At 36.0% G+C, this 144179-nt stretch overlaps 1 long non-coding RNA gene and 1 other non-coding gene across 4 annotated transcripts; one reads left to right on the top strand and one right to left on the bottom strand.

Annotated features, from left to right (window-relative positions):
- Positions 1-316: 316 nt before the first annotated feature.
- On the bottom strand, positions 317-388 carry TRNAG-UCC (transfer RNA glycine (anticodon UCC)). Its single transcript has one exon. It is a non-coding gene; the product is annotated as a tRNA-Gly (tRNA).
- Positions 389-66379: 65991 nt separating this feature from the next.
- Positions 66380-108093, top strand: LOC139827298 (uncharacterized). Of its 3 annotated transcripts, XR_011737783.1 has the most exons (6): positions 66380-66982; positions 77776-77860; positions 79189-79353; positions 100878-101126; positions 105318-105435; positions 107895-108093. It is a non-coding gene; the product is annotated as an uncharacterized lncRNA (long non-coding RNA). The 3 variants fall into 3 exon arrangements; XR_011737784.1 differs by lacking the exons at positions 100878-101126; positions 105318-105435; positions 107895-108093 and adding an exon at positions 81985-84345 and having other exon boundaries at positions 66387-66982; XR_011737782.1 differs by lacking the exons at positions 100878-101126; positions 105318-105435; positions 107895-108093 and adding an exon at positions 91798-94397 and having other exon boundaries at positions 66388-66982.
- Positions 108094-144179: the final 36086 nt, after the last annotated feature.

Below are 144179 nucleotides of genomic sequence, written 5' to 3'. Positions count from 1 at the left end.
GCAGCCAAGGGTACAATCAACCATCTTTGCTGCAAGGGCACAGGGCTGGTTCACGTTCAACTTGGTGTCCACAATGACACCCATGTCCTCTTCTTCCAATCTGTTCTCCCCAGTCGCTAGTACAATAATTTGCTGGGTCCCGGCATATGTTGGTTGCTTGTCTCCAGATGCAGGAATTTGTACTTCTACCTTTGTTAAACTTCGCGAGGTTCCTGCTGACTCGTGTCTCCACCTCCTTCTGGTCCCTCTGGGTGGCAGCACCACCCTTCGCATTCCCGCTGCTCTGCTGGGAGATGTGCCGCAGCAAAATACGAGCTGCGTTGGCCGGGAATCGAACCCGGGTCAACTGCTTGGAAGGCAGCTATGCTCACCACTATACCACCAACGCTGTGCTGAAGATAATTCTCAATGTAAAATCTTCCAGTTTCCTTCCTTACAATGTTTTCTAATTCCTCACCACAAGTATAAAAAAAGAACTGAGGGAAACATCCAAGTTTTCCCCACAGCTGCCAAAGCTACCAGAAAACTTTTTCACTTTTTTCTTTTTTAACTATGAAAATAAAAAAGTAATAATTCAGTGAAATATTTCCAACATCCTGATTTGTTTAAAAGAAATTCAAAATAAAAGGACTAAAACCTTCCAAAATGGCTCTGCAGCACAATTGAAAAAAAGGCCAGCTAACTACTCCAGTCTGATGAAACAAGCATCCTCATTTCACCATTTTTGGTAAAAGGAATACTCTTAACAAAATTAACATTGAAGTATAATGAGCTTTTTACTTCATGTTTGAAATGTTAGGTAGAAAAAATTGTAATGAACAATGTATGTTGTCCTTTCCCTCAGCTACTGCTTTTCTTTTCTCAGTGTCATCCAAAGAAACACAAGATCACATGGAAAATATAGCTGAAAATAAACTGAATAGATTTACAAAAGGTTGATACTTGAGGATTATCTGAAACACAAGTTTTAAATTTTTAGTCGCAAACTTAAATACAATTTTATCACATAATGTATGATGAAAAGTTTTCTATTACAGCAGATAGAGCCAACAAACTATTTTAGAAGAATGAATTCTCAAAACTCACATGTTGTGAGGATATTGTATGAATAGACTACAGCATTTTAGGGCATCTGTGATTCCTCTTCTGAGAATGCCCTGTTTACAAACAGACCTGGCTCTTAACATGCAGGAATGTGTTGCTTCTCTCAGCAGCCTTAGGGATGAAAATAGTCTGTGCCAGTTCTCAGTTCCTTAATAAAGAGATGTTCAGGTCTCTCTCACTCTCAAGTCCTCAGTCTTACATTTACTGCAATGGTTGTCAGAAAAGTTGTAACCTAATATCAGTTAGACATCCACCAATCTGATTTCTGACCCTTTCTGTCACTTTGTCTACATCTGAGGAATGAATGGGTTCCCCAGTCCTGTGCATACTCTGGCCATTTTACCCAGACTCCTCTAGTGCTTGTATTCATAACATTTTATACAGCCTCAGAGAGAAGTCTACTGAGCACAGCTCCATCATTATAAGGATGTCAAATCTTCTCTCATTTTCTCCACACAATTTACTCTAAAAAAACAGCAAAACCAGCCAAGATCCTATTTGGAAGGCTCTGCAAATAGGTTGTGAGTGCATACTGTTAAGTGTATTTGTAACTAAGACTTAACAGAACAAGCTAAAAAGGCTCTGCTGAACAGTGAAGAGTCCATTTGTACTTTATGTGACGTGCACTGCACACATATTGCTTTGCAAACACACACTTCAGTGATGTGGTGCATGCACAGCAAACAATTGTTTCTGGCACCAGATTTTCTGTGCACTTGTTGTGGAATCCTTTTACACGGGGCCTTGGCCCTGGGCCAGTAGTCTGATGATTTAAGAAGATGATACCATGGGACACATCAAACTCACTAATCATAATCACTTCTGAAAAATACGTACCTTATCGTAATGATTTTCGTGCTTTACTTCTAATTGGTAGACACCATAAGTAGTTTCTAGCAAAACTGTAAAGGTATGGATAATAAATTTAAACCTAGAACAGTTGTTTCCAACATTACTTAAGAGTATGGTTTAAAAATCTTCTCAAAAAAGATATTTTTTACATACTTCCCTGTCGTAATATTCCATGGAACCTGAAAGTCTGTGAGCTACCATTTGAAAATCATTTAGGAAATTTGAGTAACTTTAGTAAAGAAGTCAGTATGGAGGACCGGTGAATGTTATACTTACTAAGAATGATAGATCTCTTTCTTAAAGTTGTAGCCTTAACTATGTCTTCTTTGTGATCACACCATTCTGTATTCTAAGGTAGTACAGAGTGAAGAGGAGGATTTTAAAACTGTGTGGTAGAACTGAAAAGAGATGGGCCCCTTTACACAGAGAAAAGTACTGGATGATGATTGCCTGCTCCGAGAGAGCTGGAAGCTGAACTGGTTGGGCAGAACAGGACAGAGAAACAGGATGGGCTAAGAGGAGATTTGTGAACAGCATCCACCAGTGTCTCAGTTCATAAAACTTCTTAAACATGCACAAGATTCCTAAAGAACTTAAGCACCCAAAGTTGCAGATAAACTCAGAGGGCCACATTCCCAAAGTCAAAGTAGCCTTATCCTGCTTAAGGAATTCTAGAAACACTTCTGAACATCTGTAGGCACCTGTAAATCAGTTGAAATCTGACCCCAGTGTTCCGTCCCAAATGCAAAGCCTGATTAACTTCAGTAACTCTTGTATATTCAAACAGTACACACACATTGCCAAATCAGGGACTCTGCATGAAATTTGTCCTGATTATTTATTGTTTTCCCTCTCTCCCTTGCTCACACACATTCATACACAGATTCCAGTAGCACTTGATAAACAAGCAGACGAAATTAACCCTTATTATATCTTATCAGAACAAGATGAGTGTGCAATAGTAGCCTTTCCTAACCTGGTTTTAATTCACTAGGCAACAAATCTGTTGACTGTGAGTCTGCTGCATGTAGCTGAGAGGGAGTACTTTACCACAGAATAATTAAAAGGATTCCTACCACACACATAATGACACGCTCTCTGCTTTCTTATTAGAGGTTTCCATTGTTTGGGTTTACACCAAATTAGTTGCATATGTGACTGGTTTTGTTGCAATATCATCTTCAACTACTTAGTGCATCATCATCATGCAAACCTTCCAACTAACCCTTGTTTCAAAAACTGCTCAATGCAGGTGCAGCAACATTGCTTTTCTGACAAAGGACACGTCTTGGTCACTGCTGGTGACCTCTGTTATTGCTGAGGATCTGGCAATGCTATAAATGCTTTTTGTTCACAGTGTGAGGCCTCGGCTGTGTAACTGAGATGCTGCCTGTGGAAATCCAGAAACTGTTCAAACATAAAAACCAAAACCTAGGTCTAACTAACACTGAATTTGTCCAGTTTCTAGCAATGAACTTCTCTCCAGAGTATAGATCTTGGTTTAGTTGGTCTGGAAGAATAATATGCTTATACTGTAAGTCCGATGGATTCCTTAGTCCATGTCAGAGCAAAAGGTTAAAAATAATAAGAATATATCCCAGAAGATTTCAGAACACCTTAGTGCTATCATTTGAACAGAAGCTGTCTATTACCCATCACAGGTTTTATGAACTTCTCCAGTAAAAAAATAGTATTAAGTCTTCAAAATAAAAGACATCTAAGTTTCAGAAATGAAAACTGCCTACAATGTTAGGTGAATAATATTGCAGACAGCAATCATTTGGAAGCTATTTGAAAGCTTTTATTTAGACCTAATACACCAGAAGAAAACAAAGCAAAAAAAGATTTTAGAAGTAATTTACTTAGGATAAGCCAAGTATAAGTTAAAATTAAAAATTAATAAGTTACCTTCATGAGGCTCTTACTTGAAAATCTTATCTATTTTTTTTCTTATTACTCTTATTTATTTTATATAATCTGGTTTTTTTTATATACTGAATATAGTTTGCAAAATGCTGTTCTCCTGTCAAATTATTCACATAATTATAGGTTTTATTGTGTAAAGTTCAGTATCCTGGAGTGGTCAATGCTTAACATACAATAAAGATTAAATACATATAGCCACATGTTTATCTTTATCAAAGAAGATAACTCAGATTTAGGAGTACTTTAAAAAGAACTGTAGAGAGGACATTTCAATATTCCTGACTTGTCACTGTCCATCAAGAAGTCTTGCAAATATTTGTTAGCATTTGTAACACTTGTTAGCTTGATTACTTTTTTCATTTCTAACAGTCATAAATTATATTTTATATAGTTAATAAAATGACATTCTTCTGAATTTAATAGAAAATATTAATAATTCTATCATTTCCCATGATGATTACTGTCATTTTTAATTAATGCCTAGAAATATGTTCCACTTTTCAAAAAGAGTATTCTTTTCCCTACCAATAGCTAACAGAAATGTAATGGCAAGAATAAGATTCTTTCTCTAGTGAACGTTAATTTAACAATACTATAATTAATAGTAAGCTTCTAACTTGAAAAATAAAAACAGTGTCCCTGAGAAATAAATACAATTATAAGTGCTAATGAGAGCTCACTGTCCTGAATGCAGTGGAATTCCAACAAAGCTGGTATAGTACAGCTAAATTAAAGAACTCACCGGTCAGTTTCTTTCTAGCCATCCTGATAATGGAATCAACTGAAAACCAGCAACTATCCCAAAAATAATAAACAATTGTTTAAAAAATGTTAAATAATTTCTAATCCTTAATGGTTCGTAATTTAGCTTTCCTTTGAATTAGCAAGGGAGAGAAAGTTAAAAGAAAATCAGAACTGCGATGCTAGGTAGAAATGTGCACGGGCACCTTCAGAGGGTGATTCATCTTTGTCTAGGATAAGTGTCTAAAATAAGCTGGTGAATCACTGGAGGGACCTTTTCTTTCTATTGATGTTAAAAATATTAAGTGTTTAGCTTAAAATTTAAAGTTTTACACCAGGTGGCATTCATATAACCTAAACATTTTTAAATTCACTATGAATCACAAAATGGCAGCTGTCATTTTCTCCCAGTCTAAGTTGTTCGTATTGGCATTTATTTTGAGAATGTGAATATCACCTTGGAAATCGAAGTGTGAGGTTTGTTAATGTATGATGATTTTTTGCGCAAACCAGATACAAGAACTTAACAACTCTTTATGGTGGCTCAAGGAAACAGAAATCACTGAACTTGGTCCATCTGATGAGGACACAAACAAACATTAAAAAACAAAAATCAAACCCCAAACAGAGAGGATTATTAAAATCCAAGTTTTGGGTTTTTTTCTTTGAATTCATGGGACTGTTTCAAGAAGGCAGCTGCACAGCCTTCTGTTGCAGTTCCAGATTCACTAGCCAGATCTGAAGTCATTAGTAGGTAGGCCTCTGACACTTTTACCATTATACTTGTTCCCCTTTCCATAACAATGTCTGCTCTAGATGACCAGATTTATAGATATAGTAACAGAGTAGAGTAGTAAATGGACCTCTTTGTTTCTACAGTTGTTTGTTTGTTTGTTTGTTTGTTTGTTTTTACTGTCCAGCACAATCCTGCTCTTTATTCCCATTCTTCCTTGTTTCAGACTACTTTCTTGGCAAGTTTTTAAGCAAGGCAAGGCACACCCACAGCCTCCACCTAATGTCAGAAAACATCACTGGAAGACTTGACTGTGAAGGCTGCATACAAATACCTGATTGAGAATGGGAATTTATTTTTTTAGTAGCAGAAGCATTCAGACTCCATGCACAATTATTCAGATTTATTTTGTCTATTCATTTTATCCATTTCTCTCTTACTATCTCTTATATAAGGAAAGTTGCTCCTTTTGTTTTAGACTAGGTTATCCTGACTGATTTTGGCCACAGAAATAATTTTTATTTTTATTTATCCTTGCTATATAATTTGTCTTTGCTATATAATTTTGGACACGTGTACAGTGATCTGGAGTCTAAGATTCCGCTTTACTACATGTCCATCTTTCTGGGAATTGGAAGGGAATAGTAGGGAATTTCTGAATATGTTCTGCCTCTTTAGGGAAATATGCACATGGAAATATGTGTAACATGGTACTAGCATTTAGTTGTGCAGGGATTTATTTTTTCCCATCATCTTCTAAAAAGGTTGGCATATTTCCTTTTTTATGATCTGTCCAAAAGATTACACTTTCCAGAACCCTGTAAAATGAATTTGATTTATGCACCAGTGGAAAATAAATATGGGGGAAATTACTCTGGAGTATTTCTGCATTAAATAAACTAACATTCTCTGTCCCAGAGGCTTACAGACAAATAAGCAATTAAGCCACTTGATTCTTAGACTTCAATGTAGAAATTGACTTCTATGGAAATGGAGTGCGCTGTTTAAGGTGATTGTGGGTATTTCTCTATGCTAAGCATTTTTAATGGATTTTGTTCTGAAGTTTACAATGTGCATGGGATCATATAACCCATTCCTGTTCAGGACTGTCAGTTTTAGTCATTCTGCTGAGGAAGCTTTCTAGAAAAAAAAAAAAAAAGATTCAAAATACATATTCATTTTGTAGTGAAAAACTAATTGTATCAAATTCTTGCTGCAATTCAGGAAAGCCTCTCCATGTCTTTTTTTATCTCAGTGACAATTGCTGTGCAAATTACTTTAGAATTAAAGTTTATCAGCTGTCAATACTTTACATCTGAAGTATGGCAGAGCTGCTCTGAGATTTGGTTAAGCTAATGTAGCTTTGTATGCTGATAATTACATTATTTTAATCAAAAATTTCTGTAGAGACTCATATAGTTCTTAAATTTGAATTTTATTGTGTAAAAATTAACTAGTTTACAAGTTATATAAACATTCCATTGAATTAACTGTAAATGCATTGGATACCTTTTCTTATCTTCCTTTTGTTATGATTTGGTCTAGAATGTGGTTATTTTGATACCTAATCCTCCTGCTACTGTGATTCACCAATTTTTCAGATATCGGCTGATCTATAAAATAGTTTGTTCTTCATGCATTGGCCATGACTTGCAAAAACAAATTACACTGTGGAGTATAATTCGCATTCACTGAATATCAAGTTGACCTGCATTTGCTGTGGCTAAAAGTAGATATACAGAGTTTCCACAGATCAGATGTTATACAGCAGATTTAAATCACCGGTATTTTATTAATTATTTGTTACTTTCTACGTGTACTTATGGATAAAAAGAGGAGAATACCATATATGTCAAGCTAAGAATTTATTGTTAGCCCTACTATGATTAAAAATTGTTATACGAAACTTCTAAATTTTCTACACTTCTCTGGATATGCCTTTTCCCACCACAGGTCTCTATCCTAAAGCCAGCAGAGCCAATCTCCCTCAGAAATAACAAGACAGTTGCAGTGAGTCAACAGAATATCTGAAGAGAATGATGTTGATGATGGGATTTCTGCTTTCCCTTTGCTGGAAGTTGTACGTTGCTACCGGTTCCTTTCACCCTCCCCTGGGCTCCAGGTGGGGATATTTTTTTTACATTTCAGTAGATTACACATTTTCATATCTTGACCTTTCTTCACATTACACCTGAGTTTAGTAATTATACCATGCATTATTTACCTCAGATCCTCGTACTTTATTCTCTTTTCTACCCTCAAACAAGTTTTGCTGAACTCCCAGGTTGCATTTCTTTAACTGACAGCTACAGAGTTTTTGTACTCCTCAAGTCTCCAGTGTCATTCTGCACCCTGTCTTTTACCACCCTGCACTCCTCCACAAGGTATCCTGTGGTCCCATTGCCATCAGACCACACTCGAATTGCTCTAACACTGCAACATTATGCTGGAGTTGCATATTTTGTTCTGCAAATAAAAACTACCTATAGAAAAATTACAGTTACATTATATAATATTATTCGAAGATAAGCACAAGTTAAACAAATCGGGAAATAGCCATCTAGTCATTAGAAAGATGTTATGGCCTAACAAGAAGGAAAAACACTCAAAACAGACCAAGACAAGTTCAGATAAGGTCTTGCAAGTCATGATACAAGATTTTCCCTTTCCTGAATTTTTGTATCATACCCAGTTTAGTACTTCTAAAAAACTTCAAATTTCTGCTATCTTTGCATCTCCACATAATGCAATATGAAGGAAATATGTGGGTCTCATAACTGTGTTAACTGAATACATGCAATACAGTCTCACGGGTGTAATGACTTTTACTGGAGTCTGTTGAGTTACAAACATACCGAATCTAGCAAGAGCCCCAGAGAAAAAGATTACTTTCTACACAGTCTTACTAGTGCTGAAGTATGAGAGATTTTAATCGGGTAGCATATCACATGACTAATAGTGCTAAGGACAGTATTGCGAAAGTCTTTATGCCTTACATGTCAAGGCAATTATTATTAAAACAGATATATTAAAATGGATACTTTAGCCATTTATCTCTAAAGAACCTCCCTTGCCATGCCTATTTTGGCAGGGTGTACTATCTGAAAACTCTGTGAACCTTTCTTTTCTTTGCTGTTTGACACTCAGGTTCTGCAGTTCTATTTGTGAATGTCAAGCCAACAAATTCTCCTGACTTTCCATGCTACCATACGTTGCCATCGTAAGAACTGGTATGTCTCATATTTAAGATAATTTCTTACAAAGATTCAGAAACACTGCCTGATTCCTTTGTGACCTGTCAACGAAGTAAAATGCCTTCATAGTGCTTTATTTTTCTGTCCCACATTGTGTAAGTTGTTTAGTTTTAATCAATGTTATGTAGTTTTCACTCTCTCCATACATTTATTTTTTACTCTGTCTCAATTTCATATCATCTACTGTAGTTTTGCCAAAGAAGCCATAGACAGTGAGTTGGTCATATGGAAGGAACAGTCAACGAAGGTTTAGACGAAATATCAAGTGGGCAAGCATGTTATACTAACATAGATATTTCCTTCTTTTTTTCCCCCTGAATCCTTATGTGCACCCGATTCAGGATAAATCCCTTTACTCCTGTTGGGTTCCTGTTGTGTTTGCCATGGACTGGAGAAGTGCAATGGAAGGGCCCTGGGCTAATTTTTCAGAGATACCTAGTATGCACATATTTCTCTGAAGTTAGTGGGAGCTGCAGGTGCTCAACACATTCTGAAAATCATGTTTGAGTAGGAAACTTTGTCCTCTCTCCTAGAAAGACTATTAGTTTTAAAAATCAGATAGAGACCTTCTATCTCACCTGACCTTTGCTTCGATGAATTCCTTCATCCTTCTGAAAACAAAAGGAAGTCTAAGAAGAGAAATGTTGTTTATTTAATGTCTTAGAGATAAATCACTGCCCAAAAAAGGGATATAAGGGAAAGAAATGTCTAGGACTCAAACACTGGATAAAAGTGAAACTTCTATAAAGCAGGTAATTCTGAAGAAAAAAGAGGGATTTCAAGAACATCAGAGTAAAGCTGCTTCTCTACAACGATTTCTCTAGCACACCTGAAATGCTCTTCTGACACATTCAAGTTTTGCTCCTAAAACCTGAAGAAATATAAAAGAAAACATGACAAACAGCAACAATGAGAAAATAAAATGAAAATAAAATGTATGAAATGAAATAAAATGCAATAATCAAAGAACAAACTAGAGAAGGGAAAGCAACAGAACAAATGCATTCCCCCTGGGACTGCAGCTAACTAAATAGGTTTAAACAGGAGAACACACATGCCTTGTTGTCATTATATTTTGAATGTTTCTTAATTTATTGCTTCATTTCTTTTTGAAGTCAAAAAAAGGAAAAAAAGAAAAAAAAAGAGGAAAAAATCAGGAAGGAAAACAGTACCATTCATGAGTAAAATTTCTAAATGTAATTAAGATTCAGACAATAAAAAGTAACTCATTTATTAAGATCTCACTGAAAATCCTGACACTGTTGTTCAGAGGAAGCAAAAACTCATTGTACGTTGTGTTCTGCAAGGTGACAGAAATAGTACTTGATTTCCATCACACAGAAGTAACAGAATTTTTATGCCTAGTACTAGGCTTGTTATGAAAAACATAGTAAACCATCACTGGCTACAAAATTTGTGACAAACATAGAACTTGTGTCTGATTTACCACTGTTAGTCCAGTTAATGCACACATTTTGGAGTGCTCTGGACACTGTTTATTCAATACAGAAGAGATACAGACTACAGTGCCCAGGGAATGAGACAGTGCTTCCATTGTCAGTCTAATTTTATGTGCTTGAAAGTATATGGCATGAAAGCCTAGTTTCTCAAGTCATCTTGAGAAATATGTATTGTTAGGCTATCCCATGAGCAAGAGGTTGGAAAGCTTTCTTGTGACATGGAAGATACAGATTCCAGGTCCTTTCGTGATTCATCAAAGGAGGATCACAATGGACCTCCAATACAAAAAGTCAAGATGCAGCAAGAAGGAAGGAAAAGCTATAAAAGAGTGATTTAGAAGCAGTCCCTGATTGTGTATGGATGGTGTTGGGAAAGCCAAAGCTCAAATACAGACTTGCACAGACAACACAAATAAGAATTTTTACCACTATGTTAATAGTAAAAGGTTGGACAAGGGAAAGCGGTGCACATAGCTGAATGGAGTAGGTGATTTAGAGACAGCACACAGAGATGAGGCTGAGGTACCCAGTATCTTCCTTGTCTTAGTCTTCCCCATCAAAGTTTGCCATGCCTCTGTGCTTAGAGGTGAGGCTCAAGGAGGAAAACAACAAAGAATGGACTCTTTAGACGGTGAGGCTCATAGGGCAGAGGTTGATGGAGTTTGGTTACAAGTAGAATATCACAAGGGTCTCTCCTTAGATCTGTTCTTCTTTTCACCTTTAAGAGGAATATGGTAAGTGAGTGTGCTCTGTATAGAGTTCTGGTAGTCTCTGTATAGATTTTACAGTTTGGATCATGAGGCACAAATGAGTACACTGACAAAGTTTACAGGTGGCACACAACTGGGGAATGAAGAAATATATTCAAGGGCAGGATTGCAATCCAGAAGTACTTGGATGGGCTGGAGTAACAGGTCAACAGGAACCTTATGGAATTCAGCAAGAACCAATGTCCAGTCCAGCACAGAGAGGGGAGGACTCCCTTGCAGTGGTACAGGAGTGGGTTGGGGTGGCAAAGGAGCAGATCTGTGGGAAGGGCCCAGGGGCCTGGTGGGAATAACAAGGGCTGACGTTGTCCTGAGCTATGTGAACAGATCATTGTCAGGACAAAGAGGAAAAGGATCATCTCATCTGCTCAGCACCCATTAGGCCACACCTAAATATTACACCCAGTTTTAGACTCCCAACACAGAAATGACATTAACAAAGAGGAGTGAATTCAGCAAAGGCCACCAAGGTGGTTTGGGCTGGAGAATTCATCCTGTGCAAAGCGACTGAGGGAGCTGGGACTGGTCTGCCTGGAAAAGGGACATTTGGGGAAGAAGGGACTTCAGACTCACAAGCAGTCTTCCCCCAGTACCTAGGGGAGATCTGTGAGAAGGTGGAGTTGGTCTGCAACACTATATGGTTGGAGCTCAAGAGAAAATGGGCAGAAATTGAAGTAAGTTTGCTCAGTCTGGAGACAAGAAAACCCTTTTCTCAGAGAAGATAACTGAACAGTGAAACAGGTTGCCAGTGAGGCTCTGAAATTTCCATCCTTGGAGGTTTTCAGTCCCTGACTGGTTAAAGACTTGACTAACCTGCTCCAATATCATGGTTAACCCTTCTTTGAGACTTCCTGAGGTCCTCTCCAACCTGAATTATCCTGTGATATCCAGTCAGAGATACTCTGTCCAAAAATGGGTAAGAATTTAGTCAAAACTTTTTCATACTGGGGGGGAGAGGATAGGGGAGGGACAACAAAACAAACAAACAAACAAACAAAAACCAGACCAATATATTTTCTTATCCAGAGGACATTTGCCTCAGTTATGGGAGGAATACTTTTGAAGAGATTATTCCAGTAAAGCACTTTCACTCCTTTTCAAGAACAAGTTGTGCTTTTGTATGTACTATGAGGTACAAAATGTTATGATATTGTGAGCTGCTCTGCCATTCTAGTGGTATGAGACTGTGTCAGGAGTGATCCTTTTGGTCTTCAAAAAAATGAAACCCAGGTGAGAAAATTAGAAGTATGAGCAATGGAAGAAGGCATGAATATGAACAGAGAAAAAAAGAAAACACAGCAGAGGAATTCATAATAAGAGTACAAATTTCACATTCCTGCTGATGCCTATGATCTTGCTGAAACTAGTACAGATGGTAATATCATCTGTTACTTAGTATAATCAAGACATTTTTCACTATCAAAGTGTCAAAAATTTTTTGATGGTAAGGTGACTCTATGCTATATCAAGCTTGATCATAATGAAGCCAGTGGCTAAATCAGTTGCCCTTCCCCTCTCTGCCACTGATTTCTATATCCAGTTTTATGCTACAAATAGAATCAGACTTTTGTTATTTGGAAAAATACGAGGTAATTCACACAACATCTACAACTATAATAGATAGGATAATCTTGTATAGGTGTTATCACAGGTACTGATATACATTTTTTCCTTCATTTACAGTATTCTAAAATCAATGCTTTTCATAGTGTCCTAATTCCCTGGGTTTTATTTCCTATGGCTTCCTATGGCTTTCCTATATGGCTTATTGTTGAATGCTTAAGCACAGTTTTAATAAGAGGTCATTAAATCTGATGGATGGGGCCTTTACAAACAGTGTCATCTGTCACTCTGCTCTCAATGAAATGAAGCAGAAGAACAGCTGGTTTCTGTTCTCATGAGTTTCACATTTTCCTCGTTTCTGAATCACATGGGATAAATTCCTGTAGTTCTAATCTGACATTTTAGTCACAGTTGAAACACAAAGGAGAATTTATACCCAATCTGATATGTTTTGTCTAGTTTTGAGTTGAGAATAAAAACCTATGAAGCTTGAGCATGTATTTTCTCAGAATTTATGTGTCAGCCCATTTTATTTTAATTGGGTAGATGTTTGCAAACATTACTAAATTATCAAATCAAACCTTGCTAACTAGTAACTATCAAAAAGGCCTCAAATGAGTTTGCTTTCACCTTATTGTAGGCTTATTTATAGTATTACCCCAGTCTGGGGGGAAAAAAAAAAGAAAGTATAGTAAGTATAATAGATCAGCTTTTAGAAAATATGTTCTCTGTACAAGATGCTTCATCTACCACGTTAGTAAAAGCCTACCTAGGTAATTATTGACTCTGTTGCTTATTCCTGTGAGAACAACCACAGTGTCAACAATGTATCATTATTCTCTAGACCCTGAAATAATGGTTAACCTGTAATTCTGTCATTAATAAACCAAATTCTTTGAAATAAGTCAAAGAAAAAAAATACCAAACAAGGAAAAAAAAAAAAAAGACATTATTGTCCTAATTAGTCTAAAGAAGTCTAAAAGTCTAAGTCTACATAACAAAATACTGAAAAAGTATAAAATATCTTCAGAAAACTCATAGGACAGGAATGGGTTGAAATAAAATATAGACTAGACTCCAGAACTTTTTGGTAATTTGGCCTTATGTACATACGCTTGTACTGAACAGGTTTGTTCCCTTCATCCTACCTTACCTAAAATACCTCACTTATAAAATGTGAATATAACAGAACATTTTTTTAAATTATATTTAATTTTTAATGTCTGTAAAGTCAGGTTTCCTGGACCTAAAAAGTATAAATAACCATGTCTCTGAACAAGGAGACTTACAGTCCGTTGTCAATGAAATTTCATATTCACCGTTAAATTGTAAATCATTGTGACAACTTCATTATTATTGGAATAAACAGAGATCTCAGAGTCTGAATGGAGCATAAAGTTACTTGTGAGTCTGCGGCTGATTGTGCTGGCTATCAATACTTAATAGGCTTACATTATTCATTTACTGATCATATTAACCACTAGAACTATACAGAAGAACAGTATGTTATCATTTCATAGAGATTTCTGTATGTAACATTGAATAGATCAAAATTACTTAGATTCTTTGCTGAAGATTTTGAATATAATCTGCACATAATAATTCAATACTCTTAGTTTTTCTTCACCAAAAAGAGCTGAAAAACTGAAAATCACAACCTGATCTTAAACATCACATAAAAAACTAGTGTCATGTTATGTGGTAATAACCCCCACCATATCAACGCCACAGATTTTCCAGAAACTAATAGAATTTTGAACTCTGCCAATTCAGACAAGTCAAACATAGTACTTGGCTCTAACTTTCCCCAAAGTATACTTGGTAGCACTTAAATTGGACATTTCAAAAAAAGTACAAAAGTAGAATTCAAAATGTTGTCTTAATAACTTTTCAAAACTTTCTTTTTCTCTTATTAAAAAGAAGGGAAAAAAAAAAGCATAATCAGTCTTCCACCAAAACCACACTCCCCAGTACTTAGCCCATGAGACACATCTCACTGATTATAAACTAGTCTCTGGGCTGATGGTGATGAAATCAGTGAAGAAATTGTAGAACTGATCCTGTGGAAGACTCCTTTCTGACTCATAGAGAATTTGTGCCTATAATGTAGATTTGCAAAGCAGATTGCAGACACTCCAGTTTTGCTGTTCTATGTCTCACACCACAGACTGCAGGATGCAGCAGCAACTTTACAACCTTTCTCATCTCCTTCTATTCCCATACTGTTTCTAAATTGTGCCGTCAGCTGACCTTGCCTTCAAACACAAAACCTGTTCTTCAACTGTACAATTTCAAAATGTATCAAAGCATTAATAAGGATGTTGTGGTTCAGAATTTCTGAAAATGAAAATAATCTGAGGTTACAGTATTGGAGGGGTTTTCCACGCTAACAGTTACCCTCTCACATCTGCTACCTATTGTGGTTACATCTCCTTCCACTCATATATTTAATATATGTATCTTTTATGTGAAAAGAAGGGGTTCAACTCTCTCAAATTCTGTGTAGGCTAGCCTGACTTGCCTTGCTCCTCTAATATCTTAGATTCAGACAAAACACTGCATAACTTTTTTGTTTATATTATTTGCAGTTTCTCCTGGAAACCTTTGACACTGGAATTCACCCTTTGTCCTTTGATAACTGGTATCTGAGTCTTTCCAGTAAGGGAGGAATCAGTGACAGAAAACATACAGACAATCGCTTGTTTTATCTCTTATTGTACAAATAAGGCTCACCTCCCATGAAAAAACAGAGAAGTATGTGATCACATAATTAAATATGGTGTACTAATGCCTTAAGAAAGCGTTACTAATTAAGTCTTTTTGAACAACCTACTTCTAACACTGCCTGCATGTTGCATCCAAGCGTTGCAACTTTGATTATCTTCTTTGCAGTGTTTGATATGCAGCTCCCTAGATTTCTCAGAAGAAAATAAAAAATCTCCTCTTGAAGAATCACACTGATATCCTCATGGCCTACAAGCAACTTTGGGATCTTATTACAGCAGTCTGGAGAACATCTGCCTGGTCATTTGATGGGAATGCAGATTTACTTCCTAGTTTCGCAGCTGTCAACTCGCTGCAGGGAAAGGATGTGAGGGATGTTAGGATTTAGGAATCCTGATTCTATTTCAATTAGACAACCCTGTCTTTGTCTCCACAACCCCAAACTCCTGCCTGAATCTTTGTCTTCATCCAAACCGAAGGCTTTCTCTAGTACTGCCAACAAGATTTCTATTTGGCTCCAAGCATCTCACAGTGGCTTAAGAATGGTAAGTAATTAGTCCCACACACAAATCTGGATGCCGATGTGCTCCCAGCAGGATTGTCAGAGCTGAGCAACTACATAACTGCTCTTCCATAATGTAAATAAGGCACATGCCACAACAGAGAGTGCTAGCAGGGAAGAAGGTTTACAGCCTCACTTCCTCCTATTTCCATTTATTTTTTATGCTGTTCTGACATGCTTTGTATGATCTCAGATAGGAAGCTGAGACAAAAAGAGTGGTTAATAGCTACCACACAACATTGCATTCATCTGTTTGGTTCTGCAAGACTGAATGCACAATTTTGCATTTTATTTATATATAGTTGCCATGCCCATGCACAACTGAGGATACAAATAACAAAGGCAGGATACAAGGAATGCAATTTAAATAATCTGAAACTGTTTTAAAAAAGACATCTGGAAACAATCTGGAAATAACCCATCAGGGTAAGACTTCTTTAAAAAAAATTAAGGAACAGCTTTTCCACTGAAGCAGAAGTTAGGAAACCTAACTACATTAGATAAAGATCCAAGTCAAGTCAACAATCACATTCATGAACTGTAAGTCTGACTAAGATTCCAGATCAAAGATAAAAGCAAAGACCAGCAAACACATAGATTTATATGGACAACAAATGTGATTAAGAGAATTACAAAGGGTAAGTGCGTAAAATCTGTGAGAGGCAAGAATCAAAACAACTCAAAGGTAGTAGGAAAATAATAAGAAGGCAGAGACTTCAGAGGATACAATTTAAAGAAAAATAGGTTAAAAAAGAGCAGGGAGTAAGTATAAAAGACAAGAATGAGCTCATCATGACCTCATCAAAGGAAGAAAGTACTTCTGAAGAGGTGGAAAAGGAGATGGGCTTAAGTCTTTAATGGTTCCAGAAGCTAGACACAGCATGATAAAACTGTAATTTCAACAATTTGTTTGAAATTAGTAGTAAAGAGAAGAGAAGCAAATTATTTCTGTATTTTGGTATCAAGCCAGAACAATTTCTTCTTATAGGTCAAGGATAACTTGAAGTGACCCACTGTTACAGCAACTACATATGGAAATGTATGATTTGCTTATAACTACCAGCTGAACAGAAAGCAGATCTAGCTGTCTGCCCAATACAATACAGAATTACCAGTATAAAAGGAATGCAGGTGCAGTTATCACATTTGTGTAACTTGTTTACTGTATATAGATGTTTGAAAGTAAGACAAAAATAACACCTAAGATAAATATGATAAATATGATAAATAAATGGTCTATAATTGAAATGTATTAATAATGGCAGACAACCACATGATAGAAGGTTGGTAAGTGAGAACAACTGAGAATTCCAAAAATAACATAAGGTATATAGCATTTGAAACATGCATAGAAGGAGGATATCTGCAGTCATTACAGATAGACTGTTAGACACCTTGTCGCTTCATGGTGTTTTGTCACTACCACACAGTGCTGCATTTCAGCTATGAAATATTGCACTGGCATAGAAATAACTCCAGTAATGAATCTTATTTGGAATGAAACCTGTGACTGCCAGATCTGGAGTGACTCTCTGTGGATGGGGAGGCCCAGGTCTTGAGTTGCCTCTAACAACACTGGAAATCAGTAAATATCTGATCATTGTGAGTTACCAAAAGTGACCAAACTGCTGAAGGCATTGCTAGTGGGAAAGAAAAAAAAAAAAAGGTTAGAAAGAAACATCGGAATATTACAGACTGCTACACAAGTGTTCAGATATTCTCTGTAGGCTGGTAAAACTTAAGAATTTCAGGAACTTCTTAATTAATTATGATTCCCCTATTTCTTGTGTTTAAATAAATTATTTTTTTGTTAGCAACTTCCTTTAGAATCTAAAGAGCTAGGAGTACAAAATAGATGTTTACTTTAGGTTGCCCTAAACTGATGGTTTTTCCTGGGGAAAAAAAAAAATAAATATATTTTTAACTTTCTTACATGAAGCTGTTCCACTGCAAACAAACCCCAAAACTTAAAACATGCTCCATTTCCTTTTAAGCTCTTCTTGCTTTAATAATCTTATTTCTTAATATTGTTTACACTTAGGGGCTGCATAAAAATTTTCTGACAGAGCCTTGATGCCTACTGAAGGGTTCACTATATGTAATTTGATTTACTTTAGACAGTCGTTTGAAACAACCAGTTGTCCTTTTTCTGTAGTTAGTTACACCTGTCAAGCAGAAGGATGGGGAAAATAGGGATTGTTGTGTTAGAGTCTTTGTACTGTAAGTATTTTCTATTGGGTGGGAAAGGTAAGTAATTCTATAATTTTTATTAGCATGTGTAATCACTGTGATATTTGATAGTTTACTATTTTGTGCAAGAACTGTAGTCACACAAAAACTATCTTGCAATTCAAGATAGTAGGAAAGTTATTTAAAGTTCAAATTCAATTTTACAGAACAACTTCTATTATTCACACAAATCAGGGAGCTGGTGAACAAATCAGAGCCTATATTTAATAAAAATTGATTCAGAAATAACAAAGTGAATGATTTTCCTTTATTTATTTATCCATCAGAGCAACTAGATGACAAGATAGCTCATCTTTAATTTGTTCTAGATTGATTTTGTAAGTGATTTATTTCTGTTTTACAATGTGCTGTTCTCTGATGTCAGCTTCTGAGTTGAACTGTCTGATCCACTTCGTTATTGAATCTATCCCACTGTAATCTGGGAAAAGAATAATGAGGCAATCACTGAAGTGAGAACTCCTCTGTCACTGCTACACAGCCTCACTCACAAGCATATTATTAATCTAAGTTGAGAGAGAAACAGAGAGAGAAAGATTTTTGGCCTTGTTTTGAGATCTAGAAAGATAAAAAACATTCAGTGACACACACACACACATATATATATATATATTGGGCTTGTTTTCATTACAGTCATTTGTATATTTTCCGGCTGAAAGAAATTTGCCAAACAGCAAGCTGAATTGTGCTTGACATAGTGGGAGAACACTAATTCACCCCAGCTGACAGTCAGACACAATACCGTAAGTGGTGCAGATGTGACCACTGGGCCAGCAAGTACCGATAGCATCATACACAAGCAATCGTATTTTCTCTGAATATGTGGTGTAGAGAGCAATCATCTACTTAGTATAAATCTTTTCCTGTCCCACTAATCCTGCTGGGTGTTCACAAGGACTGAATCAATTGTTTATTCATTATAAAGATTAATTATAGCTGGTGCTGCCTTGCTATCTGAAATGAAAGGGAAAAAGTCAAAACAAACAAACAAAAAACACAGCAATCTTTAACTGAAAGAGAAGTCTCAGCTCTCTTGTTCCATGCAGATAGTGCTGTTTACCAGTTCTCTCTCAGTGCAGGAAGGAAACGGAAGCCTAGATGAATTACAGCTGGCTCAAACTAATCCAGGAAAAAGCTGAAGTTAATGAGGGGAAGAAAAGTAATGTGTTGAATTCTGTGATTACCATGATCTCACAGCTAGTCAAACTGTAGCCCTACTAATAGTCTACCCAGTATGAAAAATTTACATCTTGGATAACCAAATTATGGTGTTGCCAGTAAAGCTTTCTGCATGAAGTGATGTTAGTCTGTAGTATAACACCTCTCTAATTTCTGATTGAAAAAGAAAGACCTCACCTTTTCCCTTGAGAATGAACCTCCCTTTTCTCTCTTTTAGGTAGGACATTACAACTGACTGAGTTGATCCACCACCTGGGTTGGAAGGGTCGCTCATGCAGGAGCTGAAGCTAAGCTGTGTTATGAACAGGCAGCTGCTGAGAGAAAAGACAGAGAAGTGACAGTCCCTCCAGGTCACTACAGGTACTCCTGTCATCACAGGGTGCCCCTCACCCCATCTCGACAGGTCCAGACTCTGATCTGTTTCAGGAAGGTATCCAACCTCAGCTGCTTGGTATAAGAGCTCATACTCAACAAGTGACAGTTCTTGGCAGATCTGTAGACGAATACAGGCAGGAGGAAAGGTGACAAATATCTTACATCAGCGAGGGACTAGATAGTTCTGTGCCATGCAGTGTACATGCTTCTGCATATCACAGCAGCTTGAAAGAAGAACATGGCAATGCTCTGACTAAATAAAATATACCTTGCTCTGGATAACTGACGAGCAAATGAGAAAAAATAGTAGAGGCAAATCAAAGACCTAATTATCAGTTGCACACACATCTGTGGTTGCAGGGTATAAAGTAGTTGTCTATCAGTGAGCTTCCACAGGTATCTGCTGCTTGCCAGCAGAAAGCTGTAGTGCAAACTTAGAGCCACATCTGCGTAAACAAGACCTTCTGCTTTTAAAAAGTGGCATTTCTAAAGGCTAGCAGACAAATCTGCCCCTTTTCTATTGTGTAATTCAGTTGTGTGTATATTCATTATTCTTTTATGAGTAAATTACTAATATTTTCTTAGCCACAAAAGTCAGTATAAATGTTGGTTTTGCATGAAAAAAGATACATGGATTCTCACACACTTACTTTGCTTCAGGTACTCTGGTGTTAATTACTGGAGTATGCTAACCTCAAATCATAACATTCCATCCATTTGTATATTCTTTTCTCCTATAGCCAGAGAATTTATGGAGCCCTTAGCACCCAGAAGAACATTTTTATTTGCTGATCTATGAAACGAAGACTGATTATAATTCTTAGACTTAAATGCCATCACTGGAAAGGGGCAAAAGTCTGATTAACACTACAGAAATACATGAGAAATCATACAGTGACGGAAGGGGGCTTGGGATGTCATCCTAGTGCCTTACAGGAGTCAGAGTAAAGAACTGACAAAGATTAAAAAAAAAACTTCTAGTACTAATTTCAGGGAGACTAGGTCAGGCCAACATCTGTCAGGAATCATTGATCCTACCTTCAGGCAAAGCAGTGGAAAAGGTGACCTTCAAAGGTCTGTTTCCAGTTGTGTTTTGCTGTGATAGTGTGATGAGACCTAAATTTCCTTGGGAGGATGAGGTGAAAGTGGACCAGCCTTCCTGCAGACTTAGCCGTCAAGCTTGGGAAGACTGTTTTCATAGCTGCCTGTGTAAACAATTGTTATTAAGCACAATTATTATTGTCTTGTTTATATTTTTTTTCTGCTATGCCTTTTTGCAAGCCTGTGCTGAATACATTTAGGCAAGGTAAGTCCTCAAGAAGAATACTAGAAATCTTAATAGATTAACGCACAATTTCCATGACTTTTTGCTGCCTGCAGATGACCTCAGTCATACTAAGTCTGAAGTAGAACAACTTTAGGAGTCTGAAAGTGATAAGGAGCAAGGACCCTATTTGCAGAGAGACCTGGCCTTTCTTTACTGCAGAGTAACTACAGTACATTGTAGGATATGTCAATAACACAAACGTCTTCATTTATTCAAGAATGCTGTTAAAAAAAAAAAAAAAAAAAAGGTACACACACACAAAATCATGACAACATATAAAAGACAAGAATTTCCTGAAAAATGTAATTTTATATCATCAAGTTTTGTTCCTTAGTAAAGAACTAAAATGTTGGCATTTCTTGACAGGCAGAGTGATTACTTGATAAGATTACACAGATAAATTGACGTTCGTCATTTTCCACACATAATTAAATACAACAAAAGTAATATTTTAAATAGATAGGCAAGCACACAATGGGTGATTATGTATATGGAGCTTTCTGTCTTATAGTGTATAGTGCTTAATTAGACCTTAAGGGACAGTGCAAATTTGCTAATCGTATGTGCCAGTCACAGCCAATGTTTCATACCGAAGTTCCAGACTCCCATCTACATCTGCATATAATTTGCTTATTAGTTTAAATACACAATTTCAGCTCCTTAAAATTCAGTTTTGATTGGTTTTGCTATATTAATGGGATAATAACATCATTCATAATCAATGTTCTCCAAATGTAAATTATTTTAACTGTTCACACATAATAGTGTTCTCTATTAAAAACACACACTGATGCCCAGTTGAGAAAATTAATTTGCTGTGTTTGTTACTATAATGAAATAAAAGTTGTTCCAATTTAATGAATTCAGCAGTAGATTTCATAACTTCATTATGAACACAAACTCAATTTTCTGGGGGTAACTTACCATTAGTTCAAATGAAAAGATTCATTCTCTGGAAAATTCAGGAGTCACTGGTTCTATTTCTTGGGGTCATTCCAATTAATAGAATGAAAAATATTTAACAATGCCATAGAGTGTGTATTGCAACATGGAATTGAAATAATTCTTCCTGCATCTTGAATTGCAGAGTTACCCCAGTTGAACTATTTTTTAAAAAGTTTCTCAAGGGAGAAAACAGAAAAAAATAGTGACAGCATCATTTAACTATTTTCATACTACATTTTTAAGGTCCTTTTATATCTTTTCTCATGAACTTGAAATCAATGGTCTTGTTCTTGTTCAGCAGATGACAGACTTGTGGACTTATAACCATTCAGCTTGGAGGAAATAAATTATCACATTTTAAAACTATATACTTTTAATGTGCAGATGTGGGAAACTACTCTGAGGCTTACGTAGTAAGTGAGTAGCAGACTTAGTTACTTCACTGCTGTGGAGATTAGTACGGAGCTCTTGCTCAGTAGGGTGAAAAAGGTTATGGCAAGCCAAAACTGACAACAAATTCAAACTGACAATGGACATCTGAAATATAGCTTTTGTTAGGTCTTAAAGTTACTAATTTTTGGAGATCTGGCACTCAAACCTTAGGACTACTAGGAAAGTAATGTATGAGTATGGGTAAATGAGAAATCTTTTCTTGAATCCTGATATCTCAACTGTTTTGTATGTCCCATTTCCAATTAGTTTTTGGTATGTCTTTTTTAATTAGTTGGGGTTTTTTGTTTGTGTTTTTCTTTTCTTTTTTTATTTTTTTCTCTTTTCTTTTCTTTTCTTTTCTTTTCTTTTCTTTTCTTTTCTTTTCTTTTCTTTTCTTTTCTTTTCTTTTCTTTTCTTTTCTCTTTTTTTTTTGTTTTTTTAATTTAAACATGAATTTTCACATGTTTCTGGGCTTCTAAAATCTTTCCTGGAAAACAAGTCCCAGTTCAATAGGGATTGTAGGTCTCAATTAGCAAATTATTTTATATGTGATTTTTATGCGTGTTAGAATTTCTCCTCACATTCACCACTCCAATCCTTTCTGGAACACACATTTTTGTGAAGTATTAGATCCAAAGCAGTGATAAGAAACAGTTTATGTAGTAGATGAGGTTTAATCATATATTTTTATAATCTTTTTTTTTTTTTTAAGTTTGGACACTTTAATTTATACCTAACTATAAGTATATGGGTCCTTCTTATTGAAATCAAGGAATACAAGATTCCACCCCATTAAGTTACATTGCTAAACTTCAAGCTAAAGGCAGTTTACTATATTGAGTTATTCCTATGATTCAAGAAAGGTTAAAACTCTGTAGGATTTAGTGGAGAACATTCAATACTGGCCTTAGAGTGCTGAGCTATTTATATGTTGAACAAGTGGATGGTTGAATTCAAGGGAAAGAAAATAAGGCATTGTGTTCCACTCTGAAAGCAATATTAGATAGTTCACAAGGTACTTAATTCTCGTTCATCTTCCTGAAATCTGTGATCAGTTTTGTAAATTCAGTGAATTAGGACAGTTTGCAAAAAAAATCCTGACATTTTAACATTTAGACAAATTGAATGGAAGCTTTGGAGTTTTGGGTTGGTTTTTTTTAAATAATACTTAAGAAGAATGACACACTCTTGGATACCCTCCAATTCTTGGGCAGCATGGTGGAATTATTCTATTTATAGAAAAATGATACCACTTCAGCAGACTACCATAAATGTATGTGGTATTTTCAGATTATTGCATCGAGAGGTCATCTTCAAGTTTCTGCCAGTTTTTCACAAAACTCCAGTCTTCCATGGAATCTGGTTATTAGCACCAAAGCAATGCATTATTTAGCTACATATGAATTTTATCTCACAGTAATCTGATTTACTAGCTACACAGTTAAACGAAAAATGATCCTCTCCTGAGCATAGTCCAAAGGCATAACATTTAAAGCTACATTAGCATTGATAACTAATTCAAATTTTAATGTATAAGTACATAAAATAAATAAGAAAACTTTGTGTGCTCCTACATTGAGTTTGCTTTGCTCTCGTTTCTTTCCCCAAGGCATAAAGAAAATTTACTTCAACTTATTATATTACGACCCTTTTCACCCTTCTCTAAATCCATCCATGAATAGCCCTTTCTCTTTTCTATCATTACAATTCCATAAACATCTGTTTGCTTCTCTCTTTATCCCATAACTAGAATCCAGCTTATAAAAATATTGAAAGGAATGGTTTTCATTCATTTTAATTGGAGAAGTGTGAGAAGGAAAATGACTGCATAACCAAACTGCCTGTGTTACAAATTGCATGTTAGACTGGAGGATGATTTCTGGCAGGATCTTCATATTTTCTCTTCCCCCAAAATACTCCGAGTTCTAGTTCTTAAAAATAACAAAGAGTCTTGGTGATGACAAGAAAAAGAAAAAAAAAAAGTTGCTTATAAAAGTTTCCTGTTAGTGTTACTTGTACACAATTAACAGATGGGGGTGGGGATGGGTAAGATCACAAGTAACGATATAAACAAACAAAATGAAATTTCAATTACATAATAAGAACTTTAATGAAATCATTGGAGTTTCACATGAGAGTAGAAATATATTTCTGTCTTTCTTACAGTAGGATTAGAAACTAATCTTTTGCATAAGCAAAAGCCACTCTCTAACATGAGCCACCCTTTGTAATGTTGCACTTTCTGAGGTTGATTTACACACAGAGGTAGAAGGAAATTTAGATTTCATACTTTGTGCTTCTTTGCCTTTTGTGTTTTGGGGAGAGGGAATCAGGCTTCAGGCTTCAGTGGAATTCCAGCTAAACTCTACAAAACTTTGTAATACATTTTAAAAGTAAGTTTTGTGTAGGATCTATAATAAGGCATTTCAGGTCGATTTATTAATCAGTTCTCTTAAGAATGCTTTAATTACAGTATTCTGAAACCAGAGGGAAAAATGGTAAATACTGTAGAACCAACAGACCAATATTGCTAATTAATGTGTATTGCGGGAGAATGTGTTGACTAAAAAGCCTTGGATGAATTCTCAGAGGGATAATGAATTATGATCAAGAGGGATTTATTAAAAATAGCCCTGCTAACAATACTAAAATTCTGTGTACTTTCTAACACCTTTAACTCACTTACAAACTTTTTTACAAACACTAATTATTTCTCCAAACATTTTAATAGCTTAAGTAACTACTATTATCCCAGCTTAATAGACTGACACTTTTTCAAATTGAGAGACTTGACCGAAAGGCAATAGTATATCCATGGCAGACTTGGGAACAGATATTGCCTGTGTTTTGTTGGTTTTTATTTTAGTGTTAGTATGCCAGACCACTTTCCTTTAGGACCTGATCCAAAACCTTCGAAAATCGGCAAGAGCCATTCAGCTGACCTCATGGTGCTTTGAGTTGCCCACAGAGAGACATATCAGATTGTTAATCAGAGCTACTGTCAGTAAAAATATAACATTGCAATGATACAGAAAAGTTGTGGTATTGAGGACAAGGACCAATTGTCCTTTCTCCTACTTCAGGGTAGTATTTGAACGACAAAAGAAAATCTCAGAAGGAAAGCACAGTTTATGATGGTTTCTCCCTGCAGTACTGGACCAGTGCCTCAGTGTGGTATGACAACATGCCATGCTCCTTTTCATTATTTTTGTATGAAATAAAAAAGTAAGTTTTTATTACTAAATTACAACTTTTACAAAAGTATTAATGACAACTCAACTATCCAGGTAAATTCTAGTTATTTTATGCCTCTTTATAATACTTCAATATTTTTGAACTCTTACATTAACTTGTTAATTTGATTACTCTTTTTATGCATATGTCTATTTCTATGCCACAAAAGATTTTATTTTCTGACTGGTTTCAACTTTTTCTGCATCCTATTTGAAAACTGTAATAATTCACTTCCAAATATGGGTATGTTTTGGTTCTAGCGAGGCCTCCAAACACGAGATACAGTAGGACAAGATCTTCACATGTAAGAGACCCATTGACTTCGTCAAGGTTTTATATGTAAAAAGTATATTGAATGGGATGTATTTCATTATCTTCCAGTATGGAAATTATCTTATATTTTGTAATATAAGATGTGCTGTTAGTATCATACAATTTTTGTACATTGATGTAATTCCTTTTGCATTATATAAAAAAACTCACTTAATGATTCTTTTCCAACTTTACCTCATGTGATCAATTCTAGATCCTCTGATTACAGGACCAAAACAGAATTGGGAAATCCAGCACGTCTCAGATGAAAATCTATCAAGTGAACATGATACCTAGTGCATAAGAGTGTATAAACAGCTAGCCTTATTTTTTAAAAAATAAACTATTATTTTAGCCCAACTTATGAGTAGCAAATCTTGTCAACAGTCCTGGTAGAGTCCTGATATCAAAAAAGTTGCAGCTAATCTTGTAAAAAGGAGCTCTAAATGGTCACCAGAGGGCACAAAATGACTGAATAAGCATAACTGGAAGAACTACACCCTACTTGGTCCCTGAACGTAAATGTGTAAAAACCCATTTTTTCACATTTGAATAGCACTTTACTGCATTCAAAAGTAAATAGCACAACCTAATGTCAGGTCTTGACTCTCACTTGAAAGTAGACAGACATATTTGCCTTAGTGAATAACATACATGCAAATTTTTGCTCAATTCCTTTGTTTGAGAACTAACATCAAACTTAAAAAGGCATATCTGTAGCTTTAAGAAATTCATGGAAAAATTCATACTAAGTAATTTCCACCTGTGAAGCCTGTGAAGGCCCCATGAATTTCAAAAGTTTGCTCAGTGGTGTGTCTCTGCTTGTGGGGTATACAACATAGAAGAGGAATTACTAGTGCTAGTTCCCTTCCTTTGAGGTACCGAGATGCCTTCTCACAGGTTACTTCCAACATAAGTTCATAATTTTCTTTGGTTGCAGTCTCCAGCAGTGCTGATCTTTCACCTTGCTTTGTAGCACCAAGAAGCTGCATGATGGGCTCTGGCAAGATACAGGGTTTTTTTCCAAGTCTTTGCTTTATGCTCCCTTTGGCTAACCTGTGCTATTCAAGCTTAAGTGCTTGACCAATCTGATCTCCTCCTACAACAAGGTGACCTGCCTGGTAGATGAGGGAAAGGCTGTGGATGTTGTTTACTTAGACTTCAGTAAAGCCTTTGACACCATAGCATTCTCCTGGAGAAGCTGGCAGCTCATGGCCTGAATAGGTGTACTCTTCAATGGATATAGAACCGGCCAGGTGGCTGGGCCCAAAGAGTTGTGGTGAACAGAGACAAATCCAGTTGGTGGCCAGTCATGAGTGGTGTTCCTCAGGGCTCAGTACTGGGGCCAGTTCTGTTTAATATCTTTACAAATTATCTGGATGAGGGGATTGAGTGCACCCTCAGTAAGTCTGCAGATGACACCAAACTGGATGGGAGTGTAGAAAGGCTACACAGATGGACATGGTTTAGTGTTGGAGTTAAGTTATGGCTTGACTCGATGATCCTGAGGGTCTCTTTGAAATGAAATGATTCTATGATTCTAAAGCACTGGGTCTGTAAGTGGTAAAATATGTTCACTGACAAGGTCTATGATCAAGATACATGGTAAAACATTTGACTTTTAGAATATCACTTATCACCCTCCTTCCACTGCTGTGGCTGTGACTACCATATCAAACAGAAATCCAGCCTGGATAATGTATAAATTTCCCTTTGTCTGTTTAAAAATAAAGTGGAATAATATATAGTGAAGTCATGGAGTAAGGGTTTGAACTGTCATGCTGATCGCAAGATCTGGAAAAAATGTAGTGGGTATAAATAAATCGACTAGTGATTTCAGATGAAAGCCTGTCCAGCAAAATGTGAATTTAGGAAAGCATACCAAGCCCTTACTTCATTAAAGACTCCAGAATTGTATTTGTAGAATGATACCTTGCCCTGGTGCTAATAATTGTTTCACCATTTGTTGTTGGCATCAATGACATTAACAGCCTATTAATTCAAAAAGTTTGTCTTCAACATATCTGATGCTTTTGCTTTCAGTGCTGAAGCTCAAATGTTCAACCATCCTATGGTTATTGCAGAAACACTTGGTACTCCAAGATGTGTGCTAATACCAATGCTATCAGGTAAAAGAAAGTAGGTTCTGGTGACATCTTTTTTTAGATTTCAGTATCAAATACTGCAATGAACTACAAGGCAATTCCCTGAGGTGACTAGAAAAGTCTTCCAAATTACACAAGCTGTTAAACTAGATTAAGATGACAAAAAACAGATAAGTCAGATTAAAGTCTGATCCTACTCCAACCTTAATTCACACTGCTGTAAAATTATATCATTACAGCATGCAGAACAGTGAATTAAAGATGAAGTGCCAGCTTTAAATTTAATTTCCTCACATTTGCCAGTTTCAGATTATCTAGTGTGAACAGCATGACTGACACTTCACAGGCATGCCTGAAAATAAATTCCTCTAATCCAGGACCTCTCCTGCCAGCATCTCAGTTGTCTCATGTGTTTCACTGAGTGGGTAGATTGAGGACTCTGTGTAATAGAGGGATGTTTGAATATGACAATAAAACTAAGGGCCATTAAGTCAGACACAGATTAAAGATGGAAAATTAGACAAAGTACAATTAGATGTGATGTAGAGCACTAGAATGTCCCTTTCCTCCTGCTTTTAAACAGCACCTCAGAAAGTGTTGCCTCAGAGAGAAGCCTCCTGATCAGAGCAAAAAATCTGGATCTGTATTTCTACAATGGGTTGAAAACCATGGCAAAGTATTTCAGCATGTGAAAGGATGTCCAGTTGCCTCTTCCTCTCCCTGTAAATATAGTCACATTCATGTACAGAAAAAGGGAAGTTTAGCTACTGCTAAGCACTTGTATTTGAGACACTGACTATTTACTCCTCTGCCTCACAGATGTGCCATGATACATTATTTTTCTTGCTAGACCTCCTGTAGCCTTCCTGAGTCACTCCTTAGGTCAAATGGTATTTCTGAACTTCAGCTCCACATTCAGACCTGCCACAATGCATGGCTTACTGTGGAGGATGTTAGAACTTTATTCAAATCCTCTGTTTATCTGAATTTTTCGTTGAGACCTCACTTCAAAAGTTATAAAATGGTGTATTACTTGTACATGATGACTGCTTTTATATGACTCAACAGTTTTTTATCCTGTGGGAGAATTACATACATAAAAAAGACTCTAAACAAATATGCTCAGCATTCAATAAATAAAGCAACCACAAACCATGTAGGTTATAAATCAAACAAACACAAAAGTCTCTTAATCTGCAGGAGACCGCAGATGAATTTGGGGATAGGCTGATGGAAGAACACTACTCAAGGTCATCTTTGTGGAGAAGGCATCACACCCTATAGAAACTCTTCTTTCCCCAGAATACTACCCTTTTGGTAGTAATTTAGATTGTCCTATCTTGATTGTTATGCTGGTAAAGTGAAACCACACAATTCTATCCTAGATTACACAAGGCTAAAAGAAACAATCAAAAATAAAAGTACAAGTACAATGTCTCCAAAAAAAAAGGAATATATTGAATTTTCTTATTCAGCAGCCATCTTGAACCTTTGTTTTTAAATGTGAAACCAAGGAGGCAGATTGTTGTAAGGATTTATTCACTTTCTTATTTTCATGAGAAATTCCAAAGTGTTCAAGATTTAATCGACTGTGATACACTGAGAACACACAAATACATTTTAAAGCAGTTATTTTAGAATAAAATATGCAAATTAATTTGCATACTACTTGGGTAAGTACCTTATTTTCTTACTCTTCATTATCCTGATATTTAGAATAATTTATGTTACCCACAGATTAAATAAGGATAATTAATGCCTAAGAGAGGGATATACACAAAACCAGCCTGCTTCAGGTGTCTAAATTAGCCAACAGGCTGCAGAGAGGCATGTGTCCACATGAAGCAGCTTGATAATATCCTTTGGCTCAGCCTATTAGGAGGATGCCCTAATCATGGATATAGTAACATACCCTGAGAGTGAGAAAGAAAGTCTTTCAGTCTTTTCTACTTTAGGCAGGAAGTATGCTAAGGTGAATGACTTCATATTTTAAAAATTAGCTTTTGTAAGTGAAGGAGAAAACAGGGGCTCTACCTCCTACATCTCTGAGTATTGGTACGCAATATTTAAATATAGGCCAACCTGTTTCCGAGAAAGTATCCTAAACACTGCTTTCTTGCTCAAGGAATTTGTTAGAAACACTGATTTTTACAGCAACTTGTAAGGCAGGATGAAAAGTATATTCCCAAGATGCCTGATATACTCCGAATCTTAGAATTGTGTTCACGTCTCTTTCGGGTAGAGAAAGAAACTGAACCTGAACTTCCAGTACCTCTTTGAGTGCTCCCATCACAGGACTAGTTGGCAAAAGGTACATTAAAAAAGGGCAAACCTTTTCTCCTTCTCTGTTTTGTATAAGGTCCTGCCTATCAAAGCTGTTTTGAGAGAAGGTTCTGGCTCAAGGCTCTCAGAGGAGATGAATACAGCAATGCCTGTGAGCACACAGCTGCACACCCTGCCAGGGCAGTGCAGCTCTGGATACACCCACCGAAATATGGCTTCCAGGTACAAGTGACAGTTGAGTGTCAGTTTTAAGAATCTATATTTTGGATTTCAGGCTTTATGTTACTTTGTTCTTCATCTTTACTTATTCAAGTAGGGAGATGTAAAACCCTGCACACACTGAATCATGGTGCATGCACTTAAAATAGAACAGACCCAGAAGTACAGACTTTGGGTCTCATTACCTTCTCATGCCCTCCAATGGCAACCAAGGTGGGTGCTACAGAAATGAATGAGATGAAACTGTTTAAAAGGCAAACCACATTCAAATAAAATGAAAAAAAAATAATGAAAAAAATACATACATGTTCCAGCATTTCAGTTTAAGTTCTGAAGTTCATTTAAGTTTCATTCTTTGTAGCAGCTTGAATATAAACGTGTCAGCTCTGATGTAGAAAACAGAAACACATTAATTAGGAGAGACATATTAACAGAATCAAAAAGGAAACTGGAAAATGCCATCTCCCCACCTTGTTCTTCTACTAAAGCCGTTGTTTCACTGAAAGGTGGTGGGGTTTTTTTGGAAGTGGGTGGGGTAGGGGGAAAGGATTTGCAAAGTCACTGCGGCCTTGCCTAAGATGAATTGCTACCTCCGTATCACAATACAAACAACAGTGTCCCTATTCATCCATTTCCTGAATGGAGACCAAGAAAAGCCAGAAGTATTCAAGTTAAATTGTAATTGGACCCTACAGTAGTTCCAAAAACAATGGGAGCTAGAAGTGGAACATAATGATTCATTTTGGCTACTCTGTCATATCATTTGTTCTCCCTTGGCCCTATGAGCTAGTACATAGTGACTTTTAGAAATACAGAAAAGTTAGAAATAGAAACCAGATGCTCAGAAGGTGTAACACCTTTACCTTATGTTCTCTGAGTTAGAAGAAAATCATCAGCATTTGTGAATGTAACCTTCTAATATTAAAATGAAATCATGTGTTCTAGTAGCTGATTGTGACAAAAACTCTTCATTTCCCCCTGTTCACAAGGGGTAAACTGATATGACACAATGCAAAAACATTTTCAAACATACATCCTGAAAAGCTTAAAGTGTATCTGTAATAAATTAGTTTCTGAAAACTTAGATGTCCATATAATGTGTCCCTATCTGTAAATTTCTTCAAGAAAACTAATCCAAGCAGATTCGAGCTAACATCTGTCTACAATATCAGCTGCTTAACTCAATGTATCGGTCAGGATTGTATCTAGGGAATAAGTTGAAAAATATGTGAAATCAAAATAAATAATAGTTGCAGTAAATTATACAGAAAATTTATTTCTGGTCTTTAAAAGTTTCCTAAAGCTTTTGCTTCTACTACTACTTTATTTTCTACCACTTCATTCTGTGACAAGTTAGAACAAAAAGAAAAGTTGAACAATTTTGTTTTGTAAGATCATTGAAGTTGTTATGTCTTGTCTTTGTGAATGCATTGTACAAATACAATTTGGTCTAAAAATTTAACAAATAACTACCATAGTCAGCTTCATAGAAAATGGTATCTGCAGAATTTTAATTTTTGCTGAATTAAGCCTACAATGCAACATACATTTTCAGACACAGCACCAGGATGTGTCCTACCAGTAACTCCCAAGAAACATCAAGTTTCCTAGACCAAAAATACATTTGAAAAAAAATGCTATTTAGTATAGATTGATGAAGCTGATTTGATTGATGTAAGTTACAAATCAATAGTCACATTTGTCCAGGTGTTAATAATTTCCATTTCCTCATAACTTATTCTCTAAGTGACTCAGTCACATACAGCATGTGTCAATTGCCCAAGGATGAAATAAAGAGAAAATATTTCATTTGTATGTACTACATTTGCTAACATGAACTGTAATGGACTCTACTGTGATAAGTAATACCAAACTCAGATATTCACAGCTTATTGAGATAACTTTTATTTCAGGATCGTGAAATCCAGTAGTATAAAAAATCAAATACAGAGACAGATAAAATCCCATTCTGACTAGACATTCTTTGATTAGAGATGTCACCAACATTCAAGAGACTACAGAACCACTAAACTACAATAAACGCTCACTGCTTAATCAGTAAGGTTAACCCAAAAACATCTGTCTTTTTTCCTACCTCTATCTGAAACATCTCTTTTTTCTAAGGGACTTCACATGATAGACAGCATCAATAACAAGTCTCTTAAAAAATACTAAATACTACATCTAAATCCTAAATACTACATCCAAATATTATTATATGAAAATTTTATTTTTAGCTGATTGATTTTTTTTTTTTTAATTCCTGAAATAGATGTTCATCTTTTCTTTAAAAAAAAAAAAAAAAAAACTGAGGGCATAAAACTGCAGCATTTTTGACTGGGAAAATAATATTGGAGTAGAACAAACAGATCTTTGTATTAATATGTATTTCTGTTTGGAAATTTCTAAACATTTTCCTTAGAATCTAAACTAAACTTTAAATATTTGCAATTAAATTTCACCTCAGTTTCCTCCATAATTACCCTTCTTCGCTGCTTCATGGTTTTTTTCCAAGTGTTTTATATAAGCTGACCTCTCATCCTGACACTCAAAGAGGTGAGGTAAATATTGGTGTGACAAAGGAGAGAAATATCACTCTCATTCTCCTATTGGAAACCTGGAGTTTCACTGAAATTATTTAAATATTCATATTGGAACAGCTAAACTCTTCTCTCCCTTCAGAAAGGGGAAAGCCATCCTCATAGAGAATAAACCAACCAGAAACTTTCAGTCATCTCTGCAAATCACATGGAAGCAACCTTCCCAGTTTGTGTGCTCCCAAATGGCCAGATTAAAGAGAAGGACATTAACGATTGGTAACAAAGTGGATTCCCGTAACCACTGGGATTTTGCAACACACTTTTTCACAGGTATTACTTTATTTCTGGTTCATTCCAGTAGCTTCCACTGTCACTCAAGCTCCTGTGACTTCAGGAGAAACTTTTATGAGTAACCATTTTTTAAACAGGAGAGATTTGGAGATATTGATTATAAGTAAGGACCAATGGAGAGAGAAAAGGAGGGAAAGGTTGGATAAACTTAGTTCAGCGAGGATTAATTTAGGAGCATTTTATAAATAATTACACAGATAAGTTTCAGATCAATTCAAGATGAAAAAAAATCACCAATTAACTTAAGCTTCCTTATAATATAACCGCTATAGAGTCTGTCTCTACTATATGTCTCTTGCAGTTTTCCAGTGTAGACGTGACACACTACAGATACACTGTGGTATGTTTTGAATTGATTTTGCAGTATTACACTGTGTTATTATGCAAGATTCAAAATAAGTCATAATCTGAATGCCTGTGTAACAAATACAAAATTTACATAAAAAATAAGGTCATATGTATATCTTGAAGAATTTTGAATTCAGTTTATAATAAAAGTCAAATTATTAACATTAACCCCTTTTTTTTTTTTAAGAAAACAAAAGAATTTCTAGTAAATGCAAGCAAGCATCCTTCTTGTGTTCAGTCTTCAGGCCCCTGAGGCAATAAGCTCTTTCAGTGTGTAATTCAGGAGCTATAAAATGTGGACTATTGACACAGCAGACCACATTGTCTCTTACAGAACCATTATGGTCTTCCTTGTCAATAAGAGTTTGCTTATTTAAAAAATAATATGCCATGTGTGGAGGATATGATCGAGTGGTTGAGCAAAATAAAGACAGATGGCAATGGATTAACTCTGGCATATTTCATTCCCAGGCAGATTTTACAGATAGGAAATCATGTACTGCATACATGGATAAGAATTTGCCAAGTTTTATGAAATATAATATTGTCCACATGATATGTAATGGACAGAATTGGAAGGTCAATGCACAAAGAGTCAGATCTCTATCAACTTCAATGCCTCATTGATTCATATCAAGAGGATGTTGGAAGCATTACATAAACATACAATGGATTCTAACCTCTATATAAATATTGTTACTTCACTTTGTCATTTTTATTATTAATAGTATATGTAATTGAGCACATAAATAAACCAATATTTCATTTATTTATGAGATTGGCCCTATCTTGTCTTTTGTAACTAAAAAAAGGAGAGACTCCTCATTATCCTGGAAAAACAGACAGTGATAGTTTTCCTGTGGAGTTAAAGATAAGATATGGCAAGCACTTCTCTTGCAATGAGAAAACATAGAGGTATCCAAAATTCAAAGCACTGAAGAAAATTAATGGGAAGGGATAATCCCTTCAGACAGCAGACAAACAGTTTCAGTTAGTTTATTCTTATTAATAAATCTCATAAGTATTAGAAGGGAAAGTTACTGAAGACAATTTCTAAATATATTTCTCTTAAGAGCCAATGATAGATGATCCTGTTCAGAAACCAAAGGCTGCTTTCAGGAATTCTATTAATTACACAGTATTTATCAGTAATGTCAGAGTGTCCAGGGGAGGACAGAATTCAAGGTAAGCACACTCTTATATCTGATATTTTGTGTCAGCATTCAGAGGTCTGACACACTATCTAGCCTGTATATTCTATCAAGATATGCAAGCTCATAGAAAGATTGATATCAATGGCAACTTTATAATTATTCAACATTGATAGATTTCTGTGGGAGTTACATATTTTTTAGTTTAAGAAATAACAGTGAGGAAAATACCACATGTGGAAATGATTAGAGTGTTTTTACACCTGCACTGATGTGTTCGTTCTATTTCAACTCAGGCAATACCTAAAATTAGAAGCTGACTATGCTATGATTAAATGCAAAATGTGTTGTCAGTATAGGAAAGAAAATGTGCAGTTTTCAAATCCTCGATCTCTTTTTGCAGGTGTGATACTAGTTTGGTCTACATTTCCCAGACTTCAACAACACAAGGGATGAAAACTGTATGAAAAGCAAACCTGTTGATAGCTGTATTTAATAGACAGTCAAAGAAATCTGGTACCTCAGAATAAAAGACATAGATAAAAGGCCATTTATCTTCTAATTCACTTTAGTGAATCAAATGTAACTGTGTCTTTGTATGACAAGTATGAATCTTGCCTTTTACTTCCTGTCACCTGTGCTGAGACACTATTATTTATGCTTCGTCATCTCCATATGTATTCACACATATTCAGGTCACACAATCACATAATTTTTAGCAGAAAACAACAACAACAACAACAACTAGATACTGAAGAGGAAAGACCTTTTTACAGGAAAAATAATAGTATGATGCATTATACCTTTGCTGGACCATCAAACAATAAATATTAGCCAAAAGAAATATAACAAAATGTAATACCAGTCACTTTAACAGTAGTATTTAGACAAGCACCAGCAAAACAAAAAAAAAGTCGTTTGTGGAATGTTATTACTAGCATACTCGAGCAAAGATAAATATTTGGTTAAGGTATTCAACTAACGGATGAATGTCATATTTTGTTAAAAAAATCTGCTAAGAATAAATGTCATGCCTAACAGCTTATCTATGAAAGTTAGTTAGGGCTTTTAGTATAAGAGAAATGCTCAAATTTAGTGGCTACAGTTCTGAACAAGGCTGGATGAGACAAAAGCAAGATGGTCATTTGAGATGGTGGAAAGCAGCAGAATGTTTTCATGAGGTTTTTCACTAAATGGAAGTGGAGAGGAGGAAATGGAGAGCCTTACATTTGGTACATCAGTGACAGTAGGTACACCATGAGTAAAATGACTGATATAAATAACTGTGTGCTAATACACAAACATTCAAAGATGAGGATATTGACATCATTTAAAATGAGGTTTTTACACAGTTGTATTGTTTACTTTTTCATTCTATCTTATCATTTGAAGCCAGAATTAGATTAAGCAATTTTGGTCTTTAAGGCCAAACTACTATGAATATGCTAAACTGTGTTTTAGCACCTTAAATTTGCAGCAGCAACACTTCTTCCATAAGTGGTAGTTTGATTTATTTGTCTATTTGCAGCATATGAAGTTCACTTGTCATTCAAGTAATATTTGTTCTGTTTTTCCTTTCCTACGTAATACATTCTATGTGCAGCTATGAGAAAAATGCTAGCTTTTTTGCTTTCTTTTGCAAAATCCAGAGTATCTACCTTCTACATCCATGTTAATAAAACACAATGGAAATCTTTAGAAGAAATATACAAATATTGAAGAAAAAAAAAATGTTAACTCCTAGATGCTACACAGAAGCTTCTTGGTTTTGCATCTCCTTTCCATGCATTGGCATAATAGCCTGTGAGCAGAAAACAGACAGAAGACATAGAAGTTAAACATCTTGCTGGGTTGGAATAACTTCTCCTATGTAAGTTAAACATTCATGCCAGCCGAGCTAAGCAAAACTGAGCAGTTAACTTTGAAGGGAGACCTTAAGAGGGAATATAAAAATATCACTGCAGCCATCCAGTCTCTCAAAATATCATTGCTGTAATTGCCAGAATTATAGCTTGTGGTTACCTGCCACATTTTTTGGTGCTCAACTCATGGTTATTGTGCTGCCACAGTTAGCTCAGAGCTGTTTTGCAATCCACATAATACTATATCTACTGCACGCAGTACTGTATCAAACAACAAACACAGGCCTTGAGACAAAGTGTGTTGAAACATACCCACATAACAAATGGCATTTTAGATTAGTAAAAACACTGCATACTGGATGTCATTCCAAAAGACGTGTCTTAACCTTTTGTTCGTGACCAGAGGGTAATAATAACAAAAATAAACAGTACTTTGCATCTCCCAGCTTCTGTGATCACAAAATGGCCTGTTTCTCAAGACCTTTTCCCCAGAACTTCTTGCCACTGATGATGAAGACAACTTAATAAAAGTCATGATAGGGAACATATTAATACATAGACCAAATTTGTCACACTATTAACTCTATTAAAAGGCTGGGTAATAGCAGGAGTATTAAATATTTCCTGATAAGAAATTGATTTCTGATATCTTACTGTATGCATTTTGTAAATTCCCTTTTTCATAACAAATGATAAAAAATGTGGAGACACAAATCATAGTGTTGTGGATTTTCCTAATTAAACTGTTATTTTTAATAGAGCCAATCTTATTTTTAACAACACATAATTAGTACCACAGTGCTGATGTATCAGTGACTTCTAGAAATTCCTTCACTTTCCCTGGTTGCTTCAGGTGTGTATATAATTCTATATTTTTTATATATAACTACCATCTTCTTGAGTGTGGTCTGAGTTACACGATGTGGATGGAGTTGATGTCTTCTGGTGGTCTTGGACAGATCCAGCAACTCTTGCTGACCTGAATTCATCAGTTCTTCATATTTAACAAGACCGGTAGTTTCCAGAGCTTTTTAATAATTGGAAAACTTTCACATGTTCTCTGTCATACTGTTCCTTGTCTCACCTGCAGTTTTCTGGTGACTATCCATTCATACACACAGGTACTTACAGAAGCTATTCACACAAACTGAGAAATGTGTGAAAGCCAGATCTGGAATTTTTACCTTGAGTCATGATGAAGCATTGGAAATTGAGAGTTTTTCAAGAAGTAACTTTAACGTTAATCTAGCACAAGAACTTTTTGTTTATTTTCAAAATAGATCTTAAGGAAGATAGCAGTGAACTCGAGCCATTAATCCCTATGATGACTAACACACTTCTCTGGTCATGCATCCCCACAGCAGAGCTAACCAGCCAGTTGGTCTGACCACCCACCTTAAGTTCAAAGAGATGCAGTTTCTGCTTGAGGCACTTATGGTGACTACTGCACTCTTTATTTCTCAATCCTGCAGCGAACTCAGTCTTTCTGCCTGGTGTTTACTACTAGCATGTACATGGTACAGAAACAAGCTCAAGAACAGTTTTATTATTATTTACGTTGCTTAACTGTCAGCATGTTCCCTGGCACAATTCTTAAACTTTCCCAGGCAGTGTCTTAGCACAGCTCAGGGGTTGACAAGTGGTACGAGGTGTTGCCAGTAGACAACGTGAGCAAAGGTAACTTCTTTTGAAGGAGTAAGGAATCTGTGTAGGTGCAAGGTACACAGCATCACCTGAAGTCTGGGCACAAAAACTTGTTCCTCCCACTTGCTTACTGACCTTTGCAAGGAGAAAGCCTGAAAGGTTATTCCCTTATAAATTGAAACAAGTTTCTATCCATTTGCATGTAAAGGAAGTTTTTGAGAAGTGACTTTAGTTTTGTTTCAAAAGATTCTTAAACTTTCAATAAGTGCAAAATTGCCCTCTTGGTGGCTGCCTAGTTCAAGATGTTTTCTCTTGACTCGTGGTTATTTTTATAACACATTTCCACTTCTGCTCATTCCTCTAAGTATTTTGGCTTTGTTAGACTCAGTAGCACATTATTTTAAGACCATTCAGAAAAAAGAAATTAGTTTTTCCTCTACCTATTTCATAGCACATTCTGGATAAGCCTATCCAATAAAGAAGATTGTTTTCTTCTATCAAACATCTTCCAGAGAAGAACGTAATAATGTTTTTAAGTCCTAGATTGATGGAATTGTCTGGAACATGGAATATCTAAATTTAGTCCCTGTTTCTCCTAATGTCTTTCAACATGAGGATCTATATTTGTCCAATTTCTGCTGTTTTCAAAGGTGGAGGTATGGCTGGAGGTAGAGAAAGGAAAATGTTGTAGAAGGTTTCTAAGTCCTAGTCTTAGAGTACAGACTGTGTATTGACCAAAAGAGTCATTGCATTAAAAAATAGCATGTAAACTTTCTGAATGACTGATCAGGAAACTCAGGTTGAAAATATATTTAACTTAAGCAATAGACTGTTTCGAGAGTATGCAAAAGGGTTTGCTCATTGTCACCTAACATTTCTATAACCTCATTGCTGTTAGCTGCAAAATTATCTGATGAACCCATGTGTCCCCAAACACCCCAAGCACTACCTTCCATTTTTGGACTGGTATAACCTAATCTCTGATACTGGTCAGATTTGTAACTACCATTATACATGTCCATTGGAGCGTGAAAGAAGCTGATATTATTGTGAAAGTAATATAATCCTTTCTGTTTAAAGTCATTTAAATCTTGTATGGTATGAGTCTGACTAATTATGTAGAAATATAGTGAATGCTGTACATCTATCATGACATAAACAATGTTCTTGGTTTCACTTTTCATTTAGCAATGTATATAAGACATGGAAATATAAATGAAGTATTACTTCCTCAATGGTTTGCCTAATATTCAAATCCTGCTTGTTCTTTTCATAATATCAGTTTTCCTACTACTCACTACTAGAGCAAATGTGTAAACTGTAGGTCCAAAATGTTTTGAAGCCAATGAAATTTTACTATTGATTCAATAAGTTATTGACTGGGTTGTTCTTGTGTGGATACAGCAGTAATCTAGAAATAAAAGTGTCTATTTCCATGTAGCACATATAGAGTGAAAAATCAGAGTTGTGCACTATTAGCATAGTTAAAGGACTAATTATTTTAATTAGACAGTTGCAACCATTTACTAGAATACTGTGCAAACATAGTGTGAAACCATGAAATTTTGCATGTACCAAAAAAATAACATGTACTGTCACAGAAGCTCACACAAGAAATGCAGTCTTTGATTCATGTTTTAAATATTTGACCTTTACTAAATGGTATGATATGTCCTATACATATATTTAGTTCATCTTTGATGGTGGCCACTAGTAAAGTCACTTGTTACTGTACACTGCAGACTTTCCATCCCAGTATCTTCATTCATACCTAGCAGGTCTGAGCACATTAGTGTGTAGGTTCCTGACCTGACCTGAAACTAATCAAGCTGGGTGTTGTTTCAGCTAAGGCAACAGAGAAATCACACTAGGTCAACATAGCTGGAAAGGCATAGTGTAAGCGTATCCATTTTTCACAGGACATCCATTTTCTTCTTTAACTAAAGAGGAAAAAAAGGCAGTAAAAAAAAAAAAAAAAGCTAGAGGAAGGAAGAAAAACGACTAATCCAAGAAAAATAGGGAAGGGTGAAATTTTTAGAACCTCCAATTATGCTATTTTGTAAAAGTATTGATAGGAAGGCAATGTATTAGCCAAATGAGAGTGCTAAAGCACAGAATGTAACAGAACTTATATGATCACTATAACTTATGTAAATCACTTCTAAAGTTGAATTTGAAAGACTTCCAAATAGGTTAATATAGAAAAACGCACAGTCAAAACAACATAAAGTCTGCTGTTTTAAAAGGTAATGACCCTTTGAAATAACCGTGCAATCATGAATGATGGATATTAATGTTTGAAATCCCAGATTAAGTTAACCTAATTTTTTTAATCCTGTTCATTTTTTATTCTTTTTTTTTTTCACACAAGTTATTTTACCAAAGTAGAACCTTGAAACTCAGAAATTAATCTTATGTTCCACTGCACTATTTGCATTGTTTATTTAGGCTTCAGCCCTAATGACAGATATGTGTACTTTTAGATTTGTATCAAATCCAACCACTCTTGTATTTGTCCCAGGGATTTATGTTTAAAGATAAAGGTTTGCTGAAATGAAACCATAGGGAGAAATGTCAGCAAGAGGAATAGCTAAAAAATCCTCACGATATTAATGAGATTTATTCATTGTTCCAGATGCTTAAAATATTAAAATCTGTTTCTTTTTAGAATGCTGAAGTTAAAGAAAAGTTTCAGTTTTCTTCTGAGACAATAATATCTCACTGTATGCTCTCAATACAAACATAGAGATAAGAACTGCACAATAACAGATTTTTAATTTAAATCAGCTACACTAGGATCTTTCTTCTTAAATTAAAACCTAATTTGAAGGAGCTTTTATCCCCTTCTAAAAATAAATGTAATTTAATAAGTTTGCATATTCAGAATCCCAGTTTATACTGGATAGGTGGTGGAAGAATCTAATCAAAACTTTGACTCTGCTGAAGTGCTGGAAGTATTGATTAACTGGTCTAAGTGCCCCTCTCTCCACCGCACAGAAACTTTCAGCCTTCTTCATTGTTCTCCAAATGAAGCTTGCCTCTTGAAAACACAGCTATATCTCATAATTGATCTAAGCTTTCTCCATTTATTCTACAATATAAGTCCTTTCGGAATTAAAATCTTTCCTGTTGCAGACACAGGCTTCACTCATTGAATGCGTTCATCACAATTAAAGAACATCATGAAAATATTACAGGACAAGACATGTTGCTGCAAGCACTGCATTTGGTTTGGTTTTTTTCTACATAAAGTGTGTATCACCAAATACTTAACATAGATATGCTAGTAAGGCTTAGAAGGTTCTACCAATATATAGTAAAAGACTATTTTCAAATAATACATTAAGACAAGTATATACATAGTCAAATACATCTAGGCTGTGCTCCAGCTCCAAATAATGGATGTCCTTCTGACAATGGAGAGTGATTAATTCTATTAAGAAGGAAGACTTTGTCTTAGCAAAGGTACTGTAAAATTACTATTTTCTTCCATTAAGAGATGAATCATGCATTCCTCTTTTACTTGAAAACTGATTCTGATGAATGATTAATATAAGTAGCTTGATTAATCCTTTGCTCTGCCATTTATCTTCATAAACCAACATCAGAATTTTCCCACCTAAGACGACACTAAAACCTGGGAGTTTGGAAACACCTAAGTCTACCATCTGATAAGCAGCTGAATTAACTATCTACCCATTCATTAGGATCCATTCAACTTGCAGATATAGTCATCTGTCAGAGAATTTCTGGGGTAATCTCAAAGAAATTTTGTAACATGCAGTTTCTGATGTCACTAGTGAGTTTCAAACATTACTCATGAATGTAAGAAGCAAAGTTCCCAGCAAAAAACCCTTGGAAGCCAACCTATATCAAAGACAACTCTGCTAAATGTTAGTAAAAAGTCTTTGCATGCATAGCAGCTAGCAACATTAACAGCAAGACCCATAAAACATGGAATACCTAGTGGAATCAATAAGTCCTTCAGTTTTCTTGAAAAAAAAATCTAGTAGACAACAGCTAGAGACAAAGCCACAGCTCTGGGACAGAGCAAGAGGAGCACCAACGTTTATTTTAACTTACTGTTCAAAATAGTCACTTCTTTTAGCACAGTTTCTGAAGGAAGAGTGTAGGTAGGTATCTAGCCAAAATGACTAGTGTTATGAGTGTGTGCAGAAACATCAAATCTGTATTGTGAGTCCTTCATGTAATTCAGAATGCCTCGGGAGACAGGGAAAAATGGAGGAAGATCTATGTTCCCAAGATATGTTGCACATTGGCTTTGTGATGATATCTAGGGCACGCTAGAAGAGGATTTTCAGAAAAGTGTAGCTTTCCTACCATCCTGCACAACTGAAGAGGAGAACATGTTGAGTTCTTTAAGCTGCTGTCCTGGTTTTGTTAAAAACAAGACCAGTTCTCTTTTAGTGATTTTTCTTTCAGCTAAGTTCTTCTAGGTGGCTGTAGTTTTCTGAGTTTTAGCCTGCATATTTTTCCTAGGACGCTGTACTCGGTGCTGATAAGACCAACGGAATGCTGAAGAAGCTCATGTTTAGATTTATTACTATGGTAGCCAAAAAAGATTGATGTTTTCCCACATTCTGTTGTGAGAGGAGCATGTTTGAGGAGGGGTGGATGGAACAAGTGACTAGAACTGACCAACTGAGGATCAACTGGGTATCCCATCCCATAATCATCATACCCCTTATATAAGAGGGTGATCATGAGGGTCACTCTCTCTTCGATCATGGCCAGCATCTAGAGAGGACCCTACCTGTCTGCATGAGATCTACAGGCCTCAGGTCCTGCATCCCTTGAACCAGTTTCTGGTTTGCTGTGCAATCCCACCCGTGACTTTCAGGGGCCTGAGCTGCACCTGCTGGAGTGACGCCAGCTCCACATCGAGCACTCAAAATTGGTTTTGTATATTTTGTATATATTCTCTATTTATTAGTAGCATCAGTAAAAGACTTTAAAACCTTACGACTTGAAGCCTAAGTCTCTCTTCCTTCTCTTTTATCTTCCCTATCATCTTTCCGATCTAAAGGAAAAGGGGTGGTGGGAGGTAAGAGGGTAACAGGGAGCATCTACCATGGTTTATTGGCGCCTTGCCTTAAACCATAACAGCTGCTACTAAACACAAAGGCTCACTCTCATATCTAAATATCACAATAGTTTCTTTCAGAATTAATGAGCTGAAATAAAGGTTTTGTGTACACAAGGAGGAAGACTAAAAACTATTTCCTTTACAACAGTAGTAATAAATAGGCATGATGATGCACCTGCAAAAACTGAATGCAATATAAGTTTTTATGACCAACCTATTAGTAAAACTAGGCTTAAAAATCTTTAAAGAAAATACTTTCAAAGTCAGTAAAAGCTATTTCTGTCTTCGGATAATCTGAAGAACTTCTTATTTTGAGGAGGCACTCAGCAAAATTTGTTTTTTCTTGGAGTCTTTAAAAAATCCCATGCACAGAAAAAACATGGAAATTGCCCACAGGAAGCACGTATCAGATAAACACAGGAAGTAATTATTCAGCAGGAAAGTTTGGAGGAAATGGGTTGTTTTTTCTGTTAGTTCTGGTGTTCTGTGGGTTTCAGGACATCAGCAGTAATGAAGGAAATAGATTAGCAATTGCAGGGCAGCTATTGTTTATACAGTGTTGACACCAAATGTCACTCTCTTAGAATTTCCCTTGTAAAAATAATGTAATATTGTTCAAAAGCAAAGCAGCCTTTCTTTTTTTATAACAATATCACAGCAGTTAGTTTTAACATCTGTTCTGCGCTAAGAAGGTTTGAGAAGGAAATAACTCTCCTGGCAAAGTAGTAAAACCAAAGGAAAATATATGTTAAAACTTCCAAGTATTTATTAACAATGCTTTATTTCTTGTTCCTCAAGATGATAAAACTTTATTTTAGAATGAACCAGTAGTGTAGGAGCACCACAAATCCAGCCTAAGAAAATCTGAGGTTTTCAGTTGTTGCTTTAATTTTATTTAATTCTTCACTGAAATTAAAATAAACCATCTTCTGAAGTAAGTCTTCTCTTGAAAGCATTAGGGGACTCTCATTCCTGAATCAGCTGATTATACATCAGGCAAAAATATGAACAAATATCTTGTTTCTCTCTATCAGTTCAGCTGAATATCAGGTTCTAGCTAACCACATTTGCTCTTTTGAAAATTTCCTAGCAAAGCTTTCAATGAAATAATATGCATCTGTATAAAAACCTTCAGGTTTGACAAATCAATACTATCCTTGTGAAAACATGTCACGGGAAAAAACATTTCCAGCCTTCTGTGTTCCTAACTTCCCCCAAAGAGAGGAAAGGTAATCCTGTTGAAAGCAAATACAGCTATGAAAGGCTCTCTGTTCTGTGCGGGCAATGAGGCAGCCTGAGTTGTGCCCTGACAATGAAATTGACAGCAAGTTACATGGAAAAAAGGACAGTAGAAGCAGGAGAAATGTCCAGAAGGAGCAACTTCAACAATCCTATTCCCCTTTTTATATGCATAAAAGTTTGCTCAGGAAAGCAGAGCTGCAGCAATGTGTCTCCTCCCTCGCAGCCCTTGTAAGGATTACAGAAATTACCAGCAACCCTACTGGGCTACAGACAGAACTGAGCCAGCTGTTCCTCAGTAGCTCTCCTGGTGCTACCAGCAAACACAGAAACAGAGAAACCCCATATGGCTTCTTGGATGCACGCTTATTCTAGCTGTCATCAGTCCTGTAGGATTTTGTATTTTACTTGTTTACTATGGTCTTAATTTTACTGTACTTCCCTCTCTTCTATTTGCTTCAGTCAGCTATTTGTGTAACTACTTCACTTTATGGCTGAATATATTCTTGAGAATATTTCAGTTCAAATTATCTAAAATAGTGTTCTGTAAGGACTTTAATGTCTTATTTTCATGCTAGTCATTCATAATGTATTTATAAACACCTTATCTGGAAATATAACAGACTTTGTCTTAGCAAAATATCATAAAAGTCTTCAAAAACTTGAAATATCTCTCCAAATTTTATCAGCTGATAAATTAGACAGAGCTCACTCACAAAAAGTGTTAGTTATAATAAAACAGCATCTTTTGCACGTGAAAAATTGAAACAGCAGCTCAAAACTGTTTATTGAAAGTCCCGACAGGTTCTGATTCATTTTATTTATGAAAGTTGAAGTACATTCTTCAGGTAGTATTATATTCCATCAGATATCCAAGTAGAAAGATTTCTTTATTACTGATTTGGATAGCTTCTTATGTGTACTTAGTGTCTCAACAGCTTACCTTTGAGGGAAAAATTACATTTAGGTGCTTTCAACATTGCATATCTACTTTCATTTGTCATCCAGTTTGTAGCTTCTGATCTTCAAATATAGTATTTGTTGAATAGTTTCCTGTGTTACAGGCATATGTTTGAACTTATAAAGTCAGAAGGTTTCAAATTCACTTTGAGAAAAACAAGCTCAGAAAATGAAACCTTGCCATTCTTACAAAATTTACTGCAGTAAATCAAAATTCAGCAAGTAAACTCAAAAAACCCCTCCAACTGGTGTAAAAAAAATGGCCTGGTAGATCAGTCTGAATTCAAGGTAAAAATAATTTTCCACTGGGGGAGCTGGCAAGCCTGAGGAAGATCCCTGCCTATTGAACTAGCGCAGAACAATGCCAGCTCTGAGGCCAGTGAAAAACAGGAGCCAGGAAAACAGTCTAGCTATGAAGATTCTTGGGAAACTTTCACAGAGTGAATTGGGAAAGCAAGATATGGGCCAGGGGAAGCCACCACAATTATTTTATCAGCTTTGCCTCCATGTGTATTTCTGTCAGCCTCTTCCTGAGTATTTCTAGTGGGAGGGCTGATGTTGTTCCATCAGGCGTAACAAAAAGGTGCTAACCAGATGTTCAGTCATATTTCTCTGGTGAGATGCTTCCCAGATCACTCTCTCTAAAGTATAAGCATTAAGGCACTCTTACCACAAATGAATCTATTACATTTTGTAGAAGAAGAAATTATATTGTGGTCTTCAAGCAATTTACCTTTGTCATTTTATTTAGTCCGTAGAAAGAACAATCTTAATGGCACTTAATGGCCAGCACCATTTGAAAGAAGCATTGAAAAGACAACAATAGTGCAGCTCACTGGCACAACAGCTGTACCTGCAGTGTTTTTCTAGCAGAGTGGGATTCACTTGTGAAGTGTGATATTCTTTCAAATACTTACCCACCAGAAAGTGCAAAAAATAGTACATCTTTGCAGGCTAAAAAACCTTTTCTCTAGTGCTTTTGTACAACTCTGGAACAACTGCATTATAAGAAATTAATTTTAAGAACATTTGTCCTGATTTCTGCTAGAATAGAGTTAATTTTCTTCCCACTAGCTGGTATAGTGCTGTGCTTTGGATTTAGTATGAGAATAATGTGGATAACACAATGATGTTTTAGTTGTTGCTCGGCAATCAAGGACTCCCCCATTCCACCAGGCTGGATTGAGCAAGCAGCTGTGTGGTATTTAGTTACCAGCTGGGGTTAACACACTACAGCAATATACAACACATTCAATTTTTTTCTTTTTTTTTTTTCAGCCTTAGGTTTGGTTGGGGTTTGTGCAGTACATGTCTAGCCCCTAAACATTTATTACTCATGCTAGAGCTTTTAGTTATCAGATTCCAAAGCTTTACCTCTATTCCAGATATCTTTTGAAGATTCTAAAGACCACTTGTTTCTAGGTGTTCTGTTTTTGTTTGTCACTTTGAGAATTTTTTCTGTAAGATTATGTCTGCTCTTATTGAAAAACAAAGTGATAGCTTATTAAGTAAGATGGTTGAATAAGCAACTCAAATCTCCTTTTGAATTGGTGAGAGAAAAGTAATGGAAAACAAACAGTGTGACCCAAAATTACCTTTTGTCTCAGCATCTGATTATCTCTCAATAGGATTTTCATGTTACCAACAATGTGGTTTAATCTGTTCCTTAATTTATGCTGCGATCCCTTGGAAAATTAATTATATTTGTAATCATCTGCTGAGAAATTACTGTAAGAAACAACATCTTCAGGGTAAAAACCATTTGTTTCACTTCTTTTTCTTCAAAATTTAAGGCATGAAGTCCCCGGTGCAGTTTCTTTTCAGGAAGCATCTCCATTTATAGAGATTATGGTAGTGGGTAGTACCACTACCCGTATTATACATGAGAAATATGTGTGGAATAAAAATTATCCAGAACATTTGATAGAAATACAAAGAAGACAGAATAATTTTACAATAGCAACTTTATGAGAACCAGGACTGTGAGTCTACACAGACCCCCTGGAAAGCCTGGGTCACATGTTTTTTGCAACCCTTTTCATCACACTACCTGCTATAAGTTCTGGGTGTCCCTGCAGACGGTAACTTCAGACTCTCTAGAACATTTTGCATTGCCTGTGTTGACAGGAAGATATAGGGGAAAAATACCTAAGAAGAGCCAGATAAGGTCAGCAGCACCCTGCTGCAAGCCATAAATGACTGACACAGTCTAAAAACTGACTGAGACCTGCTTTTATGGTTTAAACCTACTTTGAAAACACTCTAATTGTAGATTATGGCTATCCCTTTTGTACTGAGAGATAAGCACAAGATTAATTCCAGTTTGAGCAAAGCTGAGGATCTCTGAGTAGAGCAATACAATTTCAGGAGACAGAGTTGCTGATCTGAAGCCTCCTTTAGCTCGCTTTGTCTCATCTTGCTCTCAGTATCATTGTCTTTCTTTATAGTTCATTGAGTTAGCTACAAAACCATACACATGTGACATATTATTTCATATCAGAGAGAATAAATGGATCAGTGAGGCCAAATAGCAGTTGTTTTCTGGTCTTTAGCCATAGTTGTCTTATGGTGTAGAATGAAGTCTCTCACAGTTTGCAAGGTTTACATGGAGCTGTGATGCAGACAAGCTGGACATAGACATATGATGGTAAGGCACCATTCAGCTTTCAGATACCCCCGATTATAACAGTAGACTCAATGTTTCCTACTTTATATCTTCAAGACTGAAATGCATCCTCGTTTTCGGTATCTAATTCAAGTAGAAAAAAAGACTCTGAAATGTAGTCATTATTTTCAGGAATTGCAGTATTAACAACGTTGTTTTATTGTGCAGAGTCTATTTTACGGTTCAGTGTTTATAATGTTGTTAATAATGCTAAAATTAATTAAAATTCATTATAATGTTTACTTTTAAAGAGTGGATTCAAAATTAGAGATTTATAGACTCAACAGTTTTCAGTTTAATGTCTTTTAAAAATACATTTTTCAGTATGAAATGTTAGATTTATTATTCTAAGCTTCATACTCTTTCTTCACTTTTTCCAAGTGCTATTTTTCCCTCCAGACTCATAAGTGCTACATCCAGGAATTCAGAAATATATATCAGACTTTTTCTTGATATGCTAACACTGATTTTAAAAATATTGTTTGGACCTTAAATATAGAGTTGTACCCAGTCTCCTTAGAGGGCTGCTTTTTTATTCTGGGTAGGATAAGAATAACTCAGTTAAAATCTTGGCACTGTAAAGAAATCATACACTTTGAAAGCAGAATGATCACATTACAGGGTCTGGTATTTAAGTAGCTCTGGTTTAATATTTTGGACAATTCTGCTTGGGTGGAAATGGCTTCATTAAAGGAAATGAACGAACACATTTCTATCCAGGAATAAATGAGTAGGTCTATTATTATTATTATTATTATTATTATTATTATTATTATGTCAAAAAGAAGAACCAAACTATTCTGCAAAATGTTACTTTATTTTGATGATTTGGATAAGTTGTTGGAGTACAAATGCAAACTTCTCTTCATATTTTGTAAGCTTGCATTTTTTCAAAACTACTTAAATGGTTGACATTCATTTGCCATCACATTTACAGCCTGAACACAACTGTTGAAAAAATCTAGGCTTTGAGATGGCACAGTGGCACTGGCACTAGTGGAACAAGCTACAGTCAGGAAGAGGAAACATTTTCATATAAGTTACTGCCCATATGAAAATGTCACATCTTCCATTTCTAACAATAACCAGATGCCATTTCATGCCTAGAAATACTAGAAACCCTCTTCCATCCACCTCCAAAAGAGAGAGATCATCAAAGGGTAAAAAAATCCAACAACTATAGAGATAATCAAGTCATTATTGAGGACAACGCACAAAAAAAAAAAGAACAATCAAAGGATAATAAGTGTGAAAGCAAGGATTCAGAGGAGTGTCCTACTCCTCTAGGCCACAGCCAGCAATGAACAGACAAAATTGATAGGTGCTGGCCAGTCATAGAGGTGTGATAGTTTCAGGGAACCAAAAGCATTTCCACAGTTGTCAGAATTTCCCCATGACCTTCCAAATTTCTGTCCATCTTTCCCCGAGGTATCTGTTGCCTATTAATACCACATCACTAACATCCGCAATTTGAGTTTCATATCAGATCAGGAAGAGTCAGTCTCTGTGTGCCAGGCATCAATATCAACCTCACATACCTGTGGTTATCACTTAACTGAATTTATTCCTGCTTGAACTCCCTCTTCTACTGACCAGTATCAGAGGCTGGATTAACAGGTGAAGTGGACCTTTAATTTGACCTAATGCAGCCTTCATTATATTAATATGAATGAGTGTGATCAAACATACCAAGAGACTTTTTTATTCTCAATTGTAAGTTGTCTGGGCATATTAAACCTACATGCCTGTTCTTTTACTGCTGTTAATCAATCTTATGTCTTCTTGGCACTTTAGCTCGCTATGTTTTGATTAGGCATGGAAAAAGATGAATGACTATAAAATATACCCAGGACCTTTTTTATGCATTTTTATTTTCTATGTCCCCTGCTTTCTAATTTGATTTAAAAAGTGTGCTTTCCCATTTACATTTCCATTAATCAATAAAGCTGCTTCACAGTGTAGTGTTATAATCAATATGGGTAAATATCCATTCCTGCATACTAAACATTTTATTAATTTACTACAAACATATTACATAATTTTCTTCTGTATGTTACCAGAAAGTATCATTCTACCCGATTTCCTACAAAATATTCTTCAATAAAGGTTGTGTTTAGGTCAGAGAAGAGGGGAAAATATAGTCATATCTACCTACACATTGATAGGCAAGACAAACAACTTGAAAGGTTTTTACTGGGTGCCAGGATCTTATAAGGACTGAGTTTATCACCCAGTCCCAAGGACTCACAATTTAGTAGCATATCCTGTGAGTCCCGAGGCTATCAAAATCAAATTGATCATTTCAAGATCATGCTCCAGTTGCCAGTATTATCAGGTTCTGTCAAGGGGATATACACATAAAAGCATATGCAGTTGTTGGGGGCTCTATTCTTGGTCATTTTGCATTTTTCTAATTCAGAGTTATTTGTAAAACACACTGAGTGCAATGCCTACCACAGCTCTAGAAAAATACCCCATTAAGGCCTACCACAGATCTGAAGGAATACTCCACATATTAAATGGTTAGGTTTACTGGTTTGTTTCTTTCTTTGTTTCAAATTGAGCATGTGCAACCGAAGTTGAGCCAATGAATCATTTGAGGCATGCAAAGCAGTAACTGTCAAGGTTTGTTCAAATAAAAAATAATCGTCGTGATTCACTCAAAAGAGCTTTGTTTCATTTTAGAAGTGACAGGACTGGGAATCCAAAATTATACACCATAGTATAAGAAGGCATAATTTGTCAAATTAGAGGTAATAATTATGCAAACATGATGGAGCAGTGAGTAGTAAAGCTGTTCCTCTAATACAGGACATTTCTCATCAGCAGAGGTTGGTAAAAATGTTTAATCCAAAGGATGATCACTACCAGCCATCAGAAGACTTCAAAGGGATGTTTCAAATCCAGATAGGAGGTCTCCTATGAAATAAAATGTATTATTTGGCTCAGTAGAAAGGAAAAACTGTCATTCCGTATTAAGTTTTAAAAATGGCCTGGAGCCGATATCCCTTCCCAGAAATTCCAGGAAATGTGTTCATTTAGACCCAAATACAAACCAGAGCTCTATATTTGACTAGTTAATTGATTTGGTCTTGGTTGCAAGCTTCTTGGGATATTGTGGTTACATATTTGGTGGTCCCTTGGTTACTACTTGTCTAAATGCTCTTGTTGTGCTGATACCTCTGCTCGCCTGTGAGTTCGTGGAAGGGTAATGATGACTTATACTGCTGGTACTCTTCTTAGCATCTGGGAACTGAGATCTTTTAACTCGCTTTCTGTCCTGCCACAGTTAATAATAGCAATAACTTAGTTAAGTACGTGAAGATGACAGTGAAATAAAACATATGTTGATATTAAATAACCAGATTTTACTAAATGGTGCTGACATGGAGCTTAGGTTCTTAGCTCTTTGTGATACCTATTTGAACACAGATATTTCTGATGTAAAACAATTAGTTCTATCTAATAGACAATGTCTTTAAAGCTCATAACAAGAGTCACATAGTGCAATGTGTTGCCTGAAAGAATAATTTTTAAGAACCAATACATTTTTTAGCAATGAGGCAAAAGGTGTAGAGCCCATGGCAATGTGATCTGCTGAGTTGGCTGTGGAGAAAAAAACAAAGGACAAACTGGTGTAGTCCTGCAAACCCAGAGAAATAAGTGACCAAAACTAGACTGGAGATATACAAATCCATGAGGAGTTGGACAACGCCATTGAGTGGCCCCTCTCAATTATCTTTAAAAGGTCCTGCTGGATATGTGTGGATTCCTGAGTATTGAAAGGAAGCAAGGTCAGTCTTAACTTCAAGAAAGACAAAAGTAGTTCTAGAGAACTACAGGCTGGTTAGCTTCACCTCTGTCCCAGGAAATGTGATGAAGCATACAGATCTTTTGTAAATTTGTTAAAGATGAGAAGTTGTTTTGAAACAGTCAGCATAGATTTAGAAAGTAGAAACCATGCCTGACCAAACACCTAACCTTCTGTGACAAGAGAACTAGCTTGGTGGATGGGTGCAAAGCAGTGAATGTTGTTTGCCTTGACTTCAGACAGGTTTTCAGATTTCATTACTGTCTACCATAACATCTTCATTCACAAGTTGATAAAGTGAAGGCTAGATATGTGGATGGTGAGGTGGGTGGAAAACTGGCTGTAAGCAGGGTTGTGAACAGTGGCACAAAGTTCAGCTGGAGGACAATCTTTAGATAAGTACACAAGTTCTGCTGGAGTAAGTTAAATAGCCAGTAGAACTTGTTCAAAGTTTGATGGCAAAATTCAGTTTCTTCACAACATACTCAGTCAACACTACAAATCTGTACTGGTATTGTTCCATCAATCTTTCTAAATTTAGCAAAAAATCTGAACGTTCACAAGTTCATGAACTAGACAGCATTCATTATCACAGCATCACTGTCAAAACTGGAGACATGATCATGTTTTGGATCATGACCGTAGAGATTTAGAGAACAAAAATACAAAGAAATTTTAAGAATAAACCAAGGGAATGAAAAGCAGTAGAATGATAAATTGTTCCCTGAAAAGCTGATCTCTGGGAAGAGCAGTTTTGAATAGAAATCTAAGATGAAGATTCCCAAGATTCACCAACTTCTGCTTCTTTGTATGTTTGTGTGCAAACAAAATCTGCAAAACTGTATCAAACAAAAAACATTTTTTAAAAAAATGAGAAAAGTGGTGGAAGGGACACTATCCAAGTTCTTAATTTAACTATTCAAATTGCAAGACCAGGACTGTCTTTGACTATATTACTCATGTTAGTCACACACCAAAGAAATTGAACCTAAATAAAATAAATTATTAACCTATATGCTGCCAAAGGCCTGCTTTTGTTATTGTTTGTTTTGCATTTCCACTGTTTTAATTACTGTTACTGGGAAAGCAAATTTGTTTTTCTACACAGCTTTATTCTGCCCATTGGTAATTTATTTTGACACTAGAGGAAAGATTATAGAAGTACAAAGAAAAGGTAAAAAGAAATCCAGAGGTTTTTTACTCTTAGGCCTCTCTTTCACTGTCCTATGTGAAATAAAACATCTCTAATTCAGCACTTATTCTCAAAACTTGTGTGAGAAACCAATTTTATTTTTGGATAAAAGAAACATCTTTCATGTCACCGGTGAGAAAAGAGCAGAATAACTATAGAAAAATCAATATGACCAAATTAATTCCTACTGTGACAAATATTAATAGAGTTACAAGAAAGGTCAGTTAGTGTTCCTTCACTTTATTCTATAGGGTAGTTTAATAAGTCTGTTTAAATATCTATTCCATGAATGCACAAGATGTTTAAAGGAAGAATTTAACATACTGTTTTTAAATCTTCTGTCTTCATAGTGCTCAACAAATAAAAAGATACAACTTTTTCCTGACAAAAAATGTAAACTACACTACTGACAATAAATTCCTCCCCAGCCTTTGCAGGCTCAGCTTAAGACCAGCTGGTGGCATAATGGTAGTAAACCTGACAACATAATTTTTCAACATAGAATGATTTGAAATGGACATCATCAACATTCTGTATTCTAAGAATACATTAATCTGAAAACCCTGATTCAAAATACAGTTACTTAATGCACTTCACTTAAACTAATAACTAATACAAACTGCCTGTGGACCAGCATATATGGAAAATGTCAAATTTCCACCAAAAGCTGGCTTTCTATTTCTGCTAAGTTTAATTTATATGCCATGATGTTTTACACTTGAAAATGTTGACACGAGATCTCACAGGTATAAATAAAGCAAGATTAATGTTTCCTTGTTTTCTAGTGAATAGTAAAGCATGTACTACCAACTTGCATTTCAGATGAATTGCCAATAACGTAGATTGGGAATTGCAATTAGTTACTTAACGTGAGCAGGTAGTTAAAATAACTTTAGTGGAACTGAAGTGTGAATTAAGCTATGTGCCCTCCTGTTAACGTGTGCTTTCATTCATTCCGTTAGTGTGCAATTTCAATATCCATATAGAACTGGATGATTTTAAAAGGCACCATCTTCATCCAACTTATGTAATATCACAGCTCTTCTCATTTATTAAAGGGGTTTGATCGTTTTGTCTTCAAGATCCAGTTGTGCTTAAGATTCAGGCAGTAACTTTCATATCCTTCAGTAAATTAACAGCATGAGTTTTACACAATAAATAGGAGAGTTCAAGTCTGGGCGAATGTGGGTATTTGTTTCAGGGTGACCTAAATAGCTGGACTTTTAGCCCAGGAACTGTGTTGACCAGAGCTCCACTGACAATAACAGGAGCTTAGACACCTTGATCACATATGTGTATTTGAAATTCAATGTCTCGAAACCCCACTCCCAGTTTTTCTCTGTCAAATGGCAAGTTTCTTGGAAACTTGGAAGTACAAGAAATAAGGAGTAATTACCATCAGGCTTCAGTTTATTTCTGATTTGATTCGAACTATGTTGAAGAGCTGTATTACAGGATATGGTAGCATGCACCATTTGCACTAGAATAGATGAAAAATAGAGATCTTTTGCCCTTTTAGCCTTTATTCTTTCTTTTATTTTAGCAATTCTCCATTTGTTTATGACTGTTACTGATGTATGTAAGACTGCACCAAAATAACTGAGAAAGGATTTGGACTCTAAGTCCATGATTTTTAAAGAACATCTACTACCTCCTAGTAGTCCCAGTGTAGCAAAGGAAGTGCCCAGCAGCTTAGAAAACATATCCATTATTAACTTCTTAAAATACCATACAAAGTCAATAAAGGAAAGAGCATGAACCAGGATTCTTCCCTCCTGATGTCTGGGGTGGTTTGGTTTTTTTGCACTACTGTGCAGGAATACTTCTCTACGTTATCCACCTGACGGAAGCGGCTCTGGCACAGTGAGTCAAGAAATGGGTTATTCAGTGTAACTTGATTATCTTGGCAGTGTGAAGCACAGATTTCTATGCACTACCAATCACTGCACGATGATGCTTCCTTGTTGAAGCCATACGTGTTCCAGCTTTTAGTAGGACTGTATAACAACTGAGCAGATAGTTTTATAGTCTCTTAATAGATACTATACATTCTTTCAAAGTTTTATAGTCTCTTAATAGATACTATACATTCTTTCATTGCAGTTTGAATTCTTTGACCTTGATGTGGTGCATTGCAGCTCACAGAAGCTTATTTCTTCCCCCAGAAATGCAAGGTGTTTGGATGGCAAAGGCCTCTGTACTGTAAGTGGAGAAGAAACCTACTATTTAGATTACATGACAGAGCATATAATTTACTGTGTTATATTTATGGGACTGTTTTATAAACAATAGCATGACAAGAGAATCTCAACATTCAGTGATAACCAATGTATTATAGAAGAGGTATACTCAGGAAAGGGCTACACAGAGTTGTGAACTCAATGAAACATAACCAATAGACTTAACAGACAGATATGTGGTTGTAACAGTGGTCCAGGAGACCAAATAAATCCATATATATGAGATAAAGCTTCTTCCTTTCCCTTATCTGAAGAAAACACTAAATAAAATTAAAAAAAAATATTAAACAGGTGTATTGAGAGAACAAAAACATATCTGGTAACGCTCCTTTTTGTCTTTTTAAACCTGATACATAGCAGATCGGGTTTTCATAAGATCTTTGTTTACTTGTGATTAACATTTGCATTTGAAAAGAAAAGCTCTCCTCACACTATTTTAATCTCTGCCCTCAGATTCTAAGCAATATGTTTGTGTCTACATTTGAATAAGGAAAGGTAACCCTAGAGTTGTCCAGAACTGTTATTTACAAATGACTGTCCATTACTCATACAAAAGAAGCTATTTATAACTTGGTCACTATTAGAATAGAGAGAATTACAACCTATGTATTTTAGGCTTGGTAAATTGCCCTTAGGTTGATGAGCTGATAATTATGTTTCTTTCTTCAACTGATGGCTCAGGGGATAGACACAATATTAGTTATTCACTTTAACAATTAGGAAATTGTTCAATTTGTGCTCTGACTAAATTACACCTAAAACATCTAAAGAATTTTCATTATCACCAGTGTGAAAGCAGGACATGTCCTATTACCTACATGTGTTTTTTTCTCTTTTAAGCCTATCTCTACCAGTTTTGTGCATGTCACTACATTGAAATTACAACCATTTCCAAGCTTTAAGTACATTTTATATTTGAATCTACGCCAGAACCTAAAACAATCAGTCTTTCTTTATTCTGTTCTATCTTCCTTTCAGACTTACAGTTCAAAAAATCCCAGAGTCAAGCCCTAGAAGTAACCACAAAACAAAAATATATTCTTAGAAAGAGATAAAATATGAAAGTCATTTCTCTAAACAAAATTTTAAACTTCATTTTTAGAGGACAAAAATAATACCAAGTGTGTTGTAGCTCAGAAAAAAAAAAAAAAAAAAGACCTCTTAAAATTACATAATGACATATTTAATGGCTATTTTTGTCAGGACTATTTATATGATAAGTTCTTTATGGTAGGCATGTTGCACATTGGAATAACAGACTGCCTTCTGGATTTTCCCTTGGGTGTTAAAATAGTAAACACAACAATAAACTGAACTGCATTCATCTGGCTATAAACAGACTTTCTATGTCTCTCTATGTATTTCAGGTTAAGTCTACCAATTGTCTAGTTCTGGACCAATAAGAATGTTTCTCTTTACATGGTTACTTCATGAAGAAAAAGAACACTAAATCAATTCCATTTAAGATAGGGTTTTTCTTTGTATTTCCTCCAAAACTGGTCAAGGAATAAAACTTCAAACAAATTTAATTTTTTTATCTGTTTAAGGTTTTGAAGAAAATGATAACACACATAATTTTCATGACTGAGAGGCAAGCAAGTATAGTCACTATAACAAATTTTGCCATCATTCACAACTAACTCAAAAGAACCTCTCTCTGCTAGTGGCCGGATCCATTAGGGCCACTCTACGCTGGCAAGTCAGTGTCATGCACGGACCCATGGACCCCTGTTGGGAAGGGGTAACAGTAGTAATTGGTCTAAAATAATAGGGATTCAACAAGCTACACAACTTACATCTCAGCTTCATATTCCAATGTATGCATTGTATATTTTGTCTCTCCCTGCTACTGATGCGAGTGAGTCTTTTTAAGTGTGAAGATTGGGAAAGGAGACTGATAATCAGCAATAAGTAGTGGACAAATATCAAAGATCTGCCAGGCATCTCTGCTGCCTTTTGGAACCACTTCTAAGAGAGGACTTGAGGGAGCACGTCACTTCTCTTTTTCTTATCTCAAGGTCAATTAAAATTATATTTTGCTTTTAGCTTGTCTGAAATATGTGAGCTCCTCAAGCATACATTTTCAGCAGCTATGGATAATGGGAAGCTGTATTTCCCACAATGTTTAACTGACCATGTTATTTTCTTCTATAAGGTCACTGATTTTCATAAAAATTCTGCTTGTAGACCTGCAGGCTGTTTAAGTATAGTAAGCATGATCTGAATTTCAGTCAAATACAAGATAAAGAATATTAAATTTGTAAGTAATTTTTAAACTTACAGAAGGTGTGTATCAGCAGAAAGTCTCTTAGTAGATTTAGCTACTACAAAGTAAGGAAAATAGTTTAGAAATAGTACCAACAGTGCTTATTGGTACATTTTTCTATAATGGTGAAATGCTTCTTTCAATTGTGCCCTAATCTTACATTCTAGTTTGTATTTGCATATGCTAAAAGATGATGAGCATAACGTCTCCTTCACAATGCTCTTCTTTGTAATAATCTTTTGGTTCCCAGTCAGGATCTTTAAGTATTGCAGCAATGATCATGACTTGAAATAAAGGTGCACTGTTCAGAAAACTATCAAGAAAACAAGTCACTCCAAAGATTGTGTTGAATTAAGTTGATTTTCTTAGTAACTCTGCCACCTGCAGCACTAAAGAACAAATGTCTCCATGATGGACAGGTCAAACATAGTTCTTCATAAGCTACCCACAGCTGTTCTTTCTTTTCCTAGTGAATTAACCACTTCATTGCTGTTCATTCATGCATGTGTCATTGTAGTTTTAAGGAGAATGTGTATTCATTGAATGGAAAATGTAGCTTGAAGGTCTAGTCTTACTGAATCAGCCTCATTATCCTGAACCTACTGATATGTCTTAATAGTGAAGGAACTACTTAGGCCTTTCACTATATGTATATATGAGAACACATAATGTTACTTAGGGAAAAAAAAATCTGAATTTTGAATAATCAATGTTGGCAAGATCATCAAGAAAAGGTAACAATGTTATTATTTTTGTAACTAAGCCATATGCCCTGTAAGATTAATACACAAAGAAAGTTAAAGGAAGTGTGAGGTGATGAAAATGAGACCTAGAGTAGAAGCATTTTATTCTTGTTCTCAATAATGAAGAAAACTGAGAACACATATTAAGATTATGAGGTAATCTAAAATGAAATAAAATCTACATGACAGAGAATGTAACTTAATAGGTATTAGCAACACAGAACACTGTATACGTTATAAAACACAGTTCTATGTATCCCTTGAACCAAATGTTAATTGTGTATTCATCTACAATTCAAGTTCATTGTAGTCATTCTAATAGGAGAAACGATCTATTACATTATAGAATGTTTGTAGATCAGCTAGGAAGGCTAGCTGTAGAGTTCCAGACATCCCAGGACAAATAAAAAATGCATTAAAATCCTTCAGCAATGAATAATGACTAATTCAGTATTTCAAGAGTTTTCCAGCTGTTACTTTGCTCTGTCCTGAAGATCTTATGTTAATTCTAGGATGCTTGTCATGAATAGTAAAGTCAGAGCAAATGGGTAAGGCCTTTTTGAATAATTCCTTCAAGTCTTTACAATTCAACCTATTTTATTTGTTCACTTTCAATTCTCTTACAAAATAATTAGATTTCAAAATATTTTTGAAAAATTATTTAGGTTTTAGGGGTTTCAGCTTTTAAAAAAATTATATCTGTTTGTAATTACTGTAATTCTTCCCTTTACTAGTAATTCCAAGTGATATTGAAAATTTTACAAGATTATAAACACTGCAAGGAAGGAAAGTAATGGCTATTCAGAAATTTCTCATTTTTCATGTGCATGAGGAGACATAAAATCTTTCTCATACTAAAAGATTTGTTTGCAAAATGTTATTTAGTTTTCTTCAAAAGTAAATCATCCATCAGACTTCAAAAGTAAAAGGAACCAGGCTTGGGGATTATTCATTTCTTGGTCTTCTATTTATAAGAGAGATTAAGAAGTTCTCATGAATGTGTTTTTTTCTGTAGGCTTCCCTACTGTACAAACTGCAAGTTTTCTATTGAATTTGTATGAAATGCCTCAATTAAGGAAAATAAAGTGCTCTGTCTTCTTACCTGACCTGGCCAAGTGAGTATGTTAGATAAAATATTAATATCTTCCTCTTATACTGAGCTTCCTGGCTTAACTGCAGCTGTCCTGATGTCCCAATCTATAATGAATTCTGCCAAAGGCCTGCTGGTGATTTCTCATCTTTGTGACATAAACACACAACCAGTGAGAGGTCATGAGTTCAACTGCCAGCAACATTCTGATAGCAACTGATTGAACATCTCCTTTTCAAAGTGCAAACTCGAACTCCTTTTCACAGATATAGGGAAATATTTACTCCACCTGAAGTGGAACAGGCAGTCATCTTCAAACCTGTAGTGTCTCAGTGCTATATAGTGGTTGTTTTTCAGTTAGGAGTGCAAGAGATATGGTGTTGCTAGCAGCAGTTAACAGGAAGCAGTGAAGCCATCCAGTTATGGTCTCTTCATTCCCAGCTTCCTGCTGAGGAGCCACTACCCTGTGACATACTGAAATACTGAAATAGACAGTGAAAGTATGTCTGGTTGAGATGGACTTTATCAACAAGTTTCTTGCAGGATCTAACTCATATTAAAACTGTCTCCAAATATTGTTGCTTAACCAAAGCAGAATTCTTTGGCTGCATTTATGAATGCATTTCTCTTCCTCATGGAGGACAGAAGGAAAGACAGTAACTTTAGTTCATGGATTACTGTCCATACACATAGGTGTCTTTGTGACTCTTAGAAAAACTTTCAAAAATTAAATTAGAACATTGTCAAAGCCTGTTCTAAGATTTTGTCATTATATTTCTGCAGACTGCTTGATTAAAACAATACGTGTTTGTTTTAAAGTTTTATTCTAATATTTTTGCTTTATCTAAAATTTCAGAGTAAAAGCAGAGCTTTCTGCCTCCACATTATTATTTACAATGAAAGTGCTCATCACTATAGTATTACCATAACGTCACTCCTGTATGAAGACCCAATATTGTGTGGTTGAAATCACCATGAAATTATCAGACAATTCAGTGAAGTCAGTAACACGTCCAAATAACAAAGTAATGTAAAACCAAACAACTCCAAATAGTACTTCTATTATGCCAAATAAGAGTACAGGAAAAAGATTTCCTGTGGCATTAACTGAATGACCAGGGTGTTGGTTCAACACTCAAACTGATAGAGTAAGTAATGCGTGTTATCTATCACTATATTTTATACTTAAAGAGAACAATCTTCTAAGGTAATTCACAAGCTTTATGTTTACACTTAAGCAGTGAATTTTTTGCAGTGTATCTCAAGGAAGAAGTGGCTTGTGTTCAAGCTATAATTGAAATTTTTTTAGTCATCTTTGGCGTAGCCCACAGTGAATCCAAAGCAACAGTATGCCTGTTAAACAAGATAAAATATGGTAACACATACTTTTTCTGACAAGCAGTTTACCCGTTTTCGGTCTCCTATAAATAAACCCAGAAATCTGTGCCAAGCCTTGTGGACTCTCTAATGGATGTAAAATCTTCTAGCACGAGTAAGCAATCATGGTAAGGCAATTAATGTTATCGCTGTCTTTGTTGACAACTGCCAAGTAAGACACAAAGAACAAATTATTCCAGGTAACTCATTCGTAGGAAGATCAAGGATTGTTGTGTTTCCATTTAGCCTAGCTGAGTATGATTATCTGCACTTAGAAGTTGAAGTAAACAACTTCTTTCATAGACTCTATTTTACAGACAACTCAGGAATGGATATTTTAGATTGATAAATTTAATTATAAGAGGAACAAACTTAATTATCTAACAGTTGTTACGTTTTCTGAGAACAAGATTAGTAAGTGTTTTACACTACTGTATGCACACAAGCATAAAGAGTTGAGTAGCTCTTGGCAAATTATGGAGCACACTCAGCCTTATTTAAAATATTTTTCACTTCATTTCATAGAGTTGTTATGTACAGTCTTGAAAAATTTTTAATGACTATGAAAAACAACATTTATTAGAGTATATTGAACTAGCTTCTCTGATGTAAATTTGTTTATGCTGCCTAATTCTTGCTTACTCTCACAGAGGATATGAAACCTGTCCACTTTTCAACTGACCACAAGGTGATCACTGAGACACAAACCACATGCATTTATCTGTTATAAAGTCCTACTTAAAATCATTGTCATAAAAAAGACACTAACTGACTTAAAACACTGTTGCTTTTGGTTTGTATGCTTGTTTATTCTAGCATTCACTAGTTCTGAGTAAATACTGAGACATTTTAAAAAATACTTATTGCCCAACACAGTGAGAATAGTCAGTTTAGTGCAGTGTTTCCATTGCTGCTACCACTGTTTCAGGTTTTCCCTATGGTACGTAAGTAATTTGGCCCCTCTTAAAGTGTCTAATCCAGCGGATTCAATCTAATAGTGAGTTTGAACTGAGCTGCTCTACAGGGAGAACTCGTTTGTACGAAACAAAGCTTTACAGAGGTTTAGTCCGCTTGTATTCACAAATGTGGACAGTTCTTCAGTGATTATAGTTCAGTGAAGAAGAGATAAAACTTTCAGAAGATCAGGGTTAAAATGACTTACAGATTGAATATTTACCTTTAATGACTTTCAATAAAAAATAGATTAGTACCATGGGACTAAGAACTGGTGAGATGAAGGTTCATCACCTGTCCCAACAAGGACTATGAATTTCTCATCAATACATAGTGTATTACGCTGAAGCATGAGAGAGCATGATGTTGCAGGGAAAATATTGCTGCAGTGATTAGTACACAAGAGTAAAACAAGTAGCTGAGAAAGGAGAGGTTTGTTCTTCAGTTGCAGACAAATTTAATTTGTTAAGTTTTTTTCTCGCAGACTATGAAGTGTACAGATATTACAAAGACTGTAAATTCCACAACTTTCATTGCCTTTATTCTTCTTTACTATCTCTTTGTTGTTATACTGAAGCTGATGGCCTGATTACAGTTCCCTGATTGCCTTAATTTCCAGAGGGCCTTTAAGAGCAAGCTGCACTTCAGATGTGCCATGCCTTTTGTATTCTGTAAGATGGTCTGAGGATGTAGAAAGTTTATTAGGTACGTGCAGTGCCCTTGATTTGCACAGGTAGTCCAGACACCTGTTGCACAAATGATCTTCATGGTGCACACACATGGGAGGTCCTATCTCTACCCTTTCTGTAAATAGGAGGAGGAATGTTGTGGTGAATAGACCTCAGACACAGGTGAGGTGCTGATCTAGAAAGCTTGCCACTGCTATTATAGATAACCAATATTTAAAATTACTAAGAAATTGGAATTTTTGTTACATTGTGTGTATGTATTTGCATAGAAGTACTCTGAATAGGTAGGTTTATAGACATGGCCTGACTTCATACTGGGTAGAAATAGAAGGTTTCTTCATATCACCAACCACTTTAATCTACTGTACTTGTTCAGTAAAAGCACCTTCTGCTTACTGACTTCCTTCACAAACACAAACCTACCACTCGTTAAATAAATATAAATATAAATAAATATAAATATAAATATAAATATAAATATAAATATAAATATAAATATAAATATAAATATAAATATAAATATAAATATAATATTTCATAATAGCAATAATAATAAGCAAGAAGAAGAAAAAAAGGAAAGTCAAAGATAGATAGTGCCTATCACCATTGACACACTTTGGCTTGGAGACTCAAATGCTAAACCCCTCAGATTTTTATTGGAAGAGAACAGATCACACAAAACATTGTAATTTACAGAGGGGATAAAAGCAGGATTAGAAGCATTTCTGCACAAACCATTTTCTGTTGCACAGACAGATGCAGCAAGGTGCGAATGAGCAAAGAACTAGAACTAGTGTTCTACAAATTTCTATATTCCCATGCATACCTTTGAGAAGCGTGGAAGCAGTACATCCATATTTTCACAAAGCTTTGCCTAAACCAGCAAACCTAATAAGCTACTTAGTAAGTGCCTGACCACTCACATTATTCACGTATTTTTGACTGGGTTGTACCTGTTATGGCTATGCAACTTGTAATTGTTCCTGTTATAACAGCAGACACGGGAGTTGCTTGCCTTTTGATATTCCAGTTCAATATGAGAAGTATTCTTCAGCTGTGACTTTGGATCACTTTTTATTTCTGAGGTGATGTATGATGAGAAAATAAAAGAGCGGTTAATGATGTAAGACATTCAGAGCATGTTTCTAGGGAGAGAAGCAATGTATCACAATTAACAACTCATACTGAGCTTTTCACTGTCCCCCAGACCTTGAAAGATTGTGCCTTATGGCTTTGTTCTCCCTAAAGCAAGAGCTGGTACACATCATCTCAACTGAATCAAGCTTTTGACATATCTTATATGGTTATGTGTCAAACAGGAAATGTTGAAAAATAGCCTAAATTACTGTCCTAAAGTACTTGCAGTTTGCATTAGCGCTTTAAATAGATGTGTTGCTGCTAGTGTTACTCTTTTTTTTGTCACATTTCTGTTTACACAAACTGATACTATAACTGGAATTCATGCTAGGCATCCATTACTGTCTTTCCATATAATCCTAAACCGTAACAGATGTTATTAGTCCTCAAAAAGGATTAGAGGTTTTTTTTTTCACCATATACAAAAATATCATACTAGTCTGGGACATAAATGCATTAAGAAACCAAACTGATCCATATAGCCCTGAAAGACTGAGAGGTAAAATGCAATTTTTGATGGTTGTGTGTAGTGTTATATATTCTGTATGTGAATATATAAGACACATATTATAAAGAAGACCTACAAATTTTACAGAAAAGCAATTTGTTCTGGTTTTACCATACTCCTGATGAGAAATAATGATCTAACATCTGCTGTGCTGTCAGAGAAAGCTTTCTGCCTGTCACCTGTTCACTGAAGTATTTGCCACAGTGTGTAGTTATTAGGAATAGGTGGAAGAAATCACACCCTTTAGCTTTAGGAACCTGACCCGAGCGATTAAGCTCTGCATACACTGTGAAGAAAGGTGGATATTTTCAAGGGTTTATTCAGAACACCTGTATTATGCAGCAATTAGGATTCCTACTTCAGTTCTTTGAATCACCTCTAAAACTAACTTTCGCTCTGTACAGGAAACCTGAAAGTCTTTAGGTTTGGCAATACAAACAACCCTCTTCTGCTGCTGCATACTCTTTTAGTGGGGCTGAAGGAACTAGCTGTGAATGAATCCTTTTATTCTCGTACATGTAGTTTATAGACACTGGATAAGCCAGTTAGAATTTAAGCGACTGCCGATAAATCTGAAAGATTTTCCTGAGTGGCTACTTTTAGAAGATATGTCTGTAATAATTATTATTGATAGAGTCATAGAATGTCCTGATTTGGAAAGGGCCCACAAAGATCATTGGGTCCAACTCCTGTCCTTGCATATGACGATCCCAAAATTCACACCATGTGTCTGAGGACATTGTCTAGTCACTTCTTGAACACTGCCAGGCTTGGGGCTGTGACTGCCTCCATGGGAAGGCTTAATTTCTCTGATTTGACATTCATGTCCTTCACAGACTTATCTACGTAATGGAAACTCATGGAGTTGTATTGAATTCACAGACTCATTTTGCTCAGGCCACTAGCGAACATGAGAATTAGTGCACCTCTTTGAGCCAACACTAAACTCTGTGCAGTCTTCTCAAAATAATGCAGTAAATGATTATCTCTTCCTTTATACATATTCATGCAAATATTGTCATGAAAACATTCATCTTCATACATGCTCATAACAACAAAATATATTCCTGGAAAACAAGTGAATAATTTCAATGTCTAAATTTAAAAATTCACAGTAAAAACTCATTTTAAGAGTTAATGTGTAAGTCTAAGAACTACTGTCAAGCTATAAGTTAAAAGTGTATATCAAAGTCATATAAATATTTCTCAATTCTAGATACTGAAGTACCTGCAAAAACTTACCACATATCTTCTGAATGAATTCTGGAAAACAAAACAAATTAAAATTATATGATTTCACAAAATTTTAACAAATTAGGTATGCATGCTAAATTAGTCAACTTCATATACATTTGCTAAATGGCATTTCACAAGCAAGAGGAAGAACTGCTGGAGTTATTGAGGTACATGGACATGCTAAATTTACTGAACAAGCTGGAGTAACTGAACTGTGTAATTAAAAATGCCAAGTCTGAGAAAAAAAATATAGGACTCCTGTTGAATACAATGGGATTTGGTGCCTAGAGTCCCCAATATGTACAGTACTGGAGTGTTTCAAAGACATTAACAAAGGCTGTAATATATTCAGTTCTAAAACTCATACCATTACTATAAGAAAAATATTTTATCTATTTTGGGACTTGCAATAAGCTGTACAAGAATTTTCCCCACTCTGTGCCAGTAAACCAGCACCATCTAACACCAAATATAATTAGTTACAAATTGCCTGTTACAACTTAATTAAACTTCCTTGCCTCTCTGCTGCTTAAGCAACATGTAGATTCTTTTATGTGCTTGCTAATTAGTGTAGGGGGATTCTGCTTTCTAATTGGATAAAAAAGTATGCTGTTGATATCCAGAATTGACTTTGTTAAAAAAATAGTGGAGACAGGTTTAATGCTTCAAATATTTATCTCAATTGAAATTGATTAAAACAATTTGAGGTTCCATTAGATATAGATACAATCCTTTTGTTAACAAAGTCCATCTGGTCTAAGAAAGAAAATTAAGATTCACTAATTGAAATTTGGAAGCTTTTTTCCAAACATGCATAATTCATACTGACAGAAAACAGAAGCTGCTATTCACCACAAACTGTCAAGTAGATGAATGTTTCATTTAGATGGAATTTAAGATTTCACCCAGCAAGAATCTACAAATGCTTATAGTGAGCCACAGTCTGAGAAAAGAAAACCTATTCTCTTTTTACTGGCGCAGTATTAAAATCTTCTCTTTTTCACTGTGAAGCCATCTCAACCTTAAATGGCACCACATTTGACCTTTCTTCTTGCTAGTACTGGAAAAACCTTTCTAGACCATGGGCATTATGCAGCTTTGCAATCTTGCAACTTCATCAGCCAGTGATTCTCCATTTTTAAATTGTCACATATTTGCAGAATGCTGCTTTTGTGTCAGTTCAATTTTATACGAAGGCTACATTTAAGAATTCCTCTCCTTGATTACTTTTCCTTCCTCCCCCTCCCTGTACTCTGTCCCTCAAAAACCAACCTCAAATCAGATCATTTATGCAGTCTACAAAGTGGTGCCACGAACAGTTGCCGTAAGGCTTCTGAGCAGGCTGCAAAGTGAGATGAAGACTGGGAACAAGCAGCTGCAGAGAAGATGGGCCAGGAAATTTTAGGTCATTGTGGCTACCATACACTTCACACCATAGGAATATGGCAAGAGGGACTTAAGCATAAATCCTCTGCTTCAGCTCTCCACTCAACCCTGGGACAGCTGCAGGTGACCTTCTCTCTTCCAGGTATGGTATTTACCTTTATTCATCATTTTTTGAGCTGCTTCTTCAGTGTATTCACATTTTTTTGAAACATGAATGAAACTGTTATTTTCCTGAAGAAGTGTAGAAAGTATCTTGTATTAACCATGTTGTTCAACTCAAAAACATGTTTAGCTTTTGATGAATCTTTTTCTGTATAAAGACTCACAAAACAATGAAAATGTGGTCTCCGTGAAAGACACTGCCCATTCTATCCCTGCTTTTATTTCTGTTATGTTTTATAAGAAATACACTATTTACTGGTCTTAAAAAAAAAAAAAAAAAAAATCAGATCTGAAATGCACTGGTTATCAAGTGTTGAAGGGGGTAAGAATCTGGTGAAAGAGACGCTACAATTCAAATTTTCCCTCTCTTTGCAATATGCCCTGGATATATTTTGTACCAAGAGCTTTGCTGAGCTGAGATAAATAATCGCTCAAGTCATTGTACTCAGGCAAGAAAAAATCAAAGCCATAGCACTCTGAAGAAAACACAGGTGTTTTCTTTTCTCAGTAAACCACCTGCTTATGAATGCATACAGTAAAGGTAGCATAAGAGTCTTCTATCAGAAGTGAGGTCTGATTTAATAATAATTCAAAGATGAGAAGATTTACTAGGAAGACAGATATAAATAAGTACTGTGTAAATTCAGCAAAGTCATGTTAATAGAGTGGAAAACAGTCCTCCTTCAGTATACATAGCTACAATGGGGCAAAAATACTCAAAAAGAGTATTCACAACAGGAAGTGAAGAATAAGATTTCAGCCAATGGAAGGTGCCTGACCTAGTTCAGGTACCTGCAGCAGTTGCCCAGCCACATCCACAAAGAATTCCATAGTGGCTAATTCAGCCTATTCCTCAAGTACCTCGTCCCATCTACAGAAACCTACCCTATGCTTCTGGGATATCAGAGATTCAAATCTTTTTCCCCCCCGCTGTATGCTGGGTTCAGAGGATGGATCCTATATAAGGAAGGAAATGTCTTTTTCTGCAGTTTTCTCAGTGACTATAAATCCAGTCTAACAACCATAAATGTTTTATCTCAGAAACAATAAAACTAAATCAACAACAGTGACTACTCACAAAAAAAAAAGTATATTTTATCTATGAAAAATAGCTGATTATTGATAATTTTGGACTAATCAAGATATGATCAATTTTTCAATAAATATCCTGTTCATAGAGTAACACTTCTGTCAAAACTGAGGTGCATTTATAGAGCCCTGAAGAGACAGCTGAATGATTTCTCAAAGCATACCTTGCCGCAGCAAATGCAAGGATTTTTCTGCTTTCTCAGCTTGTAATTTTCTATGGAAAATGTTATAACTTTTTTTTTTTTTTTTTTTTTTTTAGTAGATGCGTACGTAAATATAGGAGTAAATTCAGAAACACGTCATCTGAGATACGTTTTAGATTTCTCTATTATAACTATTTAAACTATGTATCTCATAGCTAGAAAAAACAACATATTTGGTACAACCCACAACCTGCAGATCGGAGCAACAGAAAGAGCTTCTCAGTCTGTATTAATCTGAACTCCCACATATCCAAATGAGATAAAAGGCCCTAACTCAAAACGGCCCTCATGTTCTAATTTTATGTGACATACAGAATAAAGTAATGGGGAATAAATAAACCTGCATCCTATGGCAAAGGACTTTGGGATTTAAGGTGGGGATTTATTATCTTTTTTTTTAATTTTTAACTGATATTATTTTGTGTTTTTCAGCTATATTCTGCATTAGTGGAAAGATGGTCTGCATGACCTAAAAGCCAGTTACATTCTTCTGCTTGTCGGAATAGAAGGATGTTTCCAAGGGAACCACTTGCAGTCCTGTCATCTGGGCTGTAGACATTTAGCCACTGCTACCTTGAATATATTTGAATATATTTTTCTACTTCTTGCAAATTCTCTGAGAGGTTTCTTTCCTTTGTGCCCTCTCTCACTTGCTACCCACCTACCCTCCTGCTCTATTTTCAACACTTTCTTGCCAATATGAACTCTATAGCAAAAAAGCAAATACAGGCCTTTTCAACCAAAAAGGTGTTTTCATTGCCATGCTGCTGTCAGGATATGGAAACCATAGCTGGATTCTTACTGCAGCCTTAACAAAGTGACAAGTGACTTAGTACAGAACTGACATCATGGTTAAAACCGAGTAGGATTGTTAATGGACTATACGAATTCAGTTTTCCCACCTTAACTCATAACTATCAGTCTGAGGTTGAACATTCATTTTTCTTATGTATGTCTTCATGTGCTGACCAATTTATAGCTAATAGCTAGAACTTCAGACCCTACACTTTACAATAAAAACAAAGTAAATCCAATATTTAAAAATTAAACAGCTAAAACAGATTTACTGAACAGATACATTCCACTTGTGACGTGGTTTGAGGTCTCAATTTCAATGCTTGATTAAATATACACTTTTTGCTGGTTGCATGCAGACCTGGTAGATGGCCAGGAGGAATGATTTATGGTGGATTTGTCTTTCACAAAACATTTCTTCCCTCTGCTATTATGCAGTAGGACTAGTCTTACAAGCAATCAGACCACACTGCATAAACAATTGTTGCATTTAAAAAATCTTGCTTTAGTATTTACCCTTAGAATCATCCAGTGTTGACCAGATTAGTGTGATTTTTTTCAGCAAAGATTATAGATAATAGCTTAGCAATAAAAACCTCTACTGCTATTCATCAATTATCTTATTTTAAAATTTAAAGCTCAAGCCTTTAAGATCAGCTTCAAATGACACTAGCATTAGTTAATTTATACATCTACTTGGGAGATGCATTTAACTGGAATAAAGCTAAAGTTGTAAATAATTTATTGGATGGGAGAATAGCTAAAGCACGTAGGAAACTTAGAAACTCGAACAATAGGACTTCAGTTCTTAAAGCTATTTACAGCTTCAGGACATGTTCATTGAATCATAGAAGAGTTTGGTTCGGAAGGGACCTTCAGAGGTCATCCAGTCCAACCTCCCTTGCAACTTCAACTACATCAGGTTGCTCAGGGCCCCATCCAGCCTGGCCTTGAGTGTTTCCGGAGATGTGACATCGACCACCTCTCTGGGCAACCTGAGTGTTTCACCATCCTCATTGTAAAAAATTTCCTCCTCATTTCTAGCTCTTCAATAACATAATTTTCATAAATCATTTTTAGATTCTATCTATGACTTCTTACCTGATTTTCATATAACTTCCCTATTCAATTTCTTTAGTTTTATTTGTTTCTTTGTGGGACATTTTTGCCAGTATTTTCCACTAGTATTGACCATTAGCCATTGTCAGCACATGTGACCAGAAGACTAGAAATGTGATGTTCCAGAATAAATGAAGTTTATGAATCGATGCCCAAATGTCTGTGTCAACAGTCTATCATTATTTCAAGACCTGAATCCAAGAGAGTCAAGAGAAACTCAGCGAGTCTATTTATACTATTCCTTTTTTTCCATAACCTTGCATGTGGTTGCCCAAAAAACCTCCCATGGTCTTACAATTCTCAGTTCACCTAAACAGAAATCTGAAAACTTGTAGATAGATTCACAGGGGCTGTGGCTGATAAAAAAGGTTTTAGGTTTCTTCATTTCCTTCATTTTTTTGCCTGTGACCTGGAACACTATTTTACTATGCCTCTGTCCTTACCTTAAATATCACATGGGTAAATATTTGTATGTGAATCTCAGTGAAGCTAAATTCTGGGTCAGATCATACTGGATATTACAGCTGTACTTCATACACTGAGGAATCCACAAACACGGTTGTATACACTTCATTAAGTTGCCATGCTTATATAAGATACAGAAATTCTTTTAAGATGCTGTGATACTTCTTATGCCTTTTCCAAACCAAATAAATAAAGATTAACCCTGTAGATTGTATTGTGTAGGGTACAAAGCTGTCACAGAATGGCACCTGATGGGTCTAAACCTCATTAAAGCAAAAGAAGTTTAAGACTCTTCTCCAGCTTGTAAAACCAGGTCTTGCAGAAGACACTGTAGAAGTGGATTATTAACCCTAAATAGTTAACTGAATTAACACCTGTTCCCACTCTTTTGTCAGGTATCAAGCTGTCAGCAGATCATCTCTTAATACTTAGTACAGGACATGTGAGTTGATTGTCAAGTGTTTTAGTATTTCCCAAGCTGGAGTGAACAGACATCTAACCACCATAGCCCCTAGATGTGGCCAACCTCAGCTGATCATTGCTGTGGCTTTAAATTGGGAGGAATTAGGAGACTAGAATTACCAGATGAGTAGCAGACCCAGCTGACGGTAACATGCTTGTTTATATAAAGATCCTGAAAGACGTGTTAATGTAGAAGAAAGAACAGCATTCTCTGTACCATTGTGAGTGACATCCATTGGAATCTGTGAAATTATTTAACTCTAGATCTTGATGTGCAAGAGTGCAATCTAGTGGAGCAACATATTCAGCTCTGAAGGCTGTTAGTCTCACGAAGTAAGAGCAGGAGCAGAAAAAACATTCTCCTAGAGTAGATCAAGTTATCAAACATTCTTCTTGTAAATAATTATATACATAATGGAAAAAAAATCTTGCACAGGCTGCTCAGATCTCTTCATTCTAAGCTCTGACACAGTATACCAAATTCTCACTAAATTTAGAATAATTTTAGTTCAGATACATAAAAAGCCTCTAGTGATAGTCAGTCTAGGCACTTGTTTTCCTCCTTTAAATACAGTCAGTTCAACAATGTTAGATGAACTGACCTCATCAAAGAAATATAAAGATCACAAATAATTTCTTTCTAACTGGTGACAAAGTTGGTAAATTGCCTACTTGTTAGTGAATGAATGGGATGATTGCTTCCTAGGTTCCATACCACATCTATATATTAAGACAGATACAATTCAAAAAACAACCAAACAAACAAACATAAAACAAACCAAAGGCAGTGTTCATGTTTACTCTCAGAAAATGTCAGGTTTATTCTGTTTCTGTCATGCTGCTCATGTCTTATTTCCCAGTTAAAATCTAAGAGAATAATCTGTTGTCTTTTCAGCTGCTTATATTGCTTACTTATGTTTATAAATAAGAATGAAGCTTCACATGGATAAATTAATAAAGTCCCAAGCCCTGATTCAATTTCCTCAAAACTCTATTACTGAAACGTAGCTGGGCATATTATAAGATAGAACATTCATGGAGAGTACGGCATTACTAACTAGTCCAAAAATATTGTGTATATTTGTAATATTTCTTTCTTCAGCTTGAGTCAAGTACAGAAGCACAGGACTATTTCTGTAATGTAGACAGTTTTAATCAGCCTAATGAAAGGATGAGGCTTAATTCCATTTCAGTTTCAGAGTCCTGCTTCAATGTGGTATGTGCTGTGATGGTCTGGCATTCTGCTGCCTTGCATACGTAAAGAGATGACGTGGTAGTGTCCTATGTCTCTGGACTTCTGTAGGACCAGCTCATCTCCAAGCGGATTACATACCCCTTTTGCTGAATGCAACAGTCCTGACAGATGTTTCCCTGGCTACCCAAGCTTGAATATCTGAGAATGTATGAATAACTGGCACTGTGCTGCTACCCCTGTACACCCTGGCAATGTTCCTGCTTGAAGGGCAAAACTAGTTAGCAGGAGGTTGAGCAACATGAATTTGCCTTATTGAAATAATGACATGTTTTCTTACTTAAAAACAAAAATAAAACCTGTTCACTTTACCGAACAAGAGAGGCATTTGTGTTCAGTAAAGACATAAAGATTTTTTGTCATAGCCATTGCACTTCTCTGAAACGTTTATTCAGCTGCCGATGCTCTACCATCGCTTCATAAAATTCCTCTATTTAGTCACCAACCAGTAACTGCAGTAACAATTAAGCATGTTCCTTTCAGCTGGATAATTAAATGCCAAAAAAACTCACCACTCAATATGTAATTCACTCAATATCTTGTTGTTTGAAGGGACTAGTGTTCACAGATAGGATGGATTGAATTCCTAACAACATCTGGCATGAGCAATGGACTTGGCTGTCTCTGTAATAGCATTACATTCATGGTAGGAATGACAGCTAAATGTAGAGAGATGGATGGGCCTTTTCTCTGAAGTGGCAGATTCATGGTTGTAGCCTAATGAATCAGTATGTTGTAACCCCTGGCCATGTACATACTGGTCTGTTGGTAGTGACAAGCTGCATCAGAAGGTCCAGAGTAAATTGTAGTTGTCAGATCTAATGGAGAAGGATGCTGGCTTATAAATTACTGGGAAAGCTGAGTATAGTTTCCATTCCAATAATCTGGATCAAAACACTTCCTGATTGCCTTGGTCAATTTATTCTGTCACTTAATTAAACAAAAAGTATTACAAGTCTCCACAGTAAAGGACAAAAAGAGACTCCTTAACCTCAGAAAAAAAACAAATCTAGATGGTAGGTCTCAAGTAAAGTTACTTTTTCATAGGATCTGAGTTATAGAAGATTTAGAGCACCTATGTGTTTTAATGTTCCTGGATGTCCTAATTTTGTAATGTGTTTTCCTCTCTGGAACCAGTGAGAATGAAGAATGCTTAGTGCAAGCCAGGATTTCGACAGCATCATAGAGTCACAAAAAATCCTGCTTAAAAATAATAATTCTTCTAATGTCCAAATGGACTGGATGATGATTCAACTCCTGAAGAAAGAGTGTTGCAATTAATACATTAAAAATAGTACTTCCTGATTTCTGATAGACTGAGAGTGGGGGAAGGGAATGCAGCCATAGCAACGAAAGAGGTTTGTTAGGTTTTTTTGTTTGATTGGGTTTTTTTAATTGTCTTCTCCTTAGCAATTAACTCTAAGTGATTGCTGAATATTTGGTGTATTTTTTTTTTCTGGGTTCCAAGGACACAGAAAGGAAATAATAGATATTTTGAATTGACACTTATCAATATGATCCATTCCACCTTTCTTAAATTGCACTACATTAATTACCTGAAGTCTAGAAGGAATGATGCCTGAGTAGTCTGGCCTGAACAGGCTTGTCCCTTGAGAAATTAATTCAGTGTATACGTGTCCATTATTAGCATTTTCTTGCCTTACTGAAATATATTGTGCTGAACTGCAAAATACCTGAAGCAGAAACCATTATGCTGCAGACCATAATATATTCTGCAAAGAGTATGTTTTAAACATCCCTGTGTTTGCACAATATTTTTTTTTTTATATTTACTATTAATGTGTGATGATTCAACTTTGCCCATTCATTTCCCTGTCTCTAAACATTCTTAAGAACATCATGATTTGTCTCAGGATAAAAGTTGTTTCCTTATGACAGATATTTATTTATGAAGTAAACTTATATAAGCATTTGAAAAAAAAAGCTGTTTTCAAGAAAATTTTGAAATCAAGATAATTAAATAACTGGATTTTGCCACAGAAACTGTAACATGGGCCACTGTATTTTCAAAAGAAACAGGATTATGTTTTAGATTCACCACTGACACATCCTCTAGGAGACAATCCTGTAGCAGCATTTATTTTATAAATTGTTAGATTGTGAGTAAATAACCTGAAATTACACATTGTGAAACTAGCACAGGTGTTAATTACACACATGCACACACTTTTGTATTCGTTGCTATTTTTTATTACTGTCAGATTTTACTGCCTAGTTATTTGCTTCAGCAATAATAAATGGTCCAAGCAATGGGGATCCTTGTGTTTTGCCACTGTAGTCTGGGACCCACAAAGTAGCAGAGCCAGAAACTCTGCTTTCATTTTTTTACAAAACAGGCATGTTAGATTATAAAATTCCTGGGTCTTCTTAGACAATCTTGACACAGTGCCTGAAAAAAAAAAGTCTGTTAATTGTTGAGGAAAAACAAAATAAAAAATATTAATTAGTAATCTATCTAATAATGGAAAAACAGATATAAACATCAAATTTGAGGTCACGACAGCTGGTCTAAGAATGGATTTTCCATGTATTAAAAAAAAAAAAATAAAGATACTTCTGGAACAAAAGTATGATTTTTTAAAGAAGCATCACATATGTTCATCACCATCTTGTCAGGTAAAATTTGTTTATTCTGAAAACATTTTAAAAATAAAACAGATTTCTGAAGGAAAAGATGTAGAAATGGGATCAGGTTTGTCACAGGACATTTTCAACATGGACATATATCTGCAGAATTCCCTCCTCAATGTGGCTGGCCAAGGGTTAGATTAAAAACAAAACATACTTTAAAAACATGCTTTCTGATGTATCTGTTCTCACAGATTTTGACAAGAAGGATGGAGGTAAGACACTGACCTGCAGATGGAGTAATTTGAATTGTTCTTGCTGAATGGACTGATGGAATTTCAGGATTATTTGCACACTCAGCCTGCAACTTTCAAAGCTGCCTGAAGTGTTAACATATGAAATTCCGTATTTTACAAAGTATCTTTAGAAATATCATCAAGTCAGTTTGTTTTAGAAGTTTTTGCTCAATAATTAGAGGCAAGTTGTGGAGAAACAACAAATGACACTGATAGAAAGGTAAAAGGTCCATCTCAGCACAGAAAGCTCTCTTCACCAGATGCTAAGGAATGAAGCTACAAAAAGGTGGTTATGTATGCAGTGCAGCTCCCAGTTTCAGCAACTGGGACTGATGGCAGCTGCATGAAGGAATAGATAAGTATCCATGGGCCTGAACTCCAATCACTATCATGTAACAGGAGATGGAAAATCAGGAGGTAGAAAATCTGTGATTCTGAGTGGAACATTATTGAAATTTACTTGTTATTTATTAAGGTGAAATAGTTAATGAAGTACATTTTGCCCTGACTTTATGCTGGCACAGTACAAAATATTGGCCACTGATGAGTGAGTGGGGATGGGTAAAACCTACAAACACACTTCAAAGCGTGCACTGTCAAAAAGTTCAGCATTAATTAATACTGTGTCATGATTAACATTTTTTAAAAGTAGCACACACAGTAAGGAGGAATGCACAAACAGTTGTCATTTTTTGTTGTTTTGTTGACCTGAGTTCAGTAGTCTATTCTCTTTTCCTAAACCTTGAAGTGGATTGTCGAAATATATTACGGAATGGCATCTTGGATTATGTTGATTAAGATTTTTTAGTTTATTAAAAATGTCACTTCATAGAAATCAAAGAGATTAGAGTCCAGGAGCAAACTAAGCTTCTTCTGAAGACCTTTCACCAGGTGGCATAAGGGAAATAATATTTGGAACAGAGAGATTGTGAAGGAAAGACTTAGTTTAAAGTGGAAACTTAGGCTGAATTTTGTTGTACAATTACTAAATTTAGCAACTAAATGAGTTCCAGGAGAAGGAGACATCCTACCATGATACATCTGAACCATTTTCTGTCTATAGCAAAATGGGAATTGTTTTCTGTTATACCTAAATACCTTTTCTTGTGCAATTTTTTATTTCTCTCCTTCTGTACTGTCAGTTATCTCTCCTGCATGTTTTAGGAAATCATGAAAGTTTTGATGATAGAGTAATGATCTGAATTTAACCAGACCCTCAAGAAATTCGGATGGTAATTTCTGAGCTTTTGTAAGAAACGAGCTATTCCACCTATGCACTGAAGAAATATAATGAAAGAAGTTCTGTATTTATCTTTTCTTTATACTACGCTTTATACACTTAAGTCATCTACTGATTTACAAGAGCAACTTCTGGCCTGCTAAGGGTTTCAGGTGTAGGAGGGTAATTTCTCTTGTTTGGATGAAGGAACACTTTTTCTGATAAAGAGAAAAAATATATAAGAATAGGTTTTTTGGTAGAAGAAATTTTGTGTGTTTTTTTTTTTTTTTTACTTTATTTCAAAATCAAACATTTATATGTGGAAGTGAATTTGTTACTTTAATCATTCATGCTACCTCAGTTCTGAATTTTGTCCTTTGATTTAATATTAGATAACAAAGAACCTTCTGTACTTATGCTGCAGGCTGGAGAACATGTAAATATTTCTTAAAATAACAGTGCTGGATTATTGGTTTTACAGATGTAAATTTTGACAAAGATTTTGAGTATCTGTTGCTAGATGGCTAAAGGACACAAATCACTCCCGGTATTGATTTCTTATTAAATCTAAGTAATTTCACCAAAGTTGAATATAGCTGAGAACATTCAGATCTGCTTAAATTTAAGGTCAAACAAATTGACTTTTAAACTAAAGGTAACTAAAACTGCAGTTATTTCAGAAAATGTATTATTGGAACTCTGATATGAATTAGAATTATTTCATGCACTTGCTGTTCATGTTTGTGTCTTCTTCTTGCTCACGTTTGTCACCCGAAAGTGTTTCAGGATCTGTATTGGTGTCACCACTTTCCATGCAGAATTACAACATTCTAATTTAATTAGGAGTGGCATCTCTTATTGCAATTTCAGCAACAATTTTAAAAAAATACCATCTCCTGCAGTCTTTAATGTGCAATTAACTGAAAGCTACAGAAGGAGAGCTCATACCCCATGGTGTTCTGAGAGGAAACATTGTCCCATTAAAGATTGCATTCAGTTGTTTCTTCTATCAGCAAGAAAGCCTTTTTCTAGCTGAAAAAATGTTCACATTTCTGTTCTGATACGGGTAGAGTTGTGATTCCAACGATTCATTGAGAACAGATGCCACAAGGGAAAACTACATGAGAGCAACAGAATGCTTTAAATTTACATTTGTTTGTTTGTTTAGGGGATTGGGGGTTTTGTTTGTTTGTTTGTTTTTCTTGTTTTGTTTTGTTTTACCCTTTAGGAAATTAGTAATATCACTGATTTTCATTTTCCCCTTTGGGTACCACCATCATCAAGATGCCAGCCTGTTTCTGGGAATTGTTTTGGTCTAGCTTCTTCACTTTGCTCAGGATTTACAGCAGCAACATTTGGGACACACCAGGTAAGGCTCATTGTTTTTCAATGACTAATGCCAAAGCATAGATTTTATACGTTGAATCTGGAGAATCTTCAACATCTCCTCTTGACAAATTTTGGCAAGTCAGAATTGTTAGTTATAGAGTATTCATTAAGGACAAACTTTGATTTTTAGGGTGAATTAATGTTGGAAAATGAATAAAAGGACTTGCGTACATTGCTAGAAGTGTCACTATCAACACTGATAAAGACTTCTATTCCAGGTTTAGGTCTACTTGAGGGACATAGTATTGCAAACATTCAGCTGAGATCACATCTAAGCTACAGCCTTGAGTCATTTATGTAAGCATCAAACTGGAGAGGAAGAGGAGGCTCAGGTGCACTCACACCCAGTTTCCCACTGACTTGTTTCAAAAAGGAATCCTACTCTTGTCTTTCATACTTGAATAGGGAAATGAGGCAGCTCAGGACAGCACTGGGTACTATCTAGCCAAGCCTGTGACATTTCCTGCTCAGGTATTCCATCCTCAATAGAGTATCTAATGTAGGAGGACTGAGCTAAAAATGACCCTGTATTTTGTCAAAATATTATAACATATTTCTTAATGAAAAATGTGTAGTTATGTACATACAATCAACTACAGTTTGTGTTCATTATTAACCTCGAGGTCCTCAATCACACACTAAGAAAATTCCTTGTAGTTTGGCAGAAGAGTAAAAAGTTATCTTGGTCTAAAGGAACAAGTAGTTTTGAGTAGGACTGGTTGATGTCTACATACATGCCAGGTGTCTAAATTCACTCTATAACCACTGGTACTTAAAGCATAATTGTCTACTTTAGGCTTAGCTACATTATCATCATGGCTAGTCCAGATTAACATGTGGCTGTCAGCTGCTTAAATACAGACATGTAGGTCTGTTTGAGATGGCTGCGGTATCACAGACACAAACCCAGAGCTGGCAGACAGAAGGTGAGACTTTGGGGCAGGCATGCACCATGCTGGACCAACAGCTGGAGTTTGGTTTCACAAGTGTCAAATTCTACCTGTAGAGAGTCAGTCAAAGATTTTACCAAAGCTCGAGGAGAAGGGGTTTTTTTCTTCCTTCTTACATAATCTTTCATCACAGTATGTGTGGGTTTCGCTATCAAGTTTCCATGATTCATAACGAAAGAGGTAGCATGATGTGTACACATACGCACACTTATCCTGTGTTAGTGTTCCCAGGCATAGCACGCAAAGATATATAAAAGATCAATATAAACATGTATACATTCATGTTAAAGCATTCATGTATAAATATCAAGTGATTTAATTCATTAGAAAACTTTAACTTTTTTCTTTTTTTCCACAGAGCCCTGTTATTCCATCTTCTAAAATGTCTTCAGCTGATCAAAATTATTCATTAGCAACTTTTTCCCAATAATTTCCCTTCAAGTGAGAGATGCAGTTCACTTTGCCTGACCATTGCTCATTGGCAGTAACAAATTCTCTTTTTCATGCAGATCGCTAATTACAGGTACTTTCACACTTGTTTGATTCCACATACTATGAAATCATGGGTTTAACTTTCAGTGACATCTACAGAAGGCTTCTTCAAAGAAGTGCTGAGTGTCTGATCTTACCAAATTCAGAAGTCCATTTCAGAGATCTGTACTGGAGGTTCTTTTGGTCTTTTTTCATATTTTGACAAGGCTGTGAAAAAGTATAGGAATCCCCTAAGCAGCATATTTTGCAGAGAGGTCATATCACAGTCTGTGTTCCTAGGGATTCTTTATTTGCTTACAGACCAAATTCTCCATCTTTGTTTGCAAAAGGAACACTGTCAGAGGGCAATGTCTCCGTTGTATCACTAATGTCAAATGGCTCCAATTTGAGTAGAATCTAGTTGTCAGCTCTGACTTCAGTGGGTGGATATGCCAGAAACTTAGCACCTTTCCTGATAGTGCTTGATATTTTCTGACCTAGTATGTTTTTCTTTAGCCAGGAATTTCTAATCACTGTTTAAAAACTAACCATAATGAGGTTTTAATGAAGTTTGAACTTCATTAGTCAAAAGTAAACAAAGGTTTCCTCTCAGAAATACCTCTTTTTCCCAACAACTACTTCTAATCCAAGTAAATTAATTTCCCAGTCTTTACTTTTAATCCGTTCTGGAATCTTAAAATTAATTTTCTCTTTACTATAACTTTAAATTGTTTTTTTCCTTTCTAACTCCTTGGATAACCAGTATGTCAGCCAACTTGGTCATATATAATAACTTCTTATATTAGTCTTGGTAATGAAGCAGTCCTTCAGCACCCCTCTTCCTTAAAGCAAAAGAAACTACACAAAAGAGTGCCAGAAGACAGACTGTACTGCAGAGGTGCTAACATCCAAAAACACAAATGGAAGAAAGATAGAAACAATAGAAGTGAAGTGAGCAAAGTGGCTTTGGGGAAGCTGTGTGTGTTAGCTTAATTTAACAAAGCTTTAAAAAATTTTGAATGGTAGAAATGCAGAGGGGAAAGTAAACAGGAGAAAGGTATTGTGGAAATAAAAGCAAATGGGTTGAGAAAGAGGCATGGGAAGTGAGACTAGTGGCAAGGAAGTGCAAAAAAAGGTGTGAAACAAATAGTTCTCTGGAGATTATTATCCTGCACGTAATTTACAAAGACAGAGGCTGGTTCCCTTCTGTACTCTTCTGGCTCTGCAAATATGTACAGGTAAGGTCAAATGGCCATAGAACAAGATGTCTTTGCCCTGCTGTTACCACTCCAGCTAAGCAAACACAACCTTGCTCTGCAATTGAGGGGGAAATATAGAGGCAGGAGCTGTTTTCAATCTGACAGATGATATATGGCAGAATTCTGGGCTGTGGAGGGAATGGGAGGCTATAGGAATGGACAGCAGGGAGCTGGAACAGGAATCAAAGAATCATAAACCCGCTACCACTTAGAAGTGGGGAAAGCAAAAGCTAGTATCAAAATTTCCTTTGACTTTTATTGTGGTCATGTTTAAGATTCCCAGCAACAGAACAGGCACAAAGAAAGCTTTAGTTCTGAAGAGCAACTGGGCTGTATGAGAGAAAAATATTAATACGTGTTAATGCTAATATTTTTAACATTGTAAAACTTAATAGATTAATAGTAATGGTAACAGGTAATTTATTCTCAGCAAACGAATGTATCAGTAGATAGCAATAACAACTGTATTCTTTTTTTTTTTTCTTTTTTTCCTCACATTTGCTGAAGTTCTAGGCAAAAGTTATTTGGCTGATTACCCGATTGTATCAGTAAGGTATGTTTTTTTCTGGTAAATTATTCCCAATAATTTTTATGAATTATTTTTGAGGGCAGACAAGGTAGGTTATCATGAAGAAATGTAAGACATGACAGTAAAATAAGATACACATTATAGAATAATAGAATACCTTGGGCTGGGAAGAGCCACCAAAAGTTATCTAGTCCAACCTCCCTGCAATGAGCAGGGACATCTTCAACCAGATCAGGTTGCTCAGAGCCCCATCCAGCCTGGCCTGAAATGTTTCCAGGGATGGAGCATCCACCACCTCTCTGGGTAACCTCTTCTAGTATTTCACCATATATAAAAATGCAATTTGCTGAAATCAGAGCTTGCAGGCAAGGAATATTTCCTGGTTAAAACTCTCAATCTGGCAACATTGATGAGTCTAATTTTCTTAGTGTTTTATTGGAAAGTGATGGAGGGTGAGAGTAGAAAAAATTTCTCTAACATTAAAAACTACACAGGAGTCAAAGTCGGCTTGTATTTTACATTTGCAGACAAAAGTAGGACAAAACATAAGGATATAAACTTATGCAATTTGTGAAAGGAAGGCTCTATTTTCGAAATTAATGCGCTTTTCCCCTAACCTTTTCTTCAAAACCACCATAATGTCACTAAATTAGTTTTCCATTCCAGCATTCTTCATCATGTTCATCATCTTCTCTGGCATCTGAAACATGATTTTTTATCAGCAAAACTGACTTCTCTTTCTCCCTCTAGTCCTGTGAAAATATTTAAGGATCTCAATCTATGTAACCTAGTGTCTAAAATATGCTGGACATGGTTTAATATATTAAAATAACGAAAAAGGAGTAAGAAGCAGAATACTCTAGTGAAATGGCAGAACTTGTTTTTCTCATTTCAGAGCAGACTGCTCAACATTTTGAGGAACAAACAATAAGTAAAGTAAGTAAACAGTAAACTAAAGAGAACTTACTTCAGATTGCAACTGTACACTTTCTGTTCTATTTGCTAATAATCTCAGAGCATGATTTATTTCTCAAAGAATCCTTCAGATTCATTAAAATATATTAACACATTTTCTACATTTAATTTGCTTAATCCAACCATGTTCTAACCTCTGCTCATTCTGGATTTGTCACTGCAAAATTCAGATTTCATATATAGAAGAGGGAATTTTTGCACATTTCTACAAAGTAGGGTGAACACCATTTTATGTCGTAAAATGTGTATATGTATGGAGCATAGCCCAGTATGTAACATAATGCCAGTTTGCCTCATATTTGACACCAAGGGTAATACTATACAAATGTTTACGTTTTAAACTTGGTGGTGATAAAATCAGGTGCAATTATTCAGATGTTCTTTTATTGAAAGCAAAATGGCATTCAGAAATCAAAAACAGTGGAGAGATCACAGGCGTAAGCATAAACAATTCCATTATGAGACCCTGCACATGTAGATCATCTTTCTCCTTTCTCTGTGAATTAGAATAAGTCAAACTGTGTAACCTTTAGTATTTTACATTATTTCCTTCTCTTGTTAGTGGCAGGAAAGTAAACTCCACATCCAAGGCTTTTGGTTAAGAGAATTCAAAGAGTACCTATACAGGAGTAAACTAAGTAATTTAAATGCACTGTAGCATTTACACTGTGGTAACACATATAGAAGTAACAAAGTAGAGACTACCTTAAGAGTGTGTGTGCTGCATATGATTATAAGAGTAGTTTTTAGTTTGTTATTTACATTAGGTAGCATCTGAGAAGCACAAATTTACTAGGATGGGGAAGTGTGGACCAGAAATAAAAAATTACAATTTGCTGAAAACTAGAACTAGCTTGAAATAAAAACTTTCCATACTGAAGGTACACTAATTTTTTTTTTTAATTGAACAAACATTTCATTCTCAGTTTCTAGAAAAAAAAATAGCAATTAGATAGCCATTTGATTAATTTTACAAAATCACATTGCAGCATTTTTTTTTGCTTTTCTTCACAACTTCACGTCCATCAGATATCATAATGGGAGAAGCTTTAATTCTTAGTCAAAAATGAGAAAATCTGCTTAGTCTGTACGGCTAAGAAGAGAAATTGTTGCTCAATTAAAAGTTGGAACTGTGTAACATCTATGCGTTACAGCAATACAAATAAAACACAACAACAATTATACAAATTTAACTTCTTCAGTCTCATCAGGTTCTCTTACTCTTCATTATTTGCTGCAGTTATAAATTAACATATTTACAATTTACATGGTATGCCCTGATTTTAACAATATCAAAATCCTGGGCTATTAAAATAGAAGATACTAGCTCTATTAGTAAAAAGAAATACATTATGAACTATGCTGATTAAATGTACAGATTCTATACATACGTCAAAATCAGTTACTATGTAGGATTTGGAAAAAGAAGGCTATCAGTTTCATAGAAGGAGGTTAAGCACACTTAAGGCAGATTATGACATGGTATGGCAATTCATTTACACAGTGGCTTGGTTGACACAGTGAAGTCTGAACTCTTTTGAATACAGAACCATTATGTGCATGAACCAGATTTGAGTGAATAACTGTCCTATCCTATCTGTTTGCCTATCCGTATGGCTGATTATATATTTTTTTTTTTCTTTGGATCATTTTAGCACACTTTCCCACCATTTACCACTTGTAAAATAATTACACAGTTCATTTCTACATTCCAAAACTACAGGTCACTCTAACGTCTGAGCATGTATCACATGACCTCAAAAACTCAGACATGTGTAATATTTTCTACAGCTACCATAATCAAATAATCTTCCAGATTCTGGTTTTAAATATCAAAAATTAATAAAATATTAATTCAGCTTCAGTTTTCAATGCATATTGACATGCTGCCAATAATTACATTACTTTGGGAGATCATTCAGAACGGAAATTACTATTGCAGATTTGCTTGAAAAATAAACTCTGAGCCAAAAGCTGCAGACTTCATTACACAAGTCTACAAAAGTACATGATTTTTTTTTTGCTCCCCGTCCTCCAAGGAGTTCTCACTATGCAGATCTTCAGCACATTTTTGAAACAATATTCTACTAATCCATTTTTGACTTAATTCTCTCTGACAAAAGTAAACTGTTTTACAGAGAGACAACGCTACAACCTAACAGGTAAGACATTACCACACATACAGTAAATAAACCAGCTGCTAACTTAGCAAAAATTCTAATGGCCAGTCATATGTGTTTTTACAGCAAAATACAACTGTATAAATTTTTCATATATTTCATATTGTCTTTTGTATTCTTTGTTAAAACAAACCTCTACAGACTTCATGGCTATGAGGAAATTTCCAGATGTGGAAAAGAGACACTGTGCAACCTATTCACGGATAATGTGGCAAGCATGCAGTCTAGCAATAAATGGCTCTGAGTGGCGAGCTATGGATTTCTAAATCCCTCTCCATAGGTTTTTTACATATTAATTTTCCATTAAATAGTTAGTACACGAAAACACACAATAAGAGTACACTTTTGAGTTTCTCCAGTCAGCAGGCGGGAGTCTTACTTCTATCCACTTCCCTGTAACCCTTGAATTCCTAATCTTAACTATCATTTTCTAAATTAAAATTTAGTAAAAAAGGGAACAGCAAAAATAAAAGGACAATAAAATATGCAGATGATAATTGTGTTGAAATCAGTGCCAGTTTTACCAATGATTTCAACAACTCACGATTTCAACTTATTCTGCTATAGCTTTAGTCTCAACTAGATCTCAGTCACATCGTGGGCTCTGATGGAAACCTTGAGTGCTTATATATTGCTAAAGTGGCAGCAGAAACCATATATTAATAGTTGTACCTTCGTAAGATTCATCTGCATTCAATGACTATCCAATGTACATGGAGCCCTACGAAGGCTTCTATAATTTATTCATATTTTCTTACTTGTATGGACAAGTGGACAAAATATACGTAACTCTACAGTAACACGGCAGCCTATTATTTTAAAATCTAGCTATAATTCCACATACGGTTGTCAAAATAGAACAAGAACTTCTGTTTTTAAAACCCTTTAAAACATTGGTATTGTCACCTTTCGAAAGTCTTTCAATAAAGCCAGCCTATATATCACAGAAGCAGAATTTTCTTTTGGCAGGTCCTGTATAGCTTATTTAGCAGTATTTTTCTTCCTCCCTTTTTCAGGAACACAGATTAGATTTACAGAAGTGTCCTACAGACAAAGCACAGTCAGTTTATGAGTGTTGAGAGGATTCACAAGAGGCCCTGGAGGTGCAGGCAGTCTGCAGTAGTTGTCATCCAAAGTTGAAGGAAACTCAAAACCTTTATTTTAGGCTTCTGGACTAATAATAGTTTCTCTAAGTAGAAATGGATGAGTATTGTTCTACTTGTTTAGTGCACATATATTTTTTAATTTATTTTTTATTAGCCAGCTAAAAAGGGTCATTACTGAGGCAAAGTAAAACTCCTCCCCTATTTTATTACTGGTTGTTCAGTTTTTGCCCTGCTAGATAAGCTCTTTTCTAAATAAGTTTCAATATTCAGGTATCTTTTAAAAGAAAACAAAAAATAATTAGCTTTGGGGCATTATTTTCTTCCTAAATGCTACGGAAAGAAGACCTGGAGGACTGCAGCATCTCTTCTATTGTTTTATTTTTTATTATAAATTACTTATTGTTTTCCATTCTTTTTCTTAAAATATTTTACATTAGATTCCAAAGAACTGTAGCATCTTTACTTTTGACAGCATTTTCACAGCCTTAGATTTTACTGTTGCTATTAGCTGCACTCTCTACAGTTCCTGTATTTCAAAAATGACCCTGAGAATGAGAAGAAGCTGGCATTAGAGGGGACACCAACAACAACCAAGAAGAGAGCTATAGCAGAGTTATATGGGATGACAATTTAAGGAGCCTTTCTTTGAGATTGTCAGGTACCTTGAGGAACTTCTTGCTTTCAGTACTGGGTGAATCAATCATATTGAATGCCTTGATAAAAATCTCCCAGAGGATGCCTGAGCCAGCTCAGTTTCTGAGTCACTAATGAGTCATAATGCTTTGTCAAAAAATTGCTCCCCAGCACTTCAGGTTCAAGTGGAGGGAATTCTGAACTCACACCAGTGCTCCATAGGAGGCCTTTAACAAAGCAAGACAAGGTCTGTGGGCAGACACAGTACCTTTTATTCTACCACCTGGGGTGACTAGAGAAATTAGACATTCTTTCAGGCACACAGGTCCTTTTTCAGGTCTGAAATAACTTTAAAAACTAAATACTAGTAGAGATCAATGGCTGAGAGTTTGGATAGATATGTATCAATTAGACCATCTTTGAAAAAGATAGTTGGTGGCTGGGGAGTAGAGGAGATGTAATTAGAAGAAGAGGAAGAGAGGTAGAGAGATGGTAAGGTACTTTCAGGCCAGGAAAAAGAGAAACAAAAGTATCCTGCAGGACATGGAGGGGTTGAGAAGGAAGAGAATAGAGATTTTACTTTGCCATAAAATCAGTATCTCTCCATAGAGCCCATGATTATCAGTAGAGAAATCAATTTTAGTACTCAGTATCTCTCAAGGATGTTTTTTTCAGGTTTTCTTTTTTCCTTTCCTTTCCTTTCCTTTCCTTTCCTTTCCTTTCCTTTCCTTTCCTTTCCTTTCCTTTCCTTTCCTTTCCTTTCCTTTCCTTTCCTTTCCTTTCCTTTCCTTTCCTTTCCTTTCCTTTCCTTTCCTTTCTCCTTTCCTTTCCTTTCCTTTCTCCTTTCCTTTCCTTTCCTTTCCTTTCCTTTCCTTTCCTTTCCTTTCCTTTCCTTTCCTTTCCTTTCCTTTCCTTTCCTTTCCTTTCCTTTCCTTTCCTTTCCTTTCCCTTCCTTTCCCTTCCTTTCCTTTCCCTTCCTTTCCCTTCCTTTCCTTCCCTACTGCATCCTTACTACTATCTTCCTCATGTTCCTGTCTCCTTCGTTATCTACAGCAAGATTGCACTGTAGTAAAGCAAGTAATAAAATACAAGAATGATCTAATAACTGAAAATAATAATTGCCTATAATTTATAAATACACAAATTTTGTAGGTGTCAGCTTGTTAAGTGGCCTTTAGTTCCTTGTGGAATTAAGAGAAATTTATTCAACAAAGAGCTTAGGATAGAGACAAAGTAAATAGCTCCGGGACACTAACACAGGGTCAGTGCTTCCACACATCCTGCATGATTTGACAGTGTTTATTCCTGTTTCTAAACAGATGCTTTCCTGTAGATGCTTTCCTGTATTTATGAGGATTTCAAACACTCACACTAACATACAGACACACACACACATACACTTATGTGAGTGTAGATGTTTAGTACAATGAGATGTTTAGTACAATAGGAAGCCTTCCTTCCTTCCTTCCTTCCTTCCTTCCTTCCTTCCTTCCTTCCTTCCTTCCTTCCTTCCTTCCTTCCTTCCTTCCTTCCTTCCTTCCTTCCTTCCCTCTTTCTCTTTCCTTATTTTCCTTTCTTTCTCTTTCTTTTCTTTCTCTCCATCTCTCTTCCCCCTACACCTCCTCTTTCCTGCCTTCCTGCCTGGCTTTCTTCCTTTCTAGATTGCTCAACAGAAAGGATATAAGAACAGAATTAGACTACTGTAATTCTTTAAATTGTGATGCATTTCACTTAATTTTAGCCATCTAAGATGAAGTAATCTAAATTCCCTCTATATGAACTGTCATGTGGATCAACACTCTTTTGATCCACTCTTACCTCTAAAATAAATATAGGAGTTGAGACTCTTCTCACAGATAAACACAGATGACTGTAAGCACCTACACAGAGGTGTTGGGAGATCTCTTCAGAACCCATTGTGGACACCAACATTCAGTCACCTGGGTGGCTCTCCAGATTCTACCATCTGAATTCACTAAGGGCTGGGTAAGGTTGCTGAAACATGGAATTATAGTGCAACTGGAGATGCCCTGAGGAATCCAGGATATCCATGGAAGATTGATAGATAAGACCCACAAAAACCACATGTTCTAGAGTAAAATGTGGAAACCAGGTGAGATATTGGAAAGCATTTCATCCTGGTAGTAGGTGACTATTTCTAGGCAACTGAACTGAATGACTGACTTTTGTGAACTGCAGATTACAAGCAGAGAATCTTAGATCACAAGTAATTCCCTACATGTAGCTGTATTAAACTGAATCCTTCTTTGATTCGTGGCCCAACAATGTAGCCAGCAGAGACTTCAGCTGCCTAAACATGAACATATAATGCCGTATGAAAGTCTCTAAATCGTCTGTAAGATCTGATTTTATAGGCAAGACACAAGATGTCAGGGACACAATAATGTGTTTAAATCATCAAATGGAGACCAGGAATGAGACACCACAAAACTTAAATAAACCTAGGTACCTAAGTTCAGGAAAATCAATACATGTGATTTTTATTCAATAAAGACTAGATTTGTTTATTCCTATTTTCAGTTATGGACAAAATTAACACACTGAAAGTCTAACTTTTCAGAAAAGGAAGTTCTAAACTACAGAGCAAATATGTTTAAACTTGTGATATTCCTAAAAGTCCTGCAGTAGTTGTTGCAGTTTTGTAAAAAAAAACCTATGTATCTTATAATGCCCCCAAAAAGAAACTTGTAGCATCAGGGTTCATTAGAAATTATAAATATCTATAGATTGAAAATTGTCTATTTCTTATATAATTGGGACTCTATTTCACATAGGATTAAGTGGTTTCAATAGAAGATTTTGCACTTATTTAAACATTTCCATCTGAAGATCCCAAGTCATTGTACAGATATGAATACATTTAAGCTAATAGAATTCCTGTAGCATCACATTCCAGATTCTCTTTTTTAAATGATTCATTATAACAAAATGAAATGTTCTGTAGTGTATGAATGATGTGCTATGAAAAATACATATCTCATACATGAATGCTATAGTATAATACATTTCCTGATCACAGAAACTTGATTGATTGGTATCATTTACTCTATGTTAGCTGAACATATTCTCGAAAGAGTTTAATTCACTACAGATTCAGATCCAGAGACAATAAATTTTGATAAGCTTTCCTGAACCCCGGTCTCTGAATGAATCCATATTGCAACTCTAGAGAAAATAATATCTTCCACTTCCTGCTAATCTCCAGTTTCTCCCACTATGAAAGTTTTTTGTGTTTTTTTTTTTTAGACAAGATGAAAAGGTTCACAAATCTTGCCTTCTTTCTTGCTTAAAAATCTATATTTATGATCTCTCCATTAATGCTGATCTCTCAATAAGCTTCCATATTCTCACCTTTCTGTGCCTCCTTAGCAAAGATATAGTACTGATCATAGGCAAAGTTATTTCAGCAGGTACACCAACATCTTATCCATCAAGAAATCTACAAAAAAATAGCCAAAACCAAAAACTTTACAAGAGTCTTGGAATCAAACTCTGATCACTTCCCATGGGACTTAGAACATATGCAACCAATAGTATTTACATAACTTAAAGAGGTTATTCAGGATACTTGTTTTGCACTGTTCCTAGACCTTGGAAATCCATACATTTAATCTTGCTATCATCTTTTCAACTCTGCAGATATCTATGTCCCTAATCATAATTCCATCTGTGCTCCCCCAAAATGCCCTAAGAGCTGGCAGAATCAACAAGGAAGCATCAAGTCATGGGAGCCATTCTGTGTGTAGTCAGACTACTTCTCATACTTGCTGGTTGCACTCAGTCAAGGTGAAAACACAAAATAGACAACGCTATTCTGCCTGAAATATGTGCAGTAACTGTGCAAAACAGCCTGGTGTTTAGTGCCTGTCCACAAAGCAGAGAAATTAGGCCTCCTCAGTGAGCAGGCAGGATTGAACCTATTGGTATTAGTCCTACATCAGTGAACTAATCAGAAATCTGAAGCTTTGATTAAAGATTACTCTTCATCCCAGCCATCAATACTAAATAATTCTTTTATGGCCATGATGTCTTGTTACAGCTACCTTCTACTGTAATGATAATACTGTGCCCTATAAAATGTATGAGCAGAGGAGATGGAAAATTCAAAAGCACTGAGCCTGTGCAATAGCACTTACTTTTCTACAAGAAATAAATAAACCACAGATATCTCTCTGTTAGAGTATGTGAAAAATTTATTCTTTCAGTTTACTTTTCCTTCACACAAAGTTCCATACATAAGAAACCCCATTAATGAATTAAACTCTTTGTCCTACTTTTTTTTTTTTTTAATAGTATTACTGATACTCCTGTATGTTGAGTTTTCCAAGCTCTGGAATCTATTTAAGTACAGCCAGAAATTTCAGTTTTTCTTACCATATCCAATTAAAAAGAATTCTTAATTATGTTTACTGTTTGTTTTTAAATAGTGATAAATTATAATCCGTTGTAGCAGAAACTGGAACTCCCTTCAAACAGAAAAAAAAAAAAAATCCGTTTTTTTTTTGAGTATGTTTTCCTTTGAATTTGTTTCCTAATTTTATAAATCTTAATCATTTTCTGACACTTTGTAACAGGAAAACATAAACATAGAAATTAAAACTCATTTCACAGGAAAAGCTAGGGTATTGCTTCAGGAAAAATCAATCTGTGACATTTTAACATTTTGAAATTATTTTTGCCCATATCTCCAAATTTCTATGCATGTCAAAGTGCTGTTATAACTATTGCTGGTGTTTGCATATCATGTCTATAGCTTTTGTACTTTAACCTTCTGAGAAAGAGGTCGGAGTTGGGAACGTTTAGAAAAAACTCCAGCAGGTGGAGATAAAGAGTAGTAACAAACCTACATGCCTTCAAACAGCGCAATCTGGTTTTCATCATCTGGGAGTTTGTGTGGTTTAAGTGACACCACTTGACAGAGAAGGATGACTGATTCACTGCTACAACCGCTGCCACCCTTAGTCTGCAAAACCAGTAGACTGCCTGGTGCCTCTGTGCTGGCACTGCCTGTGGTTAATCACACAACGGCAGCTGGCCTTGGGATCCTCCAGCTCAGAGCCGGCTTTGCTGATTCACTGCCTTGACCTGAAGTGTCGGAAGTGACTAACAATGAAGGAGAGTAACATTTAGCAGTAGTGAAGCTTGCTGAAATCTCTTAAGGTGTCCAATGTGTGTTTAGCACTTGCCCTTGCCAGCTGATCAACAAGACAGGCTGGTTGCACAGACAATGTATGGCATTTTCCTGGAGGCAATAGCAATTTGAAAGAGAGGGAATATGAATCTTATCTAGGTATAGGTAAATGAAGGACAGGATTTTTAGCTTATATTTGTAGCTTGCAGTAATTCAGACAGAAACACAAATCGTTTTGTCCCTTTCCTTGTTACTCACAGGAATTCGTAGCGGAAGGAGCCAAGATGAAAAGTTAACTCTCTTCCTTACAGGCATTGAGTCAGGAGAATCAACAGATTGTGTAACAAAAAAAAAAAGAATCCTCAATTATGATAACTACATATTGTGTAACAACACAATTTGTTGACTGACTGTGAGAACATCATCACAAAAATATTGCCCCACAGCAAAACCATAGGTCCTGAGATCCTGACATGTTAATTTTTCATTTTGTTACCCTAAAACATCTTTCTGAGTTACGAGCACAACCTAGAGTCTTGCATGATGGGTTCTAGAAGACATGTTATCCACAATGGCAGCATTGCTAGCAGGGTATTTGTCTTCCCTCTGCCTCCTAACAAACTTAAGCTGGTTATTACCCTCTTTTTCATCACTTGGAACAGGTAATCTGATGAGGCAGCACATGAAGAAACTGGCAGGTGGTTTTGACTCAGAAAGATGTGTGCAGAATAGCAGAGACAATGTGAGAGTTATAGTGTGGCCTTTGAAGTACGACTGCTTACAGATGAAAGACATGGATCTCAAACGTCAGCTGGCTTTCAGAATGAAAATGGTCTTCTAGTGTGAGCATTTGGTGTTGTTTCTGTGCTACAGATCTTTCATGTGCTCTTAGAAATTTTCTGGACACTGCCATCAGTGGATCACACAATGATTATGGGCTTCATTGTGCAAAATCGCACCAGCTGCTGTACTGAAGACTGTATTTGAGAGGTGGCTGGAGCTTCATTATACCAGAGGGAGCACTGCTGCCGTTATGATGGAGGACTAGAATTTGGGACATTCTTCCATCTCACTTGTCTATTCGAGGAAGTGGATTTGGCATTGACAGGAAAGTTCGGAGTTGAAAGGTTGAAGTTCAAAGGTCTTGTGCTCTCTTGAGTGACAGGAGCAGAATTTAGCACACTCATTGTATAACCTGTCCAATAGAGAGAGAAAGTCACCCTGGAATGCTGTTACTTTGAAGAGTTTCAGTTTTAAAACTTCTCTTTTCTCAACATGTAAACTAGTATCCAAGTCTTTTATGCTGAAAATGGATGAATGTTAAAAGGTGCTAGAATTGTTCTTTATTCACTTCATCTGAATTTTACCTTTTATTGGCATTAAGTAAAATCAGTCCAATGGGAAACAAGATTATCAATGGCAGACATGCTGATGAAGCAAAAAAGTGTAGATTACATCATTTTCCTTGTCCAAGTTTCTTATTTTCATCTATGACTGGTCTTAATGTACAAAGGTCAAAGAAAATAAAATAAACAAACCCACAACAAACATAAATAATGTTATGCTGAGTATATTGCTCAGGTCAGTAAGGCTATGCAGCTTCACATTTCCAAGTTTCAGGACAGAGTGTTTTGCTTACATCAGTTACCAAATATCTGTTTTTCATTTAATTTACCATATTACATTTTTTTCTAACAAGACCATAATAGCTGAGTCATCTATCCCTCATATGTCAAATTGGATTAGAAATATTTCAGTCTGGTGATGGCTTTAATTCTAGCAGCTTGATAAGAAGTTAGGGTTTTGTTTGTGGGTTTTTTTTGTTTGTTTTGTTTTGTTTTTCCAAAGAGATAACTGTAACTTTTTAATTATTATTTTTCATCATTAAAGAAGGATTCATCTACAGTATTCAGATAAAACACTAAACTACATCACAGCATTTACCATTACATTCTTAAATACTCACGTTCCACTAATAGCACATTGCCAATATTATCCTGTAGATCAGGAGGGTCTAGAAAACTTTTCCAAAACATTTTATTATCCTATGTGATAATTATTAGGAATAATGTAGCTTCAGCTGTCTCAGGAACTTCTTCTATTCCAAATATTTTAAATGTAAAAAGACAAATTCCTGTCATTCTAATTTGTGTTGCTTTTATAATTGTTCAAGATAGTCAAACCCAGCTTTTTAAAATACACAACTTAATCCTCTTTGTGCTTGTTTTTATGCTTCATCTTTTCTGAAATTAAGTACTGTATAACATCTGAGATATGATACATGATAGTGAGTACTGAAATCTGTCTTCAAAATACTAATAATTTTGTCACATAATTTTCAACAAACTTGAAAAGCAGATAATTTTCATACATTTTTTTTTCTGATTTGAATGATCAAAAGAACCATATAATTGTTTTTGTAGTTGAAAATTCATATAACCATCTACATAGACATAACAAACCTCAGATCACATCTAATGAAATAAAGCTCAAAATATGTATGTGGTTTATTTAAAATATTACAAAGACCCATAAAGTCTTCAAATCCTGAAAGCTCCTTTACAAATTTTTCTCTCTTACAAAAATACATTTTTGTGTGTGTGGTCCTTAGCACTGCACATTTGGAAAGCAATGAGGGTTTGCACTGAGCCAGTGCTGTACTTACATTCAGTAGTCTAATGGTTTTAAAATTAAAAAAGTTGAATAATATGTAGACAAGAAGAGACTACACTTTGTTTATTCTACAAGTCTATCTGTGGTCATAAACTCCTGGTAAATATTTGTTCTTTGGAGATTAGATTTAACACACTTGCAGTTACTTGCTATTAAAATGTTGCTTTCCTGATGACTGTTCCATAGGCTGCTGTATTTCATCAAAGACACAACATAATGTAAAGATAAGAGTTAAATGAAAAGAAGTCTGTTGTGAATATGACTCTGGTCTGTTTCTGAAATCAACAGTTTATGGCAAATATATTTGGATAATTTTTCACCTCTTTGTCCTTATTGCAGTTTGACACTATCAGATCCTGACTCTGTAATGATTTTTCTGTTTTTGTTGTTTTTTTTTTTTTTCTGATTGTTTGTTTGTGGTTTTTTGTTTGCTTTAAAAAATGCTGTGATTTTCAGCCCTTACCACGTTTGTTAAAGAACAAAGTTGCTTTTCTTCTTTCTGTATATGATTTATTAACTATTATGTACTCAACACTTCCAAATTGCTTCCAAAGGCAATAAAGTAGTAGGATAAATGCTAAGAAACAAATGTATGACTTAAATTACTGAATTCACTTGTTGACTCTAAAAACAGAAAATTCAACATTAATGCTGTGGTTTTTTCATGGTATTTAATGTTTTTAGATGAAATTCAAAAAAAAAGGTCCTTTTGTTTTGCCATACTTCATCAGACCAAAGGGATTAGCTTAACATATAGGAGATATTTATGATTCAAGGAATAAACCAGTACTTCCGTAGTTCCAAGCCTGTGATGGCCATACACTTCTGCATTTACTTTCATAGCTTTGTTTAGTAAGGCAAAACATGCCTAAAGCAGACTATGTTATTACAGGCTTCATAATTGTACAACGTATATATGTACCATGTTCTCAGCCATTATAAACCAACTCAGCTCTGCTAGTTTCAGTACAGTTAAGCTGATGCAGACAATATGGCGATGCAGTAGCCATGTACATGCATACAAACACGTTCATCCTACACCAACTTGCTCACACAGATGGAGTTATAGAAAGGGGTTTCAAAGAAACCAGTGACACCATTAATTTTAGGTACTTCCATTTCACAGAAGTAGAACTAAGCACACAGTAAAGATTTTGGTATGTTTTAACGCTCTATTTCAGTAGCAATTTCACATCTAAAAAATTGGAGAAGGGAACAAAGCTGCTATTTCCTAATCTTATTTTTCCTCTCCTCCCACTTGTGAATTGATAATTTCTACTCATCATCTTCATCTTCTTCTTACTTGCCTTTCTCTTTTCAGAACTATTCCATTAAAAAACAATATTTCCTCACTTCTCAAATATCTAGTGTACATCTTCATCTGAATTCATTTCTCGTGCTTTTTACAGAAAAGAAAATTAAACTTTTCTCAGCTACGTCAATGATTTTGTTCTGTTTCTACCATAACAACCGTACTAATTTCTTTCCAGATTTCTCTTGCAATTTTATCATAGACAGTACATTTTTGTGGGACCTTAAATACATTTTCTGTTCTGGAAATTGTTTCTGAAATCCCTCCTGAATCCCTATCCTGACACTCTGTACCAAGTGGGTACAAGCAATCATTAGGAATCAAAGAATATTTCTGTGTTGTGCCAGAAAACAGTCATAGTCTTCCCTTTGTCATTTTAATATAAAAAATGTTTTTATAAGTACATACTGTATAAGTATATTGATGATGGTTTCAAATCTGTGGCATGTTTTTAAACTGTTGAGCAATCAGCAGGCAGAGACAGCAGCAGAGATAAAACAATACATAAATGCCTCTGTTCTCTTCCCCTCCGGACAATATAAGTACAATTTCAATTACAGAACATTTGCCCAATAGGAATCTACTGGATTACATAGGAGATAAATTTATTTTCCTTAGTTTTACCTGCTTATAACAGTGAAATGCAAAAATTTGTAACTTTCCGTGATGATCATCTTTGTTTATAACTTTCCTATGAGGATCGTCTTTCAGACCTGCTACCCCCTTCCACTGTACTGCAGTTGAACATTAATAACCTGAAGCTTGGAATAAGCAAAACAAAAATTATGGCAGAAAGCAGGCAGTGAGCATAGTGTAAGGCATGCTACACAACATATTTCCTTGAGGAAAAAGCTATTGTCCTCCAGTTTGTAGCATTATGCAGAATCTCCATTGGATAACAGGTAATTCATTAAATCATGTCTTCAGCCAAGTCATTGCTCCTTCATTGATACTGAGAAATCTATGGGCTCTGACAGAATAGAAAAGTTCCCACAACTGGGAAGAGAAAGGTCTGTGATCCAAGACAATACAGATGGGTAGGAATCTTGAAAGCTGCTGTCACTGCAGAAAGCAGCAATCACTCAACATTTTTCTTAAATTTGAGGCAATCCCTATTCAGCATTGAGATCAACATCAGAATTTAAGAAAATATTTGCTACTGCTCATATCTTCTTCTCTTAATCAATGAAGGCTCTTTTTTCTTCCAATTCTGAAACGTGTCACTTTAGTTTTGACAATTCAAATAATAAAAAAGCATAAATTCCAAAACAAGAGTATTTTTAACAGGATCTAGGCTTTTTCAAAATATTTTTCACAAGAGAGAAATCTCAAGTGGTTCTTGTGACAAACACACAATCCAAGGTGCTTTTCTTTTAGGGTGGACAAAGTATATCCTTCCAGCCTCAGTTTGCAGGTAAACTGCGAAACCCTCAGATGGTCTCTGATTTCATTAGGAAAAGTCTTTCTCCTTCTTGTAACCCTACCACACAAGATTAGCTACCGCATTCATTTTAATAAACTATCACCATATTTTAGCTGTATTTCTTGATCTGCCTGCCACTGTCTTTGATCTAATGCAGGTTGAATCTCCTGACCTTTAGATCACTTTGTAAGGCCAAATACTTTCTGTTGAATTGCACAAGAAGGCAATTAAATACTATACTAAGGATTTCATTACAAGTCCCACTGAACTCTCCAGCTGTATTTAGCTCAATTATTTGAAATTACACATGTAATTTAATTAACTTGTGGCATATTTGTGCATGTAGTAAGTAATGTTTCATAACTGTATCTTATAAATCATATTAAAAATGTTACTAATAGTTACTAATAGGTAAGCAAATGTAAGGAAAAGGCAAGACAGTTCTTAAAAGCATTCAAAGTCTTTCCCCATTCCTACTCTTCCCCTTGCCCAACACTGAGCTTTGAAAAACATAAGCCCTACATTTACAGGGTGTTTTTATGTTTTGCTAAGCTCTGTAAGATTTGTTCAAGCTTTCTTCCTATGTGCCCTAAAATATTTTGGTTAATGAAAGGAAACTTTGAAAAGCACATTTATGTTAAAAAAAAAAAAAAAAAAAGATTAAAATTCGTGGAATTGCAGTTGCACAAGCCAAATTTTATCTGATAGCAGCTTGCAAGTTATTTTTAATTAACTGCATTAAATAAATTGATTGCACCTTTCCTATTTCTGTTAATTAATATGTGCTAAGAATCATTGTGAGAAGAAGTAGGATGAATAGCACTGATGATATCAATGTTACAGCTGCCTGTCACATCTGCCAAAAAGTAGACTGGAAGTTTCTAAAAAATACTGAGATACATTATAATGAAGACTTAGGGGAGAGAAGGAGATGAATACTGGCATTTTAAACTTCCAAACCAGCCCTTGCAGATTGATGACTGCAAGTGGGTGTAGCTGTCAACTAATATTCTCTGAATAACTTTATTACCTAGGGAAATCAAAGACTCCAGCGAGTTCATATTTTTACCCTCCCAAAACTAATATACACATACACTGTGTGAAAGTAATATCTGATTTTTTGCTATATGGCGAACATATATAACCCACTATACCATGTATCTCTGGATTACAAATCAGGGGTAGTGTATTTCTTCTTTAATTTCAATAGAAATCACAGCCCAGCTCTCTTCCATGCCTGGATGTACATAGTGCAACCTTTTGGATAAGAGAAATCTCCTTGATCCCAGCAGAGGGAGCATCCTTGTGATCTCACCATTTTTCTTCTCATTGCTTTAGAGGTGCCACAGTCGCAGTGGGGCCCAACTATTCCTTCCCACATTGCTTGTCAGTCAGTTTAGTCTTTGGGGAATATAAATCATTTCCATTTTTAGTTGGACAGCTGGTACACTGGGAGAGGAAAATGCTGCTGGGATACTATGCAGCTGTCAGATATCAAACCATGATACTTGGGTTTTATGGCACGGAGTTTTCCAGCCAGGATGTCCAGCTTCATATCCATATGCAAACTCTCTGCTTAAAGTCAGGGGCAGCATCTCTTCCCAGTCAGTCAGTCTCTCAGAAGCATTTTCTCTGGCAGAGTTTGCTCAGGAATCTGTCGTGATCTCAATTACAAGGTACAATGTGGGAGAGAGAGTGGATATAAGAGGTTGGTGGAGAATTGATGAAGACTTTATGAACCTCCTCAAATCCCAAATGTTGCACATCATATTAGGAACAATTCCACAAATTCACCAGGCTGTGTGAAATGTAGGAGATAGTATATCTGTCAAATATTTTTTTGTGTATTATATAATTAACATTGTCATTTCACTTTTTTTCTCAGTGCAATCCTTCAGAAACATACCTGTCTTCTGAACTTAATTAATCACCTCTCGTGGAGCCAATCTTGGATTCACCTTCTATGAAATCAACTACTTTCACTTCCATCTCTCTGGTCCCTATTTGTCAGAAAATTGATTGTTAATTTGAGGGAGGGGAATTTTTTTTTTCTCTATACAAAGAGAAACAAAGATCAATTTTGAAATGCTGCTAGATTTTACTCTTCATTCAACAGCCTGAGCACACTACTTTGTACAAAGACATTAGCTATATAGTTCAAGGGCCCCCTGTTAATCTTTTGGACTCATATTTTTCTTCACTATTCTATTCTATTTTCTGTCACTTAGAGGGATGGGTATTTATTTTACTTGGATTAATTTTGATTGCAGGCTTCTTGGCTGCATTTAAATATTTCCCATGCGTTACTGAATCCCAGCCAAATCACTTTCACTCATTTCACATTCATTCAAATAACTATTGATGAAGTAAAAATAATACTGCAATGCCTAAAACCTTAAATAGCTTCCTTTCTGATTAGCGTAGCAGTTAAAAGTCTAGGCTAATATAGGCAGCTCTATTCTTCTGAATTTATAAGAACAGATTTAGATCACACTATTTTATCCAATGCTCATAGATATGATTTCTACAAAAATTAAAATTTTGCCATGTGCACACCTTCAATTTTTCAAATCATTCAAGGACTTCTGATTCAATCTTTTTTCTGTGTGCCAAATTCAGTTTTGTCAATAATAGTGCTATGTAACACCATTTTAGTTTTGAAAGAATTCATATTCCAAATGGCACCTTTAATCAGTCTGAATCAATACACTTTTATCAAAGGTACATGAAGAACAATCAATAATTAGTGAACCAAACTGGTCAAGTAGTAGTCTTTGAGAAGCATGACCAATTTGCAAGGCCCTCATCCTGTACTCACTTGATATGGAGTTCACAGAGTGAATAAGTTTGGGTATCAAATGTGTACTATCATTCCAGACAAGTAGATGTGCTTTTAGTCTTTCTGGTCCTTTCTGGTCACAAGCTTATGTTTCTGCATGCACTTTTTTGTGAAATATTTCTATTATTTTCTGAAAAACAAAATAGTGTCTGAAGGTGTCTGTTACAAGATGGATTCAAGCTAAGCAAAAGATTTCCATCTAAGAGAAAAACATTGAACTTCTGGCCTATCGTATAAATATGGTGGCACAATAAGAAAAATAATTTCAGTAAGAAAATGTAGTTTTGTCTTTCTGTGTGAGCTTTTCTGTCAAACTATCCAGGACCCAGCGTTCCCAGACAGTTCTTCTAAATAACAGGCTGGTGGATTTGGAAGCACGTTCTTTGACCTTTGGCTAGTAAGTGGTACATTGTGTTTTGTCTGAGCCTTAAGTAATTTTCTGTACCACGACAATTCTACGTATCTAATTACAGCATTAGTGTAAAAATTGTTCCAGCTGTCCAGAAGGTTTTGCTATCTGTTGATATCATAACCAGGGTGTTATTAAATCTCACAGCAGCTGGAGACTTGACTCCAGTCAAGCAAGAATCCTATAGGAATATCAAGTAGTGACGGATTTCCTGCTTATCTTTCAGTGAAAAACACTAAGATTTTTAAAGTCATAATGTCAGCAGAATTTTTTAAATAAGTCTGCATCATCAATTGAAACTATTTTTAAATCTGTGTGAAGGTAAAAGTTGTTTATAATATTTCTTCTGAAGTCTAAAAACTTTTCAGGTAGTAAATCAAATACACACAATGCACTATATGTATTTCTTCCAATTAAAGTTTCCAAACATTAGTAGAAATAATGTGGACAACAGAATCAGCATAGTGCTAAGAGACAAAGTAATTATTCTGAAAATATTCATTTTGGTATGAATGGAGAATGTATCCTTTCAATAAAATAAAAAGATAGCACACAAAGATTTTAATCTTAACTTTCATTTAGAACCACATGAAAGAACTTAAGGCCTTGCCAATATTCTGTACATTTTATATTCAAGTCAAAGTATTGTCCTACTGGACAAAGAAACATTATGCAAGTGGCCATCCACTTCAGTTTTCATCAGCTTTTTTACCATCTCGTGAGACGTGGTGGAATTTTAAATACCAGTGCCAATAATGATGTTATTTTTAAAAAATACAATCTCTTTAAAGAAAACAATTCCTGCATAGCAGCTTGAAAGCTACCATACTGTCAGAAGCCATACTACCCACCAAATACTCCTCTTCAAAGTACTAATCTAGTGCAAAAGGGGACTATCGATCCTGTCTAACTTCATTTCTTACACCTTAATGAAGAGATTCACATTCTCAGTTTTCCTTTAAGATAATGGAAGAGGGCTGGGTGCCTACAGGAATTACAACAAAGCTGTTGAAATTAGACATTAATTAGGTACCTGCTTTAGACATTTGTGTGTGCTGAACTGCCTCTTTCTGCTTTCCATGGCAGGGAATGGGGAAGCCTACATGTGTGACTGCTGCAGCTGAGTTCTTAAAGAAGTGGTGTGACTGTCTTCCTCAGTTTCATGTCCTTGGTTTGAATCACATGGTGGGTGCCAACAAATGAGAGCTAAAAAAGCTTTCCAGCCTAAACACCTGTAGCTGAAGATGCTTGAGATACCTGATGTCAGCTTTTTTACTTCTATGCTGATGAGCTAATGCATGACAGCAAAACATCATATGCACTAAAGAAATGCAGGTAAGACCACAGGCTCTTGTTTCGGTTGTAAAACAGACAACATACTCAACCTATTCATTAACATGAATCAATGGATTATATAGTTTCCATACATTTATGCTAATATATACTCATTTCTAGTGTTACGTCTCTGGTTTTGCTTTCAGCATAATAACATTTTTTTTTAACAGGAAGTTTTACTTCTTTTATCCTATTCCCAGACTCCTATCCATAGATCCTTTCTATCCATAGAGACAGAGGGGAACTTGGAGTAAAAATAGTTAGAGGAGAGAAAAATAGAGTTAGGGAGGGATGGGAAAGCTGATTTTGCCAAATTTAGACCCTATCAAAACCCCTTGGGTTCTGTATTGCAAAACAGACCTGGAAACTTTTGAGTGTTGCTCTGGTCTGCTGTTTGCTAGTCATTTTTCTTTTTTCATTTTTTTTTAATATTCCTCTGATATAACCCTAGAAACAGAGCAAAGCTTGCTTTCAGGCAAGAAACTCTGCTTACTAGAACAAGTTAAGATGAAGGAAGAATATATACTCAAAACTGGAAAATTGAGAGAAGTAAAATGCTTTCTTTGTTTGGAAAACTAAGGGATTCTAGCTGGTCTTTAGTGTGCTGAGATAAATTTCAGTCCTTAAAAGCCTTTTACTCAAGAAATAGCCATTACTCTGCAGTCCAACTGTAAACTGAAGATAGAGAAATACAGGAGAAGACCCTAGAACTAGTCCTTATTCAAACAGATAGTTTCATCTACTTCACAGGTAAAAGAATGATCAAGGTTTCACAAGACTTTACTTTCTACACACAATTTGGAGGAGTGATATGCCAAAGAAAAATGCTATAAAAATATATTTCTTCTCTGAAAAATATCAAAGAATAACAAATTATATTATATCATGACTACCTTCCTTTCCTGATAGCTTAAATTCAAGAGAAAAGGTTTTAAAGCAGAAAGAAGACTTTAGAAAACATTAGTTAGCCTGCACATCCCAGGAAAAAGAATATAGGTATGGAACAAATTTTTAAGCTCACTCTGAAATCCGGGATGATATGTAGTCATAACTCCCCAGGTGAATCCTGATCAGGAGCCATAAGCAGTAACAGGTTGAATTTTCCTTTTTTACTCCAGCTGGAAAGGAGTTGGCCAGCTAGAGACCCTGTGTTGGCACACACCTACCTTGAATGGCTTTTTACAAGGACACTGATTTGTGCATGACTGACCAGTTGTAAAGAATTTCACTTAAATTATCTGTAGGAATTTTGACATACACTTTCTGCTGGTAATGTATTTATTTTAAGAAACTGCATAAATTGATCACTCAGAAGTTATCCATCTATTAATTTAATGAAAGCTGGCTGTTACAGATATCCTGCTGAGATCTGTCCTTTCTTCTTTTCTGACATACACTAGGCTGGAATTTTACTGAACCAGTCCCAGCCAGTGCACTGTAGAGTTTTTCCATGAGGTAGCAGTTATCTTGCCATTATTATTCTGTGAAGAGCATTCCCCTATGACCCCAAACAGAACTACTCATCAGAATTCTGATTCTGAGAGGAAATCGAGTAGCTCCTTTCCTTCATTGAGAAGCTAACCCTGCTTCTTCGAAAGAATTCCAGCTATTTAATAGAGCACATTTTAAGATCTAACCTTTAGAAGTTCTACCACCATGGTAGAATGGAGTCTACCATGCTGAAATAAGGGCAGGTTTTCCATATGTGCTGGATAAGGACAGTTAGATATTGAAGGAGATACGCATGTGAATATATGCAGATAGAAGAAAGCCAGCCTCCTCTCACCCTAAGGAGGACCAGCACACTAGCTGTGCCACTCATTTCTCTGAGACTGATGTTCACATCCTCTATTAGAGCTAGTAAATGACTGGCCAAATTGGGATGTGAGAAAAAGAGGTCCTCTGTACCAATCTGGCTGTGCGGATTTGCCCTAAAAATGTGTCATGAAAGCTGATTTCAAAGACAATAATAATCTCATATTTCTTGTTAAAAGGGTGATCTTTGTAAAAGGGATGTTATTATCTGGAATTGAAGGAATGATTTTGACTTCAGCTATAGTCATCAACAGTCAGTGTGGCTGGTCAGTGTTCTCTCATTAAAATGGGGAACACTGATTCTGGCTAGGACACTTGCATGCGCTGTGAAACTGAGGTTGTTTTCTGTTTCACACAAGGGACTCTGAACCAACATCTTCAGGGTAAATGCTCTAGAAATTAGAAAGAGTATTTTTGTTCCAGAACTGTGGCTAAAAGAGGCATACCTCATACAGGAGCTTCAGAAATAAGCCTGTGTGACACTTTCATGTCAAAAGAGTCCAGTTTCTTCAGGTTTTCTGACATTTCACTGAAGAGTGAGACGTTCTAGATTATCAGAGAACTCAAAATAAATACAGTAGTGGCAAATTCTATGACTTCTAAGGCCAGAAAGGATCATTATATCAAGATTGCTGTACAACAGTACCTTGTACTAGACCCAGTTCTTTGTCTTTGATTAAAGGCAACTTCAGGGAAACATCTAGCCTTGATTTTTTTTTTTTCTTTTTTTTCACAAAAATGTGAATGGCTCTGTATTTCCTTTAGTAGTTTGCAAAAATAGTTGATTTCCTCTTCGGTAAAGAAAGAAGGAAAGAAGAAGAAATCTTCTGTCCATTCCATGATTATTTCAATGTAACATAATCCACCATGTCTGACTATAAAAGTAGTTTGGCCATTGTTAACTCTGATTTCTTCACTAGAAGAATAATCAGTGCACTATTTCAAGTCTTTTTGCTAGCCTGTTAATCCCACATTCCCATCTGTTCATACTAATACCTCTCAAGTGGTTAAATATGATTGATTTGAAACAAACGATTCGTTTGCAGAAACAAAAGACAGAGTTCAGTTGCCGCATACACTGGTTGATTCAAGGGTGATCATGAGCTGACACATACATAAACTGTTTTGATTATTCTTGCTACACTTCTCTAATTTTGTCAAACTATTTGATCAAATGTATGTGGCTACCGTCTTTGGATCTCCAGCTTTTTTAGTTTTTTTATCTATACATATGTATCCATGTCCTTATTTATAATATTATTGATAACATATAGTACTGGCATTGCATATGTTACACATATCTTTAAGTATAGCATGCTCATACTATATACACTAGCAAATATGCAACACTATCAGTTAACCTAGAATCAAATCCACAAACCTCATCAAAAGGAGTTTATCAAAACTCCTGCTCTCAGATCTAACTGCTTAATATTTGAGCTGAGGTTCACAGGCAGCCACATTATCATCACATTTCTTTTTGCTTAGGAGTCTATTTCTGAACGTATTCACCATTAACTCTAGTGGTCTTGAATATTGGACACCTACCAAATCTTGTCAGCTCCCAAACTAGTACCTATGGGGCTGATGGGTGATGTGTTTTCAAGAGCATTTTCCCAATCGGAAAGGTAAAAAATGGTCCCCTCCTCCCTAGATTCCCACACTCGCTAGCTCAGTAATTAGAGTACCCACTCTCGAGGAAGGCAACAGGAGTCAAATGTTCATTCATTCTAGTTTGTGGGCCATATCCTCTAACAACAAAACGACATGTGTTTCCTTAGCAGTCAAGGGAGGAATTTTCTCTTGTAACAGCAGCTATGAATCTGGTTTCAGATTTCCTTGATTCTAGCACAAAATACCTTGCTGATATGATGTGTTGTCTGTCTTAAGTCCTCTTTGCTATGGCATTAAGCAACTGACCGTATTTGCAATCTAATGCCTTTAACTGCTTCGTAAGGCATTCCCCGGCTCACTTCTGCTAATGAGAATTAATGTACTAATGCCATGTTTCTTAGCTTGAAACAGAGTCTATAATAAAGCACTTACCTATTTAAATGGTTTGATTCCATAACATGTCTACAGACATAATCTACAGAGGGTTATCACCAAGTAGCTTACCAAGTTAATTGGAGCTGGATGAATTAATGGAATGGGTGGAATAATGGGATCACCTTCAACACCTAAGCACAGAGATGCAAAGTTGCTGCGTAAGCTGTGACAAAGGCACTGGAAAGAGTTCTAAAAGGCAACTTTTTTATGGAAACCAAAACTGCCCCCAGCAAAGGTCTTGGGCAAACACCCTCAAAAGGGGATGTCCCCACACAACACAGCTTATCATCTAAACAAGGACATAAATCATGTTGTTTCCGTCTTTAGGGGCGATCTCAAAAAAAATGTTTTGATAATCAAGATTTATGATGGGAGGAGTGCATTTCATCCTACATGTGTTGTGAGATCGAAGCACAATGCTCTGTGAAATCAACAGTGTTCTGCTGTAAGTATTTCTACAACGATACTTTTAATTTAGCTTACAAAACAGATATTAAAGTAAGAAAACATAAACTGTCTCAAATCTGGAAAAATGTGAAATAGAAATCAAAACATATTTAGATGAATTTTTAGTATTTACATGTAAGAGCAATCTTTTGTATAATGTTCTGCAGTAGTTTTGAAAATATCATGTCTACCCTCACAAAAAATTGAAACCTTAAATAAATATGACTTTTCTGAATGTTTTGATTTCAATAGGTAGTTTTGGTGGTAGTTTTAATATTATATTTTTTTCTTAGGATATTCCAATCCATCTATAATTTGAATAGCAACACAATATCATGCATGTAGGCTGCATTCTCACTTACAAATAGTCCTTAAACTTTTCTATTATTACCAGTTCAGGTCGTACACGTAAGTTCAGATTTTATCTCTCCTATTTCACCAACCAAGTTATACCTAAATTCAGTCCACCAGTTCAGATTAAAACTGGCTTGAAATAAATCTCCATGAAATCCATAGTGTGAACATCGAACCTTTGCACTCTCCATTTCACTTCATAGAAGCATAGAATAGTTTGGGTTAGAAGGGACCTTCAAAGATCATTAGTCCAAACCCCCTCAATGAGCAGGGACATCTTCAAATAGATCAGGTCACTCAGAGCACCATCCAGGCTGGCCTTGAGTGTTTCCAGGGATGGAGTATCTACCTTCTCTCTGGGCAACCTGGGCTAGTGTTTCACCACCCTCATTGTAAAATACTTCTTCCTTATATGTAGTCTGAATCTACACTCTTTTAGTTAAAATCCATTACCCCTTGTTCTGTCACAACATGCCCTTCTAAAAAATCTGTCCCCATCTTTCTTATAGGGCCCTTTTAAGTACTGAAAGGCTGCAATGTCTTCCCAGAGCTTTCGCTTCTGCAGGCTGAACAACCCTAAGTCTCTTGGTCTGTTCTCATAGGAGAGCTGTTCCATCCCTCTGATCATTTTTGTAGCCTTCTCTAGACACTCTCCAACAGGTCCATGTCTTTCCTGAACTGAGGACTCCAGAGCTGGACGCAACACTGCAGATGGGGTCTCACCAGATTGGACAAAATCACCTTCAACCTGCTGGCCATGCCCCTTTTGATGTAACTCAAGAATATGACTAGCTTTCTCAGCTCTGAGCACACATTGACAGCTCACATCCAGTTTTTGTCCACCAGTACCCCCAAGTCCTTCTCCGCAGGGCTGCTCTCAATCCCTTCATCCCCCAGCCTGTATTGATACCGGAGCTTGCCTCAACCCAGGTGCAGGACCTTGCACTTAGCTTTGGTCAACCTTATAAGATTAACATGGGCCCACTGCTTGAGCTTGTCCAGGTCCCTCTGAATGGCATCTCATCCCTCAGGCATGTCAACTACACCACTCAGTTTGGCACCATCTGCAAATTTCCTAAGGGTGCACTTGATCCCACTGTCTATGTCATTGATAAAGATAGTAAACAGTACTGGCCTTAGCACAGACCCCTGAGGGACACCACTCATCACTTGTGTCCATCCAGACACTGTGCCATTAACCACTACCCTTTGGATGCAACCAACTACAATACCTTTGGCCTCTCCAATTTTTTTTCCTCAAAGGTCATTCTGTTCTTATAAGAGAATTTAAAGCATGTGGTTTTGTGTCTGTAGACAATTAAGCGAAAAAGTATACACACTAAAAAGGATAAATATTGGTCTTTGCACATTGCATATGTGAATAACTCAAAGCACATTCCTCTTCTAATCAGTCTTTATCAATAACAGTATAAAACCAAAATACTGATGATCCAATTACTTCAGTTTATGCTGTTCTGTTAAGCCTGTCATTATCAGCTCATTACAGCAACTTTTATGTCGTATTCCTACTAGCTCTGGAAACAGAGTTCAGATCAGTAAATAGTAGTTATGCAACTGAGAGTTACAGAGTAAACCAGGGAGGAGATTCAGCAGTTGCAACTTTCAGTGTTTGCACCACCAATACCGAGCTATACAAATTTACATTATTTTTTAGAACTCTGTATTTAGCTGATATGGTATTTCACAGTAGGTTCACATTCCCCTCCACAACCCCTATCAAATATCAGCTCCATATATTTCAATGAAACCATATACTGTTCAAGCAAATATAGATAAAAAGGTATTTCATAGGTATTACTGGGAAGTTGATAAGCACTTCTGAACTCAAATGAATTATTATAGGGAAGTATTTTATTTTAAAGTGATAGCAATTTTAAGGCAAAAAGCATATTGTTATGGGGGACAGTCTTTAGAGAGCAATAACATCAGCAAAAATATCTAAGACTTCTGTAACTTTAAGTAGTTCAGTAAAGCACAAACTTTAGTTTACTCAACTTCATCAGGAAAAAATACCTTCCTTTCTTTTCTCTGGATACTCACATAAACTGTCTAGATTTACTGAAACAGTAACAATCATTGCAGGCAAAGCACAGAAGAGGTGGTGGAGGGAGTACAGCTGTAGACATCTTCTGCCTGAAGCTACCAAGCTCTTCCTGAAAACCTGTGTCTGCTTCAGGATCACTCTGTCATCCAGCAAGCATCCCGTACGCCTTTATGTGCACCTGCATAGGCTTAGAAATGGCAAAAAAAGATCAGCAGCAGGCAAGTCCATTTTAAGTCCATTTCAAGTCCATTTCATCAGGTAGTTGGTTTGGGGAGGAAACATAACAGTACTTTTTTGGGCAAATTTTTGGGCAAAATTTTGTGTGTTACAAAGAGACTGGGTGACAGAGAGGAGAAAACGTGAACTCTAGCTGTTTGAACCCTTGGAGAGGACAGAGAAGGGGGATAGAAAGGTCAGAGGGACCTTGGGGACCTTGAACTCATGACTCTGATTACTAACTTGTGTGAGCCTGATGGGGTACATCAAGAGGATGAGGTTGGCATTTGTTTGGTTTTATCGGCAGGGTTGCCTTGTGGCCTCCTCTAAAATGAAAGCCAGCAAACCTCCTGCCAAGAAGCAGACAAGGAAAAACGGTTTCTGGGCCCTCCTCTTTTGGGACATTTGCCAGGTGAAACATTTCAGGATTTCTTCACCATTTACATAAACATGTCTCTCCCTTTTTCATAATCATAGGGATCTGGGAGGTATTTTTTCTATGCTTTTGTGTTTCTCTGCTGGTTAGGGAAATAAAATGCCATTGCTTTACATACTTTGGTTTTCCAGCTTCAGGATTTGTCTTTTAAGAGAACATGGTAATAATCTTTGCATTTTCTCACCCATATTATATTGCACAATTGCAGCCAAATTTTACGGTTGCAGAAAGCATTAGCAGGAAAGGCCAAGAGGCACTTTTGACTTTGATTTAATATGAAATTCTGCATTACATCCTCAGCTCTCTGCATCATTACTGTAATTATTTGACAGATTTGATTTTTCACATTGACTGCAGAAAAGTACTTGCCCCAGCCCCCGGGAACAGTAGTGTCTGATATAAACAGCACATTACTCAGATCTAGGGAGGCCGGTCAGTCAACAACATGTTCGCACATGACGTAGTATTATTAACTGCATTTCATAAACCCTAGCTGTGCAGACTTCCAGTCTAAACAACTCCTTGTTTCTTGCTGTATTTTTCATATCTTTTTTCACTGTTTCACCAAGCATTTTGCTTTTAAAACTTGATCAATTATTTATAGAACACCACAGAGGGCACAACATTTAACATATCAAACAAGGACAGACTCCCTGGTTAGAGCAACTGTGAATGTCAGGGCTCAGTCATGCTGTGTAAGCACAACTAAGAGTATCATGCTTTGGCAAGATAAAATTGCTCTGGAGCTTCAATGCACAGAAAAGGGCTACACCCTGCACTACCTTGCTTTTGGAAATTGCAGCCTATTGCTTCACTGCACCTGACCTGCTCTTTGTAAGATAAGGAAAGCAGTTTATTCTTCCCCTCTTCCTATCCCACACAAATCCTTCACCAATCCATTTGCAACAGTTTTCCCCTACAATAGATCCCACAAGGTGAAATTTCTAAAATGGCAGCCATGAATATGAGGACATGTAAGGAGCAGTCACCACACAGCCTAGGGACATATGAAGGACACAGATCTTCCTCCTGCTCCATTCCTAGGAAATTACAGGCAGATGAAAGTAAAGGAAAACCTACTAATCCATCATAAGTGCAGCAACACCATCTACCTCTCTTTAGAGCAGTATAATGGGAGATACTCCACAATTTACCTTCTGTGCCATTTAAAAGAGCTAGTGACAGAGACTCATCAGTAATGTCACAACAAGAATGAAGACAAAGTAAAGCTTGAACTGAGTAAGGAAGACCCTCAAGCAGATCTAGTTGCCAGGTGTAAAGCTCTGGCTTGGAAGTAAGCTCGAAATCCCAAGTAGTGCATAGAGATGCTGCTGTAAAAAAATATCGGGAAGAAGGTTCCAGGCATAGCAGTAATGAGTCTTTAATAACAAGGCTTTTGCAACTTAGGCCCCTCCATGGACTAATCTGGGAAGATGTCTGAGTGAAAGATATTAATTACAGATATAGATGTGTTGAAAATAATTTAGTTTCTGCATAAAATGTATCAACTTCTTTCTGCACTGCAACATGATGTAAATACCATACTGTAACTGGCATCTCTAGAGAATATGTTCAGCCAATGCCCAACATGGCACTAAGAGAATCTAATTTATCATTGCTGCTATTTCTGTTACTGTTATTCCACTGGGAATAAAAAACCCTGCAATTTAAACTTTTTTCTGCTTTCCTCTTGTTTAAGTTTAGTGCAAGTCATAGCTCCAGAGAAACCATCTGGGATTTCAGACATAGAGACTTGTCAGTCCCCCTGCATGAGAAATTGAAGTTCTGGTACAAATAGTGGCTTGTCTCCATTTCACATCTGGAGAACTTTATCATTAGGAATGGAACTAAAGCATGAATTCTGAGCATTAATTTTTTATTTGTTTGTTATGCTACACAGTATTTCACACGAGGCAAAGGGCTATTCTACATAACTTTGAGAGCAGTACAAAAAATGGGGGAATTTAAAGCCATGAGAATAAATAATTATTTACAATTTTGTGGTTAAATTGCTAAATCAAAACTGAACACCTATCTTAGGTCTACTCAAATTTCACTTTTAGTAAGTTTGCATGTCAAAAAAGATATTTCACTTCATTTAATCTTAAAAAGTTCAGCGATTTTGTGAGAAGCTATGAAGTAGCTGATATTCCCAACTATTTTCATTTTTGGTAGATGTTATGTTTTTTCTAATTCAGCCTGAATTTTCAAAGAACTAGTTTCCTCAAAATATATTTTTGACTCATTATGGCCCCTGAAAACTCAAATAGCTTTACCCTATACATCCTATACAAGATTTAATGATAATCTGACCAATAAACATTTCTTAAAATGCAAATGAAATCGAACATATCATATCAGAGAACCCCTCTCCATAGACTACTAGCTTTAGAAATGATTCTCAGAGTGCTGAAGTTTAGACAAAAAATTTTTTGCCTGTCTCTCTAATGGGAATTTCCTCAGTGATTAAGCAACATGAATAAATATTAAACCTTAAAACTAAAAGAATGTCAGCACCCAGGAGCCCCATAAATATTAAAATAAGATTTAGTTGAGCTCTAAATCACTAGCTGTGTTGATATAGCTTAGGAAAACAAAACTTCTTTCAAAATGCTAGATCATGGGTGTACATTTTGTACAACAGCACAGTTTTTTTAATGGGGCTTGTAAACATTGCTTTTGACTAAATCCACCCCTAGAGCAGCTTCCCAATGATGGCATCTAATTTTGTTTCAACCAAGGCTGAGGTTTTTTGAGTACCTGCAGCAGGGTCCAACTGCTTTACCTTTGTCCACTGCAAGGGGCACTTATTCATGTCAAAACTAAACACACAGAATAAAATATTGCAGTTTCTTTAGTGCTTCATTGACAACAATTTTGCATGGCTCAAGCTGCAAGAAGGACAATGAAGGCCGACTTTGTAATGTTATCAAGAGAAGCAGGCATTGGAATAGGTTGGCCAGGGAAGTGGTGGAGTCACCATCCCTGCAGGTGTTCAAAACGCATTTAGATGAGGTTCTTAGGGACACGGTTTAGTGCTAGAGTTAGGTTATGGTTGGGCTTGATGATCCTGAGGGTCTCTTCCAACTGAAATGATTCTGTACTTCTATGATTCTAATATAAACATCAGTCTTTGGTTGCTAGGGAATAAAAAACTTTGAGCATATTTAAACATGTGGCACCAATCATGCAGAAGCTTACTAATGTGAATAATTTCCTCAATTTGTTATTTCTGTAGTGTATTAAGCACCTGAAAAAATACTTCCTGTTCTTTGCCAGCCTTCTCTCTGTATACATACATATATACAAGTTACACATGGAGAAACAGAATAATTTGTTCTTTTCCATAAGCATCCATTCGTTTTTTTAACCCGTGCATGAAGAAATGCATTCTGTGATTCACCTGTTCTGGCAAATTTCCACAGTCAATAATTTCTCATAGAAATGCCTGTGAAAATGCTGTTGTATTCATACCAGAAGAATGATAGTTTTAGCAGTTTTGCTATTCATAGCTGTGGTTTTATCTCAGTATGAGAGATGTAGTCTCTGAAGCAGGCTTCAAAATACTAAGGACTTTATGTTCTCAAGTCAACATCACTAAATACAAACCATTAGTTTTGTTGCTGTCAGTATTAGTTCCAGGTACCAACATTCTGCAGGGCTTTCATTTTCCAAGTGGTCTAAGATACAATCATTACTATAGACTTGTCCTGGAGAGATAAATATGTGACTGATAATACAGCAGAAGTGAAAATAAAATGCCAGATCGTGTTGACAAAACTAAAGAAACCCAAAATATTTCACTCAGAGTTACTCTCAGATGAGTCAAAAACTGCAAAACAAATAAAACTATGCCCGAATTCCAAACCAAACTTGAAATATAGCTGTGCTTCCTCTAAGACAAGAGACAAGCAATCGCTTCTTCTGCCTCCTTCCTTTTATCTACTAATCCCTCTGACCCAGACACACACTCACCATTCAGGTAACCTGGACCTCTTCATCAAAACTGCTCTGGTGGAACCTCGTGTTCACAGGTGTCCCTAAGCCACCAGCCCGGCCTCGCACAGGGACAGGAAGGTTGAGAGAAGAGTAGGCATCTCTAGTACCCCCTCTATGTTTATTTGACTTCCCTGAGACTTTGTTTATACACCTGTCTTTCCTAGTGAGGAAAAAACCCCACCACACCATCATAATGCCATTAATTCATAGCAATGACTGCATGTTAGATTAGACTCCTGCGTATTTCTTCTCTCTGCCATGTCAAGATCCATTTTCTGTTAAAAGCTGACACACTCACATACTATTCTACTTTATGGCATCAGTTTTTAAACAAAACAATTTTCTCCTCAGATATCATTGAACTATAATAATATTTTTAATATGTTTATCTTAAATTAAAAAAATAATAATAATACTATGCAAACATCAGTTATCTGGCTTCTTCATATGGCAGGGAGAAAAGAGAATACAGTGAAATATATACACCTGTATAAACATTTGACATTTTAGCTACTGTAAAATCTATAGCATTCAGCCATAGATTCTTCACTCTTTCTTCATTTCCACTGTCTCAAACAACTCTTGAACAGGCTCCTTTCCAGAGGATGCTCTTGAGAAAAATGTAAAGGGGGAGATGTTAAAAACCAGAGGCTTTTGAGGGGTTATTTTCCCACAACTCACAAGCTGTGCATAACCAGAACCTCTGACTTGTCATAACATGCATAGGGTGTGGCTGGAAAAGAAGAGACAATTATAGAAAAAACTGCCAACACAAGAAGGAATCGATACAGCAGAAAAGTAGAAAGGGACACTGCTGGAAGAAGAGTCTTGAAGACAAGGGAAATAAGAACTGGCTGCCTAACAAATAAGAAGGTTTGGAAAAATGTGAAGCTGAAGGAAATTCAAGGAGTGCTTTGAGCATAAGAGCCTCTTTCTGTTTGGACTGAAAGTTTTCCTGTTAGAGTCAGGTCAGTGAATATACTTTATCTTAGGAATACATTGAGAGAAAGAGTAGAGGGCTTTCTGCCTGCCAAAGAAAATTTAAACTACATATACCTAACAAGAAGGAAGAAGAAATTCTTAGGGAGCAAGGCATTTTGCAGGGATTTAAATGACCTTGTACTTGATTCACAGCTCTGCCACCGGTTGCTTGCATGACCTTAGGCAAGTCAATTCACCTTTATGCCTCAGTTAACCTGTTATACTGACATAATAACGCTGACCCTTACTGGGCTTCAAGATGATGAAACATTTCTTTCCTAGAGCTAAATCTACTCTGTGAAGTGGAAAAAAGAAAAGAAAAAAAAAAAAAAACACAACAAACAACAGTGATTAAAGCAATCCATTTTTCAAACTGGGCAAACGTACTTATGTGTTCGAAAAAAATCATTTCAAACTTTGACCATCTTTTTTTCATTTATAATCTGAACTCATAACTGATGTGGACAAGTTTGATTATAAAGAATCGTGAGTTTTTCCTAATATGAGCCACAGAGTGGATGAGAGAGGATCTCAGTGGCAAGGAACATGCATATAACAAATCGGAGTCCCTTTGCATTCCCTACAGCATGCCTCTGGCTGTAGGAGCCAGAATCTAGCCCTAAATTAATAATTAGCACTTTCAGTTGAAACTCTCCAGGAAATGTCATGAGTACAGACAGAAGTAGTAGAAAATGTTAGTGGGCAGTGTAGAAAGGTAAATGCCAAGAGATTTATATCTAGCATTTTTGACAACCAAGAGCAGAATATCAGGATTTAAATAACCCACTGGCAAGACCTTTCACATCAATTTGACTGTGGTGGGAGAAGAAACTCTACGGGGATGGTCTGTGTGTGTCTTCACAGGTAATAAGAAAAAGGTATCTACATCAGCATGCATGTGAATACAGAAAGGGCTAAAACTCATGCATTTACAAGTGGTTAAAGTCACATATATCAGGTTATGCTTCCCCTTAGCTGTGTATGCATTTTGGATTTAGTAGAAGAAAAAGGGGACCCAAAACTCTCTGATCAACACCAAGAAAATAGATTTAATTAAAAAACAGAATTATCACAAATGCTATATTAAAGGTTGCTTGTTAAAAATTTGTCTTACAGGACAACATAACATGTTTTTCCTTTGAGATGATACTGCCGAAGTTCACAATAGTTTTAGAGATGAGCCTAGTAAAACATTATGGGCACATTTTTGATGAATACCCAAACCAGCACACAATTTTATACACGTGATTAGTCCCAAGTACAACATTTTCAGTGCAGTTACCTAAATCTTGCCACTTCCTCCTACAGGTATATAATTAAACTAGATTTAATAACACCATCCACAAACTAAAGAAAAAAATATTCTGAACAACATAACTTACAAGTTTTCTCTAAATTATCCTAAATAAGTAGGCATTATTTTTTGCAGAGTTCATATTTCATTTCTCAGTGTTGTAACATGTCACTGAGTCAGCTGGAGAATATTTGATTTACTATTAACATCTATTAAACTAAAAAAACACTTTTTAAACTTTACATGTGAATAACAATATTAAAATGCAAGTTCTGTTTCGCTACTCAATTTCTTCAGTTCTAGATGATATGAGAAATTTCTTGAGATGAGTTTGTGACCTAAGTTTTTTGAACATTACATCAGGATAAGAAGTAGAAGAGACAGAAATTGTGAAGTCATACATGAAAATCTGAAGTAGAATACAAAATGTATTCTACCCATGCCTGAAAAAGTTTGAAATCTCAGGGACCAGAATAGCATAGGATCATATGCCACCTTATTTATATCACTACCATATATATGTGTGTGTGTATTTCTGTGTATGTATAAGTTAAAAATACATAATGTATGTGCACTTGAATATATATATATATACTGTGTATATTGTGTGTATACGCATTTATATATAAATATATAAAAAGAAATAAATGTAGATGATCAGATAAAACACACCCTTGTGTCCTACAGAAACAAAATTGAGCCTTTTTATAAAACCTGCGTACTTCATATATCAAAGAGCTCATCACAGGTGGTCACAGTCGTATTAGAGAAGCCTGTCTGAAAAGCATCAGAGATTTATACGGGTTTTAGTTGTTGAAATGTCCTCCTGGGTTAACAGAGGTTTGCAGTCAGCTGTATAGAAATGTTAACAACCATAGCATCACTTTTGCTGCAACACAGATATGCTTACAGGGTAGGATGTGAGTCCTGACAGGGTTCAGCCCTCAGAAAAACCAACCTATCTTCTTGCCTGCAGAGTGTACCAACTTCTGGGCCTTGGGATAAACCAAATGTCTATGCACACACATGCAGGTGTCCACGTGTGCAAATGGGCGAATCTTCTGCGTGCCTCTGGTTGCCAGTTGACTGAGTACTGTAATCCATCAGGTCACGCCTTCCTTGTCAGGAAACCTGCCGAAAGATGCACTGGATGTGCAATCACTGATGTGGGTTTTGAATTCGGCTGAGCATGAAGCATGAAGAAGAGCTGAAAGCTGCCTCAGGATATTAGGATTTACTTCTATATGTGACCCTTGACAGAAATATAGGCATATTTGGTAACTTGCTGGCAGTAACAAAGGCACCTAAAGGGTTTGACAGCAGCTGAGCTGGGATTTTGAGGATCAGAGTGGTGCCGAAATGAGGATTTAGCTATTAGTCTGCATTTAGGTACTAAAATAACTCCAGTTAGCTGGAAAATTTGAAACTGCTCCTCAGAAAAAAATCTGACTTTAATTGTGGTTGCTGAGCAGTTTCAAAAATCTGGTCCTGTACAAACACACTGTAAATGTAAGCAAATACTGAGCCCTTGCTGAGTTCTCAGATCTATTGCAAACAATCCAGGACTTCATAAAAATACACAGCTTTTCACTTATCCTACATTTTGTCTCATATTAGGTCACTAGCCAAAAAGCCTCTCGCCAGCAGTCAGTTTAATAGGGAGAAGGAAACAGTCTTTTAGTTAAGTTTATTTATGATGACAAAAGGAAAATCATGAAAACCCAAAGTTGTAACTGGTAATTTATTCCTGATAAGTAGTAAATCAGCAGGATTTCACTGCCCACATAGGGACCTGCAGTTAAATAATTAATGATAAATAATGAACCTCATAAATGTTCACAGTGTTTTTGAGCAACTATTTATACATGAGCTCATTCTACAAACTCTCCTGCTGCTATAATCATGATAACCTGGTGTCCTTACTGCATTACAAAAACATAAGATGATAACACCAACCATCTCTGTGGTTAGGTTTAACTGTTCATTGCCAGGTTAAACTAATTATTCACTGCCTCCAAGGCAATGCTGGGTTAATATTTCAAACTGAAGCATCTTTTGTCACGATAAACTTAGCTCACACTGTATCATCATGCATTCCACTGATATGACCTTTGTCTGAAAAAAAAATGCAGAATTATTAAAAGAAGTGAGCCAAGGGAAAAGGCTGTAAATCTTTATATTCTGTGTCACAACCCAATAAAAATACAGATACTGGTAGTAACATATATATATATATATATATATATATAAAACTATATATATATATATATATATATATATAAAACTATATATATATATATATATATATATATATGTGTAAAACTATAGTAAAAAAAAATAAGTATTTTCCCACATATCAAAGGGCCTGAACACTTGTAGATTTGCATGCATCCTTTTTGATCACCACTGCTCAGCACTGACCACCAGAAGAGTCCAAAGTCAAGTGTAACATGGTAATCTTCACATTCCTACTCCTGAGAAAATAAATCACTGACAATGCCTTCAGTGCTCATTGACCCAGGTTCTGATAAAGCAACCAGGATTGTGCCAGTGCTTATTTTTTTTCCTTTTTCTAGCCTCTAATCTTATTTCTCTGGTATTCTCTAGCTATTATCTGATAAATTTCATGGGAAGCAAGATCAGAACCTTCAATACTTTGAGTCTGTTGTGCTGTTCATCTTTTGTTTCACTTCAGAAGCATCCAGTGTGACTCCACAATGACTCGACCTACTGGGACTGGGAGTAATCATCACAGTTGTCTCTGCTTTTGGTCTACCAACATCTCCAACATACAGCCCTTCTATGTGTACAAATTATTTAATTCAGCACTGAGCTGATGTTCAGAGCCCTGTGAAAATCCACCTTTTCAACTGGACTGTCATGCTCAGAGATAATTTTGTATTTTGGAAAGCTTTTGAAGTAGCCCCTGGCCTTTAAAATTCAGGCTTCAAGGTGCTCATGGAGAAGGTAATGCACAGCACACCACTGTTGGGTATCTGTTATGGTGCATTGGCTGCACACGTGTACATTGAAGCCAGAAAACTGCATGTCCACTCCATTATTCTCTGTGCTGTACACTTGAAATCAATAAAACACAAATGAGAGGTCAGAAGAGATCTTAGCTTGATTTTATTTTTTTCAGTTTGAGAGGAAAGGAAGGCATGTGGATGCAGAGAAAACAAAGAATGGTGATTTTTTAAAAAAACAGCACATAACAGTTTCCAAAGTCATATTTTACAACGGGAAAGAGAAAGAGGCAACAGGATGCATTGGACATTATTTTAAAGTAAAAATAAATTAAAAAATAATAAAAACTAAAACTCAAATAAACAAAATCCCATACATATCTGATGTCCCAGGCTCTGCCTGAGCAAGGAGAGCAGTTATGGAAGAGCAGAAGCCAGGCAGGTGAGCAGGGCAGCAGGAAGCCAGCAGAACAGGGCACGGGGGCAGCCGCCCCCACGCCTGCCTGGATCCTGTCCCAGAAGGACTCAAACTCATGTTTGACTATCTGTAGTTGAAACGGTCTCCCTCCAGTCCTCACTGGACTTTTGTTCACAGGTAGGGTGAGGGACAGCAGAACACTGGCCTCCTGCCGTCTAATCATCCCTCCAGTCCAGAGGTTGCAGGAACCCAGCCCCTTGGCCTCCGTTCTCCTTGGGCACCCCTGCTCCTCAGCACCCCTGCTCCTTGGACACCTCTTCTTGGGCACCCCTGCTCCTCAGTCTCCCTGCACTCAGATTCCCTGCCAGGAGTGCCCACAGGTCATACAGCCCTGCCAGGAATTGCTCCTTCTCCACAAACAGTCCCTGAGGCTGCCCTCTTCCACAGATAATTGCCCTACTCAGTGTCCCCTGTCTGGTTTCCAGAAAAAGTTTAATGCTGTACTTGCTTAAAACTGCAGGCTTTCCCACTTGCATTTTCCTTCCCAGCTAACCAGATTGTCATTATCGCAGTCTTAGGTCACATTCTCTCCGAGCAGAGAGAAAACATGACATCTATTCTCGCTCTGTATTCCTGGGAATGGTAAACAGCCTTCAAGATGTCCTTGCATTGTTAGAAGGGAGACATAGGCACTGGGGGCATGTGTTTTTGCTATGGTAAGAGAGATTAATTGTTAAACTGTTTTGTTTCTTGAGGTTTGTTTGCTTTAATAGCAACATTTTTAAAAATATATATTTTTTTATTTTTCTAGGTCTCATTGAATTTCATCTGCCTAGGACATGAAGGGTTGAACCCCAAATGAACTCAAAACAAGGAATCTCTTTCCATGTATTTATGAATTGATAAGTGTGGCATTTTTTCTGGGTATTAGTGGTTGTACAAATTCTGTAGGTAATTGTGTACAGATTTTTAAAAATGGAAAAAAAGTGGTTGTTTATTGCTATAGTGTTGATCCAAAGAGCCCAGTTTTCCCATCACAGCCAGCACATAGTGACTTACCTCAGAGAAATAAAAAAATTAGAAGACAGTCATTCAAAATAGACCGTATAACAAATAAGCTGTATAACTGTCACCTGACAACAGTTGTTTCTTGACATTGCTGATTTTACAAGAGAAAGAATTGCTTCTTCTGAGACTGACTTGTTTTTAAGAAAGATGACTGAATTCATGTTCCACACCTTTGTCTATAAAACCACACTTGACATCTGCAGTCCTGTGTTTCAGAGGAGTTGCTAAATAAAGTTGATGGGTCATACAGTGACTTTTCATATTGATGATGTTGAAATATAATAGAAATTCATGGTATTTATTAATGGCCCACAATAAATTAGAGGGAAGGTAAATTTATGTAGATATACCTTCTGTATGTAAATATGTGTGTGTGTGTATATCTATATATATGTACATGCACACGCACACGTGTACATATATATGAATACACACTTGTATATACATAGCTACATTTATATCTGTGAGCATATATATTGTTTATATATACATTATATATCATATAATATAATAATATTATATATTTTATGTATTTTATATATTTATATTATATATTATTATTTGAATTGTTAGCTTAGAATTATCCAGAGATAGCATACAGTACTTTTAAAATGATACAAAATTAGAGAAAAAAAAAGTTATTTTGAAAGGAGGTTAGGAGGGTCAAATAGGTTTGTACTTCTCAATCAGTGTAGAGAAGTTGCTGATACTCATCTGAGTGAAGTAACTTTCAAGGAAGACTAGTCCTGTCTCTGGGTTTGCTGAAATGTAACACAAGAATTTGTTCTCTTAAACCACATTTTGTACTGGACTAGGAGCACACAAAGTTTAGTTACTGAATGCAACCTGAAGGTCAGTGTCTCCCATCAGAGAGTTGATAATTACTTAAGACACATTGGCCTGATCACTCAGTGAACAGCTAACTCCACGGCAAATTTGTTCCATAGAAACATGAGAGTACCAGTCCGTGTCAGACTACAATGAGCAACATAATATCCTTTGGGAGAAATTGTAGGAGATCTTTCAATTAAATAATTGTCATTGCAAAGTGAAAATTTTCTTTCTGTCATTTTATTTAAGTAATGAAGAACAAAAGGCTTACCTTCCTTCAAAAATGAGCCTTCCTAGCTTACTACAGATGTTCCCATACAACACCTACCTCTACTTGGAATTCTACTAAGCCCTTGGCCACGGCAACATTTTATTACAATGATTTTCACAAGGTAATAAAGAAAAGGTATCATCTTTAATAGGTGTTAGATTTGATGTCTTTCATTGAATGCCCCTTGTTCTTATATTTTAAAGTACTTTATTGTAGAGGCTGAATGAGAGCTCCTGATTTATTTTCTCAACATCATTCATTACATTAGTCACATTTATCTGGTCTCCTTTGATTTCTCACCTTTCTAATATGTTCCAATGTTTTCAATACTTTCTCATACAGAAAGCTTTTGAAGCTCTAATTGTTTTTGATGTTCATTTCTGAACTCTATTTTGCTATCCATTTCTACACACAAAATGTTACCAGCGCTGCAGTCATCTAGTTGAAAGCAGATCACTGATTCTTTTTAGTATTGTTCTGTCTGCTCTAACATCCAAGCATTTTTATTCATTGATTAAAACTGACAAACATCCTCATGGTTTTGTTGTGCACTTGGCCCTGCAGATAGATGCTTACATTAGAATAAGTAAGCCAGTCTTCAGAGGAGCTTTGGCCAATTCTTTGTTTAACCTGAAATTCCAGTGGGGCTAAAAGCAGCTGCAGTCAGAACAGGGGATAGTGAAGACAGCAGATGAGGTAACAATATGATTCCTCTCATCCCAGGACATCAAGAGTCATATCCTCAAATCACACTGCACAACGACACTTAGGAGGAAAAAGGGAGAGGCAACCTGTAACTACTGCCCTGCTTATGGTGACCAGCAAGGATAAGTGCTGAAACACATATAGACAAAGTCATTATTATTTTTCATTAAAAGCTATTTCCCCTTTCCTGCTTTGGTGAGGAAATATTCCTCATCGAGACTGCTTCTGAAAAGACGTGCAAACCAGAGGCTGTAATAACTGGAATGCAAGGGCTGTGGGCCTGATTTTTACTGTTTCTTTGACCAGAAGTACCAGAGCATGCTCAGGCATTTACTCCTCAGTACAGGAACATGGACATCTGGCTTTCCATCCACAGCTGTCCCAGGGACACTGGGTCAGCACAGGTATTAGGACCACAGGACACATCACTTGCTGAGATTCACCCCTTCCCAAGACAGTCCTGCCCTCTGAGGCTTTCAGAGCACAGCGCTGTTTTCTACAAAAAGCTTATTCACAACAACACTGAGATGATTCTGAAGGGTTTTCCACTAGCTCTGTGTGCATTAAGTGCAAGATATGTGTGGCGAAAAAGCTCCCAGATGTATCTGCTGTTACTTTAAGAGTATATACTGCATTAAGGCTCTCCTAAGCAGCACAAAGTTCTTTCCTTTTTATCATGTGAATAATGAAAAACAGACAGATGCCTGCTATTAAGATAAACCACTCAGTGAAGGTTTCTTGTGTTTGGTGAACTGAGAAATAGAAGCTATTCCCCATGCCACCAGCTATGGATTATCTCACCGAAAAATCATAGAATAGCAACAAGCTATTAATTATCTTTACTTACTATAAACTACTGAAATCACTCTGTAAATATTTTTCTTTTATAAAGATAAACATTTCTGTCTCATAGTTTGTATAATTAATCATTTTTCAATTTAAGGGACGATCTCATTTTCACTGGGAAAAAGTTTATAAAAATACTTGAGAGTGAAAGATTGCTAATAAAGTTTTCAAAGTACACTCTATGTTTTTTAGGTTAAACAGTCACTCAGTATTTGTGGGATGTTTGCACTGACTTTCAAACTATGTCAAATTATGCAGCTAAGCTGTTTCCACAAAGGAACTGGGAGGAAAAACACACGTATTTGGGAGCTGTCCAATGATCCTTGATTTAGCTTCTGTAAAAGAAAATTACATTTGTAAAGAAAAGTTGTTGGAAGCAGTTTTATGGGATGAAAACTGGGAAAGAGATAACTAAGATTCTCTGGCTATTTCATTGCCCAGACTAATCATATTGTTTTTTAACAATATAACATCAGAAACCATGTATTCTTTTTTATATTTCTCATGTTCACATTGCAGAAGTCAACAGTATATGGTGAAAAAAATTATCACGTACACCCAGCAACCTTAGCTCTGCAGCTACACTCCCATGAGTGTCTTCTAAGATGCCGGGTTTCTTGAGAAAACACACCCCTAGTGTCTTTTCAATTATGAATCTTCAAAAAAAACAGTCCCTTCCTTCAATGTAACAATGGGATTTTTTCTTAAGAATCTTGACTGAACAGGGCTCCTTCTACCTCAAAACCATCTTTCATATTGTTAACTATGTCCAGTCAATTATCTAGTGACACTGAAGGACTTAACTGAAATGAGAAATTAATCTGAAAAGACAATTTTCTGTTTGTATTTCTATGATTCCTATGCTCTGTTTTCAAAACTATCTAGAATACAAGTTTTGTAAAAGACAAGTTGTGTTTGGCTTGCAATGAAGCTGTAATTGACATTCTTTGTGCAATTGTGTACTATCGCAAGCAACCTAAACTGTTGAACTCAAGCATCAGAATTCTCTTTTCAAGTATTTCTTACTGAAGATGTTATTTTTCCAGAACAAATTTTAAAGTATGAAAAATTAGGATTTTTTTTTCCTTTTTAAAAAATGTTTATAAATAAGCAAACTTTAGCAAACTTAGGTTTCATAACACATACAACTTAGCTGTTCTAAGATCTCTTCTGTATAGGTTTCCAGTTACTCTTCTTTCCCTGCAGTGGTCTTGAATTTTCCAAATGTTAGATTCACAGAATTGCAAGAAACTCATCTGTTATGACAACTTGATTCTGCTTGTGTAGGTAAAAACAGAGCCACGCATAAATTAAGCAATTTTTCCATAATACAGGTGTGAAAGGAAGAAATTAATATCAAATTGAGACAAAATAAAAGCTTTTGTTTGCAGAATATCAGTACATAATAACTTAGTATTTTATACTAAAATCAGAGTATTTTATACTAAAACCAGAGTGTCATGGCATTCCAAATCATTACCATTTATTTTGATTCAAGTATTTTGATATTTGATTTACTTTCTCAGTATGAAACAAAAAGAGATTTCTGAACATTTGCACATGCGTTAATAGAAATGCAGATACCTACTTGATATACAACACAATATTGATCAAAGTCTCCATCCACATTGGAATTCTTATTATTGTATTTACACAATATATCCCATCTCTTTTCTTAGTTACATCTCCCACACTGCCTCATATTGGCTCAGTTCCACGTAATACAAATGCAAACACCATTTTATCCAGGGATATGCCCAGAACAATTTAACCTTGCACATATGAAAATTCAAGTGGCGCTCACTGTACCACCACAAACCTATTCAGTGGAATTAACATACCCGCCTCGAAACTAAATCCAAAATGTAACTGATTTAATTGTATTTAAGCTGGTGGACATTGTGAAAACTTGTACTGCATTATTTTTTCCTCCAGTGATACTGAGAAAAATAAGAATGTATGTAGAGGCAAGAGAGTTTCTTCCACTGAGTGTGACAGTGTAGTGCACATTTTTAACTTGTGACCACCTTCACTCCTTGATACGTGTTGTTTTGTTATACATAGCCTTGTATAACTGCTTGCACACCATAGAGAGCCTACCAGACACAAAAAGAAAAAGAAGGGAGGAAAACTACATTAAATAATATCAAGCCTCTAAATAATGACAGTGTCATGTTTCATCTGAGATTTAATCATGATCTGATGTTACTAAGTTTCAACCAGGCAGTCAAGACTTATGTTCAGACAACAATGTGTCCAAACACATGATAATGGAATTATTTGAAAATCTGAATTTTATTTTGTTGTTGTTGTATGATTTTAGTTCGCAGAGATTTTCATATGGGATCCAAAATTTCTCATTTATTTGATTTATAACTGGCTCATACATGCTCCAGCACTTTGAAAAGCAAACCATGGCTATAATGAAGAAACACTCAAAGTGCTGGTCTATTCATTGTCAGTATACATGAGTAAAGCATAATAACAGTGAGATCGTGCTTGTTCTCAGCTCACAATGGTGAGCGTTCAAGGATTGCCAGGTGAAGTATTCTTAATCATTTCCCCCCTCTCACCCCCATATAAATGACAATACTGAAAAGCTACAGAATTAGATAGAGGCCATGCTGGAAACTGTCAGTTCTAGCTTCTCAAAGCTTTCATTACCCATGTCATGTGTGATGACATAAGAAAAAATTCTTTGATCTTGTGAGAAGAGAAAAAAACCTAAATTGAATGTGAATTGTAGTATGGGAGACCTCACACGGCTTTTTAAAAAGGCAAAGGGTTCCTGAGATCACCCATTTTATCCATTGTCAAGAAAGGCCCACCTCTATCTTGGAAACCACCTTTTCTGGCATTAATGGTGAGATATCATCTCAGACAAACCGGGTAGGTTTTCAAAGGGATGTGCAGGAGGCTCACTAACAATTGCCCGTATTTGTCAATGGGTAGTTAATAAACACACTGCTTTGAAAATTTACCTCTGCGTGTCCACTCTTCTTTTCACTGTACAATGGCAGCAGACAGCTTTCTAAAGGAGCTCCACCCAGCCGGCCTTTCCAGCTGGGAGGGCAGGAGGACATCTGTCTCCAGAGCCAGTGTCAATCATATTCCAACAATCACTGTTTCTCCTCAGCTGAATTTATTATTTGCACTAAATGATGTTTCAGTTAGTCTTCTAAATTCCCTTTTCCAAGGTTACGGCATATAAGATATAAAAGTGTCTCTTGCATGACTTTTTTTCCCTAAAAGGTTTTTTGCCATTGAGAGTCTGAGGCACACTCTTTATATATGAGTTCCCAGATTCTTTCCCCATGGCTCTTCAGTGCTTTTACCCCAGAATATCTCTGCCTGTTTTGTCCCTCACTCTAATGCTGATCTCACTCTAATTGTGTCTTTTCTTTTGCAATAAGACTCCTTTTCAAGAGAAGGGTCTGATGTTTATTGCATACTCTCCCAAGGAGATAACTTATCATCCTGTCTGTTTGTGAAATGCCACATGTACCAAACAATAAAATAGGAAATTATTAAACATAAAATAACATGCTAAGTACAAATGATAAATTGAAACATGCCTTGAATAAAAATGATTAATAGCTTTCAGGGTAACCTAAAAACAAATCCAGTTGTCATGTGTGTATCTATATCAGTGAGTTTCTATACTTTCTAGATTTACTTTTCTAGTATATTTATTAGGGGTATTTTGCTTAGTGCTGTATGTACTATCATGTGCAGTCAAAAACATATCTTACATTCATATTTCAAATATAATTTTTCATATTATGTCCCTCTCCATCCCACTATGAAATCAACAGAAACACTTAAGAAGAGAATGTATGAATGCTTCACTGGCCTTTAAGACAGAAACAGGATTTTTATCTGTGCAGAGAGGTTAACTTGGAATTTGACATATCAGTTATCAAATAAGTTGATATCATCTTCCAAATTAACTTCTTTGCAAAACTAAAACCATGTATTAAATTTTAAAACACTCACAGCTGCTTTAGCTTGGCTCCATCTTACAAGGACTCCTGACAAAGGTACCGGGTGCAAGCAGGCAATGTTGCATGTAATATGTGCCTTTATAAATAATAACAACTCATCATATGATACTTAGGTTTGTATTTACTGATGTTTGAAGAATAATTCATTATAGTATTCACACCATCCTCGAGGTCAGGAGCCTTGTTTCATTATATTTCTAGCTATTATTGCATTTTAGTAATGTGCAGCCTTTATCTTTAAATTGCTTTCGTGATGAGGTTCACTCTGAAATCTGTCTAAGGCTCCAGTCACCTATGTAGGAAAAGGTTGATAACACACATCTGAATAATCTGCCTAACTGGACTGCCTGCAAGCATGAACATCTTTGCAAGACATTACTGACATTAAGCTTCCTGGTAGAAGTATATATATACGTACATATTTGACTTAAAAATTCTCACATGCACAGTTATGTGACTATGCTTTCACTGTTCTGTATGTTTGCTTAGGAATTGCCACAAAATAGTGGATGGTAGATATAGCAGCTAAAATTAAATATGTTGTAGTGTCTTAACCTTAATGTAATATCGATTTTAAAAATAGCAAAATCATACACTTGCACTTATCTGATGGACAGGAATTTCATACTGCTATTTTGTTCCACAAATCCTTTTCTTAATTTTTTTCCAATTCAGTCCTGCTACAACCTGTCTTACTGTATTAAATATTTCCTCTACATTTAGAGTGTTTACACAGCATTTGTAGAGAATTGCTATGTCTTTCATTGCTGGTCATTTAGCACAGTGACAGATATTTCAGTTCATTCTATACGTAATTCCTCCTTTGTGTGTGCATTTGCTTTTCCTTCTAATTTTCTAACAGCACAAGGATTGCTCTTGATGCTGATAAAAGTCAGGTATTGGACAAAGATCTCTTCAAATACATTCATATCTTAGTGTTCTTGTTTGAAAGGGACCTACTTAAATCCTGTTATTTTTATTGCAAAAGTGCCGTGTTACTTATCAGTCAGTAAGTGAGCAGATACAAGTTCAGGATATGCTCAGGAAATCACATACATCCTCAGCAGTCCTAGATAAGGCAGTGTTTATACTAGCACTGCACTGCTATTAGCATTTGAAAACTATGGTCACGGATATTTCAAGACAATTTGAATACAGACTCTTCTAGAAAATATTTAGGGTAAAATGAGGCCATGCTGATGACTGAGGGATTTGAAATTATTATTTAGATTATGTGGAGAACAGCTCTTTATCCTAGATTTTTCTTTCTTTGAACAAGGCTAGATAAGTCAAATGAATTCTGTGGATGTGTGCAAGGGGTGAAGTATTGTTGGTAAGAGCCTCTATAATTAGTGGATGCTTACTAGATACCTGTTAGATTGGCCCTAAGGGACAAATCAAATCCAGTCTGAGGTGACTATTAGGCTAAATTCAGAGATACCACATAAAGCTGTCTTAAGAGTCAGATTTAGAAGTGGAACATGTAAGATAGTAACCTGGTAGGAAAAGTATTAATAATAGCAAGATACTACCATTACTACTGCTGCTCTCTATTTAGCTGTGCACTTCAAGCATCCCCACAAACATTTCTTTAAAAACCACGTCATCTTAAGTTCATCCTTCTAATACAATCGCTGTGGGTACTATCAGTTCGAGCAAGTACATACTAGAGCTTAGTACCTGGACTTTTTTTATGTAACCAGATAGTAATACTGCAGGATGTGTGAAAGTAGCCAGTACAATGCTGTTCTGTCTTGCCTCTCCTATTGCACTTACCTCTCCCATCTTCTGAAACAGTACCTACTGAAGCAGTACCTTCACCCAAGCATTCTAGATTCTTGAAAAAACTCGTATTTGCTTTTGCTTTGAGTAGAAATTTGCTCAAAATTACTTTCAGAGTTTTCTCAAATGGAGTCTCACTGAGTTTTAATAGTTTCCTGTTTATTTTCTTCTCTCTCTCACAACAGATTTAAATTAAAAGTCAGCATTAACTCATCAACATTAATGCTCAGCAGTATTAGTGTTCTGCCTTAAAACAACAGTATTTTTAAATTCATTTTCACCTGGACTTGTTGTGGAAAACATATCCTACCAGTGACTTTGATCACAACTTCATTGTAAGACAAACATTTATTTTCAAGACAGCCACAAGATTAGGCTTTCAGAGACTCACTCATGTGTGAGAGTGCCAGTGCCAGTCTGATGAAGTGAACATGTAATCAGTCATCCATTTAATTGTGTTTGGGTCTTGATCCTCTCTTCTATTATAAACCTTCACACTTAGATCACAATCCAAGACAGAAGAGTCAGAGTTAACCAGCTATGTAAATTCATCCTTAAATACATCAACTTTTTTTTGCTCTTTCTGAACTAGTTGAAACAAATGGGGAGGAGGGACTTTATTAAACTGTCATTTATGCGAAGAGTACAGATTGCACCCCTGGGAATATGGATGCAACACAGAATGCCTGGTGTTCTCATGTTAATATTAATACACTGGATCCTGTTCCAGTCCACTTATTTTAATACCGGAATTTGAGCTTTGGGAATAGTCCTTATTTGTGGCGTTTCAGATTCAAACAGGAACAAACTTTACACAACCGTACTTCTTGCACAGTTGTCCACATCTCCAGAAAGTAGCTGAATTATCATGATTTCACTACTTAGATGTAGAAATGAAGAAAGTTTTCATGAGCACTACATAACTCATGTGAAACTGAGTAGTTCAAGCTTCCATTCCACCTCTCAGTCAAAGAGGATAGAAGTGGGACATATTTGGCATGTGGGTATGGAAACTGTATATGAGCACAGACAGAGCCCCCTGCATAGAGAGCGTAGCTGGTCACAGCTCTTAGTTTAAGGATTTGTAGATGGCTATATTATGTCTCAGCATCTGTTCTGCATCACAGCTTCTGAAATGGAGAAAGAAACTCCCACAGTGATACGAGCAAAGACAACACTGCATTCATGGGCAGTATGGCACACGAAGTTTTGGCCCTGAAAACAAAATATTTGGTTCATTGGTTGATTGGTTGGATTTTATGAAAGTAGTCAAGCTTCCTGTTTTAAACTTCTACATATTGATTAGACATTAATAGCTAAATTTGGGTCACTGCGTGATCTCATTATCATCCCTACATAGTCTGCCAAAATAAAACAATTTGCATTTTAAACAATAAAAAGAAAGTAAAATATCATTTTCTCTTCCTCTCTGCCCAATTTTGACCTTATTTTTTGTCAGAAGCCTGGCAAACAGCCTTTCTTATTGTTAGAGGGTCTATCGTCTATGATATCCAACAGACATAGAAACTTATTTCAGACTGGAGGATTTTCTTTTGAAGAAGTCTTATGGAGAGGTGCCACTTAAAAATGAGCTTTGATCCTTACTTCTCATGACATTTTCCTCTTCCTTTCTAAGTAAAAGTAATCACTTTCATTAGCTGAGCAAGAGTTCACAAGTGTTGAATCATGTGTTCAATGGTTCATGTTTCAGTCACGTCATATCAACAGTCACCAACCTTGTACCACTGACTTATTTTCTTCTATTCTTGTTTTTTAAAATTAAAATGTATATACTTTTGTTATTATTGCTTAAACACTGTCATTCTCTCTGGATTCATTCATGACCCTTGTCTTTGTCAGATTTGAGCACCTGATTGCTAGAAGTTGATAGATTAAACCAGGCAATCTATTAAATCAAAATTTCCTCTGTGAAATGGTGATAGAAAGGAGTTTTCACTGCCTTTACTCAATTTCATTCTCCTGAGGACAACCAAAAAGTAAATACTAAAACAGGGTAGTTTTAAGACTTAGTTTTATGGGAACAGTGAGAAATAATTTGAATAATAGATGATCCTCAGAAAGAGACCTGAGAAGAAACCTGTAATGAAAAAAGAATGAAAATTTAAACTGTTGTAGCACAGAGAAAAACTCTGAGGAGTAACATTAATGACACCTCACCAAAGGGCACGCTGGCATGCAAAAGTATAACCAACTTCTCCGTCACGGAGTTCAATCTGTCCCACTACAAGTTGGGATATTCAAGTCAGGATTCAGTCAGAATACTATGAGTGCTTTAGATGTCTCTTACTGTGGTGGGACAATTTGGATCATGTTTGAAGGCATAACCTGGAATCTGACATACTATATTTTTTGTTAAGATTTGAAAGGAATGGTCGATATCAAGCAGCTTCCAAAAAAATACAGACAAATTGACTCTCGACTGACTGGGCTATATGCTGCTATATGCTGTAAGGCAATGAAAGCAGAGATGCTACATACAAGAATAAATTTATTTTCTCAGGGGACAAAAATATAACACAAGAAAACAGTTATCCATCAGATAGCAGCTTTGAAATTGCCCATTTCAAGGGTGATGAACAAATTAATGATTGCACAGAAGAGTATGAGCTTAGTGGAAGCAAACACCCTTTCTGGGGTAGTTAATGACATATCTATTCCTGCTGAAACACCACCCCACATTTCCTTCATCCTGTGCCAAATTTTATTAAATTGGCAATGAGAATTATGAAAAAATAACTCAAGGATGGCTGGGCACTCTCAGCCTCCTCTTCCAGTCAGAACAAACAAGGGTAGTAAGAAGCAGCACCCTCTGAAAATATGCAAAATTACTCCACTGCAGAGCTGTATGCAGACTTCTGAGTGGGACTCAGTTATGTGCTCAGGTTAAATTGTTCAAAGACATTTAACAGCAAATGCAAGTTACTGCACTTTCTGGTAATGCGTGTACACTTCCTATTTATCTGATAATTAAATTCCTTTCCTCTCTGATAGCTCTTCACCTTGAGAAAATGTCCTGCGTGTAGCAGTACAAATGTTGAAAAGCTCAGACGGTTCAAATCTTATACCTTGTCCAGGAATAGTGTTCTATCTTGCAAAGAGACCTAAGTGCCAAGCACTCATTGTTGTTCATTGTTTGCTCTGTTTGTGTTTCTGTACAAGCAGTTTGCTTCACACGACGGGTATTGGAGAGTTACCATAAAGTGTCTGTTATGTGATCTGCTCTTTAATAAGGAACTCATAAAAAATAAAGAACTTTTGGTCTTGTTAGTCTAAGTCTATGCAGTTTGAAATTCTGAACGTGCTTGATGTGAAGTCTGCTGCTGCTGGACTCATTTAAAGTGCTTGAGAGGATGGTCTAGCATATGTGGGTAATAACCTTTACAGGAAGAATATAATAGAGAAATAGAGAGGGGTGTGCTGCATTGAGTAGCTGAACTTCCAGCACTTTTTTGTTCTCAGCAATGCTATTTTATTAGCAGCACCTAGACATCCACAAGTCTGCTTCCCTTTGGGGAATGTCATTAAGGTATTAAGGGTTTCCAGTGTCACATTGTGAGCAGGAACATTAACTAGAAGACTTTCAAGATACACATTTCAGTGGGCAGTACACTGTCTTTTCCAGTCCTTTGGAAAAATGCAAATTGGAACTAACCCCTGGAAATGTCCAATGTAAATATTTAAGTTGATTATTCTTATCTTACTTGTGCAATATCTAAAAAGCCCAAGAGGTTGCCAAGAAAATAGTCCTGAGGAGTTCTTACCAAAGAACTAGACATTCCAGTTACTGCAGTGAAAATAAAAACTGAGCTTCTCCTAGAAATCAACTGTAAAAATAGGAACAACGTAAGCATTCCACTAGATACAAAAGAGTACAGCATGGGAAATACTTGTCTTTAAAAAACAAATCTCGGGGCTTTTTTGTTTTGAAAAACGATTGATTCCACTTAAATATTTATTGGTTAAACTAGTCAAAGGTTTAATTTTTCATTACTAGACACAGATATGTTTTTACCTTCCTCCCCCAAAATGAATCTGTCTTAGGCAAGTGGTGTGTTTTTAATAGTTTTTGTATTGACAAAATACCTGTTTATTAAAACTTTTGTTATATGTGAGGCCATGGTATGGATCCCTCATCCATGCAGGAGGAGTGCTTATTAATGTGGATGGTACCTGGTAGGATAATTTTCCCACATCACTGCTAAATTTAGGCACTGTTATCTTAGACACAGAGTCAGCAGGAGGTTAGTTGCGCCACTCACAGCATTCATGTGACAGGACTGCCTAGAACTCTCACGCTATATGCCACAGAAGGACTATCTGTGCCATGTGTCGTGGTCTACACAGAAGAGTGTCCACAGCCACAGGACAAATCCCTCTACATCTAGTGGCAATACGACTCCAGGCAACACTACTGAGAAATCTGTATACCACCCAGTGCCACTGCAACACATGAAGTGTGGAATTTAATTCCTTCAGTGTTCCATCTCTGCCCACCTATAAGCCCTGTGGTGTTCCCACATCCAGCTTCATGTCAGTGTGATGGTTTTCATCACAAAGTAATAGTTGTGTGCCTTTGTCAAAAGCGCTTTCTATCGACCTACATATGACCATTGATGGCACAGGTCATAGATATAACCAAGAGAAGCTGGCTCACACTCTGGTGCTCTAGAGAATATTTTCTTAATTTATTTTAGTGTTCTAATTATGATCATTGAAGAGCTACCTTCTTCAGCATAACAAACTTTCTAGTTTAAATAGAACCAAACTATTTCAAAAGCAATAAAAGTGAAATAATTCCTGAGAATATTTCTGTATTCTTTCACCAAAGGTGTATTCCTCTGGCTTAGTCAGCCACTCATGGGGAACGGAAAAGGGTTTATAATGAAAGCATTGACACTATCAAAGACATCTATTGGCTTTCTAGCCTGGAATATTTGAGATACACATCCCCATGCCTTTTTCAGTAATATTGTACCAACAAGGATAATGTATGCTGCAGCCCTCAGAAAGTAGCTCTGAGCATGATTTCATTTTTCTCTTCTCATGGGAAGAACAAAATTTAAAAGATGAAAATTGCCAGAATTGTTTTGTATCAAATTTTATGCACAGATTAGTACTATTATGAACTAAAGAGGCTCTGTGTTTTTTAAAGAGGTGGGCTAAGAATGGTTTTCTTCTTGACTAGTTTTAGCCATCTACACCATGGTTTTGATTCTGATTTCCTAGTGTTCTCATGACAGAGAGGAACTGGTATTGCATCATCTCCTGTATCTATAACATCTCAGTCATACAGAGTGAATCACTGTGCTGGTATCTGTCTCTTAGACTTAATGTGCACCTGCAGAAGCTTTTTCAAATTTTCCTCATTCTTTCTCTTTCAGTTCTTTGCACGCAAACATACATATACTCAATGTAATAAATCTACTCACACAGACAGATTATATGTGGCTAAGAGACTCCTAGCTCCACAGATACTGCCCTCTGTTTCAGTATGTATGTCTTTCCCATGCTGTGCATAGTTAGTTTAGATTTTCAGTTTAAAGCTGAAATCTGTCCCTGCTCAACAGGAGTTCCACTTAGTTTAACAGTTGAATGTTTTGAATCAATTAATTACTGCTACCGAAATGCATACTTGAAGTGTGAGTAACTGTGTAAAACTGAATAGAGATAAGGCAAATGAGGACTAGAACAGATTTATTGACCTACTGATAAGAAATAAACCAGGAATTAATTTGAAAAAATCTAAGTTAATTCTTTCTACCCTGATTCAAAAAATCAAAAATTATGATACATATTTAGGAGGTAAAATACATATGGAAGTGCTTCTAAACTCTAAAAAATTCTGCTGGAGAGGAAGCACATTATGTGTTCCATATGTATGCACGTGTGTACATGTGTGTGGACATATAGACTGTTGAGTTCATATACATATATACATTGTGCATATGTGTATAAGAATGAAAAGTATGTATTAGTTTGCAGTGTCAAAAAATAACAAAAAGATCACTACAGTTAAACAGACAAAGAGGCATCTGTCACTTAAGTCCAGGCACTTACCATACGTACTCCCCAGATTGAACGCAATGTCTACTGCACTAGCTTGGTCATGTCTCTTCTTCCTTTCCCCTGAATTTACTCTCTGACTTAACTGCTCCTCAAAAAACCCAACCCATGTTGCTGTATTTTCCTAGTTATAAACGTTAAGTACTTCTCCCTCCTTTTTCATTATGAGATACAGGAATAACCTGCTTCTTCCTGCATCCAAAATCCCTTTGTGATAATTTCCATTCCCAGTTCTCTATCTATGTTACAGATCCGTTGACTGTATTTGTTTCTTGGACTATGAAAAAATTATCTTCCTGAAGAAAGTCAATGCCTTTGAATAGTCTCCACACATTAATTTTATCTTTAATATAGTTTACTTCTTTTTTCTCCTCCAGCTGGAGTCATGTCCTAATTTTAAATTATTGAACTTATTCCATCAAATCTACTTCTACAAAGAAATATTCTTCTCCCACATCATTATCTTTCCATCATCTCTTTTAACTGCAGAGTGGTCCAGAGCTATGTTTTCATTTGGGCTCTGTGTATTTTGATTTCTGCATGTAGTTACTGATATTTTTTTCTTCACAAAAGTTTGTTAATTTTATGATGATCACCTGATGATGGGATAAATGGTGTGTAATACTTTTCCCACTAAGCCACCACAAGAAAGAAGGCATTTAGATCCTCATGTTCCTGATATAGAAAGATCTGTAGAAATCAGAGGAAGTTTATTCATGCACTGGATTGAAAATACAGTCAGAATATTTAAGTTCAATGTGAGAGAAAAGTATCTCTCAATCTTTCTGACAGAAAATGTGTTCCAGAAAAGGAGGCTATGACAGCGAAACTGAAAGACAATTTAACCCATTTCTAGTTTGTGTCCTAGTTTGTGACTTGGACAGAAGGCATTAGGCACTACCTCTGCGGTATCTCTCTAAGGAGCTGCACAGCACTGAGGCACACTTGCTCTGTGCCTTCTTTTCAATCTGGAGGGTAGTAATTTAGGATGAGATCCAAAATAGTACCTTTGCATCTGAGCAAATTAGGCATCTGGGCAAATTAGGTGGGGTATTTTGGATCATTCTCTAGGCACTTAAATTCCACATAAATTGCCATTTGGGCACCTAAGTACTAGTTCAGGGCTGCAGTAAACCTATAGCAAATTACGCACACCCACAATTACGTCATTTCCTACATGCTATGTAGGCTTTGTAACATGGGGAATTATGAAGCAAGACCTTTCACCTACCTTACCACTCCCTGCCTAGCTGCACCTGCTCACTTGTGTGCATCCTAACCTGTGTTCCAGGAATGCATGGATAGAGGGCAATACAGTAGTGTAAAGCTTGCAGTTAGAGTTAACGATGGCCAAGTGTGCCCCAACAAGTCCACAGAGAATTGTGAGTGTGAGTGAATTTGCAGGGGAAGCAAGAAATATCTCAGTGAGCCTACACGGAAGTAGTAGACCTACCATGACTTAGTCAAAGTTTTTAAAACTAAGATATTACAGGTAGTTCATAGACTACAGTATTAGTTAGTAAGATAAAATATACAGATTCAAACAACTCGGAAATCCCTAAGTTTCTAAGTTCCTCACACATGTAACCTTTAAAATGCAAAGCTCTTCAAAAGGAAACTCAGAAGTGGAATAGTAAATCTGAGTAAAAGTATTAGAAAATTATGAAGTATATTAAACACAATGCTGTAAGCATGCTAGGCATGCTTGATGTTCTGCACAGACCATAGATCATTAGATATTAGTTTGTGTTCCAACATCACTTCCCAGCTGAGAAACTCTTTAGAAGTTGTGAAAGTTTTAAGCTAATTCAGTAACAGTGGATTAGGTTGTCCTAGATAATAATCCCTCTATTCTTACTAGTGTTTCTGTGTGTGGGCCGAAAGATAATTTGCATAGTACAATCTGTATTAGAGCAAGATGGGGCAAGCACAATCTGTTTACTTTGGTTCAACTATTGCTCATTCTATAGCCAAAGAATAAGGTGGGGCTGGTTCCCCTGGTTCTCTTTGCTCAAGCCTGTATTTTTCGCCGTTGCTACATCTCACATTTGATGTATGGAAAATCGTATTTTAAAAGCATAAGGTTAAATCTTTGAGGACCATCTTTGTCAATCTTACAACTTTTCAACAGGACTTATTAGCTCAAGAAGGCACCACACTAACACAAGACATCTAATTTTAAGGTATTTTATGGCCAGTTTGTGGTATGAGTACCACAAGCTCAGGTTTTCATGAAAGTACCTTCATATACATCTGTGGCTGGGTAAATAAAACAGATAAAGGGCTGTTCGCTCACTCAAAGTACGATGGCATCGCTCACATCTGTATGGTTCAAGTCTTTTATCTTTTCTTTACCTACACTGTGTGTTGTGAACAGTGTGTGGCCTGCGCTATGCCCTGAACCACACTCAAGTATGTCTAAGAAAATTTCAGCACAAGCTTTATGCCAGGCAGAAGACTAATAATTAACGAGTCTTAACCATGTGGGAGACTGCTTGAAACTGTACTCTGGCCCTCAGTTTATTATTTTACATACCTCTGGCAAAAAGGGTGAGGGTTGCATTTTGTATGTTCTTTGTTTTAATCATGGAGTAAAATGGAGGTCGACATCAGAAAAACTATGGGCCCCAAGCAATCGTTTATATCAACAACTTTAAAAGCAGAGTCTGACTTGGGGCTTCACCATTTTTGCATGCATATCCTGAGGTCTTCACTCTTTATTTGTGCATATGGAGTGAATATGTATTCCTGAAACATCACTTGAGTCTTTCAACATACTCTCAAAACTAGAGACAGTTCTCCACAAATATGTAGCCAGTGTCAAAATTTCATTGTATACCAAACACATATTTCTTCAAGGACCTTATAAATATAAATTAGTTTTAAATGACCTGTTATCCCATTAAGTGATTTGGACTTGCCTGTGATAAACTCATGGCTTTCTAATGAAATACTTATTTGTGTTTCTTTTCTGTGGAGATGGTCAGTCTCTGTATTATGTAGTCACAGCTGCTTTAAAAGTTAGCTCTCAGGGGACCTCAGAACAACTTAGTCTATAGAAATGGTGGCATTCCTTCATGATCTTAATGAGTCACAGTTTAACCTTTCTAGTGATCAGGAAAAGGAGAATGGCAGCATCCAACTGCATTAGACTACAGGATGTCCTGAGAATTTCTGCTTTAGAATCTGCAAACTTAAATGTCCTCTTTTGTTGTGGAGCAGAGCCATACGGCATAAAAAGCCACTATTTAAAGTCTCTTTACTAATTTCAAAGCTGAAATAATAAAATGCTTCCAATGTGTACTACGTCATCATCTCTGCTTCAGCTTTACGTATCAGAATTATTTCAGATATACAACAAAATTATTTTTGAAGCATCGTTCATAATTTTATTCCACTGCTTGACATGGTAAGTAGCAATCCAATGCTTCTGTGTTATGTAGTTTTGCATTTTAAGAGTTATTTTTATTTAGGTACTAGTCACCAAGGCAGCACTTACAGATTCACATAGACAATCCTCACTCCTCTTTTGAAAACAATTTATGTTCAGAAATCCTGATACCGATAGTGTAAATATGAACCTTGAATGCTCAAACACCATCACTCGCATCTTCTGTACACTGGCATTGGTTAAGAAACACTAAAGTAACTGAAAAAAAGCCAGTAAACAGGAGAGAGGAGCAGTTCTTTCTCACAGCACATTTGCTTCAGGACTCTATGACCACAGACACAAGATTCCTGTGAAATTAGTCAGATTTTAGTAATCATTTATATAGCCACAGGAATTATCCTCATTTCAAAAATGCCATCAACAATACATTTAATAGAAAGATCTAGAGATATAACTGCATTTTTTGTTTCTTTAACATATATTTCAAAAAAATGGACAGACTCTTTGAGTATCTCAGAGTTGAGATGATGAACTTTTATTTCAAGAGGACTGAAATTTGCCCCTCCCATCCATATTGCATGTTTTAGTCACTTACATGCTGAAGATGGGCATATTAGATTTCTCCTGGACTATTAGACACAATAGACAGCAGGCACACAGGTGTATTTTAAACCAAACTTGAGGACGTCCAAGCAAGTTAAGTGTGGTCTGAGCATGCCTGAGAGGCCAAGGCCCCTCCGGGATGTATAGACATGTTTCACCAGCGGAATTTCAGCATAACTGGTGGCATAACTGAGTGGCATTGCAGAGGCCTCTATCCAAGTCCATTAATGATATCTGACACCGTAAATCTAAAATTTAAGGCACCTAGGGCTATTATTTGATGTCAAAACTCATTAAAAAAAATGAAGACAACTTTATTCTGGTTCTGTTAAAATAAGCAAGTGTCCAAATACTGTGTCTGTTCACCCATGAATGATCTTTTGAACTGAAGAGGTGCTTTCTGTGGGAAGCAGTTATACTGTCTTCTGTGTAAGAAAACTTCCATTGTCACCTGAGTTTGGAAAAATTTGTTCATAAAGATATAAAATATCTGGGAAAAAAATGTTACCAATTAAAAATGCATTTGCTTCTTCTATAGAGGACAAAGAATAAGCAGATGGGATAATAAGATGAGAACAAGGGGAAATTTGCAGATCAAAATATCTAATTTTCTGTGTTAAATGGAGCAAATTATTTCAGGAGGTAATAAATAGAAAATTAAAAAGATGAGAGAGAACAGTTACTTGGCTTTTCCTTATCAGCATGCACGGTAGTGGAGATAAATGCTTATGTTGCCCATTGTTCTGGTCCAGTTTCCTTTTTGACTGTCCTGAAAAACTCTTAGCAAAACACTGACAATTGATGGAAGTTCAAAGAACAAGCAACTTGATTTTTTGTTTGAGAAACAGAAATCAGAAACTATTTAAAAATATTATTAATTAAACTTCCGTCTTGGATTTTTAGTTCATGTTCTACATGTCTTTGCAAAGCAAACACGAAGAAGGCAGCAGTCAAATATTCCCTATATAAGGCAGCAAATCAGTACTTTCAGAGATAAACATGTTGATACACTGCATAATTCAGGGTTTTTCAGACACAACTATATGCTTTGGCACCATTTCCAGGAACTTGTTTTGTTAATCCAATGAGGATTTTAGTCCACAATTCAATTGAAAACATACTACACAAAGGAGTGATCATATTGGTAATGCAGACAATTGTGCTATTTCTGATCCCAGTTGTGCCAGGACCGTGCTGCATTAATTTTATCTGTACAAAAGAGCAGAGTAAATTAAAGCCTTGACCAGGGATTTTAGAAGTCTTGAATATGTATCGTAGCTATGTTGTGTGAGGTAATCACTTTTTTCCATTTCTGTCTTATTTCCTTACCTATTTTATTTTAACAAAACTGCTTAGATTATCAAAACGAAAAAACTGGCAAATTGGTACTATGTCATAATTTCATCAGATACAAATCATTCTATGAAATAGTTCTTTAACATCTTGTGAAAGGAATTTGGTAGATAAAATAAGAAAAGCAACCTAAATTTCATGGTCTAACTAGCAATCACTGTTTCTCCCAAATTCTTCTTTATCTACAATTCACTTCTGCACTCTGATTGGCAATGCCGATACTATCTTTAAAAGTTATTACTCTCCTTTTACCTTTGTACCATCACGCTTAGTAAGGCCAAAAGGTGAGCAGCCTGAGGATTGCAAGGTGTAAATGAAGCACATTTTTCCAACAAAAGATTGATTAATTAATGAAACAACTTTTTTTTTGAGAAGCTGTGAGATCTTGAACTTTGGTTGGATTTCTTTCAGAATGTACATTTTAGTCAAGAACATAGTATTACCTCAGTAGAGATATAGAGGAATTTAAAGTCATGGAGTGTGTGAGAATAAGTGGTTATTCTTAAACTAAACTAAATGTACTTAAAAATCTATATGTGAGAGAGATTCTGAGAGATTTAGATTATGAGCCTATAAACTTCCTTATAATTTCAATATATACATAAAGGTTGCCCAGGAAGTGGAATCTTATACCTGTACAAAACGCCCATTATAACTTAAGTACAGTTCCTGCTACCTTGCAAGTAGTAACCCAGCACAAGAAATGTAGATGGTTATCCAGTGACTCACTGGCAAAGCAAAGAGCTGGTAAATGCAACAGTGACTGCTATTGATAGCAAAAAAAAAAAAAATAAAAAAGAAAGAATAAAAACCATTGTATGCTCTGAAAAAAAATTATTCATTCTTATGCTATTACCTTTGTCTCAAATATTGTTTTGGCAATTTCTTTTCTGGTTCTGAAAAAACATTCATAATTAAAAAATCAACTTGGTCTATGTATTTTTTATGTCTAAGACCATGTGGAGATATTATGAATCTTTCCTGGAACTGAAGATTTGACCACAACTGAATATCTCCTGTGAAATTTATCCTTTCATACTCTTTCTCATTAGAACCATAAGATTACAGAGCTTTCATCCATGAATTGTATTAGAGCTCAGCAAGAGCTGATGCTGGCCCATGTCAGTGTTGGCTTTTTAGATTACTATTAACTGTTAGCTTGCTTTTAGCATCCCTGTGTCAATCAATATTAGGAATGAACACCAAGAAAATTTTGATCTACCTTCCAGAATTAATGAGCCTTTTTTGGTATCCTACTCACAAGGAAAGCAGAACTGGATTACACAAAATTAAAGTCATATCTCTGCAATATATATATAATCCTTGGTTAAAATTATATGCTTTCTTACCAACAGACATATTTACATGCCTTAAGATCCTAGAATGGGATGTGCTCTTCTAACTTTGCCAATATTTCTCTACCCAATGACTTAGCTACAGCTACCAACTATTTTTACCCAGTGCTAACAAATTTAGGTTGCATTTTTCTTGGAATGATGGAAGATGCAGTTAATAGTGTAAATCATATGATTGGTCATGGTGAACTGCATTTAAAATATCTCAGGTTTTACTAGTCTATCTTTTATTCTTGGAGTTCTCTTTGTTAATGGGAATTACTGGAAGCTTCTCCAAACCAAAATGCCTTTACAAAATTTAACCAAATTTTTGATATCTCAAATCTACTCAGAAACAAGAACCACAAGCCTATTGGTTTATTTTCCTGTGGTCTGCCTTAAGTCCAGACACAAAGTCTGGGTGATGGTAATGATATATAACTTCAGTGAAGCCTCATTTTGATTTCTTCTGACTACAGAGATGCATCTTGGTCAGTCCTAACAGTCTAACCTAAATTAAGAGCAGGTCAGAACCTGGCATTGGCAAGGCTGGTAAATATGGTAAAACGTGAAGGAGGGCAAGTCACAAAGGAAAAAACTGTGAATATCGTATTCCCCTCAGCTGCATTCTGCAGGTATGTACGTGTCTCTTTACAACGGAATATTAATAAAGTATGCATGAGGCCAGCATGAACAGAAGCTGAGTGCAGGATCAGTGTTCAAGGAAAGAACTAATTGTTTTTTTCTACTGAGCTCAGGACTAAAGCAGATAATGACATTTTTAGCTGTCAGGGTAGTAAGCAGCAAAAAATTAACCCAGAGTTTCCAAGTCTTTGCATTTTTGTGCAACGGTGGGTCACATCAATGTGTGCTCGATGAGACTGGGAAATTTCAGAATCTAGCTACAAACCATGGTGCCATGCAATATATACTTCATTAGATCTTTCACTTTCATAATATAAAGCTAAAGGGTTAATGTCACACTCTGAAAGATTAAAAAAAAAAAATATTTTTTTTCAGTCCTTAAAAATAATAATTGGTTTGGCTTCTCTCCACAAATATATACTTTGTTGAATCAAGTGTGGAAAAATTTGTCCTCACAGCAGAGCGAGCCAGATTCTTTCTGACTATTAATTCTGTAAAGTAGCTGATTGCCTTGGTTGCTCTGTCAAATTCAGTTGAGGTAGAGCTAAAATGTAAATGAAAAACAAAGCTTCTGCTTTATTCTTTGCCTTGGGCTTGACCTTGAATTCCTAGAGTTCCTACTTGTCTCATTCATTCCAGTACAAGATCTAGAACAGCTTTTTGTGCATTGCTTGGGATAACTGTTCAAGCATGGTAAAAAATGGGAGAAATATAACAAAAGGTAAAAAGCCATTTCAGAGACCTCATTGTGCTGACCTTTTCCTGTTCTCAAATAATTCAAGGAGTCAATAAGATGTTTATCCTCTATCTACTCTAGTATTGTCAGTGCTGCTATTGTAGGTGCTTGATTAATGGACTAAATTTCCCATCCCAAATGCAGCCTGGCAAGAGTGGAGCCCTTTATCCTAGTAAGAGGCTATATCATCATCACTGGTGTGGATGCTGATAAGGATATGTAGGGCTTATTAAATGTCAGGTATCTGTTTTACTGGATAACCAAAAAGTTAATGCTCAAAGAAATAAATCACTGATAAAAGAATGTGTAAGCCAGGTTGTGCAATGTGGATTTGTAAATGAGTAAGATAAATTATGTGTTAAGGTATTAAAATGTGAACTCATTTGTTGTGTAATGATGCCTGTCAGTGTTCTATATTAACTAATCACTAAGTCTATTGTTAATAAGATGAGAGGTTATGGCTTTATGATCCCCTGATGAGTGGAAGAATAACAGTATGTGGATGACAGGAAAAAAAAGGGAATTTAAACAAATTTAGTGCGATTTTTTGGTGAAAACACAGTCAAGAAACCTGTTTAATATGAACACAATGGAAAGAAGATACCAGAAGCCCGGGAGTGTCATCCTGGCAGCAGATGGTGCTTACTGTGGGTGTTACAGGCATGATGATTATTATCCCATTATCATGTGGTATTTTCATACAAAGCCTTCCCTGTTCTGGTTACTGGAGTTAAGATGAGTTTTACCTCTCCAGGGCTGAGAAAGATTTCTACAGTTAGAGAAATTCTGACTTAATTTCTTATTAGCTTTTAATTTCAGAACTTTTACATCTGACCCTAAAGGCTTCCCAGGTTCAATGAAGGAGGTGATGGCAAAAGGATTCTGCAGCACAAAAAAAAAGCCTTCCACCAATGCAGAAGTCAAATATTGCCACTTTTAGAAAAAAATATTCCTGAATGGAGAAACTCATTGGAAAGGTGGAATAGAGGTGCAGGGAACATATCTGTGTTCAGTGTTTGAAGAGCTTATATGGAAGAAATGTGGCACAAAACATCCAGTAATTTTCAAGAGCACAGGGATCAGCAGCAGAGGAAAAATAAATAGACTAGAAGATAAGTGACTGACAAGTGGCCATTCTGTCTTGAGCCTGGACAAGAATGACATCAAAATTTTGGACCAAGATCAAGGGAAAGCCACAAAATGATTAGGGGACAGAGGCCTTCCAAGAAGATGATAAATGAATCTGTTCAGTCCTCAGAAGGCAAGGCTAAGGAAGATCTTACTGCTGTCTGCAAAATACCTGATGCAAGGATATAGGGAACTCAGTGCACACTGTAGTTCACAGTGCACAGTGATGTGACAAGAGGCAATGGACACCATTTGGGAAACACAAAATTTCAGTTAGATATAAGGAAAAAAAATCTCATGAAGGTGGTCAAACATTGGAAGGGGTTTCCCAGAAAGGATGTGAAATCTTCGTACTTGAAGGTGTTAGGGACTCAACTCGACATGGCCCTGAGCAAGTAGGTTTTCATTAGATCTTCTTTGAACAAAGGCTTAGATTAGATGACATCCAGATATCCCTTCTGACCTGAACTACCTTTTGATTCTATGCTAAAACACCTCACCAGATAAAAACACATGAGAAACAATAATAAAGCTACAAACTTGACCCTATCATTGCAGTTAGATATTATTTTTACATATACTTGAGTGAATTACCTTATTCTAGCACACTTATCTCAAGTCCGTTATTATTATTATATCTCTTATTTATGCATATGCTCTACTTAAGGTAAAAATAATGTGTATAACCTGTGAGACTGAGGTTTAAACCAGCAAATTAAACTACTAATTAGAAGGTGGATGATTTCCCTAAACTAATTTTTCTAAACAAAAATCTGTGGAACCCTTACTTTATAGAGTGTATATGAGTACTTTTAACATGATTTTCTATTTAAGTGTTAAAACACCATACTTCTATATTAAAAAAAAAATGCAGAGGGACAGAATGAGTCTAGAAATGCACAGAATTCCAAAGAATCACCTGAGATCCATCTTTACACAAGATAAGATGTACACTGATTTACGAAAACAATGTACAAGTAATGGAATATGTATGATTAAAAGCATTATAACATCTGAAGAAATTAATGTGATGTAGGAAAATTGTGAGAAAAGAGAAAGAGGACAGCAGAGGAGTAAATTAATGCCTCAGATGCTGCTCATTTACATTTTGCAGTTTGTCTTGGAATTAGGCTTCTTCTTTTCTGCAGGAAATGGGACACACTTTTTAATATTTCACTGAACCATCAGTAAGTAACCATTTTAGCAGCTCTCTAAACTGCATAAAAAATCCT

The sequence above is a fragment of the Patagioenas fasciata genome, chromosome 2, assembly GCF_037038585.1.
Source record: "Patagioenas fasciata isolate bPatFas1 chromosome 2, bPatFas1.hap1, whole genome shotgun sequence".
In the NCBI taxonomy this organism is placed as follows: domain Eukaryota; kingdom Metazoa; phylum Chordata; class Aves; order Columbiformes; family Columbidae; genus Patagioenas; species Patagioenas fasciata.
Note: the sequence above shows the minus strand (reverse complement) of the source record. Positions and strands in the feature narration are given on the sequence as shown.